Raw genomic sequence first — 144,179 nt, forward strand, 5'->3', positions numbered from 1 at the left:
CACACTTCTGCCACATTCACCCATTCACACAGCACTTTTCTATACAAACAGTGCTTTCTACACACACACACTGATGATACATCAGAGGCATTTTGGGGTTCAGTATCTTACCCAAGGACACTTTGACATGTGGACTGGAGGGGCCAGGGATTGAACCCCCGATCTTCCGGTTAGTGCCCCAATCACCTGATAGATTTTTTTATACAGTATGTAAGCTGCTTTGAATGAAAAGATTTGTTGAAAAAATAATCAGTCTAGAGTCAAGTGTAGAGAGAGAGAGAGAATGATTTTTTCCTTCACGGAAAGAAAATAGAGCATCCTCCAACCATCTGTCCCACAATATGCCTGGACACCACTCAAAATCACACAGGAACACATTTTCTTGATTGGTCACACTCTTCCATGTAAACACACATATAGAAATTGCTGTGACGTTGTGAGTGCCCTCATTGTGGCTTTGTTTATCCAAGCAGTTCTGCCAGTCAACACAGACTTCTAGCTGGTGTCCTCCACTGTACCATATGCTTTTCAACAGGATGGCTCCTTCTATACATTATACATTATGCATCTGACTTCTCAGTGGTTTCACACCTGTTGCCTGTCATTCCATATGTGCTGTTCTGCAGGAAGGGGAGAATTTGACCCTGTGTTCCTGTTTTGATACATCCAGTATTTTGACATTGGATACATGTAGACACAAAACCATCACAAATGTTGGATACCCCTGTAACTTAGAGTTTTAGTATCCTGTGATTCTGCTGGTTAGAGATTTAAAACTAATCAGATTCAGCTCAGCATGATGGTTGTATCTGTGCTCTTCTTCTCTAGTGTTCATAGCACTTGACTTTCACTTGGCTTTCTGCCAATAATTGCTTGCATTTGTTGGTTGTTTCCTGTCATTAGTGGTGATATCCTTAAACACCTATCAGACTGCATTAGATGACTCACTTTTATTTTTTGAAATGTTCATGAGTTTTATTGCAATAATGTGATATCACCAATGCTCACAAGGCTTTGGTCTGAGTGCCTTAAATGACAAGTAAATTTTGCATTGTCTCACTATAGTCAGCACAACTATTTAGATATATATTTAGTGAGTTGTGTAGCCACAGTGATGGAATTTTGAAGTGGTAGCAAATGCACTGTGGGAATAATAGATTGATGGTGCATGGCGATTGATTAGATGTAGTGACACAGCCTGCATGCCATTGATCATTCAACAGCTAAATAGGATTAAATACAGGAGTGTACAGGCACTTTTTGTTGTGTTTGTATGTGTATATATGAGAGAGATGTCACAGAACCATGTGTGAGTGTTTTAACTATATATGGATGTAGTACTTTCAACACTCTCTTACACCTCAAATGTACACATTAGGTCTTAAGTAAGTTTCTGAACGGTTTATACCTACTAATCTTAATGAAATTCCTCCAATAAACTAAAATCTCAGCATCAGATAAATAGCACAAACCCGCTATATATTTCCCTAAGAAGAATCTGGCCAGCATACCACCATACACAATTTAATAGTTAATGTGTTATGTTTATGTTCTGTGATCACATGTTCTCCTTGCAAGATACCATCTGGCCACCCAATGCACTCAGTAGATTTAAACTGTGAAGATAACAAGTCTCTACACTGCAGTCATGTTAACATTCAGTCTGAGTATGGAACACATCTCACATATCTACCAAACTGAAACTAGGGATGCACTGATCCGACCAAGTACCAATGTGATACCATTGGTCTCTTTTTCCCAAATTTAAAATCTGTATAATAGCTTGAACCTCACTGTGTGGAATCATTGTAATAAATAACACAGCTATCATATACCAGAATCTCGTGGTACCAAAAAAACAAGTAAGCTGACCAACGTGACTAAATGATATGACTGTACTGTGATGAAACACATTAATGCTGGTCTTGATATCAACATTTCTTGCCAAAGTTATTAAATCATCATTTCATGTGTTAAAAAATGGGTCAGCACAACTGTTTACATGTACTGTTTTAAATCATCCTGAAACTTGCTAGGCCAAAGCTGACATAGAGTCAGTTGTTTTGGACTTATTTATGTCATGAAATTTACATATATATGTGTGTGTGTGTGTGTGTATATATATATATATATATATATATATATATATATATATATATATATATATATATAGTGACTGCTATGTACATTCGTAATCAACATTTTTCATGAGAGTGCTATGCTAACTACATGCTATGCTCTGAGAGCTCTGACTTCAGGCATTACTGTTGCTGGAGCCAATGGCTCTTGGGATACTTGGGACCACCGTGGTCCTCCACCACACTAATTTCCACCCCTTCCTTTTTTGTTTTAACTTGATACTAAAGATGAGATTATGTGTGGACTTAGTTACAAACATACATACACATACACAGCATGATGGAGTCAAGCTCTGTAAACGAGCCAAATAACAATCTTCGCTGAAGGAAATATTGCTAGCAACATTTTCCAAAGCCTTCTTAACTGTCTGGTTTCAGTCAAAAAATATAATCAGAATTCTTTTTTTACCAGTAAAATTTGAGAGATGATGATATTGTAGTAAAAACTTTCCTTCTAAAATTTCCTAATACAGATTGGTAAATCCTCAGAATGAAGGTTAATGTTTTTTTTAAATTTTTTAGAATTTGAGTACTATGTAAACTTTATATCACAACTCTTATTTTGAAAACCACTCTTGAATGTATTCTGAGAGTACTAATAGAAGTGGGTTGCGCTGTTATCGTCACCCCAGTGTTTAAATTGCTAAAAACCACAGATTTTATATTGAATAATTGATTGCCTGCTTTCTACTAAGATATTTTGTTTTCCTTCCCTCTGTCTCTTCCCCTCTCTCTACTAGTTTTTCATCTGGCCTCTCCATCTGAAGCAATTTATTCATAAATGCTCTTATTCTTTAATCCACTTAGCTACAGTCTGCTCTTACTGTGGTAGGTTAGGTTCACAGTTGTTTTAGAGCCGATCTCTGCCACAAGGACGGCTGGAGATCTGTTGCAGAGCAGCCTGGACAGGAAACTCAGCTCAGTGAAACACTTCTGTCCCTCAAAAGTTTGTTCAGTAGTTGCTGTGGTTGCTGTCCTTCTTCTCAGTCTCAAAGGTAAAAGTTGAATACAGTTGTGTAAAGAAGCTCTTGTATTACACAAGCAGAGATTGACAGAATAGACACAAATAAAAGCCTAATACCGGTAACCAAAAAAAAGAGGTGAAGGGGGTAGTTCATCACCTCAACTACAATATGAGTTGTTTTAACAGATAAATTTTGTCTAAAAATTCCTGGTTTTGGTGCTACATTGAAAAACATTCTCCCATTCCTTCTTCCTTCTGTCACTTCCTCACCTTATTCTGTCTGGCTCTGAATGTTTACAGCCTGCTTTTGTGGCGAACAGCATCATTAGTCAGGTTTCCAGTGGTAACCCTGAGTCATGTGACAGATTTGGAAACTTCTCAAACAGCTCTTGTAGCATCAACCTCTTCTATGATGTTGAATCACTAAATCAGCAAATTCTGGTACAGCTTCTGAGTTATGAGGAGGTGAGGTGTCATCATGACCTTTAAAGTACTTCCTGCCTGAGGAGTCAGCCAAAATGTTGTGGTATGTATTAAGAGTATAAAATAATGATTAGTCTTTCACATCTTTCTCTATTTCTCTAAAAATGTAGTGTATATAATTAGAAAGAGAAGGTCTGCGGTCTCTCCAGTTGATGACGTCTGTCTGAAGTTACAGCAGCTGACAATGGCTGTCTTTCTCTCTTGGTGCCCACATACAGAAACCACTGTTGTGTTTTTAAAAGGCTGGCACTGAGGACTGAGGCTATTGGAGAGGGAGAGAACCTTACTACCACTTGGCTGGCCAGCTGATGGGCACATGAGACTTTACATGGACAAACACAAATACACACATACAAACACACACATAAAGACACACTTGGAGAAGTGCTACAGTGATAATCAGATTATTGACCTTTATTTAAGTATGAACTGGATACATCTGGCTACATAGGCTGCTCATAGAACTATTTCATTCATATTCATGTTTCCATGATATAGAACAGAGCTGGATTAATGACTAAAGATGTTCCCTGCGCAGTGCGTCACAATGATGGGGTTTCTCTGTTGTATAGTATACTGTAGAATACTTTCTGTCATTGTAATACTGTGGTTCACCCGTGTACCTTTGTTTAGCATCTATAGACCTACTTTACAGGTCAGACAGATCTTGGCAGCACTGAGGTTCACCCCAGTGCCCTGCTACTGTGCCTTTGCCTTTTTTAATGCATGGTGTTGTTTATCATGTGAACTAAAATGAGTTAGATTATTACATATCCATTGTAGAATATCAGCCATGGAAAGATGCAGAATACTTAACATGTTTTAATTTGATCAAAATGTCATCGAAAAGAACCAAAAGTGACAACTTTTCTACAATAAAATATTACTTGAATGTTTTTGTTCTGTTGGTGTATATGATGCAATGGTGCTTAGAGCTGCAACAATTAGTTGATTAGTCAATTAATGACTGATGTCTTTAACAAATAATTGTTATTTATTTATTTATACATTGTTGATTTTTTCTTTGTATGTGAGAACCCAGTATGAATGTAAGATAGAGAGGAAGATGCTTTTCTTGAAGTGCTGTCAAATATCACTTTTATTGATCAGAGAGCTGCTGAGTTCAAAGAGAGAAGGAAAAAAAATTTAATTTGAAAGTCTGCTCTTTTTTCTCCATAAAAAGTTGACATTTTGTTGCAGTGCTTTCATCTCATGAGCTGCAGGTAGTCTCGTTAGTTCAGGTAGTTAAGTGGGAACCAAAACCAATTGGTTTGATGAAAGTTAACTGAGGCTTTGCTGTTGCTTTGTCAAGCGTGGAGTTCAGAGACAAGTGGAGTGGAAGTTAATTCAATCCAGCAAAGGACAATACTCCTTTTCTGAGTAAGAAAGTTCATCTGGGGGCTGCAACTGTGACCAATTGGTTGGTTGAAAGTTGATTAACCCCCACCCCGACCAGCCAACCACCCTCCCTAGTCACACACACACATTTCAATTGAAATCTTTGGGTGGGCACTCTCTTCCAAGATGCACACATACATACACACGCTCTAAAACAGCATCTGTAAATATACAAATATACACGAGCGCATGCTTTTATTTCCGTAAGGGTTATGTCTGCAAATCTATGAGTGCATATGTGTCTCTGAATACCTGTGTCTTTGTGTTATTATCCCTTTTTGTATGTTTGTGTTATGTGTCTGTGAGTCTGCCGCCTGCCAAACAAGTGAAGAATTGGGGGTGTGACCCTTCACTGAAAAGATAAAGTGGAGAGGGGATGGTTTTGTATCCATGACGATAGAGAAAGTCGGAGCAGGAAGCCGACAGGAAGTCAGGGTGTTCCACATGCCATCGTGGCTCATTGTTGTCATGACACTGTGAACTGTTGCCATGGAAACTTCACTGATTGAGTCTGAATGCTGATGGAAAACATGTTGACTAGATTCTTCAATGAAAGTATGTCATCCACAGCCTCAACACTTGTTGATAAGCAGCTGTAATGCTTTTAAAGTTATACTTCTAAACTGTCAACAAATGAATTTGACTGTATAATTTGCAATATATAAACAGCATCTCTGTTCTTGACAGCGATGCTGGCAGATTAAACTCAAAACTTTTAATATTAAACAAAGTTAGGGCAGAAAATCCTAAAGGAAAATCTTTTTTTTAAGCACTTTGGGAAGCCAGATGTCTATTTTTCTTTCTTCTTTGTGTTCTTTTTGTTGTTCTTCCACTGATTCAGCAGCGAACTTCAGGCTCTGCTCTCCTCATTAAGGAGGGATCAGTGCTTTCAGATAGTAAAAAATCCTAAAGATCTTTTTTTTCACCAGAAGCTCCTGTATTAGTTTGAAGCTGCGCTCCACTGGACTGCTACATGATTACTAATCACATACAGTAAACACACTCATACTGTGCATTATTTTCTTAATTTTTCCCTCACAACTGAGGTGGACATATGCAATCATACATACTCAGTGGATAAACCACAACTTGCTGCCTGCATGCACAGAAAGCATACGACAACCAATGGGGAATGAGCAACTAGGTTGTACCATTAAACACACACATGCCTGTGTCAACTAGCAGACTTCCTTCAGTCCCCTGAGCTTTCTCCCTCCTGCGTGTGTGAGTGTATGTGTGTCCTAAATGTCATCTCACATCACACACTTCGTACTGTTCACACATGTATTATGTTTTAATTTTTCTTTGCTAAGTGTGTGGTTGTGTCAACTCATTTGTCATATACATTGGTCTGTGTATGTCCATGTCTGAATCAGTGCATTTGTGCAAGTGTTTAAGCATATGTCTCTGTGTCTTTGCACGTCTTTTATTAATAGCTTTTTGATAAGCTATGTCCTACCTGCCTGGTATGATTTTTAGTTCAAAGCAGAGATTAGAGGCCAGTCCCCTTCAGGGCCTCTACACCTCACAGCTCATCAGAAATATCTCAGCTCCAGGGTAAACTTTACACTTAACACCTGGCTTTAACCCAAGCTTGGGGTAATCGGAGTGTAATTGGGTTGCTCAGAAGAAAGAAAAAAGTCAAGGTGTAACAGCAAAATGCACTGAGGAAGAAACACTATTTTAGGCTTAGCAACATTCAGTTTAAGCCCAATGAAAAAGACGAGCAACATGAGCTCCCTTGCTACTTACGTGAACAAGTACAGTGCCAAGTATGAACCATTTAAATGTTAGCTGACTATCTGTCATCATGCAAAACATTAATTAATCACACAAAAGTCATTTGCAATTATACTCACATTCATAGTGATCAGGGTGTGTCCATGTCTTTTGATAATGTATGTCCGACAATACTGAGTATTCAGTATTTACAGTTAGGTCCATAAGTATTTGGACAGTGACACAATTTTCACAATTTTGCCTCTGTACACCATCACAATGAATTTGAGAGGAAGCCATCAAGATGTGATCTGCTTTAATTCAAGGGGATTAACAAAAATAGTGCATTAACTGCTTAGGAATTACAGCCATTTTTATACAGTCCCTCATATTGAGAGACTCAAAAGTAATTGTCAGGCGGCATGTTCCCTGTAATTAAGCTGATTAAAGGTCTGAAGTTGATCCCAAGTGTTGAATGTACATTTGGTAGCTGTTCATGTGAACTCTCACTTTACAGTCCAAAGAGGTTTCAATGCAAATGAAGGAGGCCACCATTAGGCTGAAAAAACAAAACAATAGATAGAAGATAACAGAAACTTTAGGGGTGGCCAAATCAAAAATTTGGTACATTCTTAAAAAGTAGGAATGCACTGGCGAGCTCAGCAACAGCAAAAGGCCTGGAAGACCACAGACGACAACTAAATTGGATGATTGCAGAATTCTTTCTTTGGTGAAGAAAACCCCCTGCACAACATCTCAAGAACACTCTCGAGGAGGCAGGCATATCATTGTAAACGCTGCCATCAAGAGATGCTTTCATAAATGTAAATACAGGAGGGTTTGTCACAAGATGCAAACCTCTGGTAACATTCAAGAACAGAAAGGTCAGATTAGACTTTGCCAGAAAACATTTTAAAAAGCCTGCCCAGTTTTGGAACAAGATTCGTTAGACAGATGAAACCAATATTACCTTGTACCAGAATAATTGTAAGAGAAAAATATGGAGAAGGAAAGGAATGGCCCATGATTTAAAGCATATCACATCCTCTGTCAAACATGGTGGAGGCAGTGTTGTATCATGGGCATATGCCAGTGGAACAGGGTCACTGGTATTTATTGACGACGTGACTGCTATTGAAGTAGCAGGATACATTTTGAAGTGTATATGGCTCTACTATCTGCTCAGACTCAGCTAAATACTGCAAAGCAGATAGGTGCCTCACAGTAAAGTTGGATAATGACCGAAAACATTTTGTGAAAGCAACCTAAGAGCTTCTCAAGGCAAATAAATGGAATATTCTTCAATGGCCAAGTCAGTCACCTGAGCTCAACCCAATGGAACATGAATTCACTTACTGAAAAGAAAACTGAAGGCAGAAAAAAAAATCCACAAACAAGCAGCAGCTGAAGGTGGCTACAGTAAAGGCCTGGTAAAGCATCTCAAGGGAGGAAACCCAGCATTTGGTGATGTCCATGGGTTCCAGACTTCAGGCAGTCTTTTACTGCAAAGGATTTTTTTCCAAGTATAAAAAATAATGCTTATATGTATAATTATGTTGGTTTGTCCAATTACTTTGGATCCTTGGAAAATGAGGGACTGTATAAAAATGGCTGTAATTCGTAAACGTTTAATGTGATATTTTTGTTAAAATAGAGGCAAAAAAACAATTTTTTTAACACAAAGCAGTTCTGCTTGCATCACTTGCTGACTCGTGCCGTGAGTGTCGGTATTATTCATTTAAATTGCTTTTATTAATTTGTTTTTCTGCGGTTTAGTATGTGTTAGGAAACTGCCAGTGTCATTACAGAGCACTATGGGTCATTTTATATGGCGTACTGGAGTGTAATGGGTTTCAATAAAAAAAAGGATCAGAAATGGGTCTGGCTTCATACTGTATATGTGATACCAATTAAATTAAAAAGAAAATGACTAGATCTACTAGCTCAGCGCAGGACAACTGTAGCTGTCCCCAGCTCTGCCTTTGAGAAATGATTAAGTAAAAAAACTCCAATCTATCACTTTGAAACATACTAAACCTTTTATTCCTTTTAGACCCAACACAAACTTAAATAGCAATCACCAGAGTGTGTTTTTTTGGTTGAAGCTGAGTAGAGTTTTGAATATTAGAACAGTTTGGTTTTGTTCGATTTTTGTGAGACCAAAGATCTGCAAAGGAAATTTGTGATGCCCCATCAGGATGGACATAGTGAGGTGTTACCTGACACTGTATACACTGTGTGCATGTTTATGAGTCTGTGCATGTGTGTGTTTTTTAACCCCACCAGCTGTTCAGCTGCATTATCACTTCGAACACAGGGCCCCAAATTCCCTCAGTCACCTCCAAATACACACACACACACACACACACACACACACACACACACACACACACACACACACACACACACACACACACACACACACACACACACACAAAGAGATTCCAGTGATAGGTTTGTCTGATAAGGTTTTATATTGCAGCTTTAATACTTTTGAGTCCCTTTGGAACAATGTTTGATTTGTTTAGCACTCAGAAACAATATCCTCCATTTAATATGGAGGATAACTCATAACCAGTGCGGCTGGACTTTACTGTTAAGTTTTGTTCATTCAACCGGACAGAAGAGAAGAATGGGAGATGCCTTTATCTTGCTGCAGCATAAGCAACAGGGGACCAATGGATCATAAAGGATCCAAAAATGCCTTGGCTCATGTATACATGGACAAATTTGTGGTTTTAAAGCTGCATAAGGCAAAACTTCTATATATATACCTATTTATTCTATATAAATAGTTCGGATTTAATTAAATAGGCAATTCATTGGTTGATATTGTAGCAGTCATTACATGGAAATTTAATTAGATGGCTAAGTAATGATGGTGTGTGCCCTCCTATCAACATTTAAGTTAAAATGTCCACTATCCATACCACAGGTTATAGATCCTCTCTCACTCTTCTCTGTTTTGCGTTTTTTGTGTAACCATCATGTTAATGGTTCTCTGCATAGTTTCTAATGCGACACACAGCAAATCAGACAGCGGCTGACAGAGTAAGATATGGCAACAGAAAGAGTGAGACAGTGAATGAGGGAGAAGTTAAGTTTACTAATTTAACCAGCTGACACTCAACACAGCTGAATAGTATATACGTTATAGTCTGGCCCCTGGAGGTATGTGCCTGTGTGTGTGTGCGTGTGTGTGCGTGTGTGTGTTTGTGTGTGTGACACTGAAGTAAAAAGGTGTCATGTTTCCTGTGTTCATCAGATGAACACAGGAAACATGTACAATTCCCTGATCTCAAGGCTTAAGGCTAAATCAGCCCCAGGAGTTGTGTAATTCAACACGGTGCTATTCATCAATGTTCAACTGGGACCAGCTTACTTATCCCAACACAAATAACACAGAGCCAGCTTTAGAGATAACTCCCTGCAGCGTCTCCATCCCAAAAAGCCATCTAAAGTTTTTGCTGCATGTAGTTTAAAAATCCACCTAAAGACTAATTATAATTAGACTTGTATTTAATGCAGTTACAACACAGGCAGAGTTTTAGATACTAGTGATCCAATACATGCCCAAGAGTTCACAAACTCCAACAGACAAGCTGATGTAGCTATGTTTCTTTGCCAATTTGTGTACATTTGATGGAAAGCAACAAGTTCATGCCTCGTCTCTGGTGGTCATTGAAAGGCCTTCTAGGAAACATTAGAAATCAGTAACTGAAGAACTGCTAAGGCCAAGGGCAACAGACACACCAAAATAGTAAATTTTAACACTTCATCATAAAATCACTCTGGGAGATGATGGATTGATGTAAGACGATCTGAGGGGATGCACCAGTTTGTTAGGAAGTTGAGAGTAGAAAGGTTGCAATATCATCACCCATGCCTTTGTGTTTTTTGTACACTTTTTTGTGTGAGCATCTAACTAATCATTATTCAGTAAAAAAGCAAAACCTGGCATGAGACAGCTGCTCACATGATAGAGATATAGATTATTGGAAATGTTATAGATAAGGAATTAAGTTTTCAAATACAGCGCAATTCTATATGGAAAAAAGAAAAAACACGACTTCAAATAAACACATTACCAGCTCAAAAAGATCAGCATTAAGCGTGTTTCCACTATGCGTTTTCAATTTGTGCATTGCAAAAACCTGTCTGGAAATACCAGACATTTGAAAAAACTTGAAATATCACAAATAAAGATTTTACGCTTGACTGAAGTGGAAAAGTATATGTATGGATAAAAACAAAATGTGACAAACATAATAAATTGTGACGTACATGAACCATGTGAATTAAACATCTACTGAAGGTACGATCCACTGAAGAGACCATTTATAGTGGCAGACAAAAACAACAGATCTGTGATGAGCAGTGAGGAGACTATAACTTTCTTCATTAAATACATGAAACAAACTTAAATGCCATATTTCACATTTCCGACAGGGTTTTCATTTGTTTGAGGTATGATTGGCTCTTTTCTGATTAAGTCATCTCCCTGCGCTCTCTTCCTCTGTGATGGTTTAATGGCACCAAATTGGAAAATTTGCATCACAAACTGTTTAAATCTCAATCTTCACAACTCCTAATAATGGCATAACTGTAGTGGATGGAAATACATAAATTTTAATTTTCTCGTGCAGATTTTCTGAAAATTCTATAGAAATTTTTGAAAAATTTGGAATGAAATCTGACTATTGATATTTTAAATATCACTGAAAATCTCATTTGCATTGTATCAATCAAGGACTTAAAATACCTACTACTTAATTTAAATAGGATACTTGTAAGATCAGATGTCACTTGTATTAGGAAGTGACATCTGAAAAGGACTGAAAAGTCCTTTGCCATGATAGGGATTTTAACATTCACCTGATTGACAAGTGAGAACTAATGATCTTCAGTTGTGCATTCCTTAAACATATTTTCACCATATTACATGTTTAAATGCAGTGCCCTTGTAGTAAATTATGCTCAGAGACGCACTTCTGACTGTCACAGAGTATAGGGATGTCTGGCTGGCACGCATCCTCATTTGGCATTTCATTTCGCTTCATTATTGCTTCTCACACTGACAGCCCTGGACTCATCCACACTTTTGCTAAAATGTGAGGCATAGTTCAAATAGGGCTGAAGCATATTTTTGTCACAGATCCATAACTGTAAACCATTCTTTTAATCCATCAGTTTTTGACTGTCCTAAATTCTGCCATTGAAGATAGGTGTGTAAATGTGTGAGGATGAAGCAGAGCATTGTTAGAAAATTGCATGTCTGTCGACCTTTCCTATATGAATAAATCACCATTCATAGAAATTTCTTGTCGCTGCAGCAGTCATCTAAACCTTTAATGTCAGGTCTCTGATGTTTCCTCAGAGATTCAGCTGTGAGCTTGATGCATGGCCAGCCTGCAGCAATGAAGTCCCATCACTATCCGCTGTGTACTGAAAGCTGAGCACTGGTGTCTCTTTGCTCCTGGCTCTTGGCCTGTGGAGTACTGGCTCATCGCCTCATTCCTCTCCTATGACTGACAGCTACTATATGTTTCTCTTGAGCTCTTACGACAAGCCCACCACTTCTTTAGAGATATGAAACTTTCCTCTGTGACCTAAAATGCCCATCAAAATCTAGCTGCTGCCATTTTGTCTTTTTATCTTGAATGGTTTAAAAATGGCAATTATTACCTTTATATTTTTAAATTCTGAAGATTCCATGACTATCCTCTTGAAATAATGTGGTTTAAAGAAAGAAAGTAAAAAAAAATATATATAATATATATATTTTTTTTTTAAAGAAAGAAACCATTGAGGCTTCTATTATAAAATCAAAGACTTACTGTAAGTACTCATGATGCAGTGCATAATCAATCATCTACTGTGGGTGTCTCTGTTTGCTAGCAGCAAGCAGTTTTTTTGTTTTTTTTTTTTTTTATATACAGACAGACAGAGAATCAGAAGAGATCAAAAGAAGAGAGAGAGGAGGCAAAAAGGGTCCCTTCAATAATGAACCTGGCTCATCATGGTCATTAACCTCCCAGCCAGAGCCAAGGGCACCCTTGCAGCTATACTTTTTAAAATTAATTTAAAATTATATCTCTGTTACACAAATTTCATACAGTTACATACTTAATTTTACATCTTTGTGATCCTTGATTCATGAACTCTGTATTATGGTTATATGGGAATTAAAAATTAATTATATTATTATTGATTTTAGAGTTTGTGTTGCCATTAGAGCAAGAGCCCCCATGTAGAGTGCATAAAAAACAAAAAAAAAACAACATTCACATCATCTGTTCTCTTCTCTTATGTCTTGTTTTCGTCTTGTCAGTGTTTTGCTTTTTTATGATAGCCCCAGCCACCCCAGGTTGTGTAATTGTTTTTTGAATGAATAGTGTTGAAGTAACTTCAAAAACAATCTGTAACAACTGTAAATCACAACAAGAGGCTCACAGACAGGTTGGAGAAGAGGTGTAATCCATCAGAACTGAAGAACTCAACTTGCTCCTGTGTGTGTGTTGTGTGTTCAGATGTGTAAAAATGAAATAAAGAAAATATTTTAGAAACAAAACATCAGCTGATCGAATCAAATCAAGAGCAGTGGCAGATGTCAGTTGGTTTTTTTTTACTTTATGTGGTTGTAATGGACTGTTGTTAGAATACAACAGAAAAAAAAAGCAGGAAAAATGTGAAATGTGTAGATGGGATCAATGTATGTGTATGTAGGTGATGTCAGTGTGAGTGTGTCCACAGTGACAGAATTATCATGTATTCCAAAATTTCTAAAAATGTACAACTTTTCTGTTTTAGGCCAAAAGATATAAATAAGGAGTTGCAATTCCTTCTCAAATGGACCTTAGTGTGTGTATGCGAGGTATGTGTGTTGCACGGAGTTGCCAAAGGGAAATTAGATTAAATCCCTTACAGTGTGATGTTAATGAAGCCATTATTGAAGCTACAATCCCACAGTCAACTCCATTCTCTGCTCATTCCCCTTTTCCATGCTTTCATTCATTCCTGTCAGCAGTCTTTCCTCCTTTGTGCTGAACAAATGTCACCATCAAAAAGACAGAATTTATAGAGAGCAAACTGAATGATGGTGGTTTTTCACAGTACAGACTGGCTTATTTAAATCTTTCATCTTTACATGTTCCACTTACTGTACATTACACAGACATCTAGGTCAGTCTGGTCAGGCCAGAAATGTCTTCACTTTATAATATATTGGTCTAGTATTGTGTGGTACAATATAGCACTCTGATCATGTTTCCTAGACTTAACATATAAGGGACTTCATCCATTACTTACACATTCCCTTTCATTACCTATTTCTGAAATGTATTTTCTTTTAAGGTGGAATTAACTCATTCCCAAGGGTAAGAATGAACTTCCATACTGTTTAACCATGTTCTGGATTTGTCTAAAGGTGAATAAGCATCATGAGCAAAACTGTGATTACACGTCATTTTGATAAGGTTCTTTTCCTAACAACTGAATCACTTCTCAGACTTTTAAAGACCTTTTTTGGGCATTTTAAAGACCCATAGGTTGTCTCTTTTTAGCTCCATCAGGATAGTCAGCAGAGAACTTCATACAACCTACAAAAGCAGGAAAGGAAGAAAACATATATTTTTTTACTTTTAGCACCAGTCTCTTATGAGAAAATGGGAAAGAAGCAAAAGTGAGCTAAACAAATGTCAAGTACAACATTAAAACCCCCCTGTGGCTGCATCTAAATCAGGGTTTGTTGAATATTCATTGATGTGGAAGATTTTACAGATGACACAGGAGGGGTTTGTTTTCAGAGTGGATGCACTGCATTGCATATCTTCAGTTGTTCAACAACACATAGTCTGATAAAACTGTATGAACAAGTTCAAGTTGTCACATATGTGCAGTAATTTGTCCAGTGTTGTTATCCTGCTGCTGTACACAGCAAACAATTGGATTATGCTGAATTCATCTGTGCTGCATGGACAGATTTATTGTTGTGGGTATGATGATAGTTGTCCATGACCTAAATCTGTCTCAACACAGGGCCTTCTTCCTTTTTGGAGGACAGGTTTTTGATATCTCTGTGTGAAGCAAAAGAAAGATAAAAGAAAGGACATATTTTTTTTATTCCTTTTACTTTTATTTATTTGTGTTTTTATGCTTGGACCCCTTTATGATGAGTTTTTGAGCCATGCTCCTTCTTCCTCACTATTTAGGGGGTAGCTTAGCAGCAGGCTTTGTCAGATTGTGTCTGTTGTCTAAATGCCTGCTTGTTTTGACTCCATGGAAAACATAAAATATGCCATCTGTTTGTGTTTTAAGTGCTTTACAGTATCACTGTTTATACAAATGCATACATTAGACTGCATTTCTGGTTTCAAAAACTCAATTTTAAAATGCTGAGGATGATGTTTGTCACTCTTCAACGTTCTTAAGCACAATTTTAATTTTAAAAACATATGAAACATATGAAACGTGTGTGTGTGTGTGTGTGTGTGTGTGTGTGTGTGTGTGTGTGTGTTTGTGTGTACGCATGCGTGCGTGCCCGTGCGCACGTTCGTTATTCAGTGTCGTTATATGTCAAGGACAATCATTTCGTATGTCAATGAGGGACACAAAGCTATTAGGGAATGTACAGCTAGTGCAAGAATCAGTTACACAAACAGCACTCACACAAATACACACACCAAATACGCCGTCTGTGACTTCATATATTATTGTATCTGCTGCTGTCCCTGAGTGAAATTTACTACCATGAAATAGACGGTTGGTTTCCTTGGTTTACTTGGACTTGGTAAGGGTTGGGGTTAAGCATGTTGTAATGGTTGAGGTCAGGGTAATGGGCTAAGAAATGGCAATGAATGTCCTCACTAAGAATTAGAATGGTGTGTTGTCTGTGTGTGTGTGTGTGTGTGTGTGTGTGTGTGTGTGTGTGTGTGTGTGTCTGTGTGTATGTGTGTGTGTGTGTGTGTGTGTGTGTGTGTGTGTGTGTGTGTGTGTGTGTGTGTATGTAGGTGCATGTGTTGGTCTGCATGTGTGTATGTCTATTAGAGAGACCAACAGTTTGTGTTCCATTTCTGCTACAACTCAGAAACTTGTATGTGTTGCATGTGTACTGTATATCATTTGAAAAAAATGCTTAGGGTGCTCTGTGGCTGGAGAGGGAATATACGTTGCATTTACACCGATCAGCCACAACATTAAATAACATTGTAACTGGTTTTAATGTCGTGGCTGATCAGTGCAATGTATTTCAAAATAAAACCTGAAAATCCACTGTATGTGCACCAGCAGATGAAAAAGATAAAATGAAACTTAGGGCACAGAACACAATGTTAGTTGCCATCTTTGGTATGTTGTAAATGTAGCTGTACCTAGGCTGAAGATTGGTTGTTAATACACAAAATATTCATCTCACTCCCCTTTGCAGGAGTAAATACAACACAAAACAGTGACACCATATATGTGTTAGTATGTTTGGCTCCTTTAAGTTTGAAAGGAAAGGCCTCCCAGCAGGCTAAATAGTTATGAAATTAATCCCCGAATGACTGGACAACCTCTTCACTCATATGTCACACCATACAGTAGCTGGACTGGTCATGGTTTCACCTGTCAGTCAATGCATTTGTGATTGTTTTTTGAAATGCAAAAATTATACTAATAATATCTGTGTCCCCATCTCTCCTGTAGTTGTGGCAGCAGAGCCACTGGTCCGAGGCCTGAGGAAACTCCCTGAAGATATTGACTGGTCATACTCAGGTCTGTATAAGCAAGTTGTTGATTTTTTGATTTCCTCTCCTTACAATTGTAAAAGATATTCGACTGTCATGTGAATAGTGATGTAAGCTCTTTCCCCCAAAGATGACAAAGATTTACAGTGTTTTAAGTGTTATTTTGACAGGAAGTGGAATTCTTGGGAGTGTACAAGCAGAAAACTTCTAAAAAGGCGGCAACAGGACTGTACTGAGTAAAAGAATAAATCCAGAATAAAATCAATTTTTAAATAAAAAGCAGTACTAATACTATAATAAAATTTACAGCTTGTAACTTTAAGTCACTGGTGTGAGTGGTGTTAGTATCTCAACATTTAAGTCATCTGTTACAGTCACTTAGTGCTTGTTACAGGTATTTAGAAACCAACAGTTTCAGCCAGTGAGATCTAACGCATGAACCTTTTTTGCAGTGTTATAAAATTTTCTTGATAAGTATTTTCCAGAAAATAATTTATATAAATAATAAAAATAATATAGACAGAATAAAACAAAAGTAGAATAAAATAAGAGCACTGTAAGAGTACTGTAACCTGTACACTGCAAACACACAGAAATGTTTCTTTAGGTTCTTAAATAACTGAAATTTAATTGTTCAACCATCAATCAGTGACGGAAAGCTCAAGTTGTAAAGTCCCAATGATTGAGTTGCCCTCTGCTTACCCTTCACAATCACACTTCCGAAAACAGACAGTACAAAAGACAGTTCTATGAGACTGTTAAATGTCAGCCTAAACAGTCTAAATACCACATGAATTGAAGGATTTATCTGTTAACATCTCCCACGGGAGAGTCTTGATCTGCCTTGGACCATATTGTTAGATGACATTACCTAACTCAGCACAGACCCCCTGCTACGCTAAGCTGTGGCTACAAAGAGTAGACGCAGAGAGACAATAATGGTCCCAGAGGGAGAAATTAGCTTCCAGGGGGTCAGGGGAAATCAGGATGAGCAATCAACTGGTCATCAGTGGGCTAAACACAGAGCTATTAAACTTATTAACCTGCACCCCAAGTGAATTGCTGGTGATAATTGACACTTGTCATTTGAGTCGCATAATATGATGCATTACACTGCAGACAAATGGTGGACATATAATTTTTCCAGAGACACCAAGTATAAAACACACCCTCTTGTACAAGCCACTTAGGCCAGTAATTGACAAATAAGCTTGAACTTCCTTTAGCGTGACTGCAAATTAGAATAGCAGCTTATTAGCTGTGAACAGGTGAATTAAACCTATAGCGAATAAAATCAGATGGATAAAGGTCGCAGACATAGACCCGATAATTACATAAACGTGCAGGAAACGTGAAAAACTATAGTCTGATTTAGTGATGTTGCTACTTTAAACTTAAAGCTCTGCAGACACTGTACATTTTTATTAATCATATACATCATCATAGCCCAGTCTCGGTCAATAATACAGTTAGCCACACATGTAAAATGCAACTTTAATTACATTAAAACACACTCACTACAGTTTATAACCAATCTTTTGACAACAGCCATGTGGCAAAATAGACCACAGAACTGCTGAAAGTGCAAGAAAATGCAAGATGGCCCAGAGAAAAATTCTGGCATGCCAGAAATTCATCCACTTATCCAACAGTCAGATCCTTAATCGTGAAATATGTCATCATTGACAAGATTCTGACAATTAATCAAATCAGGACCTCCCCCATCAAACTGAACATCAAATGACAGCCAATCTGGTAGAGATTCGGCCGAATTCTATAGTTAGTTGGGAGTGAGAGTGAGGCTTATTCTGTACATGAGTCTGCCTGCCATAACATGACTTGTAGTGACATTTTGAACAGTCAATAAAGATTCTTCCGGGAAGACAGTTGGCAATGCTGTTCTCCTGTACATTACATTCAGTGTTTGGATCTGTTCTTTGAAACCCTAGCTCTCAGCTGCTTGAAAGGGTATCTTGCTTTGCAAAGACAGAAAGTAAAGCTAGATACACAGTAAATGACATTCTTTCACTCAAAAACAGGACACTGTGCCAAAATGCAAAAAGGAAACGATGTCTGAGTTGTGATTAACACTTTATTTTTATGTATTTTTTTTTTTTCATTTACCTTAAAGTGATTGAATTTGAGCTGAAGATGAAAATTCTTTATCACTTTTTTGTCCATCACTCCTTGACCCATATTTCAAAAAATCCCCACAAAACAATGACTGTCCAAAGGTACTGGCTACAGAATTGGCTTACACAGACCAATGGCCACTGCTATTAATGTGTTTTGGAAATGTGCTTTTTAGATGCATTGTCATAGCTTTGTAGAGGCAAAGTCATTATGTAGTACTTTCATTCTTCTTCTGCTGTTTGTTGCCGAACCCAAAGTCCATGTTCTCATGAACTGAGTAAAATATGAAATATGTTAGTTGTAATAAAATAGATTAAAATGAAGTATATAACCCCAAACAGAATCAAATTCTGTTTTGAACAGAACCAATTTGGAAGAGCAACAAATATGATTACATTAACTTATTAATAGCTTTCCATCGGTCTGAACATCCAGTTAAGTAAACTTGTCACACAGCGTTTAACACACACAGAGTGAAATTTTGTTTATTTGACTTGTACCTACACAAACTGTCTTTGACAGAGCAGCATGAATATTAATAGATGCACATGAATTTTCATCTTGCAGATTGTTTTCTTCACCTCTATCAAGTCTTTAGAATTAGATCACACAAACACACACACAAGTTTGTCAACATGCAATAGATTTTTGTGTGATACACTGAAATGGTCATAATTGATTAAAAGCCTCTCTGCTGTAGAAATTAAGTGGAGATAGGCGTTCTTTTCCATTTTTGTCTTCCTCACAACCATTTGTTATCTTCAGCTCTCTTCTTTTTTCATAAATTCTTTTAAATAAATAAATTAATAATTAAAAAATTCTTTTCTTTCTTTCTTTATTTCTCTGGTTCTTTCTCTGGTTCTTTCATCATACTATGTTCTGTACCTCTCATCTTTCTCTTTGTTTGGTTTCGAAGTTCATCATCACAACTGAAGGCAACTCAGTGGCAGTTTGTCTGTAACTTTAGCCATTCTGCCGAATGTGTGTATATGTGTCTGCGTGTTTGTGTGTGTGGTTGTATGTGTGTTTTGTTTTTCTGACCAGCTCTGTTTCTTGCTTTGTGCTGTGTACTGAGCTGTGAGTAAAAGCATTAACATTTGAAAGAAATGCACTTCATTGAGAGGCACCATGCACAGCTTTTTAGTTAGGTCAGAAGCGGGGGGCGAAAGAAAAATAAAGGCAAATAAAAGAAAGAGGGGGGCATAAGAGTGAGAGGGTGAGTGATGGAAAGAAGGAGAGTTTTAAATTAGGCTACATCAAAATCACAGTACACCTTTTCAAACTGCTTACCTTAAACAAACCATAGTTGTTAGGTTAAACATCTTTAAACTTTTATGTAACTAAAACACAATTACATGTGTAGGTTTTTGTCTTACCTATGTAATATAACAGTTCAGGCAGCCATTCATCATCTATGCTGGATAATAGCTTTTTATATTGGAGATCAGCAGTGTTACATACAAAAATTAGTGGGAGGGTACAGTAACAAAGTAAATTTGTGAGATATAAATTATAAATTGGTGGAGTGATGAATGAAGTTACAACACTTCCAACCTCCATTCAGATTAGTTACTCTCATGCACATAGTTTATTTGAGCATGTTGTTTATTTCCAGAACAGTTTATGATCTAATATCTCTTAAACTAACTAACTAAGAGGACTTACAGTGGTGGTGTTTGCTCGACTGTTGAGCATATGTATAGCATATTTGCATGCAGGCTGTCTGCCCAGTCCGTAAATTTATAATCTTTGGGATTTCTGCCCCTTCTTGTTATTACTCACCACAATATTTAAAACTGATCCACCAAGAAAAAAATACAGTGAAATGATCAAGTTTTGCTTTGTGGACACATTTTAGATTAATGACCATGGTCAGCACTGACCTCTATGACCAATACATTTGTTTTCTGTGGCTGCTTTGCAATAAAATACCCCGTGTTTTGTCTGTCAAGTAGTTTTATTGTAAACTAGCAGTAGTGAGAATGTTTGGTTTGCATTAGCAGTAACTTAAACCAACTCTGATCCAGCGTTAGGAGAGTGAACACTATACAGTGAGGCTGATATCAGTGAAATAAAATTACAGACTAACACTAATTATATATATGTATTGTTTCCTGTGAATCCTTGTGCACAGGAAGGCAAAAGAGAGAAAATTATAAATGAAGATATATTGAATGCCTCTTGCTGATAGAATGTTGACCCTAAATAGTATCAAAAAACTTTGTTTTCATGATAATTTGAAAAAGATTATCACTGTAAAAAGAGCTCTTTTAGTTGGCCTGAGTTATTAAATCTGCTTTTGGTCAAGATTTAAAGTCCTATTAGACATACTGTCAATATGTTTATACTTGCTGATAGTGTATCTACTTTAGACAGAGATCAAATTTTGTCACTCTGCATATTTTATATTTTTAAATTTATGCCTTTACCAGCTTGCTTCCTTTGTTTTGGGCTTCAACTCAGTCCAAATTTCAATCTTGGTAACTTTAAAATGTTTTATAAATTTAAAGTTAAAAATTTTATAACTATTAACAATAAACCTGCAGGTACACTCTGTATATATGTGTTTGTGCATGAAAGAGTCCCTCCTTTTCCATGTTGTCCTTATTATTCCTGGGATCCTTCTGCCTGGAAGACACCCCCCAGGGCCCCATATGTTAAAAGTGTATCTGTGTGTGTGTGTGTCTGTGTGTGTGTGTGTGTGTGTGTGTGTGTGTGTGTGTGTGTGTGTGTGTGTGTGTGTGTGTGTGTGTGTGTGTGTGTGTGTGTCTTTGTGTGTCTTTGTGTGTTGGTGTGTAATTGTGCACACCGATAACCCAGAGTTTCCTTTTCTAGCCAAATGCGACGAAATACAATACATTTTTCAAAAGATAATATTCAAACATCACATCAAAACTACATAGTCACAGGACTACTATTTCTTTACCACCTCTAAAAAGAACACTATCAAAAAAAATTAGGGTTTTCTTTCTCTTTTTTGAGTTGTCTTGGGATGGCCCTGTAAACCATTTCCAAAGAGTTACTTACCACAGAACAACTTTAATATGAAGCATTAGAACAGATGAGATTAAATTTTCAATTCTACATAAAATTAGATGCAGAGAGATGAAAATGAATTCATGCCTGTCACTACAACAGTTGGAGGACGCAGCTTTAAGAGAAAGACAAAAAGAATATAATTTAGGCTGGCTGCTCTTCTGCTACAGTTTTTGCTGAATTTGTGTGGCTGCTCCTTGAGCCTTTTGGGAGACATAAGGTAATGATGCAGAGGTGTGTATGTGTCTGTGTGTTTCTTTACTCACAAATACCCACTCTTTGCTCCCCCCTCTGATCATGAGAGGTATCTGTGTGAACTGTGAGGATTTCACTATTCAGTGAACTTCACAGAGCACACTCATATTTAATAATCAGTTTAATCTGTCTTCCACTAACAGTCACAGTTTGGCAGGAGTAATCATTGTTCAAGTGACTTTTATTTATTTATTTATTTTTAAATAAAATATTCGATTAGTAGAAATATGGCATGCAAAATTTAAAGGTCCAGTATTTCCATTTTTTCATATTCAAAAAATTTTGATGAACAAGAATATTATTTTGTACATTTAAATACACATTAACTCAGTTCAGAGATCCTGTCTGCCATTGTTTAATATTTAACCGAGTAGCTCCATGCAGAGAGTTTTGTCCTCATCGTGTCTCGCTCCAGAGACTTTTTCATGTTCACACATCTAGGCGGAGCCATTAGAGATCACATGAAGAGCATATGGGGACTCTGATTCATACCCCGAGTATTTTTTTTCTTTTTCTTTTTGAATAATCTGACTGGCCTGATATACAGTGGCTGCTGACAGTCTTTCATTACCATACAGCAGATCTCGCTGAATGAGTGATGTGCGAGTCTGTGTGTAGTCCTTTCTCTGCCATACATACTAGATTAATAGCTTAATCTTGTCAGTTTCAGGCTCACTGTATTATGTCAGTCAGTGTGTGTGTGTGTGTGTGTGTATGTCCATGAATGCATGCAGAGACATTGATTCTGCAGACTAAAAATGACTGAAGTCTTCTTTCACACAAAGGAACAATTGTTATTTCCGTGCTCAGGCCTCTGCTGTGTTATAATCAAAGACTTTTACTGCAAACTGAGATACTGATTGAAACACATGACACCAGCTATGGCAAAACAGTTGGTCTTCTATAAATAAAATTCTGATAATTAGGTGATTTATTCTCTGTGCTAAAAACAAACTGAATCCTACAAATAGTTACACAGACAGATATGTCTGAATGTAGCATTATTTTTCAAATGAATTGTGATAATGTTGGTATATTTTCAAAATAAGATAAAAATAAGATTATTTCCTATCATCCTTCTCCCCATTTCTGAAGAGCATACTGTACATACTTTGAAAGTATTCTCAAAGGTTAAGTTCCACCTTCTTCCTGTTTTGTGTCATAAAACAAAAAAAGAACTGGGAGACTCTTGACAGACCGCAACGACCTTCAAGATGAGCGTCACGGGAACAACCAGGGTAATTAACCTAGCACTACCTGTTGCAAGTTAAACTGTTCCCAGATTTACTGCCAGCTAACTACTATTGACTGTGTGAACTCTTATCACAAAGTTATCTTATAGTCCACAATGGCTGTGGGTTTACAGTAATTAAACTAATTAAAGCTGAAATGACTTGAGATTAATTGATTCCTCATTAATTAAAAATGACAATCATTCACTGTTTCCAGCTACTCAATTGTGCATTATTGGTAATGTGTTCTTTTTCATATTATTATAAATTGAATATCTTTGGCTTTTGGGCTTTTATGGATATTTTGTATTCTACAGTATAGGCTAAACAGTTGATGAGTTTGATTAATGAATTAGGAATATAATCAGTAGCTCTAAGCTAGTGTATCTAAATTCATAAAATGTTACAACTAGAACATTTAGGAAATAGAGGGCTCTTGCTTTATCCTGCCAGCCAGACAATAATGCAGATTCAGAAGTACCACTGTGGGTTAAACCAAACCAAGAGACATTTTTTGCTTTTAATATTTGATACATATTCAACTTTTTTTTGCCGGTAGTTATGTGAACAGAAGCAGACAGTCCCAAAAGGGGAGGCCCTACATTATTTAATTTAATATTCCTGCATGTTTTCTGAACAGTTAGCTCGCTCAGCAGTGCAGAACCTTTTCACAGAGGGTGAAAGCTTGGTGTGTGTGTTTGTGTGTGTGTGTTTGTCAGTATTGCGTGCATTGCCCATTACACATATACTCTTTGACTTTTCTTCTTTTATCTCACTTGCTCTCCTTTGCTCTGTTTCTTCTCTTCAGTCTTTTCTTTATCACCACCTCTCTACTCCTCTTTGCACTCTTACCTTTGTGTCTCTTGCTGCTTGATCTCCGTTCTTCTCTTTGTCCTCTATGCAATCACATCCTCTCTTATGTCACCTCTCCTCCCTCAAAAGTGAAGGGTAAGCAGAAAAAATTTGGATGTTGTGGTAAAAAGAGCAGTAGCATCAGGTGTAAATGGTTTCTGTCTTGACCACTTTAACAGCTGACTGATCTTTTGGCTGCTGCAAAGAACAAAGTTTCTTCAGAAAGTTTCCAGACATCTTCACTGTTTTTGTCAGTCTCTTGCAATATTACAGCTTTAGCTGATAAATAAAAATGAACTAAAATTAGACTCAAACAAATCATAATGTCAGATTGGGTTACAAATTGGTTCATATATATGAGAATGAATGATGGTTGAACTTGAAAAGACAGATTTTGAGCAAATGACTGAGCAAATGTCTTCCTCTAGAACTTAAAATTTGTATTTTATTGCTTGTGATATTATCTATTAAGTTATTAAGTGTTTAAAATGGTTTGCAGAGAGAGAGGGAGAAAGGACAAAGGAAATGAGAAAATATAATATAACACAGATTAAAATTTGCTTTAAAAAGTTCCCCATAGGAATTTGACAACAATAGGTACAACATCCGTACAGCAGCATCAGCAGACGTTATTTTGGGCTTACTATGAAAAAGCAAGTGGAATTCAGAGATATGAAATGTAATTTTCATATTTAATCAACTAAATTGTACTCCTTGACTGAATGCGAGTGGTTGTGTATGCATATGTGCGTGTTTGTGGATTTATATGAAGGCGGGAAAGTTCAGCTACTTCTTGCCACGGTAGCTTTATGTCAGAAGAGTAACTCAGTGAGAGTGTTTGTGTGACTGTATGTATTATAATGCTCATGGATGCGGCTGCAGTGGCCAGATGTGGTTACTGAAATTTAAATTGTAAACACACAAATGCACATGCACTGTACTAGTACTTTCATAAAAAATAAAGATGAAGATGAAAATGTTGAACTGACAAGATACTACACAAATTTAAAAATGAATTGTGCCACAAAAACACAAACAGCTTTGTGAAAAACACATAAAACTGTTACAAAAAACATTTAAACATGTCCATGTTTGTGTTTTGACTTGTGTATTTCAATAAAATGTTGACAATTTATTGTATTGAGGTGGTATTAGAAGTCTCAGTGGTATATACGGTATCTGTAAATCTTGGGTAATAAAACTGAAATCATCTGTATGGCTCAATACCACAATGGGTAACTAAGCAAATTCTGCTTTGGGTAAAGTGACCCTTTCAAAGGAATTATCAAAATGAATAGTGTAACATTTTTGGAAATAAGCTGGAGTTTGCCATCTCTCTCTCTCTCTCTCTCTCTCTCTCTCTCTCTCTCTCTCTCTCTCTCTCTCCCACTGTCTTTCTCTGTTGTATCTGCGTGTGCTGTTGTTTTTTTGCATGATAATTTGTCAGTTGTCATGTCACTCCAACTGTGTCCAGAAGCCACAGTATTACAGAAGGAAATTAAACATCTGTTACTCATACACATTGCAGATTTGACTAGTAAACAACTCCTGTAAATAAAATACATCTGAATGTTGCTGAACCAGTAAACTTACTGGGCATTTTCACCTCAATCTTCAGTCTGTTTTACAGGATAGGTTTTTTTTTTTAACCATAGCTGCCACACTGACGGCACTACAAATATAACAAAGATTAAATTGATTTAGTTGAACTTGTATTAAAAAAGGTCTGTCTCTCTCTCTCACTCACACACACACACACACACACACACACACACACACACACACACACACACACACACAAGCAGACACACACATTCTGTAACTGGTCACGCATGACCTGTTAAGTCATGCGTGACCAGTTACAGTTAAACCATCTGCTCTGACCTCATTAGACCCGTTGTCTTTTTTGTTATACTGTAAAGCACATGCACACATACACATTCAGTACACACACAATAATTTAAGAAATTAAATCAAACCCTAATGCTGTTTAATATTATTGAGTAGTGTATTGCAATCATTAAACTACTTTTCAAGGTTTTTGTACATTCATACATTATATTATTTGTCAGTTTTCCAACATTCTCTACTGTAATTTTACTTCCAAAATATTAGTCAGCATGATAAATTTAGTAGTGGGTTTTCTCTCTGAGATTTCCCAAAATATGCCTGTAGGAAAGAGCGAATGAATGAATGCACGGTAAATTAACACATTCACTCGTGCAAAAACGAGAACTGTTGCACTGCATGTGCGACTAGATACAGTAGTTCAGTATATACACGTAACTTGCGCCTGTGAATGAATATTGTACACAGACATGCACACAATGCATGTCAATAAATGAGAAAGTGCTGTTTATATGTATATATACAAAAAATAAAGAAGTAAGAAATAAAAGCATATACAGATTATGTAACTAGACGTAAATGCAAATAGTGTAATATGCATTCATGAATAAGTTCACACACATGCATATGCACATACACTGCATTTAAACACCAATTGTAAATTCATATGTGCTAATAAATAATCAGTTCACTGACTGACAGACTTTTTGAGTCGGGGCTGGTGATATTTAGCAGAACATTTGTGCTAACTGAATATCTTACAAGCACTAAAATAGAAAAATGTCACTTTTGCTTTTCTTTTTATGCTTCTTTGATTGGATTTATTGTGTTGGTTGTTTGGCTACAAATTTTTCTCAATGCTGTTCATATACTTTTACATTATTAATGTGAAAAGCACAGCCTTATTTTAAACACACAGATACGCACAGAAATCTACACGACATCAATAAGTTCAAACAGAATTCATGCTGTGCACTCCATAAAACAAATGAACAAACACATATGCAGACATACACAGCACATCAATAAATGTACACAGAATATAAGACATGCACTCATGCGTTAACAATGCAAGCAAAAACAAAATCACACTCAGAGAGTGCAAGGATAAAGTGTGACCTACAGCCAATAAGTCATATTTGACCGACAGTTTGCCCCTTTGCCCTCTGCTTAACTCATTTAACAGACGGCATACTTTTTGTAAACAGCATTACACATTTCTAAATGTGTTGTACAGGTACATTAAAGGTGCTATGTGAAGCGTTTCATCCATAAATCATGACTGCGTTAATGTTATTTTTACACACTACGGTAATTGATAGACTCAGTATTAGTATCAGCCTCAGAGGGGAGGGATCTGCTTGGTTGCTTCTTGTCACAAAAAAGCAAGACAGCAGATCTTAAAGAAAAAGGTTTTATGATGAGCTTTCATTCAGGGAGTCAGATCAGCAGTACTTGAACGCTTTGATCTCTTTATTTAACTGCCACCCTCTCTCTCACTTACAGGTCCCCTGAACCAGCGCAACTGGGGTAAGAAGTACCCATTCTGTAACAGCGCCAGGCAGTCTCCTGTGGACATCAGCGAAACGTTTACCCAGGTTAGGCTGCAGTACCAAAACCTGCAACTAGAGGGCTGGGACAAACTGACAGCAGAGTCCAGCACCATCCACAACAATGGGAAGACTGGTATGTATCTTTCCTGCAGTGCCTGGATGTTTGCATTTTGAGAAATAAGTCTTAACAATCCTTGAAATGTCGTCTTATTTGACCATAATCAAAACCCCCCATAATCTCAGTCAAAGGTGTTGACTTAATGAAACAAACCATAATTGAATTCAAATTTTTTTATGTGTCACATTTAAGGTGCTAAAGCCATTTTAGCCATGCTGTCTTGCAGGAAATCAAACCACAAGCTTTTTCACTTCAATTGGAAGATAAATAACATGATGATATTTATTTTTATTTTTATTCTCAGAGAAGATCATATTAAAGAAGCAAGCAGAGGAGGAACATGCAGTATGTAGTAGATCCTATAGAAATAATTTAGACATTTTTCTGGTGCTGTAAAACACAAAATGTTAATCCCTGGATGTGGAAAGAAGGTTAACTTTTCAGATACAGAAAAAAAAAAATCACAACCTGGAGGTTAATGAAGAAGAGAAGGAGTGAGGATTTAAAAGCGAAAGAGTCAAACAATGAAAGAAAAGAAGAGAGAGAGCAATTAATTGAGAGAGAAGCAACCAGAGGGACAGCAGTTCAGACAGATCATGTGGAGAGAAAACAAAGATCGATGTCAAGAGGCAGATATGAAACTGAGCAACAGAAAAGAGGCAACAAAAGAGCAAAAGGAGGAAATGTATGTAGAGAGAGAAGGCGCAGGGGAGAGAGATTAGGATGTGAAGAGACAGTAAGATGAAAGGCAGGTTGGGGAGTGATGTCTGATCTGATAAACTGTCCAAGCTATCATCACCATCTTTCCAATACTGCCTGGTCTAGGTCTGTGTGTATGCCCTCTATACGTTAATGTCTCTAAAACTGATCTCCATTTTTCCGTGTGAAGTCAGAGAGGAAATTGAATATTTTAACAGATATTACGTAGCTGGCATGATATTATGAGACAAATATATGGCCTTCACTGTCTCACTATGCTGAATGTTGTCTTAAAACTCAACCTGAGCATCAGAACATTTTGTGAATTTTTGAAGTAACACACATAAAAAACTGTTCACTAGAAAAAATGTTAACATGTGCCTACAAGATGTGAATAAAAAGAGGACTTGACAGAATTTTTTATTTTTACATTAGAATCCCAATATTAAAAATTGAATATCAATAAGATGACACATGATAAATGTGCCAGGCCAGATGTCATAGTCATGATATGCACATAAAGCAAATTTCCAGAGTGTCCACATTTAACACACCCAAGCTGCAGCAGCCAGACTCCTTCTTGTCATTTCTAGTGTTGAATAACATGGATATTGCATCTGTGACGTCACTGCAGTGACATTTTAGAGATTGGAGTTACTGCTCCCCACGATCTTGCCAGAGGTTTACAGCCTGAAGGTTTGAGCAGTGGGGACTTAGTGGAGCTGGCTGCTGATGCTGGTGGCGCGGGTACTGTAAGGGTGAACAATGGCGGTGATGAATAATAAATGATAAAATAGATTAAAAAACAACGCAGTTATAAAGTGTACCATTATCCGACCTGAAATATTTGGATATTTTTTGCTTTACTACCTCACCAAACAAACTCCTTACCAGAGGTGCACTCTCCAAAATCCTTTATATTTTACACAAAGCTATTACAGTGTGGATATATTATTACAGTAATTAATATATATAATAATATATATATATATATATATATATATATATATATATATATATATATATATATATATATATTTAATATTTTATTATTATTTTCACTTCTGCTTCTCTTTTGTTTTGTTTTTTCACCTACAGTCTGCCCACATCTAATCAATTTTAACTTGTACCCATGATTAAAATATACTTTTTGTAGGTTACCTGTTGGTTTATCTGACATGGCTGTAGTATTCTGTTCTGGGTTTCCTTGAAAACAGCCCCTAGTCTCCATTAGACTACCTTATCTTAAGTATTTAGCCATGAAGGTTGCTACTTGGTCCCTCCACTTCAGTGAGTCATTTTGACCACAGCTCGATTTTCTTTGGTGTTCCTAATCTTTTGTCTGAATAAATAAAGGTTAAAATAGCATTTTACAAATCCACTCATCATTTGCATTTTATTGGACCCTAAAATTCTTTGCTTTATTACCTTTTCAAAAAGTTGGTTTACATAAAGGTTAAATTTGAGTGCATGTGTGTATTTTAGTGGCCATCAATGTGGAAGGGGAGTTCTTTGTTAGTGGAGGAGGGCTGAGCTCCAGGTTTCGTGTTAGTAGAATCACCTTCCACTGGGGCCGCTGCAATGCAACCTCAGATGGGTCTGAACACAGCCTGAATGGAATGAAATACCCTCTGGAGGTAAAGAAAGTGTCTGTTTGTCTATCCATCAAAATATTTACTGTTCATACATTTGTGTACCATTGAAGCCTGAATTCAGCTAACCCACCTGTTTCTTCCTCTCATTCAGATGCAGATCTACTGTTACGATCCAGATGACTTTCATAGTCTGAATGATGCAATTAGGGAAGGAGGGAGGGTAATTGCCTTGGCTGTGCTATTTGAGGTAGGTGATGAGTTGGTTGGTGACTCAGTGTTAGGCATCAATCTGTTCATCCTCAAATAACCTAAAAGTAACGTGATTGAAACTTGTCTATGATATCCCCCATAGAAGCTTGTGTTCTTGTCCGCAGATCAGCCTGGAAGACAATGAGAACTTTAATCCGGTTATAGATGCCGTCAACACTGTCAGCAGGTTTGGTAAGTCACTTCTACATTACATCTTTGGATCATCGTTCGGTAAAAATGTACATGTAGCTGGGTGCAGATGGTAACATAATAAGCCCTTCAAATGGAGGGCATTGATTAACACCCCCTGTTAAGGCAAATATAACCATGCCTATGAGCCACACATGGAACACTGTACAATTTTTTTTCTTCCAAGAAGAGAACACTTTGAAGTAACTTTGATTTTCTATTCCCCAGCTAAAATTAATTTTGTGAAATCAACAAAGAAATCAGCAGAATAATGGTGATCAGCAAAGCAAGCAAGTAACAGATAAATCAAAAAATTCCACAAATTAATTATTTCATATTCATAAATCAGAATTTGAGATTGTGTATTCCAATCTCTTAGTGTTAAAATTTCAAACCAATTAATACTTAATATCCTTGAAGCAAAAAATAAATGGTCAATTTAATATAATTGTAAGAAAAGTGTGGATCAACGCAGTTTTGTTCCAGCAAGCGAGAGAGGGATCATGCAAAAATGCTTCAAACATAACTGCACAATAGTTGATGCTTTTCTCTCCCAAATGATAAAAATATTAAAGAACTCTCATTGGTCCATTATGAACATCATAGATTTAACTTACAGTCTGACATTTTTAAAATGCTTGATAGAAGGTGGTCGTTCAGCTTGATTTGTTGTGACATTTTGTTAAAGAGAGTACTTTTTTTTTTTTTACCAGGTAAGAGTGGGTCATTGGAAGCTTTCCCCTTGCAGTCTTTGCTGCCTAATAACACACATAAATATTACATCTACAATGGTTCTCTGACTGCGCCTCCCTGCTCTGAAATGGTGGAATGGATTGTCTTTAAACACACTGTGGCCATATCAGAAACACAGGTCAGTAAATGTTGTCACACGCATACACACTCACACACACACACACACACACACACACACACACACACAAACACACACACATACACAGGTGTCCACTATTGCTAACCAGTGTTCATTTCTTACTGAACATCTCAACATATAGAATAATCTTTTAGCTTGAGTCAACTTGAGTAAATTGATTTTCATTCGCTCAAAGCCAAGCCAAGCTACTACTACTTAATTGATGTAGCATTGTGTCTGATGAGAGCCTGCAAGCTTTATGATGCGAATTTTCAATTTTTAACGTGAGACACTTGCAGTCATACGCGTGTAGTGCTTTGAAATATTGAAAAAAGAAAGGTTCATATGGGTTTTTTTTGCTGTATTGGCTCATGTAAAGTCATAAAAAACATCAGTCGACATTGGCTATAGTATTCAGTTAAAAGAGACAACATTAAATGGACAAACGTCTTCTCCAAAGTCTGTCATTGCTGCCTGTAGTTGTTGTGTTTGGTCTTAGATTGTGGCTGGTTTCAGGTCAACCGTCTTTGACATCTATGCACAAAACAGTAACACAACATCATACGGAATCGATACGATGTGATGGGTGTAGTGACAATGTGAATTTACAGAATATGGTTTTTGTAGTGGTCCAATCTGAAAAAAACAAAACAAAAGCTGACACTGTAGCCTCACTGCAGTTTGATTCCAGGCTAAAGACATTACGGACATCTGAGGTAGAGCAACTTTAGATCAAATCATCTGTGTAATAATCTTCAGTTATATAGCAGAATAATGGAGAGTGAATGAGGTCGTGCCAGTGATTGTGTTTATTTTTTTATGGGAATATTTGTGTGTGTGTGTATGCTTGTGTTTGTTTGCATGATTTAATCAGGGGTGGCAAGGCATGAACACAATGTAGCTAACCAAAAATAGATCAGTGCTGTTTCTCTGCCTTAGCCTGGCACCAACACAAGCCTCTTAAACACACACACTGACATGCTTCAGTTTTGGGTTTATTTTGGCAACTGCATAGAAAAATGCAACAGGCACATCTTTCTTTTCTTTGTTTAAGTTGCCATTTCTGTTCATCCCGTTCTGTCTCTCTCTGTCTGTCTCTCTGTGTCTCTTTGTCACCAGTTGGAAGTGTTTTGTGAGGTGATGACCATGGAGCAGGCTGGATATGTGATGCTGACGGATTACCTGCAGAACAACTTCCGGGAACAGCAGCAGCAGTCCATGGGTCAGGTGTTTGCCTCGTACACCGGAGTGGAGGACATGCTCACACCCAGTATGTCATCTAACACCCAACCAAACAAGTTTGCTGCTTGTTTGTTTCATTTTCATTTATTTCTGCTTTTAACACATTTTAAGGCAATTCACTTCACTTAATTTCAGTGCAGTTTACTTCACTTAATTTCCCATTCAGTTGGTTCAGTTTCATATAAACTTTTTTTAGCAAAGGAAGACACACTGTACATGTATATTTGTAAAATCTGCTATATATCTAATCTGCTAAGTATATTTACTCATGTGCTGTACTTTACTCTAATATTTTCATTATTCTCATTCTCAGTGCTGAAACTGTTTTGACATGGCGGTGGGCTTAATGCCAGTGGGCAACTAACAACTTGTATGTTGGACTATGAGAACTTTGCTGTATGACTGCAGCTTTGGTTACAAATTTCTTTTTTTCATTTACAGAATTATTTTTCCTGGTTATGGCTTTGGGTTCACATTCATTCACATACAGTTTAGATAGTACATCATTCATTTTTATGTTTACATTCCACTGAGCTTCATTTGATGCCATACTTGCTAGTCCTTGGAGGTGAAAAGTCATGTGCCATCACTTGCTTGTTCAAAATTAGTTTTAGTTACAAAACAGGCCAGAAAGTGTGTTTGGACTGGCAAAGATTTTTGGCTGAATATTGGCTGAGACACTGGTACACACACAGGGGGGGAACACTGGGGACACTGGGGTAACCTACCCCAATCCCACTCTTTTTAAAATGTATTCCTATTTTCTTACATTTTCAGTACAGTCGATTAACATCAAGTTACCTTCACCAACACTAAACTTAATTTGAGATGTTGCACCATGTTTTTTTTTTTTTAATCTCTTTCTTCCAGGACTTTTATTGTGTTTTATTGCATCTCATCCACACAAATGAATAATTAATTTTTTTCAATCTTTCTCTCTTTCTGCTCCCTCTAGCCTGCAGCTCAAAGCCAGAAAATGTTCAGGCTGATGCCCAGAATGACACAACCATTGTGGTGATGTGGGAGCGTCCCCGTGTGGTTTATGACATGACCATCGACTGGTATACTGTCACCTACCAGAGGCTGCAGGGCCGAGACCAGAGCAAGCAGGAGTACAGGACCGACGGGGACCAGGATGTGGTATGAAAGATTTATTTACACAGGGCTTAAATAGATAATAGGTATAAATTACAGTAATTTTGTTAGATTCATCCATCCGCTCTAACTTGCCATCAGTTACTCTCATGGTGCAAAGTGCTGTTGGGATCTGAACTGATCAAAGTGATTGATTGATTGATGGTCAATTTTGGCCTCTTAACAGGTCACTAGCGCCCCTTAATGTGACCAGTTATATCTGTGTATGTGAATAGACATCTACAGTATATCTGTGTGAGTCTAAGGGTGTGTATGTGCACAAGCTTTTACATTTGCATATGTAGACCACTAGGTCTACTGATGACTACATCAGTATTCAGACCAACCAAACACAATACAAATGAAGGACTGTTATTAACCTTTTTTTTTTACATACCTTATATGTGCATGTACATAATTTGTTTTTGCATTTATAAAGTTTTCAATTCTTATTTCAATTTGTTTAATTTTTTTGTGTGTGGTGGTTGTTTTTAAAGGTTATTTATGTTGATAAAGGATTACAAATAATATTATTGTATTAGATTATATATATACCACACATAAAAAGTCTAATCGTCTAATAAAAACTGACAAGGTGTGTTATTTATTATTTTAAGATTTGCGAACAGAGTGGTAATGCAATTTAACTAGTTTATGACTTGAGTGCCATCAATATGGATGCAATCAAGTCTATATTATAAAGATACTGAGCATGAGTTGGCTTTTAAACAATAACACAATAGTTGTTTGTATATCTTCTACTTAAAAGTATATTCTCATTAAGATAATGTAGTGTAACTGTCAAATACAGCATCATCAGCTGTTTATAAAGGAATTCTCTTTCTCAAATCTTTCAATAACCTGTTATGAAGAGAGTTAAAAAATGAACATATTAAAAGTCCAAAAGGGAACCAACAAGTCATGGTTATAACTATTGTTATATGGTTTGTAAATTTGTATTAAAAGTGGAAAGACATTTCGGAGCATACATTTATTTAAAATCTATGATTACATGGGTAGGTAGGTACTTCTGCAGTTACCAGTGAGCTATTTTGAAAAAAATTATATTTGTGACTTTATAAAAATAAAAAAAAAATTTATATAATATAATTTTGGAGGAAAATAAACATACAAATAGGGTTGCAAATGACCATGATGCTGATGTGTAGTATATTTATTTTCTCAACAATCCATAAACTACCACCTGTGATGCGACGACTGCACAGGGCGCTCCTCCCAATGACGAGGGCAGTTGTAAAATCTTACCACCTGCAGCGATTGAGAGTGCATGAAAACAAGTTAGCAAGTCAAGCATAAAAATAGATGTAGATACTTTAAAGTACTAGGTGAATGGTTGCAATGCCAACTGCTGCCACTGCAAGTACTAGTGATATGAATGCAAACTTGACCAAATCTACTGAAAAAACAATGTCCTCTTTTATATGCTCAATAGTGTTAAATAACGTCCAGTTCATAATTGATTAAAATGAAAAATATTTGTAACTTGAGGGGTGGTTTTATAGGAGTGTTTGAACTCAATTGACAGGGTTGTGGGTGTCATACAAAAAAAAGGCTTGGATCCACTAATTTAAACTTGCCAATATGACCTTGCAGGGTGCCATCATTTCCAGTCTGCTGGCCAACAGCAGCTATGTGGTGCAGGTGGTGGCTGTTTGCACCAATGGACTCAATGGACAACTGAGTGATGAGATTATAGTGGACATGCCGTTAGAAGACCCTGGTATACACACACGCAAAATCTCGTACAAAATAAAAGCATATATTTTAACTTTTATATTCATTACAACTGTAAGTAAGGCTTTATTTCTTTCATCTCTGTAGAAAGCGATTTGGATCCTGACACTTTCACAAAAGATTTGGAAGGCAACAGGGAGGTAGGACAATCTGTGTATCTGGGGTTTCACCTGACACACCTCTGCATGTTGGCATGCATTTTGCTGAATTATTTTTGTGGAGCTGATGTTTGCCCTGTTTTCAATCATATCAGTGAGCCTAATAATTATGCAAATTATTGTAATTATGTCAGTAGAGGCTAGACATTGTTTGGAGAGCCTTACCAAAGGTTATGAGGGACTTTTGACCACATTTAGAAGAGGTTAAAAAAAACTGTAAAAGACTGTAATGTGTTTCTCACTGGCAGAACCAGTGCAGACTTTGCTCTTCCACACAGCATTAGTGGAGATGACTTTACACCTCATCAGTTAATTTAAACATTGAAGAAGTAAACAAGACAGCTGCACCACCACTGTGCCTTTAGTAGAATGTTTATTTTCACAAATTTATAGAAGAAGTGGTGAAAGCATAACATTTTTTTGTTAGTTCTGTTCGTCATAATCATGTATAATATGTAAACAAATGTCTTGTGACACAGCTCCATACAGTAGTGCTTTTTTCCTCCGGGTAGGTCTCATCTAAAGCCAGATGGGGGAAGCCTAAGGACCAAAATCAGGTGGATTTGTCTCAAGAGGACCACAGCCCTGTGGAGGAGATCCCAGTGGAGCAGACCAGAGTTTACCAGAACCAACCTACACACCTTCAGAACCAGCCAAAAGACCAAACCCAAGCAAACCAGAAAATCCCAGTCCAAGTTAGGACCCGATCAACCCCAAAGTCTCCCTCTGATTCTGCAGTTCTACAGAAAACTCGACTCAACCAGAATGTCAAAAAGAAACCAAGTGAAAACAGGTCTAAACCAGATGATATGGATCAGAACTGGATTGCTGAGGACAAGAAGATCCAAACAAAACAGTCCTCTACTAATGTGGGTTTTGATGGTAATAGTGCAATCTGGATAACTGAGGTAACTGAACACCCAGGCTTCCTATTTCCAGTTGCTCGGACCAACATGCTGCCAACGATCCACCGACAAATCACAGAAGAGGCCTCATTGTCAGTGTTGCCACATCAGGTACTTCACTTGACTCTTTTTATTCAAAATTTTCTTCTTCTTTCCTTTGAAATATGATTAAATTTAATACCTAATGTTGTAACAAAAAATTGGAACACAAAATGTTATGTAGTGTTTCTTGTAGTAAGTTCTAAATATCAGACTACTATGTTTTAATTCAACCTTGTCCAAAGATTTGTCTCATGTTGTCTCATAGTTTTAACATCTATGAACCTCAATAGCCACTCTGTCTGTTTTTGTCCGCTGTCTCTTTACCTTAAAGTCAAGGGATCACGGTCCACCAGACCAAGCTGGTGAAAGCAGCCTCCCTTCTCCCCAGTCAGACCTCTACACCCCTCCTGTGGAGGAAATCCAAGTCACTGATATCTTCTATGAAGACACGGTAAACAACTTTCCACTGGAAACCACCACCTCTGCTGCAACAAAGTCTGCTGCTTTTATGGGGCCAGGTCAGGTTTGACATATAGAGCTTTTTCTTTTTTATCAGTCTTCTTTACTAAAAACATTTTGGGTTGGTAATGCTACTGCAACTCTTTGTCCAGTGCCAGGGAAGAATTTAAGTTCATAAATGTTGAAATAGGTACCAGTTGAAAATGTTTTGTTCTGCTGGACACTTGCCACTGATGAGTTCTGTGAAGATAGTCAATAGTCATTTTGCTCAGATTTACACCAGTACTGATACTGACATGTTTGGATTGTGTGTTAACTTTTATAGTTTATTTTTAAAATTGAAACCTATCTTGTTTAAATTAAAATTTATGATTTTTGTAAATGTTTTCTAATTAATAATATAAACAGCTATTGCTGAGCACCTTTGTAAATTCAAACTATAATCATTATTAGTAATGGCCGTGAGACATCCTCTCACTTTATTTTGTGTAATTTCCCAACATAACCTAACATGTCATGTCACGTTAGGCCATATGATGCACAAAAAGTATCATATCATGCTGCATCACGTCAAGTCATCATTATGTTCATATTATCCTACAGGTAATAAAGTAGACACAGTCTCCCTACTGTCCTCTGAAGACAGCAATGCCCCTGTGAACAAACCTCTACCAGAAACCATCACTTCAGTGTCCTCCTCCCTTTGGATCACAGCAAGGACGGCAACTGCCAGTAACACCATTGCTGATTCAGTCTACAAATCATTCACCAGCTCCTCTCTTCTAAGGGTGCTAATGCAGACGACCCAGTCCATGTTCAACGGTAAGATGAAACACCCTCGCAAGAAATATATCTCATATTTAATTTTTAAAAATATAATAAAGTTCTACCTATTTTGGAAAAATGTCTACATATTCACAATATGAGGGATTTACCCAAGTGCAGAATGGTGTAAATACATAATCTTTCATGTTGGGCGAAGAGTTGGATGATTCTCCTCAAATGGCCCGTTGCTGTTCGGCTAATCATTGCTCTGCTCTGTGATCATGGTGGCATTTTGTATAGTGGTATGATGTTTGTAATGGTGGTGGTGATAGCTGATGCAGGTAATGATAGTGGTTGAAAAGAACAAGGCTGGCTTTGATGATGATTAGACTGATAATCAGCGGCTTCCTCATTTTCTTAACTGGTTCATAAATGAAATATGCTTGACTCTTTTTCAAATCTTTCAGCATGTTACAACTCCACATGAGGTCATATTTTTCCGGGTTTTGCTTAATCTACTTGAAAGCTTGGTAATTAGCATCTACCTCTGGAACTTGTGTTTCTTTGTTCTGGGTCTGCTCTCTTTTCTGTGGCTGAAGGCCACACACTGGTGGTTATTTATTTATTTATTTTTGTTTTTTTGTTTTGTTTTGTTTTGAATTATTTTAAAGAATGCCAGATTCATTCATCTGTGCGTCTTCATCGAGTTGACTTATGACATCTTTTCATTCAGAAACACAACAAATAACTTCCATTTCTTTGCTCTCTTCTTGCACATTGTGTATGATGTGGGAATGATGTTGACCAAAAACTCTGTACTTCTATCTGAATTTCCTGACTTCAGTCAAACTGTATATCTGGGAATTAAGTTCTTACCTTTTCTTTTATCTTTCCTGGCATAAAAAACATATTTTGAAAGGATACATTTTGATGTTTCGGTCTCCTGGAAAAGGTTTTATTTTTCCCAGACTTTGACTTTTAATGTAGCAAATACACTCACATCCAGGTCTGAAGACTCAACCATTGACCATTCCTCTGGCTTAACAAACTCTCCTAACACTTCTAATGGAGTGATCGTCTACCCTGCAAACCCCGCAGTCTCTGTCCAAGAAGGATGATTCTCTGCCAAAGGAGATTTATTCAGTTCAGAGCCTCCATCACTCAACCCCATCAGTGAATACACCAGCAGTTTCCATCTTTCTCCTGCCCTTCCTGAAGATAAGAGGAGTCGTGTTAACTTTCATCATAATTATAAGTCCTCTGAGGAGTACGCTATTGTCCGTCTACAAATTGATTTAGAACACCCTCAGATTTCTACCATTTTGGGTTCTCAAGATCACTTAAGCGCTGTGCACTCTTTTTTTCTCTACTGCCAAATTATGACTTGAGTACCATTAGATTTTCAAAAACAAACTCTGTTTGGAAATCCCCCAAATACTTCTCATTCTCAAAGTGACGGTAGGATTCAAGATGGTTTGAACATCTTACGACGTCCCAACAATGAAGAGGAAACCAGGACAGCTAGACATAAAGCCGACAACAGCTCCAGTTCAGTCACATCTTTCTTTAATTCTAAAGATTTGGAGAAGAAGAAGAAGAAAGAAGAAAAGAAAGAAAATAAGGCTATGAAAATAATTTAGCAGTCATATGGAATAAGAAAGGATAGGAAGAGAAGGAATACATTAGATTGGGAATGAGGGAGTGAGAAAAGTGGATGGAGAAACAGAGGAGAGTGCCCAACAGCTCAATAGCACAGCAGGATGTGACATGGTGAAAGAAAAAGAGATAAACTAAAGGTGAAACTATAGTAGGAAAGACAGCATACACTGAGATCAGCAATGGAGCTTAAATTGAGTCCAGTTTTAGAGTTTTTAGCTGGCCTGAGGACGTCAGTGGTTCTGAAGAGGGTGGTGCAGATCAAGGGTAAGATGATAAAGGAAAAGGAAAGAAAGTCAGTGATGATAAAGAGGATATCAAAACTATAGCTGAAAAGGAAGGCGAAGGCAAAGAAGTCGTATTTGGAAGAAGAGATGGTCTCCAGCTGCCTGTCAGTCAAAATAAACCTAAAGCAGAGTTCCCACTCTTTGGCAGCAGTGAAGAAAATAGCAGTGGTGGTGATGATGGACATGATGAAGAGGATCAAAACAAAAGTCTTGACAGTCCAGTTGTTGGGGGTAACTATTCACGTAAACAACTGGGAGGGAGATGGTGATGGTAAAAGAAATATAGGTATGGAAAGTCAACAGCACATTGAAGGAGGTAGTAAATAGTATAGTGATGCAGGTGCAATTGGAGATAGTTTGCAGCAGTTCTAAAGTGTGGACGAGTTGTGGTTTGATGCTGCAAGAGGTCTTATGTTGGGATGTCTAGTCTCTCTGCTCAGACTGATGCGAACAAGGCCATGGAGAAGCAAATGGAAGGTAAATGTTACACACTGTACAGCTTTTTTTCACCACTGCCTTTCTGTGATAAAATGGGACATGGCAGTCCAGTTTTTCCTTCTCACATACTGTACATTTTTCCATACACAGTTAAAGCCCTAACCTACAAAGATTGGGTCGGGGGGCAATCTTTGTTTTTCCATTCAAACCTGATATCAGTTACAAATCATGTTAAGTACAGAGTTTGTATATTTATGTATACAGTGTTATTGCTGGCTGAAAAATAAGCATTTAAAGCAGCAATAATCAATATTTTTATACTAACAGAAGATGAAATGACTTTATGCAACGTAAAAGGGATCGCTTGTAGTGATGAAGCCACAAAAAAAGATTACCTTACTGCAGTTCCTCTCAGCTGGATCATTTTAGCATCTTTCAGCTCATTCTTTTGGTTTTACGGCTCGCAACTACACTCTTCTGCCTCGTACCAAAAATTACACAGACAAATTTATCAACTAGCTGGTTACACACAGTGGAGCATTTAGTAGTTAGAGACAGATATTTCCCTCATGAGGATTTGGAGACCAAACAGAGCTAAAATATTGAACAGAATATTGGATTTACAATCAAAAATGGATGTGTCATTAACTGTTTGCTAACACGTTTGCCATATCAGCTTAATAAAGGGATAATATGTCAATGTTATGTTTATTGGTAATTTTACTGCACTCGAGTCACCAAAAACCAATTAATGCAGATTTAATGTGTGACCGATAATTAATCTGGGAATATTGAGGAAAGCTAAATCATAGCTGTGTTCATAAATTCGCTTAAAAATGTTAAAAACATGTTCAGAATATTTTGTCATGCGTGCCTCTTTTTTCATCTCTTGTATCTCTTTTCTCTCTTCTGGAAAACATTTTACTACTGTTTTGAAAGTGCTATATATCTTCCCTGTTTTTCCTGCTCCTCTATATCTGTCTCGCTGACTCTCCCACATACTGCCTTTCTTTCTCTCCCCTTTTTCTCTCTGTCTCTCACCCACCACACCCCATCTTTCTTGTCTTTGTCTCTCCTCTCTCTCTCAGAAGGCAGCAACAGCAGCCACGAGTCTCAGGTCGGGCTGGTCGGAGGCGTGGAGAAGGAAAAGAGGACAGTTGTTCCTCTGGCTGTTGTCTCCACTCTCACCATCCTCTGTCTGGTGGTACTGGTGGGCATACTCATTTACTGGAGGTACACAAACACACAAACACAAAAGGTCAATATCTATCTGCATCAATTTTCCCCATGTAAGTAATTTAGATTCTTATTTGTGTCAAAGAAACTGTTTCCAGGCCAATTTCTACCCAGATAACAGTGCATCACCTAAAGTCACATCTGCTCCACCTACACCCCTGCTGCTGGCCACAGGTAATACAGACACACACACACACACACACACACACACACACACACACACACACACACACACACACACACACACACACACTTTATTAAATTATCATTGCAATATTAAATGTGGTGTTAAGCAGCTGAATGTTCACTCTTGTATTGCAGACAGTCATGAGCCGCTGACAGTGAAGCAGTTTGTGAAACATGTCATGGAGCTCCATACCACCAACACCTTCTTCAAAGAGTTTGAGGTATGTGGAATGTTCATGATAAATATTTGGGTTCAGCAAAATGTCTGTGTGCATTTTTTTTTCACAAGGGGAACATAAACAACCAAAAGATGTTTTTGAAAAAATCCTCCAGTAAAAGATAGCAGATGGATGCTCTGTTGGGGGAGTTCTTTAGATTTTGCTGACAAAGGTTTAACCAGGATAAAAGAAGCACTTAGTAGACTGTACCTCATTTGTCATAGCCCCCTAATGCTCTTCCATATCTCTATTAACACCATGCTTTACAGGAATATAATTTAGACCAGTGTTGATGTGTAACTTCCATGTACAACATGTTATGCAACAGTATACTGTATAAGGTACGTGTAAGTGGTAAGTGTGTTTGGTGCTAACCATGGCAATGCTGCTTGGTTCTCACTCCAAACTCTAAATTCAAATACACAAACATAGACAGAACATGCCCAAATCTGTACAGATCCTAGATCAGATACTTGTAACAAGCTTTCAGGCTGGTTGAAACTTCCATCTCTGCTTATATTAAATGTGAAACAAGATTTTATCAATGCCTTTTGGAGAATTGATATCTAAGTGTTGGTTACCTGTTTGAGAACAGTTTGTGGGTTAGTTTCAACCAACAGGTACATCTGCATGGCGTTAATCACCTCTGTTTCCTAGCATGAACCTCTTGAGTAAGACACACAGATAGGATTAACTGAAGTATTTTTCTCCCATGTAATTGCCAATGTATTTGTGTGTTTTCTCCCATTTTGTTACAATGTTTTTTGCCTTTTCTGTAGCTGCAGTTACAAACCTACATTTTACATCAATCTTAATTTTCATTTAGAAAAAAAAGTGAAATTGAAGGACCATGTGGGCAGATCATAGCCTTGATTTATAGACAGATGTAAGCCTTTTAGGCATCTGCACGATCAAAATGATGCTTTAATATTTCACAGTGTAGAATAATAGGGCTTGGCTAAGTCCACAAATGAGATGGGAAAATCAAATTTCCCGCTTAGCAATGCCTCTCTGTGTGTATCTGAACCCCATATTCCTGTACCTGCACTGACTCTTTGTCTGTCTGACTGTCTGTCTGTCTGTATGTCTGTCTGTCCTCTTGTCCCCTTTTCCACTCTCCTTTCACCACCTCCAACCCCATCGTCGTGCTTTCTGCATCCTCACCACCCTCCATTAGATTGTCAAAGAATCTTATGAGGTAAGACACCTACAGTATCACCCCTCTTCACTTGCAGAGGTGCTGTTTTCTTTTTTACAACTGTGGAAAACTTTAGTTTTGTTTGAAATGAAATCTTCCTTATCTGATCCTCAGTTGACCCTCTTTTGTCCATTTGTAGACTGCACCATCTGTTTTTCAGATGTGATATTAAATGTAAATTTTATAATGTTTGCCAAAAATGCCTATTTCTCTAGGTTTCGGGCTATATATATATATATATATATATATATATATATATATATATATATATATATATATATATATATCTTATTCATAGACATATTTTCAAACTGAGATAGTTCAAATATTTGTCAGTCATGGAGCCTTCTAAGTGGCAGTTCTAAGTGTTAATCCAAAAATGTATAAAACGGAAATAATAATTATAATCCCACCATCCATGTAACTGCACTCCACTAAGTCTGTTGTTGCATGATAAGGTTTTAATGATGAAAAAACTGTAGTGTGACCTTCCATTTACAGTCAATATGAGGTTTTCAGAGGTCACATAGTCTCTTGTGTCATTATTTATGTTTCTCTCATAAACGTCTTGTTTTTATTATTCCTTACGCAATTCCTCCTCTTATGTCTAGTGATAGATTCATTCATAAGTGCTTAACCAGCATATTGTAATATTGTAATATTATAGACAGCTATAAACTAACAAAAGATAGAAAAAAAGAAATAGCAAAAACTTACCTGTCCAGAAGAAAAACAGCCACATTTGATGTTCACTCTAGTGGCTCCAAGGTGCTCATTGTGCTCATTAGCATGTTTAGCTTCCTCTGAGCAATTAATCTAATTCCTATTTGTGTTGTACTGAATATTGTGTTGTGTTTCAGGAGGTGCAAGCATGCACAGTGGACATGGGCGTCATCGCTGACAGCTCCAATCACCCCGACAACAAAAGCAAGAACCGATACATCAATATACTGGCCTGTACGTCAGTGATCAGTATGTTCACTGTTCAACATTAACATGTTATTGTACAAGCCAACAATGATACTGATTTGTGTTTTTCCTCTCCCAGATGACCACAGTAGAGTGAAGCTGTGCAACAGCTTGGACAGAGATGGGAAATGTGGGGGCTACATCGACGCTAACTTTGTTGATGTAAGTAAATTTTTGTAGTCTGTTAAACTGATCCTATAATTTTACTGTGTGTATTCACACATTTCAGTATATCTAGTCTTTTCTTGACTAAATAGTGGTTTCCTCTGCAGGGTTATGAGCAAACAAGGGCATACATCGCAGCTCAGGGGCCTCTCAGAGCAGGCAGGGAAGACTTCTGGAGGATGATCTGGCAGCAGAATGTTAGAATTATCATCATGATCACCAACCTCAAGGAGAAAGGACGGGTAGGAGGTCATTCTGCTACTGCCTCAACCACCAGTCTGACACAAAAATCAACATCACCGGAGGGATCAGGAAAATTTCATCTTATCTTATATGTACACATATGGCAATTTGAGTATTCATCTTTCTTTTGTGATGACATGTAGAAGCCAAACTTGAGCTTTTTCATCTTGTGCTGCTTGTAGAAAAATAGTTTGTTAAAAATAGTAAAAATAAATATGTAAATATCGAAATCTAAATTTTGACAATTATATTTTTATATTATTTTTTTTATCATTTATATTTTAATATCATATTACCTACAACAAAATGCTCAGATTTACTTTAAAGTGAATGCTATCTTGAATTAATATTAGGCAGGTAGAATCAGTTTCCAAAACACAAATAGAATGAAACCTACATTGAAACTAGTCATAGAGGTCTGTCTACGAGCATTTGTCTGGTGCATTAGTACTTGCACATTAGAATTTCAGGAACAATAACACCAAAACGGTAAATGTACATACAGTACAAGCAAATTCTCTGCAGTTTTGTCTCTACAAGCAGCTTCTTTCAGATTACACAATCATTTGAACCATTGTTAATATAAAAATATTAATCATTGCAGCTTTAAGTTTTCAATGTCAGTATGGGTCTTCAAATCAACATCACTTGAATTTTAAAATGTTTGCTGAGAAATTTTGAAAATCAGTATCTCATAATCAGCCAGCAGGATGGACAGAGCTAGTATGGAGAACTAAGCATTGTTGGATAACTGCCACCTTATGGTTTGGATCAATTATGTCAGCTACAGCACTCTAAAGAATTTCTTGAAAATTTTGACTGCTGAAAAGAGATAAAATATTTTATTTTTTCCAAACAGTTCCTCACAGGGACAAAACGACCTTCTAAATTCTCAAACCTCTCCATTGGTCATCTGCTCTTGTGTTTTGTTTTATCTTCTCTATCCTTCTACAGACAAAGTGTGACCAGTACTGGCCGGAGGAGAACCAGGAGGAATACGGTCCATACCAGGTGACCTTGAAAAGCATCAAGACCTTGGCATACTACACATTGCGAATGTTCACTGTCAGAGATACCGCAAATAAGGTAAATCAAACACACAAACATCAACTGACAACAGGTGCTGTCAAAATGTGGGCACTGTAAAACACTTTAGGTAATGTGTCCACAAATAGTGTCCACATATGCAGAAACACACACATACACAAAGACGCATAGTAACACCTTCTCAGATCCTCCAGGTATCTCAGAGGAGAGTTGAACACACAGTCCTCCATTACCACTACACCCAGTGGCCAGACATGGGTGTCCCAGAATACACTCTGCCTGTCCTGTCCTTCATCAGAGCATCCACCCGGAACCGGACACAGGAGATGGGACCTGTTCTGGTACACTGCAGGTTGTGACAGATTCTTCTTTAATGTTGAAGACAACAAGAGAGCTACTATTTCAGATATGCTATGTACTAAATATACTCTATGTGTTTGACATTTAATGTGCGGATCACAGTGCTGGTGTAGGAAGGACAGGAACCTACATAGTGATAGATAGCATGCTGCAGCAGATCCAGGATCAAGGGATGGTGAATGTTCTTGGTTTCTTAAAACATGTCCGGACTCAGAGGAACTTCCTGGTTCAGACAGAAGTAAGCGAACTGACACAAAATCACTCACACACACACACACACACACACACACACACACACACACACACACACACACACACACACACACACACACACACACAGACAGTGTTCTCAGTGTCCATTCGGTCCTTTTTGAGAACACACTGTATCTTTCTCTTTTTGTTTCTCTCCTGTAGGAGCAGTACGTGTTCATCCATGATGCTCTGGTGGAGGCCATCTTGAGCCCTGACACCAAGGTGATCTCTGACCTCCTCCACACTTACGTATCTGACCTCCTGACCCCTGGGGCATCAGGCAGAACACGCATGGACAAACAGTTCAAAGTATAGTAAACAGCTTTTTCCCCGACATTTTATAAACCTCTGTAAGTAAACTTAATGATTTGACCTTTATATTTCAGGCATTGAGCCAACACTTTGGTTTTTGATCATTTTATTCTCATGTAACTGTACACACCGAATAAAATGACTGTGACTGTTTCTTTTTGTTGTGATTCAGTTGATCAGTCAGCGTCAGGCGAAGCACGCAGACTACAGCACTGCTCTGAAAGATGGCAACGCTGAGAGGAACAGAGCCAGAGCTCTGATGCCTGGTAAGCAGAGCTGGATTACTAACTGGGCGAAGTGGGCAACTGCCCTAGAGCCCCAGACAACTACAGGATCCCTCAAACCACAGTTGGTTTGTGGTAATTTGTGGTGGGTCCTGCTTTATTACCGATTGTTGAGGCCACTGTCAAAATCTTTTTTCTACAGCCTTTGTTATTAAAGGCGATATTGACTTTACACCGTACATATTCCTAAAGTAATTGTTGTTTAATCAAATTTCCACAGAGTAAACTTGGAGCCAGGAAATATTCTTCCATACCAGGGGTTAATAGGGACCAAGCAACCCATGTTTTCCCCAGGGACTGGTAGTAGGTTGATCTGGCCAAGCTGATAAGGAACCATCAGTGTGATAACAAAAGTTGCAGAGTCTGCCTAACATCTGTTCCGTGTGTCCAAGTTCATTCTTGACCTTGCAAACAACAGTTGATAAAACAGTCTCACCTAAATCTAAAGTTTGCTCACATTAGCAACTGTAACCTACTGCTTATACCAGACCAAGTAATGCTATAAACTCTGAGTGTAGTGAATTAAGCAAATGAGCATTTTATTGCTTATGAATTCAAAATTTTATTTGTAGGAGAATCAGTGGTAGATTCAGAGGCAAGACCCTGTGACTAGTTGGCTTATCAGTGTGGCAAACATGGACAAGAGGCTCATAAACTATGCAAGGTTCCCCTTTTTTAGATGTTCTATTGCTAATTCATGTCTTTGTGTTTTTGTATAGTGGAGAGATCAAGAGTTTGTCTGACTGCTTCAGAAACAAACTCCACAGGCTACATCAACGCCTCTTATGTCATGGTGAGCCAACTGGCAATTGCTTCGTTATTACCATTTTATTAATGGGCACTTTTGCTGTTTTTAATACATCAACAAAATAATTGGTGGTAGTTTGATGCTGCTCATGTTTTGACAGGGACATCACCACAGTAAAGAGTTTATTGTGAGCCAGACTCCTCTTAGCAGCACAGTGGCTGATTTTTGGAGAATGATCTGGGAACATAACACACACACAGTTGTTTGTCTGTCAGACAAACACTCTCAGGTATAACACTCATACACACATGAACACACACATATGCTCAATATAGTACTTATAACATGACTGTATATAAACACACACCCTCCCACATATTTTGTTGTTTATGTCAGAGTGAAGAGGGGGAGTGTTGTGTCTACTGGCCCAGTAAAGACCAACCAATGAGCTTTGAGGATTTCAGTGTTTCATACTTGGGGGAGGAGCATGTGTGTCTGTCCAATGATGAGAGAGTTTTGGTGCAAGACTTTATAGTGGAGTCTTCACAGGTAACACAGACACACAGAGCATATTTTCCATATACTATATAGAAACTTACAGTCATTCAAACACTGCGCTATCTCTGTATCACATCTTAATCCCTCCTTTCTGTCTTTCTCTGCATCCATCTAGAACAATTATATGGTGGAGGTTCGTCAGTACAGCACCCCCTGCTGGCCAAACTCAGACAGTCCGATCAGGAACTGTTTTGATCTGGTTAACACAGTTAGAGAGCACAGCAGACACACAGAGGGACCAACAGTCGTACATGATCTGTGAGTACAACACAGACAGGATCATTCACTCATTTTACAGTTTGTTCTTTCTTCAGGAGAGTAAATTTTCTGACCCTTAACCACCATGTTTTGCTGTATTTTTCTGTATTTGGTTGTGTGTGTATGTGTGCTTAGCTTGGGAGGTGCTACATCAGGGCTGCTCTGTGCTCTCACCACCCTGTCCAGCCAGCTAGAGGAGGAGGGAGCTGTAGACATATACCAGGTGGCACGGATTACCAACCTCATGAGGCCTGGGGTCTTTAATGATATTGTAAGTGCTGACAAACACACACACACACACACACACACACACACACACACACACACACACACACACACACACACACACACACACACACGCACACACACACACACATACTACTCTTAATGCTGATTTCTATTTGTCATCACTTTTGTGAACTTTAAAGTAAAAATTAGGTTATTTTCAGCCATATTTACCAATTTTCAAGTTTAGAAAAATTCCTCATGTTATGAAAATAGTTTTAGAAAGAAGTAGCTGGTAAGGTGTATTTTGACATAAGAATGTAAGAATGTGGCAGGTGCAGCTTCAAAGCTGTGTTCTGTCCACCACAGGAGCAGTACCAGTTTCTGTACCGAGCTGTGCTCAGTCTGGTGAGCAGCCAAGAGGACCAGAGAGCCCTGCAGAGCCCAGAAACAAATGGATCTGTACCACTGGGGCAGGCCAACATTGCAGAGAGCCTGGAGTCACTCATGTAGAAACACACACACACACACGTACACACACACACACACACACACACACACACACACACACACACACACACACACACACACACACAAACAAACATGTTACATACACAGAAAACACATTATACAAGCACACACACACCAGTATATACTCAGTGATTTGGTGACTGAGGATTGGCCTGATGTGTGATGAGAGGATGAACATCAACAGCTCTGTGTCTGTGGTTCATAGCTATGTCCAATGAGCATGCTGATGCTTTAATATACTGTATGTTCAATAACCAGACATCATTAGTCAGAATATAAAAATAAAAGATAATGATCCAGTAAAATCCAGTACAGCCTTCAATAATCTAAAGCACCGTGGGTATTGAGTCTGAAAACGTCATACTTTTTATTTTTAAACATACTTTTTATGATGACTGAAGTCCAGTACCAGGATCATGATATACCTTAGCTCTCTTCCATAGTTACTACACCCAAAATCTTTTTTGACACATTTATGATCTGCTTCATAAGCTTAAAAGGGATTATCTTTACTTATCATTACTGTTGGTGTTAGCAAGCAAAGCAGATTAAGCTTCAGAATCAGACACACATTTCTAGTGTTAACCGTTGCGCAGACATAGTGACCAACAGGCTCACTTTTACTTTAAGAGAGAAAAGGGTACCATTTTCTAATAAGGCAACCATTATAAGGGGTTTATAAGTTAACTAATGGCTTTAGTAATGGCTAAATTAATCTTGTTCTAATGTTTTAACATCATTTATAATGTTTGGACTGGTAGGCTGTGAAAACCCCATTTGACTGGTCAGATAGCATGACCACTTATTTCTAGAAGAAAAAAAAGGCTGCAGATGATCTGGACCATAAACATATAGAAACATCTTATTAAAAAATGTAAACTTGATAATTAAAACATTTTATCAATAACATGTTGACATGTACAATTACAAATGTGATGGCTTATGAATAAGTGAAAAACCCACGAGAATTTAGGTTCATTATTAAATGGTTTTACCAAAAAAGTTCACTGCCTCTAAAAAACCTACACATTTTCTAACTGTGTATCTGTTGCTGGTCAGCATGGAGCCTGAAGCAGCAGAGCTCCGATACTTTCTCAGAGAAGGCCAAACATCTATTGAAAAAGACTAAATATAGAATAAATACATATTTTAAAAAATAATTTCTCATTTCATAATTTCTCAATATTTCATTTGAGATTATCTTCCTTAACGATGAGGGGAGTCCTTTTAAATTCCAATAACAGACCTAACTTCTGTCATTTTTAATCTTTAATATTTATTCCTTTTATTTGTAGTTTCTCATTTTCATTGTCATTTTCTCCTTTGTTGTTATTTTTTTTGCTGTTGTTTTTCCCTCACTCTCATGTATTCCATCTTTCTTCTAAAAAAAAGCATAACATAACATAAATAAATATTAATAAAAGTTCCCATTGGCGAACAGGCAAAACTTAGAAAATTAAAGCAAGAAAATTTGAAAATACAAATCAATATAAATGAAATACAATTGAAAGTAGAACCATAAAATGACCATATGATGAATGGTGCAAGAAATTACATTTTCACTAAACCGTTTTCATACAAAATATTTTATGCACTAACCAGCTGATTCTGGGGCTCTAACTACCACATACCCTTATTTAGAATAGTGTTTTAATAACCAAAATCTCTTGTCTTGTTGCCACTGGTTCCGTGATCTCTGGTACCCTGTGCCTTCTATAATTCATGTTATTGTACTTTCAATCTGTTTTGATACAACAACTGTGTGACTAATATGCCAAAATAATAATGTCAGATTTTTATCTATTTTCTTAAGGGGGATCAGTATCTTGTTGTGCTTGTTAGCTTTGTTTGTAAAAGTCAGAGAGGAGATGGAAAAATGTCATCAAACTGAGATGTTTTGTATAAAATGCATTGTATAATAATGAATTCTAATGTTTTCATAGTGGACAGAATATATCACAACCTCTCAGACCACTCTTTGTAGCAGAATAATAAATCAATATAATCAACTACAGGAAAATCATTACATAATTAATCTGAGACAGCAGTCATATTTTTGCAAACATTCAGAATTTAGACAATGAGAGAAACGAGTGGAAAGAAAGACAAACAACTGAACTTATATTTTGAGAGATTTTCGATTCTGATAAACCTCGATAGCACAGACTGAAAATGAAATTCAGAAACTGAGAGCTGTTACTTTAAATCCCTGCAGTTCCTTCTGCACCCCTGTGCCACTTGCCTTGACTGTTTTCACTTTTGAGAAGTCCAAATGTTTTCGTTGTGTCAGACTAAATATATCAACCTCTGAATCACTTTCAAACAATTTTGCATCTCTACCATTTCGGTTGAACTCATCTTGCGATGCAAAATCACAGAGGTGACTGCAATTAAACCAGAGAGTGATTCAAATCAGATCTGTAATTTTTCTGAACTCTTTCTGTGTAAATATCCCTGAATACTCAAACGGCCAAATTACTTTATGTTTATATTGTACCTCTATATATTTTCTATTTTACTATAAAAGGTGATTTTCTAGTCATTTACACATATATAACTGTTTGGATTCTATTTGATAATTCTAGCCTGGAAATATTGATCATGTTTATTGTTTTAATGTAATGTTATCTCTTTTATCCATGTGATTAAGTAGCAACTTAATGTCTATACGTTTATCTCCAGATATAAACTGGTGCCGTATGTATACAGCAACAAGCTGAAGCAACAAAATTAAAGATTTGTTTCAAACCTTGTTTATGTTTTAAACATGTCTCTTCTTCTGGGAGGGAAAAAAAAATGTTCTTGTTTAGACCAACGATTATCTTTTAATTTTCTAAAACAGTCTGAAACAGGTAAAGACAGGAAAAATTGGATTCAATTTTTATCATGCTTTTATTTATACTATAATACATTGTATTGCATTGTCTCCCCTGATGGACCTGTACATGACATGACAGTAAAGACAAACAAAAGTCAAATAATCAATGCACAACAATTAAAGGTTAACAAAGATGAAGTCAAAACCAAAAATATATATTTCTATATAATCATATTAATATTTGTCATTACACATTATACTGTAGCAGTCACATAAGATAAAGTGTATATAGTGCATTAAGAACAAATGTCGATATGCAGTGAGAGTATGAGTGCCCATCTTGGAAGCATTTAAATGTTTTTTTTTTTTCTATATCTGTTAAAGTTTAACTTTTTCAAGCATTTAAACCCCAAGCAGATTCCTGCTTTCACACTCCGCATGGATACAACTCTACATGAAGGTACAAGTACTTTAATCCAAACACACTTCTAAAGGCTCAAATGCATGGGTTTGCATGCCTTTCCTCTATATTTTAGGTTTACTGAGACTAGGTTTTTATTAAAGATAATATTTTTACTCAACATTTTTTGCATTGCAATATTGCTAACAGATGTTGCCTTTAGCCAAATCTCTGTCCCCTTCAAAAATGTTCAAACAAAGTAGGTGGTTAGAAATCAGCCGTGAAGCTGTGGGTTTGGGTCTAATCCCAATGTCCAATTCTCAGTAAATCCTTGAGGGCCCAGGGCTGTCTCATTGTATGATCAGTATATTTTGTCTGTCTTTGCCTATGAGAGATTAAAAACTCTCACAAAGACTGAATTGCTGATTCCCAGTTGCATGTTAACAGATTCAAAGAGATGAGAAAAACCATCTGTAGCATTTCTGACCGAAAAAATCTAAAACATCCTGATTAAAATACAACACAAAATTATGGATTGTTTTCTGATTGCTGATAATCTTGAATGGCTAGTGCAGCCCACATTTTTGGCAATGAGTTCCACCAACTCTTCACAGTAGCTGTTGATCAGTGACCTTATCAGCTTGGAAGAATTTTATACCACGCTTTTTATCTCATATGTTTTTTCCCATTCCATTTGTCAAAAAACAAAGTAAAGCCACCAAAACTCATTGGTGTTTTTCTAACAAACCCTGAAAAAATTAACTATATTAGTTAACTTGTAGGTCAAAATTCCTTAAATAAAGCTTTGAGTAACACAAACCCTCTTCAACCCTCACATGTATTTATGTTTCTTTGATTATACGCAAAGATGCTTTGATTGAACACATCTAAAAATGTTATTATGGCACACAGAGATGTTACAATCAAAAGCAAAAACATATTATTTGAAATACTACATTGAGGGTGTCTTTTCTATTGCCCCCTATAGCTGCTGGGAATCCAGTGTCTTGCTAAAAGACACTTCAGCAGTGTAGATGAAAACTGACAAATCAAAGTCATGTGCATATGTTATGCTGCTGCTATAATGGCAATTTACTATAATGTGAATTCATATCCTTTGTGACAATACTTAATTACCATAAATTCTCAAATAAAAGCCCCTACAAATAAAGCCTGAAGGCGGGGGGGGGGGGGGTATTATTAGTACTACAATGGCTATTGCGGTAAATTTATCATAATCAACATTTTCACAGTATTCATACCATCAGTACAATGCATTTTGCTTGCACTTTCTAGAGCAACTGTCAGGGAGACTCAAAATTAACTCCTTTATCAAAAGTAAAGCCTTCTACAAAAGTAAAGGGATTCTACCTCCTTAATTGCTGGAAATGTTTTCCTGTTAAAAACAAAAACAAATCAGATGTAGATGGAGCCTTCTTACTAAAATAAAATAAATATTAAAAATGGATAAAATTAGACATAAACTGTCTAAAGTAAAAGGCCTGATTCTTTCTTAATTTGAGGTAAATAAAAACCTGGGCCCCTATTCGAGAATTTACGGTGTACACACATTGTTTTATAACTATTTTTTTATAACTAATTTTACATGATGAATTACATGAAGGCAAAGTTAAAATATGTAGTCTTGTGAAATACACTGAGTGCAAATACAATACAGGCAAGAAAATACTTTGTATATTTCTTTATATATAAAATATAATTTGGGGAAAATACGGAATCTCTACTTTACCTAAAAAGCTACAGCACCCCAGCTTCCACCTGTTTCAAGCATATGGTGAAGACTTAAAAAAGATCAGACTTTTTTTTTTTATTCTCATATTGCTGTAAATTCATGGAGTTCCAGTCGTAGCTAAAACCCTGTAGATCTGCGTGTTAATTTTGTTTGGAAATATGTCCTCTCTGGAGGGAGGTGTTACATTACATTTGATACCTTGTTATAATTACCATAGACATATAAGGATTTATTCCTCTTAAAAATCAGCACATTTTAAAAGCAAGCGAGAGGGATGTGACACTTTTGAAAGTAGGTCAATGTGTTTACCAAGAGCAGAAACTGCTGGTTGTTTTTACTGTTACAAGGATGTGTGAAAATATTTAAAAACACTGAATTAAATCTTCACTTTGGGAGATCAAGGCAAGTCTGTTGTAGACAAAATTGAAGCAAAGTATTAGGTTACCCATTGTTCTCTTTTCTTCATCACTTCTTCACATGTGTATGTGTGTGTTTGTCTCCTACAGGCTCTGTCAGCTGTCCTGTTTTCTTCTCTGTAGCCTTAATTTCCTTGACAACCCCATTAGGCAAAGAGGACAAATTAGACAGCAGTACAATGCACTGGCTTAAGAAATGTGTGTGTGAATGTGTGCGTGCGCGCGCCCGAGTGTGTGTGTGTGTGTATCCTTACAGAGTTCGTCCGTTTGCGTTTCCAGCAGTCTGGGTTGAGTCTTTTCTGTTCATCAGCAAGGGCTTTGGCCTGTAAGGTGAATGCCCGTCGCTCCTCACTTCGCATTTTCTTCCAGTGTTCACCAAGGAGGACGCTGATTGCTCTACAACACACACACCACATACATTAGCATTTAACAAACACAAATACACAATACAGCTTCTCAATACACATCACAGAGCACACCTACCTGTTATCCTTGCCTGGGTACATCTGTGTGTACTCCACCCTGAACTTCTTGGCAAACAGCATGAAGGCGTTCATTGGCCTCTTGCACTTACTGGGTGTGGTGTTACTACCTCCCCGTGCACTGGCATGCTGGCTCTTGGTTGTCTTTTGATGAGGAGAGCCAGAGTGGCTGGGACTGTGGGCATCTGTGGGTTTTAAACAGATTCAAATAAAGCTCAAAGTATTTTAAAAATCCCTTCAAAACCCTGACCTGACAGTCAACACTTATTACATTGTTGTTGACTGGCTCGCTTTTAATACAGTGTATTTTTCAAACTGGAAAAAATTGCCTATTCTTAATATTTCTGCTAATTCACACTGTATATTATCTCTAAATTTAGGAGATTTGAAGCACAGTACCAGTACCTTGTAATGTGTCTCTGTCTGGAGAAACAGCTCCGCTGCTGGACTGAGAGGCCCGCCGCTGTCTGGCCATACTGCTCAGCATGTAAACGGCAGAGGAGTCCAGAGGAGTAAAATCATAACTGAGAAAGAGTCAGACATAAATAGAGGTCTTTCACACACAATTATCAATCCGGTGATCGGCCTTTTTGCTACTTTAGGTTTTGAACAGCATACGGCATTTAACACTGAATCATCTTCAGTTAAAAATCTATGTGCATTATTTGTTTACTGGTAGTGAAGAATTATACTGTAAATGTCTATTTTACCTCCTAAAGGTGTCAAATACCAGTGAGTCATCCGTGTGTTTGGCATCTCTGTGTCCTGGAGGCAGGCACACATCTCCTACCTCCATTTCATAGCATGGTATTCCATAATGCACCACAGTCAAGCTTGGGTAGAAGGATGACCACCCTGACAGGAGGAGGGACAGAGAATGTGTAAATAAGTCACTATAATAATGCTGTTTAATCAGTTTCAGTGTTGTCACATCATCACTCCTACCTTTGTTTTTCACATAGAAGGGGTGGTCAAGTTGGCACCTGGCAGTCATGGGGGCATGTCCAAATGCACCAGGGTCAAAGGTCAGGTGTAGGATAGCCTGACCAGACAGCACAATCTCTGAATGTTCCACCAGCTGCAGACCCTCAGAGCCATAACTCTGTAAAAAGCAAGCAGAGTTTTTATACATATTTTTTTTGCCTTTTTTTCCTCAATCTTTTCTGTTAATCTCTGATATATAACCACTGTATGAACTGAACAGCTAAGTTTTTCTTCTACTTAAATCACACAGAATGCTGGGTGTTCTATTGTTAAAAATATAACACATTAACACAGCACTAAACTGAAAAAAGAATAGAGCTCTGGGGGTTGCAGTACAGGACCACTAGGAATATTAAAGATGCCAAATCAAAAAGTACACTGTGAGCTCAAAGGCCTGGCAATCTAAGTGTGGCCATAAGCTTCTTGTATAAATTACCTTCACATATCTTGACTGTTCCTCATCACTAGAGCCATCCTCAGCAAAATCCAACTCCTCAGCATCCTGCCACTCCACATTATAGCTGTTGTGGAAACGCAGGTGAGTGCCTGATGACAGAGAAGAGCAGCTTTCCATCACATTTTTGACACACATATAAACCACAGATGATATAAAACCAGAACAAAGGGGTTCTTGTACATGTTGACTAAACAGAAAGTTAAAAAAGGACACTGATTCATTCATCTTTTTGCCTTTTTTTGGTGTTTTTTAAATCTTTTTTTCACTGTATTCATGTGTGTTTGTCTGTGTTTTTCTACCTTTAATGAAACAGTGCCAGGCGGTGGGTGGCCAGGAGAAGCTCCAGCCCATGTCTTCATCATCAGAGACAGAGGATCTGGTTGACACTGCAGAGCCACATTCACTGTTTGTCTGTGGAAATAGGAAGGAGAAGCATCATAAGGACAAAACTGCCCCCATGCACACTGTGAGCCACATAGAACCAAGTGTTTCAAACTCTAATAAAATAATTACAGGTGGAAGCAGTGGTGTAAGTGTTAATTTTTAAAAAGCAGATTGTTCTTGAGATATTGTTTTTGTACAAGTGACAGTGAGTGATGATGAAACAAAGAATAAGAAGCAGGTAAACATTAGCTCTACCCTACTGCGTTGATGCTGCCTTCCATGACCTATTGGGGGTGACAAGGTGCTCCTGGGGAGAGGACGAGGAGGCCTGGCATAGGAATGTAGATCACTGCTGGTGTTGGAGATGCAGACTAAAGAGGGGCTGAAAATGACATCGACTCACACATTGGATGGTAAAAGAATCCCCTGACTTCGTGTAACTAATATAGGACAGAATACACAAGATAATTTACAGGATTGGTTAAATATGGCAAATTTGGCAGATGTGTTTAATGTTTAGTTCTTGTAATATTGACACTTGTAGTCCATATCTAATGTTGCTGCCATTTTAACTTAATGTCCCAGTATTGTCTCTGGGAATTGGGGGGTTTCAGTGAATTAGGGAATAGTCTACATTCCACAATTACAAACAAAAAACATGTGGTGAATTTTAAAGCCTGCTTCTGACAATCAAAATTTTTTAAATTTAACTGTCAAAAATAAAGGGATTTGTAAATCACCAGAATTGTATTTCTGTCATTGAGGGGAAAGTTATAAAACAACACTGTAGAGAGAGAAATTTTACAGAACACACATTTTAAGTGTTCAATTAATTACAAAAATGTGGAAAATGATAAATTTACAAACTTTTGTTATTTGTTTTGTCAAACTTATTTTAAGGGGCTGGGGTTGCACTGTGGAAATGTGGACTTTTGACCGCAGTTTTCTAAAATCCTGGGTACAGCCCTACTGGTTCTTTAAGACCTGTAACATGGTTGGGGAGAACCAATACAATGATACATAGTACAATACAATCACTTAAAAAGAAAAGGCTTTCCAATAGAGGTGAGTTTTAAGATGTGATTTAATATTCATACCTTACATAAGACTCACTATTTAGTGCATGGAGATGCACAAAGTGCACCTATAGTACCTGCTGTGAGGAGACTCCTGTAGCAGTGGGCTCTGAGGCCCAGTGGCGATGTGGGCCAGCTGTGTCAGCCAGCGTGTGTCAGGCGGTTGTGGTCTGTGTGCCTCTGCATACGCATGTAGCTCCTGGTGTGACACACCCATCTCCACCTGGTAAACAGGTGGTGCTGTTGGCTCCGCCTTCTCCTGGACCTCCTCTAGATCTGGCAGGTCATCTGGTAGGAGAAAACAAACACCAGGTGAAAAGTATGGTGCAGGAATTGAATCTATTATTTGAAAAAAAAAAAGAGAAACACTTGAGCCCACATGCATTGTGTAACAGTTCCATTAGCTGTGTTGAACCTGGTGTATGCTCGTGTCTTATGTACCATATTCCATGTAACTGACACTTGTGGCGAAGCCAGGTGAGGAGGGGAAGTGTTCTGCACAGAGGAGCAAGTCATGTGATTGGTCTTCATCTGCATCCATCATCACTCCTGAAGGTGAAAACATATAAACAGGAGATCACTGTATAGGAAGCACACAAGTCAATTAAAATTAGTATATTATTCAAAAATTGGTGTGTTTTACAGGTGTATTCCCAATCTATGATTCTTATTAACATTATTATTATTGTTATTATTACAATATTATCACTTATAATTTTAAATGTTTTATTAATTATTAATAAATAAGAATAATTATGCTCGCAAACAACACGTTTCGCAATTTCAGAGATTAGTATTGCAATCGGTTGGTAGTTAAAGGGGAACTCCACAAATTTTACTCCCAAAGTTTGAAAAAATAAACCTAATTAAGTCATATCATGGTTATTTCAGCCTGGGCCAACTAAACAGAAATCGAAAGCCTGTGTTACAAACTGGAGATGTTGTCCAGGCAGGAAGGGTCTATCAAAAGAGGCTTCAGAGTGGTTTAGGATCCAGTTTTTTTTAAATCTATTCTCATACTAGGGATTAGAAGTCTGAATATCTCAGTTTCTGCTGCTCTGATTTTAACCATCCTTTTTTGTCGTTCTCTTTTGAGTCCCCAAATTTTATGAAAGTGCAAAATATAAATCACTGGAGTAGCCTATTAAGAGATTTATCTCAGTAACAATGCAGTATAGATGCATCACCTGTGTGTTCCGCCTGAGGCTCGGGCTCCCGGACCTTGTGATTTTTGGGGTCGCTGGACAGCACAGCTGGGGGCACCACCTCCCACACCATGATGTCCACAGTCACTGACACATGTACAGAGTTGAATTATACACTGTATCTATATACTTGAATTACTTGAATATTTTAAACTATATGACCAACAGGTAAGGTTAATCCTCACATAAATGCCATAGTCCAAAATCCCCATTAGTCAAGCACCCACCAACACCCACACACACACACACACACACACACATAAAGAGAGGGAGAGAGAGAGAGAGAGAGCGACAGAGACAGAGATAATCATTTACTGAGCTGTAATGTATAGGCTATAAATAGCTGGGGTGACATCAGGAGACACAGAGTGACAGAGTAACTCTGGGCTGGCGGCCATTAACTAAAAAACGCGGCTAAGTTTAGACACATTCTCAAAACTCCACTATATTCACCAGTTTGGTATTTAATCTAGGGATATGGATATAATTGTAAACAACGCCATGAAATGGTCGGTTTTTAACACGTAAACACGATAAGAACATGTTTCAGTCTTATCTATTTCACAATGTCCTCGTCATGTGACTCCCTCTTGTTTATAAACTTTGAGATCCGGCACGCATGCGCATGTAAAGCCCATTCATTCAATAGAAAAGGGCAGCGATAATACGTTGGAAGTAAGTATTTCAAAATGAGTAAAAAGCACGAAATTAACCATCCATTAAATTACAGTTGTGACATAATCATCTGATATTAAATGATGTTTGTCTCAACGTTTTTACGCTTTGTAAAACTTAGGATGAATCAGTGTTATTTGTTGTCAGGAAACAAAAGTGCCGTTGAAATAATGAAGTTACATCGACGAAAACTAGTACAAGTCTTATTTTCTGTATTGTAACGGATAAATGAACTATATTAATGAGATTCGGAGTATGAAAAAGGATTATATACATTAAAACGGACGAGCGAGGTTGTTGCGCAAAGGCAGTTCCAACAAAACACCTAGCTAACGTCAACAATGAAAGCTTTATGGGGCGAGAAGCGAAACTGCATTTCCGACAAAAATAAACGTTGTCAACTTCACATTATTATTCGTTTGCCAGGTTCAAAGAAAAATCATTCAACTGGTGTAACCGCTTATCAAATTCAACGTTTTAAAACCCATAAATGATTTCAATGAACTTTCCTTAACTCACCAAAACAGTCGCCTTGTACGGGAAAGGGGGCAGGTATAAACTCAATTTCCCCAGCGGTCCTATTGGCCAGACGTGATGTCAATCTATAGGTTCTCTCATCCTTATTGCTCAGTTCAGTGCAGGCGCTTCTCTTCATTATCATCACCACGACAATAAAACACTGGGTGGGTTACAGTGATGAAAGCTGGCTAAAGCAAAAGTACCACAAGTGACAATTACGAAAACATTTAATCCCATGTTTAATAAACATATGTACTTTTCAAAATAACCAGAATAAGACTGTGATACTAACAGATGGGAAGAAAATATTAACCCCATACTTCAGAATGTGGTAAGATCATGTAATATCAATTTAAAGAACTGAAATGCTCATAACACAATATTCAAATCTGAGCAAAGGCAAATCAAAGACTAAGAGTATGTATAGCATATAATTCTGCATGTTAGTGTTGATGTGTTGTGAGATTGCAAACAATGTACAATAAAATAAGGCAATGCATGTCTTAAATCAAAGAGGATGCAGGTATGCATGTTGACATTTGCAGCAGTAAATAGCCTTCAGCTAAGTTGTGATGTGTCCAGTGTAACTAGTGTAGTTTATGAGATGGTGTTGATGATGTGAAGAGGATGAAGGAGACTCAGCTGATACCGTCTTGATTGCATATAAAGGTTTATTACAAAGAAGTACAGCGTCAAGTCTGATCTGCTTGTCAGAGGGTGTGAAGCCGACGAACCACTCTGAAAATGAGCCTTGTTCACCGACTCTTAAATAGGGCAGTTGTTTTCCTAAAAACTGTCACCAACGTATGGTTTCAGTTACAAAGCATTACCTTGCTTTTCAAGCTATGAGGCAACCTCTGAGGACCTTTGACCTAGGGACTTCTGAGCCATGCCTCTATTTTCAACACATGGTTTCAATTCTACATATATGACCATACACCTCACTAGTACAACAGGTAGTTTCAGCGAAATAACCTGGTCAGAGACACTCCTCCATAACCATTGTTAAAATGGTTATGGACTCAGGGAAATTTACAATATCCCTGAGTACATTCTTCAGAGTAATTATAAAGGTTTCACTGCTGTGAGAAGGATAAGGTAAAGCCATATTCAGAGTAAGCAGCACCTACTAATTTTTTCAGTGGTGGGTATAAAAAAAAAGCCAAAAACGATACTCATGTAAAAGTACTGTTATAATAACAAGTCACCAAGTAGAAGCAAAAATAGACATCAAATGAGCAACTAAGAGTAAAAAGTAAGAGTAAAAAAAGTATCTACTGAAAAAACTACTTTAGTAGTTGGTAGTGAATGAAACAAATCATGTAGATATACACTGAGAATTGCTTGATGCAGTAGAGATGGTTCCCAGTCCCAGTTCCCATCTAAAGACATCCTTCGATCAGGTGTGAGCGCATCATGTTCAGGTCTCTCCAGTCAAATGATGACAAAAGCACATCTTCTCTGTGGACACACAAAAGCAGCCGAATCAGTCTATAACCTTACAGGCCTACATTTGAATAACACAGTAGCCTGCGCAAGAACACAAAAGGTTGATTTTGTCTCATCTAAAGATCAAGTTCATAACCATTGTTAAAATGGTTATGGACTCAGGGAAATTTACAATATCCCTGAGTACATTCTTCAGAGTAATTATAAAGGTTTCACTGCTGTGAGAAGGATAAGGTAAAGCCATATTCAGAGTAAGCAGCACCTACTAATTTTTTCAGTGGTGGGTAAAAAAAAAAGCCAAAAACGATACTCATGTAAAAGTACTGTTATAATAACAAGTCACCAAGTAGAAGCAAAAATAGACATCAAATGAGCAACTAAGAGTAAAAAGTAAGAGTAAAAAAAGTATCTACTGAAAAAACTACTTTAGTAGTTGGTAGTGAATGAAACAAATCATGTAGATATACACTGAGAATTGCTTGATGCAGTAGAGATGGTTCCCAGTCCCAGTTCCCATCTAAAGACATCCTTCGATCAGGTGTGAGCGCATCATGTTCAGGTCTCTCCAGTCAAATGATGACAAAAGCACATCTTCTCTGTGGACACACAAAAGCAGCCGAATCAGTCTATAACCTTACAGGCCTACATTTGAATAACACAGTAGCCTGCGCAAGAACACAAAAGGTTGATTTTGTCTCATCTAAAGATCAAGTTCATAACCATTGTTAAAATGGTTATGGACTCAGGGAAATTTACAATATCCCTGAGTATATTCTTCAGAGTAATTATAAAGGTTTCACTGCTGTGAGAAGGATAAGGTAAAGCCATATTCAGAGTAAGCAGCACCTACTAATTTTTTCAGTGGTGGGTAAAAAAAAAAGCCAAAAACGATACTCATGTAAAAGTACTGTTATAATAACAAGTCACCAAGTAGAAGCAAAAATAGACATCAAATGAGCAACTAAGAGTAAAAAGTAAGAGTAAAAAAAGTATCTACTGAAAAAACTACTTTAGTAGTTGGTAGTGAATGAAACAAATCATGTAGATATACACTGAGAATTGCTTGATGCAGTAGAGATGGTTCACAGTCCCAGTTCCAATCTAAAGACATCCTTCGATTAGGTGTGAGCGCATCATGTTCAGGTCTCTCCAGTCAAATGATGACAAAAGCACATCTTCTCTGTGGACACACAAAAGCAGCCGAATCAGTCTATAATCTTACAGGCCTACATTTGAATAACACAGTAGCCTGCGCAAGAACACAAAAGGTTGATTTTGTCTCATCTAAAGATCAAGTTCACTGCCCCCCAGTGGCCACAGTGAGGAGGTGAAACACTGCATAAATTATCTGCACAGGCTACGCACAATGTAAATGTTAGTACATAGTTATATCAATATGTTAAAGTCATTACTAGTCTGATGATTAAAAATAACAAAACTAAAGTGAGTTTTTGTAAAAAAAAAAAAAAAAAAAGTTCTTAAAATTCATGATTGATCAGGCTTTTACAGTTGACTTTCGTAACATCGTATTTACTGCCACTCCGCGCTCAGTACAGAACTGCATCAAGGCCGGATACATCAAGTTAAACATGATTACAGAGCAACAAATGCCAATACTTTCAAAATATATCAACAAAATAATTTAAAATAAATAATAATAAATAAACCCTAAATTTGAATCAATCTTAAATTAACAGAAATTACAGATCATTTAAATTTTTCTCTAATGGTCAGAATCTACAACTACACATTTTTAAATGGAAAGATTATTCTGTTTATCATAATGATGACGATAATGATTGATGATGATGATTATTATCATTATTGTTATTCTTATTACATCAATTAATAATTATATCAATTAATATTAGTTAGTTTAGTTTAGTTTAGTTTTGAATAAGAACATATTTACTTTTTTAATATCTTTGAACAGTTTCACCCCCTCTTTTACATATTTTGCAGAATATGGGTTCAGGTTCGTAGGTCTACAGCTACCCTTAATAGTAATAGTTTTTAAGTACACAGCATTGTATTTTACTTTGAAGTGTAACCGGAAGTCTTGTTCTTGTTCTGACAAGCGCTGTTGGTTCTGACTAGAAAAAGTTAGCCAGTGAACTTGACAACCTTCCTGACAAGAATTGTAGCATTTCCTTTATACGGGCTTTGCTCACAAATTTAAAAACATTTTTACAGTGGTCTGTGGTCTCTTCATGTAGCATAAATGCCGAAACTTACGACCAGAGTTCCGGGTTTCGTTGCCTTCTGCGTCTGTGTTCATTGGTGAGTTATAAAAAAGGCTTTATTTTTTTTGTTTTACAAAACTGACGCCTCTCCTTTCGATTATTATGGCAGCTGTACCGTTACATTAACCACAGATTAACCCAGTTCCGCTGTCGGTGAATTTAAAAGTTTGATTTACTCTTCGCAGCGTTGTTATGGTCACTTCTAACAGCAGGTATGGACTAAATATTAATTATGACAGAGTCGTCAAAACAGCAGACTCTGCCAGTCTGTGTAGTTTTAGTAACATCCATGCTGTGTCGAATTTTGCTTCCTGCTTTTCAAAACTTCCTCTTTCAGTGTGAAAGAAGAAGAAAGGAAACTCGAGCCAGATTTAGAACACTTTAGTCAATTAAGATGACGTGTGTTAAAAATCACTCTTAATTTGGCTGTCAGCGGAATTATTAATGACATAGTGGCTTATGTAGTATTCATAATTTGTCAAAAATGAAATGATATCGTTTTCAACAGTTTATCTATACTTTTGAATTGTCATAGTTGTTTTTGAAGAAAAACAAAAAACAACAAAAAAGTGCAACATGCAAGTTTTGGAAAGATGCTCCAATGGAGGCTGACAGTCTCAGTCAGTAATTCACATTTTTAGCTAAATCTTCATTTTCATCATCTTTATTTTAAATGTAGTCAACAGTGCCTACAAATTGTACATATCTATCAACTTTGGGTCTTAATTTTAACTTTCTTGAAAGCAGTATAGTTTCAGTTAATTAATGCTTGCCAGTAGTCAAAAAATAGCCAAAACATACTATCGCTATCGTTAACACTGTCACTGTTGCTCACAGTGTGAAAATGAGCCTTGTGCTACATGCAGTTTATATCTGAAACAATATTGATAAATCAACTGGTCCACTGACTGAAAATTAATCAACTATGTGGATAATGGATTCATTGTTTGAGTCATTTTAAGCAAAAATTGTCTGTTTTTTAAAAAAATGTTGGGATTTGTTGCTTTTCTTGTGTTTTGTTTTATATTGCTATAAACGGAATATAATTGGGGTTTGAACTGTTTGCCAGACAAAACAACACATCTGAGCCGTGGGCACAGGAAAATTATGATGGGTACGATTTAAAGTTTAATTGATTAATAGAGAAAATAATCAGCTGATTTATCAATAATGAAAATAGTCTTACATACAGCCATGGTACAGAAGCAGCAGTAAATATCATCTCTTTTTTCTTGTGTAAAGATCAATGTTTTCTGATAAATAGGTGGCTTGTATCACAAATATCTATCTCTTTTTCAATAATAGTATGTCTGTTTGTGAATTATATGCATTTCTGGCTCATCTTCTGCATGAGATGTATACAGGATCACAGATTAATGATAAACAGAGTATCTCTTCCTGTTTTAAAGTTTCTGTCCCTCATCCCACTCAAGCTAGGCAATGGACGGGCAGCAGATGCAGGTGAGCGACGAAGAGCCTAAAGTCCTGCGAGAAGAGATCCGGAGGAGGAGAAGAAAGAAGGCCATCACGTCATCCTCCGGCACCTCCATGGACCAGATCACTGTTGAGTTTGTCCTGCCCACCGTGGCACGGGGCGGAAACAGCCCTGACAGTCTGTTGCTGGAGGTTGCTGGAAACTGGACTGTAGAACAGGTCGCCAATTTTACTGATTTATTGTCCAAACTTATAACTTATGGATGTTACAATGGTGGTCATAATGGTTTTAAACATACACTGTATTGATTCAGTTTTGTTAGTTGATGTGCATATTTCTTGACCACCAGGTGAAAGCTCAGGTGTGGCTGAAGGCGGTGACTTTAAACCTCTGTCCTGAATTCTACCAGCGGTTTTCTCCTGACCACTGCATTCTGCTCTACCAGAAGAAAGGCAACATGTGCGAGATCTATGACAAGCACCAGGTCTTCCAGACACTTGACTGCATTCGCTACTGGAGAGGTACTAACCAGTGACAGATATTTTTACTTCTTAATGGAGTCAGAAACTGAGTTACTGTGAAAATGTCTGTTGTGTTTCAAAAGCCCTGAAGAAGGATGTGGGGCGGATCCAGCTAGTGCCCCGTCCCCAGCCATCCGATGAGTCCCTGCAGTACCAACGCTACCTAAACTACCTAATTGGCTACGACGTGACTGATGTCAGCAATGTGCACGATGATGAGCTGGAGTTCACTCGCAGAAAGCTTCTGACGCCACGACGCATCGAACTGTCTGACCGCGACCCAAGACTCTACTCCATGGACCCCTGGGTGACCCACAAGCCGCTGCCTGAGCACCTGCTCAGCAAGGTATGTGTGTGTGGGATTTTGTTAATTGAATGACCAATTAATGAATCAATTAAGTTGATCTCAAATGTTTTCAATCATGGCATATATTCTTTGCTGTTAGCAAGAATGAATGAATTTGCAGTATCGTCTAAAATTAAAACAGAGCTTGACTATGTATCCATATATGACATTTTATTGATAGAAAAGAAATATGTGATCCACTATTTAACAAGTGTAACAAGAGCAGCCATTGATCAGGTTTTTGATCAGTTTAGAGTTGAATTTCATGGTTGATTTAATGATTTATTGAATATAGGTGAAATCACATTTCCTCAAAGACATAGAGTTGTTGATTTTCTCAGTGTATACTTGATTAATTAAATAAGTCTGAAATTTATTGACTGAATGTTTCTTTATTCAGTCTTTTTATTAAATCTGATTCTGTATCGGTGGTACAAACTAACGATACAAAATCCACACACTTCCCAGGTCAGTAACAGTCACATCCTGGTGGTGATCCACATCACCACGGCCAGCCAGACCATCAAGGTTTCCATCAATGACACACCGGCACAGGTAGACAAATGTAGTGATGAACACTACCCATGTGTTTATCACTTACTGTTCTATTACTGTACCATTTCTATACTGTTTTCAGACAATTTTCCATTTTGTTTAGGTATTGGCAAGCTTTTTCGCCAAGACAGCAAACAAAAGACTTTTGCTGGGCATCCCTGAAAACATGTCTGAGGCAGACTATGTGCTACGTGTGTGTGGCAGGTATGTCAGATGCTAAAATATCTGCAGTAACCACCTGAGCTACTTACACATGTATCCAGTGTAATTGAGTTTGCATTGTAAGTAAGAGAGTAAGAGTAATTGATTAGATTATCTTATAGAGCGTAGTTTTAAGCCGATAATCATATTATTTTATGTTTTAAACTTTGAAAGTGGCCTTTTCAATGTTTTTTCACACAGGGAGGAGTACCTGTATGGAGATAAACCACTGCAGAACTTCAACTGGATCCGTCAGTGTCTGAAGAATGGTGAAGAGATCCACCTGGTTCTGGAGACGCCGCCTGATTCTGATCTGGATCTCGTCCAGAAGGAGGACTGGGCCCAAGTGGATGACTGCACTGGAGTCGCAGGTAACAACTAGAACTGAGGGCGATATACTGTGTTATTTGTGTGTTTTGTATCTATTATATTTTTTTTTTTTGCCAGGTACCCATGAGCAATTGACCATTGATGAGAAAGACCACGAACGAGTGTTCACCATCTCCATGTGGGACTGTAACAGGAAGTTCAGAGTGAAGGTGCTGGGTATTGATATCCCATCCCTGCCCAAAATCCCAGAGTTTATTGTCTTCATAGAGGCCAGCATCTTCCACGGCCAGCAGCTTTTAGCCCAGGTAAGGAAAACATACATGTATATTGATTAAACTTTCAAGCACACAAAAGAGAAAATTTTAAGGATGGTAGTTTTGATTTCCATTGAATTTAAAGCAGCTAAGATTGTTAAGCATAATGTTTAACCATTTACTTTATAACACTGTGGCTGCTCCTTACTACTACTATATTCCCAGCAATATTTAAAACTGGTCTGATGTCAAAAAATGACTATGGTCTTAATTAAGTTAAACCTTGGTGTCAAATACATTCTTTTTCCTTTGACTGCTTTGCAGTAAAAGCAACCTTGTGTTTCAGCAGTTGAATGCTCTTAATGTGAACTAGTAGCAGTAGGAAATGTTCACTTTACATTAGCAGTAGCTTAATACAGCTCTGATACAGATGCAGGAGAGTCAAAAGTAAACGGTGAGCCTGATACCAAATGAGATAAAATTAAAAACAGTAACACTGGATTACATACTGTATCGTTTCCTAGGAATCTTTTGTGTGTAAAGATAATTTGAATCCCACACGAGAATGTGGGACTCCACCACTATCAATGTAAACAATAGAACAATAGAAAAAGAAATGACAGAATAATAAACTTAAATAATAAACTTTAACACATCATAAAACTAAGTTACAAAGTGCTTTACATTTGAAGATTAATAATTAAGTTTAATATTTGGACGGCAGAGAGAGCATAGTTTAACCCTGAATTTATTCTTTTAGGAGAGGACGATCTCCAAAACCTTCAATGAAGAAGTGCTGTGGAACTGCTGGTTGGAGTTTAACATTAAGATTAAAGACCTGCCTAAGGGGGCTCGCCTCAACCTCCAGGTAAAGTCAAACATATAATTCAAAGCTAGTGTAGATATTGTAACCCCTCTCCACATATATGCATTTTGTGTTGTTGTGTTCTAATGTAAGGGAGATGCATGATTAAATTTTGCTTGAATCGTTGATCTTTCTTTACTCTGTTACATAATGGTTCTACTCTGCCTTATTTTTCTCATCCAGGTGGTCTGTGGGAAGCAATCTCAGACACCCAACTCCAAGGGAAGCTCCTACCAGGACAATACAGGAGGAGGAGGCAGCCATGATGGTCAGGTCTTCCCACGTGTAGCAAGCTATCCTATATATATATATATATGTAGAAGAATGCGTTGACAATTAACAGAATGAGACTTATCTCTGTCTGTTTGTCCATCTTTCAGGAAAGACCAAGAGTCGTCTCCTGTACTATGTCAACCTGCTCCTGGTGGACCACCGCTCTCTGCTCCGCCAGGGTGAGTTCATCCTCCACATGTGGAAAATGCCCGAGAAGAGCGAGGAGAGCAGCAGCAGCATCAATGCAGATAAGCTCACCTCGGCCACCAACCCAGACAAGGATTCTTCCATGGTCATCGCCATTTTATTGGACAAGTACTGTTACCCTGTGGTGCTGCCCAAGAGCCGGGACGTGAGCCGGGACATGGTGGCTGGGGGTGAGGAAACCGAAGGAGGGGAGCGAGGTCAGAGAGAGATGCCGAACCATCTGAAGAAACAGTTTGAGGCTATCGTGGCAACTGACCCCCTGCATCCACTCAGTCCTGAGGACAAAGAGCTGCTCTGGCACTTCAGACATGAGTGTATGCGCGACCCCAGGTACGTATTTTATTTTATTCCAAAGAAAAAATGGACTACAAATGATGTGTGATTATTGTTTTTTCCTCTTATGCTGGATATCTAATTTTGCCACAAATCTCTCCCTGTCCTCAGGGCCTACCCAAAGCTGCTGGGCTCAGTCAGATGGGGGAAACAGGAAGATGTTTTGGCAACACACTGTCTGTTGGAGCGCAGCAGTGCTTGGGACAGCAGGTAAAAGGGTTTTCATACTGCCACCATATGTATCTGTCCTCAGTAGGCGTCCCATCACTTGTGGTCATGTTGTTCCTGTTCAGTGGTCTGGATGTTGGTCTGGCCATGCAGCTGCTGGACTGTCACTACTCTGATGCTCAGGTTCGCTCAATGGCTGTCAGGAAGCTGGAGACTCTGGAAGATGATGATGTGCTCAGATATCTTCTGCAGCTCGTACAGGTGAGTCCTTTCTTGTTTTTTAAGTTTCTTTACTTGTCTTTTTTTTTATGACTACTTGTTGTTAAAGGTGGTACAACCAAAAACCTTAACCCTAACATTAGCTGCAGAGGTGGAAAGTAACTAATTAAAATTAGTACTGTACTTAAATTCCAATTTGAGGTATACGTATTTTATTTGAGTATTTCTATTTTATGCTTCTTCACACTTCTATTCCATTACATTTCACAGACAAATTTTGCACTTTTTACTCCATTAAATATATTTGACAGCTGTAGTATCTGGTTACTTTGTAAATTAGGAGACAGGATCAGCTTATAAAATATGATGCACTGTGTAGGATAGAACTACCCAACGGTAAATAAAGTAAAATAAAATTCTTAGACAAAAATTTCTTAGTCTAAATTAGCTGCACCATGAACAGCTACATAACATGATAATACTCCTTACATATTAATAATCATTCATCATTAAAATAACGCTGTGAAAAGGAGCCATTCTGTATGATGAGTACTTCTTTGGTACTTTAAAGTAAGAGTTTGACCTTTTAGGAAATGCACTTATTTGCTATCTTGCAGAGAGTTAGATGAGAAGACTGATACCCCTCCCATATCTGTATGCTAAATATTAAGTTACTGTGAGCAGCCAGTTATCTTACCCTAGCATAAAGACTGGGAACACAGGGAAACAGTGAGCCAAACTTTGTCCATTGGTACCAGTTGCCAGTTAACCAGCGGAGACAGGAAGTTAGCGGTCCCAGCCAAGAAATAATCTGTCACATAAACCTAAATAAAGTGGTGAGTTGACATTGACTTTGATTTTTGTACAGATTAAACAAATAAGAAATAACATATTAATTGGTGAGTTTTAGGTGGATTTTTTTTTTACCATTGGACGGAGCCAGACTAGCTGTCTCCAGTCTTTGTGCTAAGCTAAGCTAACCGCTGCTTGCAGTAGCTTCATATTTAGAGTACAAGAGTGTTATCGATCTACTCATCCAACTCTTCGTAATCTCAAACTATTCCTTTCATTACATTTTGCTGGTAATACTATATACTTGTACATCTACATTAAGCAAAATTATGACAGCAGGGTTTTTACTTGTAATGGAGCATTTTTACATTTAGGCAATGCAACTTTCACTTAAGTAAAATATCTCAAATTTGTTCCCCCACTGACCAACTGTTGAATAAAAACATACTTATTAGCATTGCCAAATTATATTTTGGCCCATTTCGTATGAGAGATATGGCTCTACTGAAGGCATCTTTTGCTGGTAAAGGTTAACCTCTGATTGTCACTGTTCACAGTAATTACAGTAATTATACCAAGATATGATGACTTAAAAATGCAGTACACAGCACATTTGGCTTACAGGACAGAAAAACATTTACTTGATATGATGAAGCACTTCTTCCGGTAAATCTCCTGTTCCACCTGAGCCACAGTTATACTATTTCACAAGCTCGTGGAAAGAGGCAGCTCAGCACATACATACTGCAGGTTTGTCTTCTGATGTGTTTACATATTTGACTCTGTGGTCAACTTTGCATGAGCAGTATGAATTATCAGCTGAGTTCCAACAAAGGGCCTTTTGGTCTAACAGGAAAATGACTTTTTCCTCCATATACTGTTATCACTGTATCCTCAGTGACATGTGGAAGGTTTAATTCCAGAACATTTTCCAAGATACAAATGTATGGCATGCTATAGAGAAATACTTTGGTGCCTGAAGTTCCCTGTTGCAAATACTGATTTATATTATTTCCAAATGACAACTTGATAACTTGATAACTTTCTTTGCAAAGGTGTTACACTGACTCAGAACAGGTATTATAGGTGTAATTATATTTGTTCTATTTTAGATGAAGGGTAATCCATTTAGAACTAAACACCACAAAATGAAACAGAAAGAAAAAACAGAATTTAAGGACACTGGTTAAGACATTTTAGGTTTCATAATATTGATTTAAGCTAATATTAAACTCATTTAATGAAAAAGTAGAGCAGAATGTTTTTTTTTCCAGATCGAATTATCATACTATCAAGGAAGCAGTTTGGATTGTCATATGAGACCAAACTGCCTAATTGTTGTGTTTGTTACTCCTGTTTCAACTACCTGCCTGTATGTGTGTCTGTCTGACTCTCTGACCTGTAGAACTCTCTGCTCCCTTCAGTTAACATTTGTGGAGTCCTGTGTGACCACAACAAGCTCAGTGTTTTCCCTGCACTTCTTTTAATGCCATGGTCCAGCCTCTGCTCCATTACACTGTAATCGCTGAACTCAGTCTGTTAAAGGTAGCCTGTAAAATTCTTACTGTAAAAAACCATAGTTTTGTTTGAAGTCAGTGTTTTCATCACAATGCATATTGTGTGTCTTTGAGGCCTTAAAACATTTTGCTTGCAGTTTGTGACTTCTTACATTTACATGTTTTGACTCATCATCTTGAGGTCCTCTTCCCCCTTTTATTGGCTCTCACATTTCTCCATAGCACCACGACTTGATTAATAATTCCACAGGGTGCCTTTAATTTCAGAATTTAATACAAATGAAAAAGCCAAATCTTTAGCTCAACTTTTTTTATAGAATACCAGATATTTTCAGATTGATCACAATGTGGTTTGATTTGTATCCAGAGGGATGTGTATCCAGAGGGGGTATTTTTTCAGAGGGTTTCACATGGCAACAGTAATAGGTTCCTCTGTTTTTGTGTGTGTGTGTGTGTGTGTGTGTGTGTGTGTGTGCGTGTGTGTGTGTGTGTGTATGTGTGTGTGTCTGTGTGTGTGTGTGTGTGTGTGTGTGTTTTAAAAATGTGTCTGCATGTGTGTACACTGAAACCTGGAAAACCTTTTTATATTTGAATGTGCTTTTTAATCAGAGGCAATCTACATTTCATGTGTGTGTGTGTGTGTGTGTGTGTGTTTGTCTCCTGCAGGCAGTCAAGTTTGAACCCTACCATGACAGTGCCCTTGTGAGGTTCCTGCTGAAGAGAGCTCTGAGGGTAAGAAGGAACAACATCTGTTTGTCTGTTTTTAAATTGTCTCACACTGTTTTTAGTGTATGTGTGTGTTTCTGTGGTTTTTATATTCATTCCCATTCACTTGTTTTGTCTGTGTCTTCCTGTTTTGTCTGTGTCATCTGGACTGATATATGATGCATTATGATAAACATTTACAGTTAGTTAAACTCAGGCTTTCTGTTTTCTTTCTTTTGTTTTGTTTTCTCTCCACAGAGTAAGCGTATAGGTCATTTTCTCTTCTGGTTCTTGCGCAGTGAGATCGCCCAGTCCATGCACTACCAGCAGAGGTATGCTGTCCTGCTGGAGGCCTACCTCAGAGGCTGTGGTGAGGCCATGCTGCAGGACTACAGGAAACAGGTGAGTAACAAGTCAGGCTTTGTACACAGCTTTTTACACTAAATGGTGGAGAGAAAAAACACTCAGGTGTAAAACGCTTCAGATACTTTGTCTTGCCACATTATTATCACAAGTTCCTGATGCCTAATTAGATTATTGACTGATGTCTAATCACAATCACAGCGAACTAAATCTGGTAATACTTTGGCCAATGTAGACTCAGCTATATTGGTCACCATTTGCATTTGTTTTTTTTTTTGGGTTCTATTTCATTCCTTGCCAGCTTTGTCAGGTATGGCAGTAATATGAGAGGGAGTCATGTGACCTTCCATCACATTTTAGCCAGATTTGCAGTATGTCTGCAAAGAGCTGTTAAACAGCTTTTTCAGCAACTGACAAAATGAGTGATGCCCTCCAGGTGGAGATGACTGAGGCTCTGCAGAAAGTTACCCGGGAGATGAAGGCCATGTCTGCTGACAAATATGATGTAACTGCACAAGGTAAGGAGGAGAAATTAAACTTTCAGGCCATCCTTTAGCACCGTGACTTGAGCGAAGCTCGATAACCTGACAATAATTTATGTCATATATTCCCATAGTAAACTGCATTATATATTGTTTAGATCCTCTGAAGAGTTTTAAATACAGGCAAAACTTTTTTTTTATAAGTACTTCAGAAAATTTTTTGTGAGGCACGGGTTAAAAAGCATCAACTTGAACTTTTATGTGATTATTAGCTTTGTGTTTTTACTTTCAAATTGAAATTTCTTAAATGAGAGTGAACATTTAAGGACATACAAAAATGTAACGATCAAAGACTCAGTCTGACATTATCCACTACAGCTGCTGTTACATGTGCTAATTTTTACTACTACTAGTACTGTGGTCACTACATTTCACCAACCACTATGGTCAATCCCAGATTATAAACTCTTTGCTTTGGTCTACACTCCATCAAGCTCTATAATGTGCATGAGTTCCTGCCTTAAATATAGTAACAAAAACCAAGATAAGAACAAAAACTGAAATTCAGTAGTAGCAGCTTGTGTAACAATTTAATCTGTCATGGTTTAAGGATTCAAATAAAATAAAGCATCAAGAAGTGATTCTAAAGCTGTGCATGTGTGCCTGTGTGCTTGTCAGTGGTGTTTCAGTTGCGTCAGAAGCTGGAGACTCTGCAGTTGTCTGGTCTGCCGGAAAGTTTCAGAGTCCCTTATGATCCTGGACTGAGAGCTGGAGCCCTTTTGGTGAGGGTCAAACACACATACTGGCATTGGAGAAAACCATACACACTTACACTCAGTTACTGCAAATTTCATTGATTTATTTTAATTTCTCAAGACCCCTATAATGCCTTGTTGGAATCAGTTATAAAACCACTTTTATGAAAGTGTTAAATAAACACAAAAAAGAAAACAAGTGATTTCACTATGCTGTTATTAAGATGACTAGACTGATTTCACATCAGAATACCCTACAGTATATCACTGAAATTCATAATAAATGTATGTGCATACAGATTGAGCAGTGTAAAGTGATGGCATCTAAGAAGAAGCCATTGTGGCTGCAATTTAAAAGGGCTGACCCCACCACTCTATCCAAAGACCCCATCGGTATCATCTTCAAAGACGGTGATGACCTCAGACAGGATATGCTCATCCTACAGGTGAGTGGCAACATAGTTTCTAACACAGATGTTAGCAAATTACTGAAGAAAGACTTTTGGAAAGACTCTTATTATTTTCACTTAGTTTCCTCTTGTGTCCCTTCAGATTTTGTTGATCATGGAGTCAATCTGGGAGACTGAATCACTGGACCTCTGTCTGTTACCGTACGGCTGCATTTCCACTGGAAACAGAATAGGTCAGTTATACAGCTGGACAGATTTGGAAAACAAATAAGTAAAATATTGCAGTCATTCTGTGATATTTACCCCTTCTCTCTGTTTTTATCTCTGTAGGTATGATTGAGATTGTGAAGGATGCCACCACCATTGCTAACATTCAGCAGAGTGTTGTTGGAAGCACTGGCGCTTTTAAAGATGAAATCCTGTATCAGTGGCTGCGGGACAAGTGTGTCAGCGAGGACAAGGTACAACAGGCTCAGTCTGTTTAGATTCAGCATACCAGATAACATTTAAACCATTATTTGGTTGATTATTTGGGCTACAGAATATCAAGATTCTTTGACCAGAAACACAAACACCCATTCTCTAATCCATCCATACATACAGTTACAAAACACTCTGTAACTGGATCGTTGTTACTTATTGAGATGATAATCACATTCCTTGGCAATCTGTGTGCATATTTTTTTGAGTAGAAGTGTTTAATATAATGTATAATGGATTCAGTGCGCTGAAGGAGATGTGTTGTCTCCAGCAGTTGCTCTGTTTATCAGACGTTAGAGGAAGTGGCAGCGCGACAGTAAGGAAGGAAGCAACCCTCTGCGTTTTTCCTGTCACCATAACAAACACAGACACTACTTTTAGCCATGACACCTGCACCGCCAGTGTGATTTTTTTTTATGATAAATGTTACTGCTCTGTTTTTAACAATCTATTTCGCAACACTTAATTTTTTAGCTTTAATAAGGAATGGAAAGGCAACTCCACTGCTTCAGTAAATTTTTGTCTAGTACATCATAGCGCAATATTTTACATTACATCTACAGTTAAAAATTTAATGGAAGGGGGCAATTTTTTTATTGTCACACCATTTTCACACCAAGACACAGTTTCCTCTTCTTAGCCACATGAAACAACAAGGAATCCATTCAGTGCTTTACTTAAAGACAAATCAATGCAATCTGACATTTAAAAAGCAAAAACTTTCTGCACTGAAGCCCACCAATCAAATCTCCTTGTTATGGCCCAGTTACTGCTGTGGGAGTGAATGATGGCATGGCAAATTAGCTGGAAAGTTATTTTATTGTGTGAAAAACTGTTTTTCTCTCTGTGTAGTTCCAGCAGGCTGTGGAAAGGTTTCTGTATTCCTGTGGTGGCTACTGTGTGGCTACATATGTCCTGGGAATTGGAGATCGCCACAATGACAACATAATGATCACTGAATCTGGTAATGACATTGTTTGTCTGTGTTATCTTCTCATTGTGGGGCAAACTTAGAATGAAGTAATGGTGAGGGAACATCACAACCTGTACTGTTGCAAAAAAGTCACTCTTTTTACATCTTGTTAAGCAAGTTCTTATTAACTTATTGTTAAAAGCTTACCTCTAAGTATCTGAAAAATATAAGTCTTAATAAATGACATCATTTTGTTAACCTTTGACTACAATTTAATTTACATTTTTGCTAAAAATCTATGACTAGACTGGATTGAAATTTTTTTCTCTGTCAATATCGAACAAAAATATTTCAGGGTAGTTTCAACCCTCATTTTGAAATGATAGAGTTCAATCTATCATATTCTGTTTTTTATTTTGAGGTTTGTTTTGCAGTTACTCATACACATCCCTTGTGTCCTTATATGTACTGTATATAATGCAGAAGTCAAACACAGAGTTCAGATAAAACAAAAAACTAAAAGAAATACAGAAAACTAATCTCCTTTGGCTGTCTGCAGGGAATCTCTTCCACATCGACTTTGGTCACATCCTGGGGAATTATAAGAGCTTCATGGGAATCAGTAAAGAGTGGGTTCCCTTCGTGTTAACACCAGATTTCCTGTATGTCATGGGAACATCAGGAAAGAAAAGTAGCCCCCACTTCCAGAAATTCCAGGTGCAGAAAACACTTTTTTTTTTTCATGTGAATACACTAAACATACTGCAGGTCATCCGTATTCATAGATACATTCACACATGCAAAAACACCCATCTACCATTAATTAAATAGGTCAGAAAAGCCATCATAGGTCATCAGTGTGAAAAATATTTGCAAAAACCAGCTATTGACTAAGTTAAATTTTAAGAAACAAAATCAGCTGAGCATAGCTACTGTTGCCAAGAGGTGACCTCTAATATGGCAGTCAGAGTACGTGTTACATTAGCCCAAATGTCTCTTAGCCCCATTTTTTTTCCATGTCTGTATGTACAGTATGTATGTATTATACATCCTTTATCTCTACCTCAGGACGTGTGTGTGAGGGCTTACCTCGCCCTTCGGCACCACACCAACCTGCTCATCATCCTATTTTCCATGATGCTGATGACTGGTATGACCTCATTCCTCATAAAAACCAACGTTTTTTGTGTTTTGTGCTTTTATCGCAAAACTCATATGTTACCATTATTTCTTTTAATAGAATTTGGATTAAAATTATGTCCTTTTCCACCCATCTCACACAAGGAGTTGTAGTTTACAATTTTTAGTTTTTAGATATAGTTTTTGATTTAGATTTTTATTTGAATCTTGCTTACTAATCCATTTGTAGCCATTTTTTTGTTTTTTTCTTTAGTGATTTTAACTCAGACAGAAAAACTACTTAAAATAATACAATGATATGTATTTTTCAGAGATCAAACAACAAAACCATACATAGATACTGGCAGATTCTCACACTTCTGTCTGGAAACGGAATCTCCTATTTTTAACAGGCATGCCCCAGCTGACTAGTAAGGAGGATATTGAGTACATCCGTGAGGCGTTGACTGTAGGCCGCAGCGAGGACGAGGCCCAACGCCATCTACTGGACCAGATAGAGATTTGTAGGGAGAAAGGCTGGATGGTTCAAATCAACTGGTTTGTTCACCTGGTGCTGGGGATCAAGCAGGGTGTGGAGAAACGGTCCACTTAGTACTAATTAGGAAAGATAAAGATTTGAAGTTGGTCCTCTTCAGATTTAGTAATTTAGACCATGAGTCATCTCAGATATGAAGACATTTTTATGAAGAATAATGACATCAAATGAATAACTAAGACATGGTATTGACTGAGTGTAAATCTTGTGGAACATGAATCCCATCAAAACCAATCATTTAAACTCTGGAAAAAAAACCTAAACTACATCAGGTGTGTAAGAGTGACTGAAAAAAGAAAAAGTTTACATGATTTAAGATCATGAGGATTTTAACCTGTGACACTGCATGCATGCAGACTTGACATCAAGATGCACACATGCTGACTTAAATTAATTATATTCAATGGTGAAGAAAACCAGACCAGAAAAAAAAAAAAACACCAGAGAGAGACGGTCTTCATTACACTGCTTATACCAAGTCAAACATCCAAACCAAGCTCAAAAAATAATAGAAGTTTTTTTTTTTCTTTTGCTTAAATCAGTGTCAGTATGACAACCAAAAGTCTTTGCCTGCTGTCAGACTTACCTCTACTCATTTTTTCCAAAGTCTTATAAAATCTACAAAATTAGTGTGAAATTAGAAAAGCAGATTCCTTAATTTGGAGATCATGTTCTCTCTCTCAAAAGGACTGCAGTATGTGACAACAGTAGAAACATAGCATGCCATTGTCAAGTTTGTCAAATGAAAAGGTTCTCTATGAGCTTAAGTTGACAGTTAATAATAGGTTTTTGTTAAATTAGAAACCTATTGAAACTAAAAATGCAATTTGGAGAACAAACCTTGTTACATGAGTGAGAAATTGGATCTGTAAATTTCTTATTTTAATCATTTTCACTCAAACTACTTCCTGTTTCTGCTTGTTTCCTTCAAAGTAATTTTCTGCTGAGGAAACATGTTTCTCTCAATTTCATTTTCATCATTAGCATTTTAAAACATGATCGATGCCACACTGTTTATTGAATTCTTGCTGAAATAGTGCCGCACTGTCCCTCCATCCCAACAGGAACTGTTGGATTGAAGATTAAAGGATCAGTCTATTAAATAGTTTGCAAAATGTTTAATATTCAAAGCATTTGGTTATACTGAATAATATTTAAGGAAGAATTTTATTAGTTGGATTCACTTGTAAGAGTGGAGATTGAAGGTAATGGAATATTAATGAAATGTTCAAGATGAGGTTTTTTTATTTATACATAAACAATCATTTTATTTGTACTGATTGTTAAGGAATACTTCTTATATGTCTTTAAAAACTTTGTGTTCATTTAATTTTAATTCCACAAATATGTGTTGAAAATTAAATTTAATAATCCTAATTTATAACTACTGTAAAAGACGATTAAAAGCTGCACATCTGTGGTATTGTAATGCTACAGTGGCCTGTGACATTATGCACATGCTGGTCAGTGCTGTAGACATTTCTTATAGGATAATGGGATATATCTCTTAAACTATGTGTTTATATCAGATCATATTTTCAACAAAAGTAAATACCCTCATAAACCAACATTAGCTGAAAACAACAAGTTCATATTTCACACAACTTTCTGAAGTTTTTGTCGACATGCATAATGATAAATGTATGAAAACACAGCTGAGTAGAGACTGAGGCAAGTTAAGGGACAAAAATAACAACATATAATTTAAGTCTGGAAAGTATTGACATCACAGATTGTTGATACATGTTAAGAGGATCAGATTTTTGTTATATTTCATGAACATAAGTTACTCCAAGTTGTAAATAAAAGCCAAAATAAGTATCAGTAGTTTGAAAATCAGTATTTTTTTAAAGCAGGCATAAGAATGTGTTGGAAAGATTGAAAGCCTTCCATGTTTTTTCAAAAATAACAGTTTGTAATAAAGCTTTTTGTGCGTGTAAATACCTTGATTCTGGAAAAAGTAGAATAATTGGAATATGTTAGCTTTTCTGTGAAATGTTATCAGAAAATTAAAGTTGCAATAAATGTGCAATCAATAATTTTTGGGGGTTTTCTTTCACAAGTCAAGGTAAGTGATTGCTTGCATTTCATAGTTCAGAAATAATTTACATTCCCCTATCCCATACTTCATCTTCCATCTCTAAAAAAGGATGATTCTGACCCTGAGCTAAATGCAATTTGAAACTCATTTACAATATCAACTGTGATAATTAACTGACACCATGTCAAGCAATCTCCTCCTCTCCATTTTCTCCTTCCCTCATTTCCCTTATTTTACACTCACACGTCCTTTTCTTCTTTTTTATCAGTTTTATTCACTCTTTCTGTCTCATAGTTTCAAAAGAAAAGTACGAGTGGGTGTGAAGTCTCTTTCATGTCTGTTTTATGGCTGTAAACTGTGATGTATGTTTTGATGTACAGGCTGTTGAGGGTCTAAATGGATTAGATGAATAAGCCTCTTCATTCCCCACAGCTCTGAGGCCTCTTTCTATACTGTTACTCTAGTAATTGCAAGCCTTTTAGCATGCATATGAACTGTGTAGAAGGTTACGACGATGAGGGTGAGTGATGAGGGTGTTCATTGAATAGAATGAAATGAAAATGGATTGCAGAGCCTTTCTACCTTTGTATACCATTTCTCTTTAAGATTGTTATTGTTGAATATGAATTTGTTTATGTCATTATCTATCGTACTTCTGAGGGCCAGCTGAACATAAAAAAAAATCATGTATCTTCAACTGCTTAGATTTCCTGAAAAAGAAGAAAGGCAGCTTTAATTCCAAACAAGCCATGAGTCCATTGAGGATATTACATGGTTTTCTTCCACTGACCTGTGGGTTTTGCAACCTCTATAGGAAATACATATTAAAAAAAACAAAACAACAATCATAAAAAAATTAATGAAATTACAGATTGAATAAGATTTAGTCTGTTCTAAAAGTGTCACTTAACAGAATTTTTTACATTCCAATGAATGAATTAATAGTATGCAACAGCATCAGAGAAAACTAACAATAACCCATCCTTCTATATTCTCTTCCTTCCACTCTATCTACAAACGACCCCATGACACATAAAAATGAATTAAAAAATTGGTAATGAAGTTCATAAACACATCAAACAAGTACTACTTATCCTCCAGAAGGCTAGATCAAGTCATTTATAGCTTAAGTGTATGTGACAAATCATTACTGAAAGGCCATTTTTTCAGTTTTACACAGAAGGTTCTGATGCTAACATGTTATGCAACTCTCTGATGTTTTTAAATATGACTATTTTCATGCTGCTCATCCATGGCAAGTGTTTTTTGTATACTGTCAAAATTAAAAATTCTGTCCTAAATAAACAGTCTATGTAGCCTACATCTGACTGGAAGTTACATATTTGCAGTCAATGATAATCAGAATCATAGCACCTAGCTAATGCTTGCTTAAAGGTACCCTGTGGAGTTATTGACCACTAATAGCGCTACAGATTAATGTTTTTATGAGCAGCACCATGTTTTGTTTGTAAGATTCAACTTGATACACAGTCCAGCCACCGACCTAACACTATTGTTCTGACTGACAGATGGTGGCAGTAGTACACAAAAAACCATGGTACTGCGCCCAAAAAATCAACGAAGAAGATTGCAAGCTAGCAAACACTGATCTAATGCAAATGTTTTATATGATTTTATTTTCCTCAGGTGCCTTAGCATGTCAATGCACGACATGATTAGACTGTGTCGGCATGAACCGTCCGTTTAGTTATATTATAGTTGAATTGTGGTGCATAAACCCCTCATTACAAATATTAATGCACATTTGAGAAGTCAGTGGTGCAAAAACCATAGGCACTGGTCTAGAGAGTTGTGGAAAAAAGTGATATGGTCAGATGAGTCATCCTTAACCATATTCTCAACAAGTGGGTGAGTGCATGTATGGCATACACGAAAAGAACGGTACAGGCCTGAATGCTTGACCCCTACAGTGGGGGGTTCCGGTGGCTCTGTGATTCTGCAGGGGACATTTTGCTGACATAGTTTGGGTACTCTTCTCCCCTTAGGGGGAAGGGTCACTGCAAATCAATATAAGGTTGTTCTGAGTGACTACCTTTATCCTATGATGAAACATTTGCAGGATTACAATGTCCCCATCCATAGGGCACAAAGGGTTACTGAAAGGTTTGACGAGTATGAAAATGATATGAATCATATGATATGCATTTCGTAGTCACCAGATCTAAACCCAATTGAACACCTATGGGAGACTTTGGACCAACAGTGGAAGAACGGTGTTTATCCCCCCAGGAGACTTCTAGAGACTTACAGAATCAATGCCAAGGCACAGTGAAGCTGTTCTGGTGTCATGTAGTGGTCCAACACCTTACTAACTAACACTTTATGTTGGTTTACATATATACACACACATATATATATATATATATATCTATATATAGAAATAATGTATATATATCTATGTATATATATCTATGTATATATATCTATATATATATAGATATATATATGAGTCAACTTGGTAAAAAAAATTGTAATTTTATCTATTTAAAATTAAATCTACAACACTGTTAAGTGTGCAAAAAGTGAAAGGGTCTGAATACTTTCTGAAGCCACTGTACATATAGCAAGTACATATCTTGCTTGTTGATAAACAAACAGAGAACTAAACAAATTTCTTAGTGGAAAAAATGACTATTCTCACAGTTGATTGTACTATAATACTATAGTAGACTATAATTTTAAGACATGCATTACAAAACCTGAAAATCCATCTTTTTCTTGTAGAGAGGCTGCTGGTAAAGTACCAAAGTACAAGTTATAGCTCAATGGATTGCTAGCAACGTTGAAACTCACTTTAAGATCCTTCATACCAAAATGTTTTTGCAGGACATACTTATGATTTGGAATAGTGACTGACTGATATTCAAGAAACAACATTTTTCCCCCGAAAAATAATGTGCATTGTAGCTTTTATTGAGTAACCCCTTCAGCTTTGAAAGGTGTGTTGGGCTGGTGTGGGAGGAACCTGGAAGAAACTGGAATGAACTGGAGCATTGAGAATTGATTCATTCCCTTTCTCTATTATCTCTGGTTCCTGTCCAGGAAGAAATGAACCAGATCAGAACACGGGGGAAATCACTGATTTGTGTGTGTGTTTGTGTATGTGTGTGTGCATGCGTGCGTTCTCTCATATGGACCACAGGTCAGCGTTCTCTCATATGCGTCAGTCAGTGTGTTCCTGTACTTCTCTCTTAGCAAGGAACAATTTGAGCTTTACATTTTCAGGGAGAGGGCATCTAGCCTGTCCTCACTTCCCCAAAGGGCTATTTTAGGGTCAGGACTTGGGTGAGGTTAATTTTAACGTTAATTTTGTAACCATTGGACAGAGCTAACTGTTTCCCTCATTTCCAGTCTTTGTACTAAGCTAACTAAGCTAACCGGCTAATGGCTGTTGCCTTATATTTACAGTATGCACATAAGATCGATATTGATCTTCCCCTCTAACTCAGCCAAAAAGCAAATAAGCATATTTCTCAAAATGTCAAACTATTGCTTTAAGAGAGCAAATGTAAAAAAAAAAAAAAAACCCCACCCCCAAAAAAAACAAAAATTTTGTCTGATTAAACTGAGAACATAGGACAAATGTAATATGCTCATGAAAGTAAAACCACAGTAATGTCTGAAAATGTGCTTCAGTTAAGTTGGACTGTACTTCTAAAAATGCAAAGTGAGTCCAAATATGGCAGAGATGTATGAGGCAGAAATATTCCTATTAAACCATCCTTTCTTTGAATCTTGGGAGATATTATCCATTGATCACCTGTGTCGTCTGAGATCTACACTTCTACAGGGGCCTGCTTTGATTGTCAACGTCAACATCACACCCTTACACTTATTGTATGTCTTCATTTGAGTTAACATTGAACTTAGGTTACTCCTGCAAGTCAACATTTGAGAAGCTACGATAACATGATGGTCATCCACATAACCACAGAGCAGCCTGTAGTCTGAACTTGACCTTTTAGAAGTTTCCTCAATTACAACACCTTTAATATTTAATACTCTGAACATATCTGTACCCACTGTAACTGGAGACAGAACGCTGAGGTGTGTTTGAATGCTGCTGGTCAGTGTGCCACATCAGATACCCTTACTGACAGGAGGGCACATGAGAGTGTTTGTTGGTGTGCGTGCACTTGTGTGTATGCAACCTGACACTGCCTCTCACACTCTATCTGTATTTAGCATCAGTTACCATCAGGGAGAACAATTAGTCAATGAGGAGGTTGGCCAAGCAATTAGATTGGGAGGAAGTAGAATGCACAACACACAACACTGCAGCAAATTTGATAAGTTATTTCATTAGTTACTATCCTTAAATTGGAAGAAAAGTAAGAGGCTGTCTAGAACTAATACTGTATGTTCCCGGTCAGATTCACTTTAACCAACAGAAAATAAACTTTTTTTAATGTAAAACATTCTATGTTGTACTGCAACACTTCTCATGTTCTATGTGAATATAATGCAAGGAAAGAAAAGGCATCTTTTGCCAATTAAGTAGTATAGGAAGTATAGCAATTTTCATACAATATGCTGATTAATTGCGCTTTACAGAAGACACTGACACAACACAAAGCTAAAAGAAAATGAAAAAGTAAAATAGTATAAAAATTTAATGAATAAAATGTACAGATTCAAAATTAGAATTAGAATTCTGAAACCAGTGACCCCTCCCAATTTTTAACTGTTCATTTGAATCCAAATGTCTGGACATCACCACACTTGCAAACTTGTGAATTGAGTGGGAGCGTCTCTGTAAGTCCATGAATGCTGAGAGCTTTCCAAATCCACTATTCATCCACATTCCCCAAGGTGCCTCAAGTGGACTTTCTGTGAACTTGTAGAGTCTGCTTGGTGTACAGACGTCACTGGACTTCACTTGGAAAAGTACACATAATCCATAGCGATATGGATGTGACAATGTAAAAAACTAAATCAATAAAAAGAATGATAATATAATAATCACAATAAATATTATATGTACCATACTTATTTTTAAAGACATTTTTTTTATTTTTGGTTTGTAAGTTATTGATGTTGTAAGGTTTCATATTGTACGTACAGAATATGAACTGGTTCAATTTGGAGTTCAGTCACACATTCTGAGGGTGGATATTTGGATTCAGCCTACATGCTAACTAGCAGTCTTCTTTCCCACCTTTTGATGGCCTGTTGCTACATTTCTTGGTGTATTACTATCACCATCTGATGATCAGTGAAATATGATGAAAAAGCAATAATGTGTATCGCGTCTTCTGCATGCTTGTGTACGTACATGTAAATTCTCAGAGCTAGTAGACGACAAGATACAGACAAAAAAAATGGACCTTGCTCTATAGAGGTAATACTGGGCAAAAACCCCATAGGTTACCTTTAATTCTGGGATACTGTATCAGCATATCAGAGGAGAGGTGTTCAGTACATATATGGATGAATCTTTGACACTGAATCTTCAAACTGAACCAACTATACTGAACCACCACTGTCACTGACCAAATCAGTAGGTTTTTGCATTGGACCTCCCCTCACTAGTGACTGAAAGCACTGTTTTCAGCTGTCATATATATACTTTACCTAGACTCCAAACACAAACAGGACATGATAACTCTGTTGCAAATAGATGGGTGCTCAGCTATTAAACTTATAAACTTTGTTTGTATAGACCAAGTTTGAAAGTATCTAAATGTGACAGTTTGAACCGGCAATAGACTGAACATTCTGCTGAAATCAAAACAGTCAGTATCAGCACAGAATGTCAGGAGCATTATGAACAGTCACGAGCATTACTGATAAACATACTAAGGTGCATTTGAACAATGATGCAATTGCTTAGCTTAGAAAAAAAAGAATGACCTACATATTCAGTGATTATGAAGATTTGAACTGACCAGTACAAAGCAATTCGAATCAGTAAAGCCCTGCATAATTTCCAGAGATGTACATTGGTCCTATAATATGTGTGCTCTTTTTATACCTGGAATTAACATGTGTCTTGGGTGATCCGATCACAAGTGGACAGCTCTAAGTAGAGGTTTGACTGCACCCAAGACGCATTGACGATGCATTGAGATCCAATCACTAGGATCACATTCGGAGGTGGTCTGGGCTGCATATGGTAACATTCTTTTAGCAGTGTGTACGCAAATGTGTCCTGGGCAAAATTGAAGGACCACTACATATTAATTTGCAAACAAATACAAGTTGTACAAATCATATAAGCTGGCTTTGTCCACGATGTCTGAAAATTTCGAAAAGCCCATAGAAATATATTACCTGTGTATCTTGGGTTATTTGGTTTGTCTGGAACATGCCACGGAATAGACCCAGTCTGCACTGTTTTGATTTCTTCTTATTCTCTTTTTTTAATTTCCGGCAGACTAGGCATGGTAACTGCATCATTGCCACCCAAAACCAACAACGCATTTGGTTTTTGCAAAGGGAAATGAGGTACGTGTTTATTTGCATATAGAACCGGGACGTTAGATCCGATCACAAGTGGTCTCTCAAGACGCATGTGGATACGAATTCTAATGCCAGGTGTGAACTCACGTACTTAGAGCTGTCCACTTGTAATCAGATCACCCAACATGCATGTTAATGTCAGGTATGAGCAGGGTGATCTGTAAATAAGTAGAGGTATACGATCACAGGATGACACAGCTACGAGTGAGCTTTTTTAGGACAGTAGTCCAACCTCCTTAAGATAAAGGCGTGGATTCTTTTTTCTTACTCTTTTTTGGAGATGAAATCTCTGATTATCTGCTATAATTTTCAGCTGGTAATAGCTTGACTTTGTCTTGTCCTGATGAGGCTGTTGAGTGTGCTGCACTTCAACCTGTCATTGCAGAACCTAAAGTCCGTATGTCATATGTCCCATGTGACTTGTCAGTAACTCCTCATTGTATAACTTTAGTTTGTACTGGGATGTCTCTTCCTTGGTCTTAAGCTCTATGAAGCAGACCCTTAAGACCCCACATGTTTGCAGCTTACCCTCAACAGAAGGCACAGTAATTAATGCCCATTAGCTGACCCAATAATCTCTCTTTGTCTCTGTGTGGCTTTAATTCCTTAGCCAAACACCCAGTCAGCCAGTCGGTCTGTTACCCATGAGCCCGGTGTGCAGAGAATTAAACGAGTGTACACTTAAGCTGAGTTGGGGAGTTTCTGCTACCCAGCCAGCCAGTTGGAAAGGAGTATTATCCCAGCATAGCTAAGCTTCTACTGAGCTGAGGATTGCACTACTCAGATTGTTGCTGTTTTTCCTCTCACCTGTTACTGACTGCAAACCAGCATGGCTGACTGACTGACTGGGAACTCAGGAAACAGGTTCTATCTCTCAGCTAGTGTCACTCAGAGTTGAGGTGAAATGGCTCTCCGCAGATCCCCCTCCTCTACCTGTGCAGGTGAGTGCAACAGAAACCTGTAGGAAACCCACTTCTCTCTCCTTTATGTGGCCAGTCTTTCCTGTATCCTCATCCAACAAAAAGAACACACAAGACAGTACCACCATAGAGTAACCCACCTATTGTCCCCTCTCTTTCCCCTCAGTATGTGTGGATGTGTGTTTGTGTGTGTCAGCAAGCCGTGTGGGGCAGCCATAAACAGGCAGCTCTTTATAGCAGGCAGGGTATATAGTTGCATGTGAGGCATGTAGTTTAATTCGATTATGCATTCAGACCCCTCTGTACTAATGTAGATTTCGTGTTCTCCATGAGACATCGTGGAGGAACTGTTTTTCCTCATTTGAACAGAATTCAGAATGACTGCTGCTTTGCTGTAAGTGAGGTGAGGAAAGGATTACAGCTGACATGAAATTATCCTTTTAGTTAAGTGAAAAAGCAGGACACTACTAAGCTAACATACTCATAAAATCCTGAAAGACATAGGCTAAATGAAGCATCCCCTGCTGTTTAGAAACCGACTTCAGCTGAGAAGCTGACTTGAGAACAAGCCTTGTGCCTTGTAATGCATGAACATTTTACTGGGCTGCTCCACGGGAAACATTTTGAAATGTTGCAGGCAGGCGATATTGACTGCAGAAGAGAAATTATTGGGTGGTTCTGGAATTCCAGGATCCACTATTGAGCCACTAGGTTTTATGTTCCAAAGTCATTATAATACTGTATCCTTGATGATGAGAGAAGACTGATTATTAACCAATAATGATGTTCCAGCTGTTGCACACAAAAGGCCTCTACGTAGTTTGTTTACTCATAATAGCATATGTGGAAAGTACTATCAGCGTTGTTGTATTGTTGTATGGAAAATTAAAAACCTTTACATACAGCTATAAAGGTTTTAAGCACTTTGAAATGAGATATCCAACAACTGTTTTATTGTTTCTATACATTAGTGTTTTTTTCTAATCAAGAAGGTTAATAAACATACCTCTGCTTCTAGTTCAGTAAAAAATGCCATTTTTAAAAAAAAATGCCCTATTTTGCAATGTTAAAGAAAGTGATAAAAAAAGGACCTCGATCCACCCCTTTAACTGAATCTGCACCAAAATTTAGTTGGTTCTTCCTCGGCCCATACCCCATCCTTCCATCAAGGTTGGTTGCAAACTGGTTCAGTACTTTTAACATAATCCTGCTGACAAATAAACAAACTATAAAATGTGCTCAGTAGAGTGGAGACCTTCGTCAAGGCCAATGTCAAACAACATACACCAAACTTCAGAGGAAAAAGATTCTAATTCAAAGTTTATGATACATATCTGCCCCAAAATTTAATGGGTTCTTCCCTGGTAAATGCTCCATCCCTCCGTCAAGTTCGATGAACGTTGGTTTTGTACTTTTTGCATAATCCTGCTGATAAACAGACAAAAGAGACAGACAAACAAACAAACAAACAAACAAAAATGGGTGATCACATAACTTCCTTGGTGGAGGTGATTAGACAGGGTTAAATATATTCAGCTGTTCCCTGGCAGTGGCTTCCATACAATCAGTGAGCCAGAGCTGAGACAACATGTGATAAAAGCATCAGCATTAAGTCTTTGTGCTATGTTGCTGCCCATTAGCTGTTCGCTTTGTCTCTTAGAAATTACTGTGAAAATAGAGAGAGTGTTTATCTTACACAATAATTCTAAGAAACAAGCTGTGTGAAATTCTAAAAGATTATGATATAAAGCAACATTTTGAGGAAACTAAAGAAGCTTTTTCACTGTTGGCACACAAAAAGATACACAAAGTTAAACCAGGGACCCAAATTTAGATGATTTGTCTCCAGGAATACCTTTTGAGGAGATTATTAATTAGTTATTATTTATCATTTATTGGATATGATTACTATTATTTTCCAACAACTTTTCCGAATTCAGTGTATGGTAGAGAAATAACTCTATTTCTTGTTTAGGTTAATTTACTCCAACATATTTCCTCTAAGACCCATGTTGGTCCCCTAAACCCTCAGACACCTTCATTGATGAATGGCAGTTTTGGACAAAATGTGTTTGATTAATGTATTTTATGCTTTTTTTTAAAATCTAGAGATGTTCAACCGAACCTTGTTTTGGTTTCCTGTGATGCCCTGCTTTTTAATTATACAAGAGGGGTTTCCTCATTCATTTTGGATCCTACTAGATGTAAACTGGCGACCTTCCAGTTACAGGCCTGTATCTCTAACTTCCAGGATACTGTGCTGCTGTTAAGTGAGCTTTAACGTACAGAAACACAACTGTTGCCAAAAAATGTCTTTCCTTATAGCAGAAACATGCTTGACAAAAAACCTAGCTGACACACTTCGTGGTTATACAGTATGTTTAAGTGTTTTACATCTGTGTGAATGGATGAGAGGGCAAAAGATACTGTGTCCCTGGAACTGAAATGAGAGCACAGCAGGTTGCCTGGTGCGTTACTATGGCTACAGCTGTCTGTATCCCTAAAATAACCAAACACACACACTACCCTTATTGCAAAAAACGTCAATCGGTTTTGGCTTCTGACAACATGGCAGTCAGACTGATAAATATGGAGAAATGTCACTACTGCACTTAAACTCCCTGAGAGGAAGTGTTTGGAAAAATCACAGCCCTGGACAACTATGCAACAAGTAATCTGCTGGTGTTTTTCGTCTTCCCTGCACGTGTACAAAATGATATGAAGACTTTAACACCATTTACAATATTTTTTGCCCTGCGCTTTTTTGTTACCTTGTGTTTTATTATGTTCTTTATGTTTTTAGACCAGTTGTTGAAAATTCAGGTCTATGTAGGCTTGTCCTTTGTAAAGTGCGTTGAGACAGAGTTTGTGATCTTATGAAACACACATCAATTTGCACAGTTTGAAACAAAGCTTCACTTGGCCACTTTTCATATTTGTGACTCCCAAAAGCAATGATTGGTACCTGAAAATGTTGATCTTTAAAACCCAGGAATCAAGAGACTGCGCCATAACCATAAAGCCCCAGTTTTGGGTTAGAGAGGAGGGCTTGTATTTGGAATCTGGCACATCAAAATCCCCCCCCGGGCTTGGACAATGAACGTGGGAAAAGTGTATGAATGACAGGTGTCAAGGTGCTTCTGAGCAAGGCATTTAAGCCCTGAGTATACAAGACTGTGTTTATACTGGGGTGCTTAGAAGTGAAAATGTATGGAAATGCAAAGCTTGGCGCTGTGAAAATGTAAAAATTGACAAACATGATGATGCATAAAATGATCTGACTGCAAATTTTGAGAGATATATGTCTCTCCAACAGTGGATTGCAAGGAGAAGAGCCACTGGTACAAAGCACTGTATAGGTGTGACACATTTAAGGCCAATTTATTCTCAATGTTGTATACGGATATGGCCAGAGTCTTCTGTTCGTACACTGCTTTCATTTAGTCCGTGTTGTTTCCTTAAAGCTAAAAGCTCATTTATGCTCCCTTTACGTATGAAAATAGATAACGTTAAATAAATAACGTTAATTTCAAAACTGTTACTGCCTGCATACTTCCATGCATTCCTTATATTACACATATAATATGGGGGCGGCTATGGAGGTAGAGTGAGTAGTCCACTAACTGGAAGGTTGGTGGTGTGATCCCCAGCACCTCCAGTCCGCATGTCGAGGTGTCCTTGGGCAAGATACCGAACCCCAAATTGCCCCATATGGCTGTGTCATCAGTATGTTTGAGTGTGTGTGTGAATGCGATATATGAATTTGTGTGAATGGGTGAATGTGGCATATTCTTTAAAGTGCTCTGAGTGGTTGATAAGACTAGAAAAGCGCTATATAAGTGCAGTCCATTTATATTGGCATGGATATTAAGCAACATGTCCACTAGAGGGCAGCTCAGAGTCAAAAGTTTCTGACAACAACACACTTTGGGATGATGGGGAGGTCGTAATAATGTACCTGATTGTCCCTGTGCCCAGGCGAAGTAAAATCATGCATATTTTTAAAATTTCTGACCAACTTGCATAACCTCTCCTCAAAAAGTTCCACCATTTTTAAAATTTCTTCATCATGTCCTATGGTTGTGTCTTGCTTGAACTATTGAACTACACTGCCCCCACAATTTCAGGTAGTACTGCTCCGTTTCATCCTAAGCTTTCAGAAAAGCTGCACAAATATGGACAAAATGAATGAAGACTACGGACAGAAGGCTCTGAAACTTTTGACTCTGAGCTGCCCTGTAGATGTATTGCTTAACATAAAAGTAAGTATGGCTGGATGACTTCAGTGGCTGAAAAATTATTGAGATACATCGCTTAAGTAAAAGTAGTGGTAACAAACTGTAAACATACTCACTTCCGAGTAAAAGTGAATTGAAAATGTTACTTATACAAGAGTCAGAGTATTATTAGGCAAATGTGTTTAAAGTATCAAATGTAAAAAAAAAAATTACCCCTTTGAGTGCTATACTATTATACTGTGTATTACATTATTGGAATATTGATGCATTAGTGTGTAAGCAGCAATTAAGTGTTGTGGTTGGTCAAGGTTGAGCTAGCTTTAAGTATTGCACATACTGTTGGGTATACCAATGCATCATATTTTACTAAATTGTTCTTATGTTTTCTGTGTAAAATCTTCATTTGTAAAGTAACTTATAACTATAGCTTTCAAATAAATGTAGTAACTAAGTACTACAGTAAATAAACTTAGTGACATTCCACCACTGGTCGACTTTGCCTGGATAAATAAAAGAAAGCTGAACAGGACATGAAAATCCAAGAAGCTCTAGATTTACCTTGTTTCAGTTTTGTGTTAGGTGCCTGGTGGGCTGTTTTTCAAAGAGTAAACTGAACTCACTGCTTGTTATGTTAGATATTTACTACCTCCAGCTCTAAGAAGCAGAGTTTTAGTGAAACTCTCATCACAATACATCATTTCTAGTAAACACATCGTTTAAAATGAATATTACTTCTCAGCATGAAATTGCCAATTGCAGTCTTAAATGACCAAATATTCAATCCTGATGCTGAACCATGGATTGTAATCCTTTGTATTCCACTTAATTTACAAAATAATTGTTTTTCAGAGTCGTGGGCCAATGGTGCGGCTTCGTCCGAGTGGCCATGGCAATCAGCGTGAAATTGCCAATTGCAATCTTAAATGACCAAATATTCAATCTAGATGCTGAACTGTGGATTGTAATCCTTTGTATTCCACTTAATTTCCAAAATAAATGTCTTTCAGAGTCGTGGGCCAATGGTGTGGGCTTTGTCCGAGTGGCCACGGCAATCAGCGAGTCTTCCTCCATCCACAGCGATGCCCTGTACCACCTGACCAGGGACATGTCTGGGATGGGACTGGACCCCAAGTCTTACAGCATCCTGGAAGCTGAACCTTATAAAGAAGAACCCTGGGCTGAAGAATCACAAAGTCTGCTACAGGTGACTAGTGAAGGAGAGAAACGGTGTGTGCATGTAAGAAAAAAAAACAGTTTGAAGTCAAGACTTTTGAGGTTTATACTGTTGGGGTGACTTCTCATAGTAAGATGCGCAACTTGTTAAACTAAGCTAATCATGTAATATTTTCTGTGTTTGTGTAATGCGTTTCATCACATTGCGTCACCTTATGAGTTAGCATAAACTAGAAAAAAATCTAATTAAAATGATTTCAGAGAATAAGATAATTATTCTTGTAGTCTTTCAAAATAAAAGTTGTAACTAATCTATATGGATGAATTACATTGTCTTAAAACTGACTTTGAGTAAAAAGTACAAGTTTAAGGTTAATGTATATTTAGGGAAATTACTTCAGTTGAAGTAGGGTAAGTAAGGCTGATATTAGAAATAGGTTAATGGCACAGCCTGGGGTTAGCAGTGCCTCAGAAGGTATCTCTGTGTGTTTATCATTGATTGTGAGGTCAGTCTGAGATCTAATTGGTAGGCTTTTTCTTCTAAAATACACCTTCATTACCATTAGTAAGCTGTAGCCCTGTATCCCGAGGGTTTACTAGGTAAATCTGAGGGGTCATGAGATGATGAAAATTAAAAGACAGAAAATATATATTGCTGCTACACAAAATTATGTTTATAATTTCTGACAATTCTCTAAGTTTTGCTTTTTTCTTGTGAAATCTTGGAGACTACCATCTCTTCATCCCTCTAAAAATCCAACAAATGAAACCATATAGGAAAGGATTTGCTTGAAATACTCACAACTCATGGTCACACCATGACCATAACATGTGACTGGCCATTACAAGTGGACATTGCTTCATTTGAAAGGGTCACAAGCCAAAAGAAGTTGGGAACCACTGCTGCAGTAAAGAGAAATATAACTGAGTGACAGAAGCAATGCTTTAATGCATTTTATAGATAGTTGCTTTTGTGATCATGGTGTAGCCCTCGGGAAAACACAGATCTCTCTCCAAGTCAACAGTGAGCTAAGTAGCTAAGCAAACAAGGCTGCACCCTCTCACCACACTGCAAAAAATATCCACAATAAAATGCCGTTTAGACTAAAAATGAGTGCAAAAGAAATGTTAAATAAAAAAAATAAGAAAAAGCCTCCAGGAAATCAGCTTGTTTTGTTTTTTTTCAGGCTGGTGATTTAAAACATAGACCATTCAAAGACGCAAGCAAAACGTCTAAACAAAAACCACAGTGAAAATGATTGGAATTGGACTCACCAAGTAGACAGAATTGTGTTGACTGGCTTTAGTATATCGGCATTTTTTTTTACAGTGTTGAACGCTCCATACTAAAAGCGCCAGCGGTGTGCAGGCAGCCTCCAGATCATACAGTTGAACAGATGGCTAGCCTATCACCAGCGTGTGATCAGCTGCTAGACTGTACGCGCAGCCTCTTAAAACTGATACATTCTTCTTTTGACAAAACAGTGAAACCTGGTTCAGATGAGACGTCGCTCCTACTGGCCTTTCGAGTAACTGGAGTGACTTCAAATATAATTCGGTGACGATGATAGGGATGAGAGTGGTGACGATGAATGTTTTTTTTTTTTTTTTTTTTTAATGTTTCTGTTTTTTTCTGCGAAGACCGCCAACTTTCATCCCTGCTCTTATTCTTTTACTGCTCTATGCGTCTCTAAAGCGCAACAGCATGCAAATCTCCCCGAATGAAGACAAGATCTCAGTAAGTATAACAGTACGCTACCTTATCATCACCACTGTGTTGCTTTTCTTGTCTTTGCCTTGCGTTGCAACACCAGTTACCAATCTGTGTTAACCTCATTTTAGGACCCACTGTTTTAATTTCTACTTTACACGTAGCGACACTGTTACAAATTCCGCGAAGCTGTTTACAGTAAATGTATTATAAGCCACTGTTCAGGAAGTGATTCGGTGTCTGATATCATTAGCTGACTATTGATACAATATACATAAAACATAAGACCACATATATTAACATTATTATTATTATTATTATTATTATTATTATTATTATTATTATTATTATTATTATTATTATACTTTTCAATGCGACACCATAATTGCAACGGATAATTGTATGGTATCAGCAAGGTACCACAACAGGTGAGGTTCTGAAAAGGATTTACAACCTCCAGGGAGCGTTCTCCAGAAGTTTAGTTAAGCTTTTACCAAAACAAGCATCTGGAAACGTTCGTGGAACTAGCTAGGCTAAACCAGCAAACAGAAACGCTTAGCAACCATTGTGTGTCCTGTTGAATACATGTAGCCTATGTCACAGCAGGTGAATACCTTCAAAACTTCCAAAGGATATTATTTGTTTTTTACTTGATAATAGACTTTTGTATGTTTACAGTACTGTATAGCGAATCTAGTTAACCCTCCTGCTGTGTTCTGTGTTCGAAAAGAGTTTACACCCTTAGTGTTGGTGGGTCAAATTTGAAAATTAATTAACAAAATTAAAATTAATTAAACAAAAAGTCTGAAGTTTTTATCAGTAACATATACTAATATATACACATACATGTACACATATATGTATATGTATATATTTGTTTTTTTTTTTTTTAAATATATATATGTATATAAACAAATAGCAGGTCCACAGTGACAGTGGTTTCAGACCAAATTCCATGAAAAATTAAGCTAATATGGTCTACTCTCTGGTAGACTTTTAGACAAGAGCTTTACTGTACATTTGTGGCATGTGTCTATCTATTTATCCAACTAATTTATGTCAGAATTGTTGCATTCATTGTTTCAACAAAATAAAAACATAGTGATTTTCATCAGGGAAGCTAGCTAGCTTATTTAGTAGTCAGGCCTAGAAGTCAACACAATAATTCATCTGGTTTTGAGCAAGAGGACGGGTGTTAAGCTATAGTTACAAAATCACACACACATTTGGCTTAAGTTATTGATAGTCAGTTTATTAGTCTCTAACAGATAAAAATTCAGTCTAAAATATAAAAATTAGCGCACACACACAAACACACACACACACAGTTTGTGAATAGAGTAGAACAGAATTTAATACACAATAGATACATAACAACATATTTTAGAAACCTGTCTTGCTGATAAGTAAGAAACATGCTCTTAGGAAGTTAAAAAAACCCCACCATGCCCAGAGCCTATAGAGCTTTCCCTCTTGTGTCCTCCATGTTTAGTTTCCCTCTCTACTTTGTCTAAATAAAGAATAAAAACTGCCAAGGATGAGCTGACTTCCCACTCTGCTCTTGGAGGTTCTCACTTCAGTGTTTTTGAGAACCATCCAAAAGCCACTTATGTTTGCATGTGCTGACGTGCAGTAGATGTTTAAGTTTATTCAAAAAGCTTTTACGTAACACCATACTGCCTAAAGGTGCTCTGTATGCTACTGTCTTTAGTTGGTACTAACTGTATATTTTACTTTCCCTTTTGATTTCTCTTGGCTCCCTACAGGTCGCGGGTTCAATTTCAAACCATCAGTGCAACGGAGAAGGCCTTTGCTTCTCTGATGGCCAACGTAAAGTTGACTATGTTCTGGTCTTCCATCAGAGGCGGCACAGCTCCGTAAGATCTTCTGCCAGCACCTCAATGTCACAAGACCAATTATCTATTGTTTCCAACGGCAACTTTCCCCAGTTGGTGGGCTCGGATGTGGCAGCAGGAAAAGGAGGGGGCATGCCAGGAGGGGAGGCTGTGAGTGTCGGTGAAGTGTTCATGGAGCTTGGATCTGCAGGAGGGAACGAGCCAACGGACACAGGTGACCATGAGATGTGTCTGATCAGACAAGAGTTTGAGGCCAACTTGCTGGAGGCTGGCCTGGAGCTAGAGAGAGACAGTGAGGTGAGTGTGTGTGTGTGTATGGCCATATTCTGCTGTCCATATGCTGTAGTCTCTGGTCGACTGGTCGATCGGTTGGTCGATATGCTCTTGTCTGACCAAATTCTCAATAGCCGGACAATCGCCTTTTATAAGGGGAAAAGCACTACATCAATAGCATGCCAGGATTAATCCATATTTAGTAGTCAGCGAAGGCCCAGAATCCATATTCTGGATTCTGGACTGTGGCTCATGGGGTAGAGCGGGTCGTCCACCAACAGGAAGGCCGGTGGTTCGATCCGCGGCTCCTCCAGTAAGCATGTTGAAGTGTCCTTGGGCAAGATACTGAACCCTGAATTGCCCGAGATGTATCGGTGTGTGGGTATAGGTGTGTGTGTAGAAAGCGCTGTATGTATAGAAAAAAGCTCTGTATGAATGTGTGAATGTGGCATGTAGTGTAAAGAGAAGACATGAAAAGCGCTATATAAGTGCAGTCCATTTACCATATTTTCGACAGTGGGAGGGAAAGACTACAGTCCCCATTACGCTAACTTATTAAACATTTACTGAGTGTTTACTCGGGGTCTGCTCCAAACCATGTCAAAGAAGTCATTGGTGTGGCTGCATTTTGTTAAAATCGATGACCAAAAAGTAAACTTTTCATACTGCAGTTTGCATATCACAGTCCAACAACCAACATGGCATATCATCAAAAACGGTAGGCTACCTTGTCTGTGTTAGGAGGCTCCATCAATTTTTGTGTTTAACGCTTAAAAAGCTTTGAGTGTATATTCCTGAATAGTTCTTGTGGTCGGATCACCAGTTGATACTTTTTTCTTGTGGTCGGATCACCAGTTGATACTGTTCTATTTTCAGAAATCATAGGAATATGGGCAGGTGCACACTGGTTGTGTCTGAGTCTGTTGTTATCATTTCAGTATAAAATAATTAGGCTAAAATTAGTTAGCTTGTTATGTATACTTTTAATTCATTATGCTAATAAGAATGCCAGGTAGAGTGCACTCAGTGCACTGTGGCCGATTTAGTTAATCTAGAGATAACATGAAATTTTTTTCCCCTGCGACCTGTCGATTGGTTGAATAGTAGATATTGAATAGTTGATTTGTTGACTACAGCTCTATTATGTGGTAATGCAGTCCAGAGTTAGGATTTTAGTGAGAACTCATCTTTGTTGCTGATTTAAAGGCTCATGCAAAAGTCCTGACCAGCAATTTTTACAAGAAAAATAGAAAGAAAAACACATCGTCTTTATCACAACATAAGTCAAGTTTATGAAATTGCAGTGCTGTTAGTTGACTTTCACTTAAATGCGTTTAAAAGTGATTTTTAAGAAAAGCTTTATGGAACCATTAACAAAGCCCTTGCTATTAATTGTATTGGCTTACAACAATAGTTGCCAGACTATTCACTGTGATAGATTAGCTGTTCGTTTGCTGCTGTTGCGTAGTAGCATCAGTTTAGGAACATTTAATTTATTAATGTAAGAGCCCATTGTATTGAAGGTTAAAGGTTAAAGGTTTTCATGTCATATGTTCCATTGCAGTGTATACAAGGAGACAAAGATTTTAATTTAAATAAATATCTGTTAAGTCACTATCTATCGCCACTTTAACGGTAGAATTAAATAGACAATTAAAAGAATAAGATTTGAATAAACATTAGGATAAAAATAAAATATGAAATAAAAGTGAAAAAAAAGCAATATAAACTAACACCTTGACATCAAGGACATTGGCAGTCAACAGTCAACACTTTAACCCGATTTATTTTTTGCTGTTAATAGGCCTGTCACGATAATTACATTATTGACTTATCATAAAATATAAGGACATGACCTAGATCATTTTCTAAGCGTTTCTTTCAAGGCACCAAGCCAAATTTAAAAAAAAAAAATGCTGAGATGCATTTTGCTTGTCATTTCTCATTGCACTGCTTCTGACCCTGTGTCTGCTCTTTGTGTCCACAGACACACACACACACACATACAGTATATATGTATATATAATATACAACAGTATATTGTCTGTTAAGGAACGAATGACTGTCTTTACCTCTGTGCCAAATCTTTAATATTTATTTAAATGCAATTTTTGTTAACAGTCCATTTTATTTATTGTTTTGGTTGTGTGGTTTTATTTTATTTATGTTTAATTTATTTAGAATGTTTTAATTTTTTTTCACATTCCAATTCCAATGTCTAAATATTCTTAAGAATTAAAAGTTCATTGCTCCTGGAAAGGGTTTATTAGCATTATTATGCTATTATATTATCATTGTATCAGTGGCATAAAATGACATGGTCCTAAAATGAAAATATTATCGTTTATTGAAATTATTTCTGGAACAATATATATTTTCCAATGAAAGTAGTTATTTTGACAGACCTAGCTGTTAACACAACATATTGCAGATGTATTATCACCTAAGTTGATATAGCAACCACGTTAGGAAACAAGTAGGACAGCAGACTCCAGCAGCAACCCTATCTGCTAGAAATTACATTTATATATTACTAACTATTGCTTGTTTTCCTAGTTACGTTGTGGTGACAAAAGTAATTGCTGGCTGGATACTGTACTGTCTGCAAGATCAGATATTTTGGAGGAAAACAAATATGCTGTCACTTAACATTTCACTGAAATGTTCAGCATCAACATTTCTGCAACTTGCCAAATATTTTAATAACACAACATTAACTCATAATGTCAGTAGAAAATGTAAATGACTCTGCATTACATTAGACTCTGCATCGACTCTTCTAAATGGACTTGCTGTTGCAAATTAGTTGTATATAAATGTGATTTTGTAGGAGACAGGGTTGCAAGCAACATTAGCCTTCACTTGGAGTCATGTTACTGGCCATCTGATTTGCCCAATAAGCACTCTCCTTTTAGCTCTGTTTTGGTCTTTCCCAATATTGAAAGGAACCCATGTGGCTCTTTAGCTGCTAAACGCTCCACTATGTTCATCAGTTAATCACAAACTTTGTCTGCTTGCTGTTGGGATGGTAGTGTACAATGGGCTTATCAGAGATTTTGGGAGAAAACACTTGCATACCACAGCTGAAAACAGCACTGAGCGCTGAGAGCCAATAAAACAGTAAAGCTGCAGACCTTACAACCAAAACAAGGTGCTAAAAAATTCTAAAATAGTCCATAGAGCTGAGGGGGACTGCAGATTTCAGTGATAACTCTCTGTGGGTTCATCCGTCTGACAGAAAAAATTTTCACTATAACACATATTATTTATTTTTCCATTGTTATTTCAAAAACATTGATTAGTGCAGCTTTAAGTAAAATATATAGCATTAGTAGATAATGTTCAGAAATGTACAAAACCACTGGCATGTTCCTTTGCTTAACTGTTAGTAGATGAGGAGGTTGAACTGTTTGGTATTGTCCTTTAATCAAGTTGGACAATTATGGTTAATTTGTTGCATCACAATACCTGGAAAAGTAATCAGGATTATAAGGTCAGACATCAACCAGCAGCCTGTGGTTTGATCCACAGACTAGATGCTACACATTTAAGTGACTTGACACATATGATGTAACTGTCATGAGCTATTTAAGGTGTGCGCCTACGTAGGAACATGTCTCAGATAGTAGAGGGAAGTGGTGGGTGCGACTCAGTGTGTAGACATATATATATATATATAGATATATATATATATATATATATATATATATATATATATATATATATGTTTCCATAACACTTTGAAATGTATGTTTTATTTCCCTTTTCTGTTTTATGTACCATGTTGTTTTGCCTTCCTTAATCACCTTGCTGCTGTTGACCAAATTACAGAAACACTACACGAACAAGGGAGTAAATAAACTTCTGCAACCAAACCTAAGCAATGGGAAAAAAATAAAGTCTGATGAGTCATTCAGCCTTGTTCCTTCATCCAGAATGTAAAACATGCAGAAAAATAAAGGAAACCTTCAACCAACGATAGGTATATTCTGTACTGATGTCAGCCATCTAATAAAAATTTAAAAGACTGGTGATTGTTGTGCATAGTCAGAATATAGCCAAACTTGTAGTGTTCCTACACGCACAGCTGAACAAATTTACAGTAAGTGGTTTCACGAACAGCAGTATTATGTGAAACACTTCCCCAGCACCATCCACTACAAGCGCTCTTAATAGAGTTGTGGAGCTTAGAGTATTTGCATGTATCTCAGAATGGCATTTCAGTTTATATTTTCACAAGATATAATTATTTCCTCTCACTTCATATAATACACTTGTGTCTCTCTGCCGAGGTCTGTTCATGCTGCTTTAAAATTGACCTTTAAAGCTTTAATTCTCTGTTCTGACTGCTGAATGGCACTCCACTGAATACGCCTTTGCTACTGTTTTCTAATCATGACTAATCTAAACACCTTTTTCTTGTGATGTTTCTGTCATTTTGTTTCTACCACCAATATGACGGAGATTCTTTTTATTTTGGATTCCCAATCCAAACAAAGGCCTAACGGTTTAATCTGTGCTTTTAGACTTTAATTCTAGTTGCTGTAGCCAACACAGCTGCTGACTTCACACTCCTGCTTTTGGTTTCTGTGTGCGTGTGTGTGTCTTTGTGTGTCTGCTGTGTGTGTGTAGTAGGTGCTTGGTAAAACAACAAGAGGAATAATTTGGCAAATTTAAGTGTTTTGCTCACTTCAGAAGTTTACAGTTTGTGAAATGTGGCATCCATAATACAAAGTATTAGAAACAAGAACAGTAAACCAACATGAGGACTCATATGTAGGGTACAATGTTTAGGGAAGAAATATTACCAGTTCAAATGAAAGATAGTTGGACCTCTACCGTGTCGTACTAATGTACAGGACTAGGGTCTGGCATATATATGTGTGTGTGTGTGTGTGTGTGTGTGTGTGTGTGTGTGTGTGTGTGTGTGTGTGTGTGTGTGTGTGATACCTATTTTGCAAAATACATGTGGCTGTGTGTGTACATGTGTGTTTGTTTGTTAGCAGTCAGTTGGCAGTGAGTGCAGTCTGCAGGCTAGTATTAATCAGATCGCTGATAGCATGGCCAAGGAGCCTAAACTAGGATGAGATTAGCTGTCTGACTGATAGCTCCTTATTTTATCTCATGGATTGAAGGGTAGATTGAATCTGCTGCTGAGATCAGCCAGTATAAAGAGGTAAACTTGCATTCCAATATCCCTCGTTTGAATATAGTGACAGGTAATCTGACAAAATGATTGACGAACATAATCACACTCCTTCCATCAGTGTGTAGCCAAATGTGGTTGTAGGATGTCCTGTAAAAGAAAAAGAACATTGTCTGATAATAACTGTAGGTTTTCTGCTCACTTAATCACTCATCAGTAATAGATTTTGTTGCTGCAGTCTGTTTTTAACACATAACAAAATAATGTAGTAAAGTTATGTGATGTATGCACCTCATAATTTAGGAGGTTCATGCAGTACCAGCCTCAAAAAGATGGTTATCTGTGGAGAATGAATCAATAGAAAGATAGTCTAATTTAAAATAAATTAACTAAATGAAGGTTACAGGGACAGAGCATTACGTGTTGACGCATTGGATTATGGGTGAATTAAATGTGTGCCAATAGGTTTTAATGGACATTGTAGTACTATTTTAGGGATTAAGGTTAGTACAATATCTTGGTTAACACTATTTGGGTATTGAATGATTGACCTCAAAAGTTACTGTATTCCAAATCTCTTTGAATTTTAAAAATGGTTGCACATTTGAATGTGAATGCTCCTGTTTCCTACAAAAGGTTGAACATAAGGAAACTGAATGAACAATGAATTAATTAATCACTGAATAAACTAACCATTTGACTAAGTGACAGTTTGGTTAGAGTTGTTATTCTCATTCAGGTTTGGCATAGTCAAAGGATCCCTGTAAATGTACATTTCCCAAGACATAAACTTCTTTGTCTTTTTTTTTTCTTCTTTTGGTGAGGCTGGAGGCGCAGAGGATTTTTAGTCATTTTTGTAGAGTTCAATTTATGCTGTTTGGTTGACACAAAGTGTTTTGATGGATGTGACATGACAAGTTGGGGGGTTCACCATGTGTTTTTATTGCATAATTAGATGACTAGAGATATCCATTTCATAAAAAGTAACCCAAATCACGTTAGACACATTTAACATATTAAACCTTTTTAAGTAGACGAAAAACAAACCCAAAGGACAATTTTTATCCCTTAATTATTGTACATTGCACTTAAGTAAATTCTCTTGCTTGTTTCCGACCTTTTTAACTTCAGATTAATTGAATGCTGGTAAAAGAGCGGGACTTAAATGTCAAACTTGTTGACATTGCCTGAGGATTACTGAGTTCGCCTTTGATCTCTTAAGGACATCCTCTTTCAGAACACTTAATTAAATCAGGGGGAGATGTTAATTCAAGAAATGGAGTTGGGACTTGGGGCTTGGGAAACAGAATGAATAGGATTACGTGTTTGGTAGGACTTCCCTTTGGTAGAGAATGAGTCTGACCCCACAAATCGCTTAGCTAGTGGCAGGGAGGCAGCCTGCTTGTCTTTACTATACCTCCTTGCTTAAGTCCTGCTGGACCAATGTGTTATAGAAAAATGGCAGTAATTACAAAAAAATATTAAAATCACAACACCGATGATTACTGAATGTGCACATTTTTCTCTTGGATTTAAAGGCTTTTCAGGCACTTGTTTCAACAGTTCTGATGCTGTGGAGTAATTCTTGGTAAGTATGCATGAAGGTGAAAATAAAAGACAGTGTTTGACCCACAACACCGAAATGATCCTTTAAACAAAAATAAAGTAATTCTACATGCTATATTAGTATCTTGAAGCTTTCAGGTGGAAGCAAGGCAAACTTTATTTTGGAAATTCTGAATAGCCCATTCAGCTATCCATTTTCTTGGGGGCATTGATGTATTATAGTACATACTAGTATACAGTTTAGTACAAATTGTGAACCAAAAACATTTTCTAACCTCTGGGTTTGTTTCCGCATTGTGCGTCCCACTGCACATGCACATTAGGGTTTTTCCTGCTGGCCCTACCTGTGACTTCACACTCGTCCCATAGACTTTACATTGTGATGACGTCCCACACATAACTTAAGGTCTGGAAGAGTTTAACATATATATGTTTGAATTCGGATTTGTCTTGTCAACTGTGTTAGAGGCATCTCTTTTATAATGTTGGTCTATAGGAAAAATGCTTTTTGGGTCATGGGGGATATTTTATTGCAATACCCCAAGTGGCCAGTGGGGCAAATTGGGAGCAAGGTTGAGTGGTGGTTCTGTATCCAGCTCTCTTAATTAGTCCATGCTAAGGGGTGGCTGGAGTCTATCCCAAAATGCACTGGGAGAGGGGCTCCGGGAGACCATAGACAAGTCTTGAATCTATTACAAGGCAGCAAAACATATAGACAAATTAACATATTTTCCAGTTCTCTTTACCCACATTTTTTTGCTAGGAGACAGGTTTACTTTCTCACTTGATTTATAAAGTGAAATAAAACATTTTAACCACTCACGACCTCTCATTCACAACAAACAAAGAAAAAATTAGGGATGAGCTCAAAGTGAAAACAAGAATAGGTCAAAACCTAGCATATGGCTGGCCCGCCGTTTATCTGTTTGCTTCTTTCCTACTCTTTGTGCTCACATAAACAGTATTTTATATGAAAAACTAGGTAAATTGGTAGATTATTTGCGAGGTGCTTCTGTGAAGAAAAGTCAGTGAAAAGCTGATAAATCTAGTGACAAAGGCACTAAGTTGGCAACACTGCCTGTAAACGCCCCCCCCCCCATGATGCAATAGAAACTGTTTGCGCCAATTCAATTTGAGCCAATGGGGAAACTCCAACACTCAGCCAGCCAACCAATGGTGTATCTTCAGCACTCAGTCATGCTGCACTCAGTTACTAACGGACATTGGCGTTTATAGGGCTGGCTCCGCTGTTGTGGTCCATCCAAAAATCTTTACAGTTTAATACTCTGCTGCAGAGCTGTAACATCTGTTGCAGAATACAATGAGAAGAACTGCCAATACAACTCTTTTAGTCTACCACAGAAACCTGTAGCTGCTTCTTTTAGTGTTCTGAATTAAGTGCTTTGCAGAATGTTGTGAATGAATGTGTCACTAAATTAAAACTAGGTATTTTACCAATATTCTGGCAAAGTTCTGAACCCTAGACATTTCGTTATCAATGGCAAATAGCAAATAGCAGCAGATTTTGCTGCGTGGATGAAGAAAACAACGACTCAACTCAAATGATCAGAATGTTTATTGGTGCGATTCAACAGGTAGCCTGTGGTGTTTTTGTCTTTGTGTTACTTCGTATTTCTCTCTGTCTTTGTCCTAATTCTCAGTGTGATCCATTTTTACTTCCTTTCATCAAACTCTGTCACTGTCTCTATAGCTCTCTATTCTCTAGATTCAATTTTTCTCCCATTGCCCGACCAATCACCCTTTCATTCTCAATGCACACAACCCACCCAAAGAAGCCCCCGGCTGCGTCCCAGTTACCCCCCCAAACCCCCTCAACTAAATCCCTCTACTAATTAACTTTCTCCAGGCTGAAATGTTTTTATATTGTCTGCTTTTTGATAGAGCGATAGAAAGGAAGGGAAGGGACACTGAGGAGGAAGCCGGGGGGTCTGAGAAATTAATTAATTAAATTCATTTGTGCAAGTGGGTAAAACAAAGTGGCTGGTGGTAGCAGGGGGGTATGAGAAAGCAAGGGAGGGGACCATGGCACTGTATAAAGGTGAAGAAGGTTATGTAGCTGTACCATTTTATCATAATATTCTGTACATATTATGTTGAAAGAAATTAAACTAAACTGTATCACCATTATTCATTTGTAGAGTAAAACTGGATGGATCCTAGAGTTTCTGGCTGGTGTTTGGGTTTATTTTAGTCACCAGTAAAACTAACCTGTAACCTAATGTTAAATCTAGGTTAGTATAAGCTATGGTAACAGAGAAAGCTCGCAACTGCATTTTAAAACTGTGTTGTTGTTTTTTTTTAAATGTCTCTCTAGCTATTTTTGCTACAGTTAACATCCACAAGAATTACTCCCCAACAAAAAGAGTTTATACTTCATTAATTCTTTGTTGAGGCTTACATTCTCAATGGCTGACAGCTTGCTTATCCGAGTCGATGGTAAAGAAAAATATCCAGGCAGCTGTTTGATTAGCTTGACGATGAGCATACACACCAATCACACACATTTGTCCAAACGCTGATTGTTTTTTGGCAGATCAGTCCTGTTGTCAGCTTACCTTTCAGTCTGAGACTGAAACTTTTATTTCACTTTTATTTTTACATGAATTCTGATATGTTGCCTAAATGCCATTTTGCATTCATTCGGCGTAAGGTGCTCCGCAAAAACACTAGACAGAGTGCCTAAGTCTTTCTATGGTAGGGAAAAACTTGATGTGGAAAAGGCAGGCAGAGAATGAATGAATGCAAGAATGAACTGTGACACTAGTGTTATGCTCACTGATGGCTGTTCCTGTGACTAGAGAAACAACTGAGCGAACCAGACCTTTGCAGGTTTAAGAATGAGGATGTCATTTTTCTGCAAAAAGCAAGAAAAATGTGAACCAAAAAATGACCACAAAAATGGCCCAAGGACTGCAGATAGAAATTAAATTTGGTCGAATACATTTCTTCTAGTTAATGAGACTAATATATTATTTACATGTTCCCTGACAAGTGTGACTTTAATCGCAGATGAGATTGACTATATGGCTATAAAGGGTGTTGTAGTAACCTAAACTGCAGCTTCCATTTGACTGAAAATTACATTTTTTGGGACAAAGATGTCACTCATTACTAATTGGTTAGAGCGAAATAAGATAACAGAAAACGGCTAATATAAACACAATGTCAGACTGAATAAAGAAGTGAAACAAAATAGCAATTCAGTCTAATTGTCAGGCTACAATCCCCTCCTGAAAGATTTCATGAGTAGGATTCGAAACAGGAGAAAGAATCGTTTTAGGTTTCCATCATTTGCCCCGCCATCTTTGTCTTTTCAGTCCCCCCTCTTACAGAAGGTGGCGGGGGGCTTAGGAGGGTAAGGTTACCTGGCTGTTGCCCCCCGCTGACTCTGCTCTCTTTCATTTCTGGTTGCACTCACAGTGCAACCTGGCTCCATAATGGCTGCTGCATAGATTTTGGAAGAAGAGGTTTCACTGCTGACACCTCTGAATTTTAAGATCAGAATTTAGAATATCCTCAGAAATAAATTCAAATTAATCAATTTTGTACAATTAGAATATTAATTAGATGTCCAAAGTTACTGAACAACAACAACAAAAAATGTTTTCATATAGGGAAATAAAAAAAATACAGGCATAAAATTTACGCTTGATACAATTATTGACACGCTTTTGATGAATTTAAATTAGTTCCTCAAACAAAAAATAAAAACAAATAAGACCCACCTTTGTTTAATTTGCAGTGTTCACATGACCTGAATTTACCAATGAATAATGGTTTTACTGCATAAGAAGGGGCTGAATGTTTCTGGGCCTTTTTCGCAATGACGAAGACAGAAGAGCCGTCTGAGAGCATCTGAACTGCTATTATCAAAAAACACTGTTCAAATCCCTGTTTCAACAGTTCGCAATGTTATCAAGAAGTTTCTCACGATTTGATGTTACATTCAATAAACACATTTGATGGTGATAATAGCAACAAAAAAGTACCCAATATGTGAGGAACAGGCTGCAACAATAAAGCAGTGAAGAAAACAGCTCCAGGTTTTGCTGTAGGAACAGAGGCTAAATGTATCTTTTTATAAATACCAGAGTAATGCTGCTGGCCAGTCCGGTTAGCCAAAGTGATTCACTGGGTCTGGCCAATTGCAGGGTTTGGTTATGCCTGGCTCAGACTTAAAGTATTACTTGGAGAGTTGAGCACTGTGCAGTCTGAAATGTTGAGTTGCAGCTCCCTGTGGCCAATTTTGAAATGTGGAGGTAGAAGCAGCTTATAAGCAATTGACTACAGTGAAGTGTAGCATATATGGAGGTCTCTCCCGCTAAAGACATGCAATATAGTTCCCAAACCATTAAAGTTTAGCGCATAAAAAATTAGCAGAAAACTTTAGCCCAGACACTCTTAAAGTACTTGTATACAAGAAAAATGTAAACATGGGGAATCAAATCTGTAATTATCCCATTGTGAAAGCTGGCACCCATGCATAATACAGGAATGGATGTAACTGAGTGCCTCGTATCTTATTGGGGTGAGGAAACAAGGATGGCCCATTTGCAGCTCTCAAGCATTTATTTATACATAAAACACTGACTTGGCCTCACTGAAGCTGATTTTGTGACTGCGTAGAAATGCCTTTTTCTGTTAGGGTCCTGACTGCATTCAGTTACATAAACATTATACTATAACTTTACATTAGGTTTTCTTTGTTTTTCAGTTAAAGGCCCATGGCCCCAGCTTTACTCGTCTCCATGCGCCCTGGCCGGTACTCTGTCGAGAGGCTGAGTTTCTCAAGATTAAAGTCCCCACCAAAACGGTAGGATCAGTACCTGTCAGTACCAGTTTTAATTTTATTATCAGTCAGTGGACACAGACATTGTTTTTCTGGGTCAAGGTGCATTTGTTGTTTGTTGGTATATTCTTATTCTGCAGCAACAATAGAATTTGATTGAAGAAAATTATTCAGAAATCTAAAATATCAATTGCAAATATCAGGTTATCCTCAGTCCCTCACAAAGAGTTAAAACGTCTTTGTCAAGCTGCCAAATTAAAACATCTTTCTGAACAGAGACATTTAGCAATGAAGAGACAAAGAGACCAAGCCTGCAAAGGACTTGGCGATTTCCTATGTATTGTGTGTGACTAAAATTATAGCAATACTACTGCTTAATTAGGGTTTAATACCTACAGGGCTTCTCAATCTTAAAAAAATCTACATTTCTGGAGAACAGTAAGGTCCTTTGGACATAAGCAGAAATCACCTGTGTAATAAATTAACTAATTTTATGTTGTGTGTTTCATCAGAGTTACGAACTTAAAGAGGAAAGTGGTTTTGGGTCCAGGATGAGCGCAGTGTGGAGGAAACTAAATCAGCCTTTTCAGCCCAAAGTACCACATCAGGACCACGGATGCACCAAATTTCTCTCAGACTGCTTCTCAAGGGACAAACTCCACCTGTGAGACACACACACATAGACACAAACACACATATATACAAAAACAAATTCCCTCTCTCTTTCTGTTTCTTATTGGCATAGTCATTCTTACACACACACACACACACACACACACACACACACACACACACACACACACACACACACACACACCATGTCTTCCTTTCTGTTAGAAACCAAAGAACTTTAGATTTTAACAGAGGAGTAGCTTAAGTGGCTAATGTTAGCAAACCTTAGATGGTTATGTTTATAGCTGTCATTACTGAGTCATTTTGCTGACTTAATGACACCTCTCTATTTGTGCTACTGATACACTACACTATTTGTCATTACTCTATAGTTATCTTGAGGTCAAGTGGACACTATTTAGCAAAAGCTACAAAGGCTCACTTTAATGAAACACAAGTTTTTGGGAGATTGCACTCTTGATCACATACTGTACATGTACCAAGTGATAAGAACAGAATTCCATGTCTGACTGATTGTTGCTCCTGTAGTCTGTGTCATCACTTTAAAATACACTATGCAATGCTAAAACATTAGCAAAAGTGGCCATGTCAACTTTGTATCTTACAACATACTGCGTGATCGTAAACAATGTGTCAGTATAGAATTCTATGTTATCACATATAATTTGAGAAAAACTCTTATCTTGAATCATCAGAACCGGTGATCTGCTTAGAAGGTAGATTTTAGTGTTGTAATCAGTTAGCAGGTTGAGTAGACCAATAGGATCCCCTGTTAACTTATTGCTTGCATTGAAAAGCTATGTATGCTGTTTGCATGTGAATAATTACATACATGCAATGCATACATTTGCATGCACAGAGGCTTTTATTCACTAGTTGTATTTCTTTCAGTTACAACATCACATCTAAAGAAACATTCTTTGACAATGCTACAAGGGGTCGAATAGTAAGTGTTCATCTATATTTTAATCTGTTTCTCATATGTGATATATTTGTACAGGATTGGTTTATATCTTAAGTCTAACATTCCTACAACTTTCTTAGGTGTACGAGATTCTGAGACGAACAGTGTGTGTACGAACCTGTCAAACCATAGGTGAGGGCACCAAACAGCTCATGGGCAACACTGTGTGTGTTTGTTTGTGTCTGGGAGGAGTTAACTGAATATATACAAGCCTTTTCCAGCCGTATGTTTTTTATATTCATATGTAGACTTTGACGTGATCAGTACTAAATGAATGAAGTTAGTTGGACTGATTCTATATTTAATGTGCCTCCTGCAGGCAAAAACATTTGACACAGGTCAATGATTTTTCCATGGTGTTGTTTCAAGTAAAAGATGGTAATAATTGATGACTTTATCCACCTCTGTTGGCAGGCAGCAGGAATAGCAGCAACACAAAGTGAAATCCTCCTCCTACCCCTCCCATCCCCTTGAAGTATGGCTGCCTGTTATTGATTAAAATAGCAGAGTCCCATTTTGGAGGTAATTTACTAAAAAGTGCAAAGGTCAAGGAAAATCTACCAAAGAAGTCATGAATACTGGCATTATAACCTGGTTTGATAGTCGAATATTTTGGCTTAATAAAATGAGCCTTTGTAGTGGATATATTGTACAGTGCAAAATCCCAATCAGTATGAGTTTTGAGTATCGTGAAACTTGATTGGATTGTGTGTTTTTCTCCAAAACAGAATGGAAAATTCAAATCCCAGCAACAGGCTGGGTAATAGTTGAGTCACTGAGAATGAACAACATCTCAATCAGCCCTATTGTGGTTCTTCCCTTTTGTGGGGTTGTAAAAATCTTACTTATTCCCTTTTAATGATTAGATTAGAAAGTAAAAGGGGGTGTAGGGGAAATCTTGAGTAACATCTTTTCTGACAATCCAGGCTAAAGTCACACATCATTTGCTGTTGCAATGTTTGGCTGAAATACAATTGAACTTTTTTGGGGTAGACTACAGGTGAACTAGGAGGTGATATTGATATGCCTGCTGGGATTTAAATGGGAGGTGAAGTGAAGTGGAGTTCAGCTGGTGACCCAAACAAAGAGTGCAATGATTGGATAATTGGATGAGGCCAACATCTTTTTAACTCTAATTTGTTTGGGAATGGTTGACAGAGCCTGTTTGGGCTTTGTAGCAACACTCTGTTCCGATCAGGTGGTTCCTAGAAAGAGGCTTCTCTCATTTACACTTGCTTCAACTGCAGACATCCATTTGGACAATGAGAAATTAAAAGCCCAAGCTTTCCTCTGCAGCAGTGTTGGTTGTTTATGATGTTTGTAAGCAAAGTGGCTACAACAAAAAGACTCAAAACTTCAAAAAAGTATGAAACATAAAAAATCAATAAGACTTAACTTTGCTATACTGTGCTTGAAAAGTGAGTGCACTATTTTTTGTCTGTAAGAGACAAATTATTGGAGACAAATTGGAGATTTTCTAAATAAACTGCAGGTCATGCAGACACCTCTGCATTAGGATTAAATCAGGCCTTCGCTAAGTGTTTATATATCTGTATATTTTTATGACAACAACAGCTGCCTCTGCATTATGAGACCTATCAGCCCCATACGGAAATGAGCTGACATTTATTTCGAGAATCCACCATATGTGTGGTTGGCTTGCCAATCACAGCAGAAGGTCTCAGCCAGCAGGTAATGATGGAGCTGCAGGGGAAGAAGGGGAGAGAAACCTCTATTTTCTCTTTCTCTGTTTGTACTTCTATCTTTGTGAGGATACTCACTGACAAGATGCACTTTCTAGCCTCTTACACTAGACTTAACCATCATAAATAAATGCCTAACCCTTACTCTTACCCTAACCTAAATGTAATTCTAACCCTATCCCTAAAGTCTTAACCCTCAAACAGCCCTTTAAAGGTGTGTCAAAAGTGAGGACCGGCCATAATGTCCTCACTTTCCCAAAGTGTCCTCACTCCATTGGTTTAAAATATAAGCTGGTCCCCACAATGTATAGCCATACAAGTACACACACACACACACACACACACACACACACACACACACACACACACACACACACACACACACACACACACACACACACACACACACACACACACACACACACACACACACACACACAGTTGCTCTCCTATATCTCCTGTACAAGGTACAAATGGGTCATACTTCCTGGGTCAGGCTGGGATTGAAGCAGGGGCCTTTTTTCTAGCTGGTTGAATGAGCATTCATTCTATTGTATGTGTTTGATTAATAGTACAGCTAATCACTGCCTTGTTCCCAGTCCCTTTTGAGGCATTAATAGGTAATTAATGAATTACTTTAATGAAAGAACCAGTTGTATGTGCCAGGTCATCTGATGTGTCAGTGTCTGCCCTGACCTTCATAGGTCAGGCCATCATTTCTCACATGAAATTTTCCAAAGGCTAAATGTGCCACCTGAACTGAGAAACCGAGTTTTGCGGGGTGTGTTTTACTGTCTGTGCTTCACAAAATACCAAATTATAATACATGGCACAAATAGCCGTTTGCAAATACCAATTTATAATAAAAGTTGTCTGAATTTTTTTAAAATGTGCTCCATTTTCAGACATGAAACAATAAGGAGTTGATTTATTATTAGGTACAATTGGTAAAATAAAGGAAATGGACTTAGTAAGTTACAAGTTCAAATCCGCTCAGTTGAATTGTCTTTGAGCAAGACATTTAATCTGAGCAAGTGAGAGGAAGGATTTCTTCTCTAGGAATCAATAAGATATTACATCAGAAGTGCACACTGAACTTCTGATGTAATATTTATGTAAGATAAATAACAGAAGCTGCCCTTTTACAATGGCTACCACTTTATTTCACACCACATCTTGGAGCCATTTTGTCTAAACTCACTCCTCAGTTGTGTAAAAGTGTAAAAGTCTACAGTTATTTGTCAATCCCAATACCTCAAAACATTACCAGCTGCTTGAATGTATGGTATATCAAAACAGTTTTGAGACAAAAACTCTCCTCCTATTGAGGTTTCAAGCCAAAATAAAGGTTAAAATATCATGTCTTGTCCCCAGAGGATACAGTTGATGATTTACAGTAGGTACATTAAAAATGCACCGTGGAGTGATTTTCAAATACTCTCTTGGGGTTTTTCTTATGTCTCTGCTCTCTCTCTCTCTCAATCTCTCTTTTCCAGGCATCAGCACTTTGATAGCTAAAGGCGTGTATGATGCTGCCTTCCCTCTTCACGATGTAAGTGTGAGGTTTGAAATTCCCATGAGATGCCTATTGGTTTCAATTTCTTTCACTACCATACTCAATTTGCAGAGAATGGAAACTTTCTCAGTACAGTCTCTGCTCTCAACTGAGTTAGCATTTTGTGATAAAATAACTTTTCCAATTACCTATCTCAAACAAGTTTTTAAGTTTATGCAGATTGATTTTTCCTCTGGAAAAAAAACTGAAACCAATGAAAGTTGGAAATTCATCCAAAACCTAAAGACTGTTTTGAAGTTATATGAGTTTATAATAATCTGCTAAAACATGCCAAATCACCAGTTTGGTAGTTTAAAAAGGAAATAAAATCTTTTAGGTTTTCAGAACCCTTTTATAACTTGGAGTGTTTAAATGAGAGTCATCAAAACACACAGCAAAAAAAAGGTTGCTCCTCTGTATCTGAGTGTGTTTTTGTAAAATTTGTGAAAAAATGTACTGAGATTTTTGGATGTTGAATGATTTGCATTTTAAGTGTATTATGACAGTTTTTGTTTTATTGTATTGAGTGTATTTTTGCAGTTTGTGTGTGTGAATGTTTTAAGGTGTGTGTTTGTAAATGTTTGGGTGAGTTTGAGTGAATGAGTACAGTGTGTTTTCTGTCCATTGTAGATGAGTGTGCGTTGTGTGCTTTTGTGCCTGTGAGCACTCATGATTTTCACCCTCTCCTCTTGCTCCTCAGGGTGACTATAGGGTTATTGGACACTTTGAGGAGAGGAACGACAGACAGGTACATCGGTTCCAATCTCCAAGTGTCTTGCTAATGTGATATGGGGCTGGAGCCATTTAGTATACTAGTAGACAAAAATGTCTGTCATCTGAAAGTCTACTGTACAAGACTTTTAAACTTCCAACAGCTTAAAAGCAAGGGGACCTCCATATTTCTTAACAACAGCTTCATCTGTATCATCTTAATCTCCTTTCTTTACTCTTTGTTTTAATTTCTCAGACTGTTCCTCCTTCCCCTCTGCATAACCAAGTCACGGATTGAAGTTTAAGTTCAATAAACATTTCTCTGAGGCAGAGCCAGTCTGAGGGTAGAAAAAACAAATTCACTGACTGACTAAAATTTCAAAGGATGTAGCAAAACAAAAACTGTTTTTTTTTTGGAGTGCAGGTTAGCAAATTGGAAAAGAAAAGATAAACAAAGAAATCTGGTCAAAATATAAATAAAAATCTAAACAGCAACTTCTTTATCCATTCAATCGTTATAGTTGCATACTTGTTTTGGACTGTTAAATCAGATACTTTATTGTGGATATATGATATTCTTTCAGCATCAAGTGTGCCAGGCTCCATAATATTATCTTGCTCCCATCTTACTGTGTTTCACTTGGCTTCATAATAATGTTATGTAAACTGCAGCTCTTTGGCTTCATCCACTTAAGTTTAACTCAACCAATCAGAATATTTCTGTCTCCATATCATCTCTGCCTCCGAGGCTTGATTATTGTTGATTTTCAGCTTGCTGCAACCAGTAAACTTACAACTTGACACCATAGACCCACACTGACTCTATCTCTCTTTTCTGCCTGTTGTGAGGTTCTGCATGAAGAGTGGGCCAGATACTCAGCCTTTTACAAGTACCAGCCCATTGATCTTGTCAGGTAATATGCCTGCAGCACGGAAATGTGGAAATCACATCAATAACCTCAGTAACTCAGATTTTTCCAGGCTTTAACATTTTGTTATATCTAATTTGAAACTTGATGACATTCATGGACTTCTTATGTCTGATTAGCAATACACATGCTACTGCAATGCAGTAGTTGCACTGTATTATGGTTACTGTACCCCACTAACAGACTATTAAAATCAACATTGTGGCATTGTTTACTGCCCCTAGCAAGCACTATTTGGGGCTTTGGTCTTTCAATTGGAGGAAAACAGTCAGAATTGCACACAAAATTGTAAGAAAGTGTTTCCTAAAGGATCGACGCAATAAATGAAAACCCTAAATAAAGTATTTACAGTATTCTTACTCTATTTTACGATCAAATGAAGCATTAGGATTCTCACACCTGTGTTGTGTGCTGCTTAATTCTTCACAGTCTGCCCTGCCCATGAACATAAACTGCACTGTCACTTTCATCCCTTAATCCTTGATATCTGACCTGACAGGAAGTACTTTGGGGAGAAGATCGGCCTGTACTTCGCATGGCTTGGTGTTTACACTCAGCTGCTCATACCAGCCTCCATAGTGGGGATCATTGTGTTTGGCTACGGAGTGGCGACAGTGGATACTAACATACCCAGGTATGTGCATTTGTATTCACACATTAAATCCACTTTAGAAGTCCCCAAGTTTTACTACAAACTGTATTGCGGCTGCAGTTGTGGATGAAAACTATTGTAAATTCCCACATTTCAGCTGAAATAATTTGCAAAAAAATTAACAAAATCCATTGGAGATTTTTCATTTTCTGATGTAAGTTTGAATACACTAAGAGATAAAGGCAACTTGATGTTTGCTAAAATAGTAACACTAGAAGGATGCAGAAAATTTTAGTTTCTTCCATCCATAATTTAAATGTATACAGACATGCCCATACAAACACTAGACGGGGTAGCCCAGATACCTGCTGTATCTGGCTTTAGTCAGGGTTGTGTGGGAGAGACACAGAAGGTAGGGTTGGCAGTGTGTGTGCGAGTGTGTCATGAAGCAAAAAGGTTGCAGCCTTCACTGACTATGAATACTATGAGCCTTGTATTGTGGTTATATGTTAAAATTTCCATTCATTTCTATTGGTTAAATGTAACAGACACAAAGGTCTTTGGGTCTTTTTAGTGGGACTCAATCCACAAACAGCAATGCAGAACTTAGATTAATCTTATATTTATTTTAGGTGCAAGTTTCTCACATATCATGTACCATCTTCAATTCTAAAACGCCATTGTATTACTGTTGTTACATCTAGGTGCTCTGCGACTTAAGTCTAGATTTTCTCCCTCCTCAGCCTGGAGATGTGTGACAAGCATCTCAATTTCACCATGTGTCCTCTGTGTGACGGAGCCTGTGACTTCTGGCAGCTCAGCACTGCCTGCAGCACCGCCAGAGCTTCACACCTCTTCGACAATCCTGCCACTGTATTCTTTGCCATTTTCATGTCTCTGTGGGGTGAGGTTACGTGTTTGTGTGAGAGCATGTGTGTGTGCGTTTGTGTGTGTATGTAAACAGGTGGGCTGAATGTGAAGTTGCTCATTAATATTTTATGACCTCCTTCACTCAGCTGCAAGTCATGCTGAGAGTAACAGGCTAAAACAGCACTTATTAAAGGTTGACAAATGCAGAAAATACATTAAAAAGGAATATGAAAATACAATTAGCAGTACAAACACTCTGTAGTAAAACTATTTGTATTGTTTTGTAGTGTTTTTTTAATACTCTGGTACATGATCAGAAACTTTGCCCCATTGCTCTCTTCACTCTATTTGCTGGCAGAATATTGTGAGGATTTTTTTTTACTGTAAATTGGCCAGAGCAGCATTTTATTGCAACAGGTTTTGGAATTTGTGAATTTGTGATTAAACATCTGCTTCAAATCAGTTTAAACTATCCTCCTCCTTTTAAAAAAGGTGGATTTTTTCACTGAAAATAGGTTAAAAAAAAACTATTACCTTTACACTTAACAGAAAGCCAGCAATCCTTTTAAATACAGTGGTGTAGATTTGTATGATTGTATCTTTGTAAAATTGGACAGTAGAGATATACACTTTTCTCGCAACTATTACAGCTATTAGAGGATCTAGATCAACACTTTACCTATCCATCTAAATATAAATATTTTTTATCTTAATCATGGGTCAAATCAGCGATCAGCTGATCACCTGTAAACCAAAAATACTAATGTCCCCCTCCACTAAAAAAGGGGTGTTTCTTATTGTTACTTTATTTGGATATTTGAGCTTCACTGTGCACAATGATGTATGAGCAGAGTTTGTCCCTAGAAATTACTCTGCTAAATGGGGAAGGTTTCTCTGTGCTCTCCTTAGATCTTAAATCTGGTTTAGATATGTACGTATGAGCAAGATTTTGTGACATCACAACTAACAGAAAGACAGTTGTAGTCCCCATACCTGTGAGCTATGTACAGTGATATGGAAACTTAAAGCCTCTAGTACACATACAATGAGAATGGACTTCTCAGTGAAGCACATATTTTATGTCCAGGAGTTTAACTTTTGAAATAAACAATATTTGAACATTCACAGATTCTCGATTTTTCAATGAGGGAGAAGGAGTCACTGTAATTTTAAGAATATTTACCAAGGTACTGTTTTGAGGAAAACCTATATCAGACACATATTATAATTCCAAGCAATGTTTTACATGCTCCTAGAACATGAAGAGGGTCTTATAAATACGTCCGGTAGTCAGTGTGTCTGAAAATTATACTAATTATAAAGATTATTTGATTTTTTGTGTGTGTGTATGTAGCGGTGCTGTTCCTGGAGCACTGGAAGCGTCGTCAGATCAGTTTGAGCTTCAGCTGGGATCTGACAGGCATAGAGGAGGACGAGGTACATACTGTATAAATGTAAACACACGGTCAAAAAAATCTCACTGCATACACAGACACTAATACTCTTGAAAAACACATAAGTGTGGAGGTCTGGCTGCACACAAAAGTATGGTCTTGATCCATATAAACACACACAAAGATACAAACTCATCAACCATATCACAAGACATAACTTTGGACAGTTCTGCACAACTCCAGATATCTTTTTTCAGTAATAAATTCTCTGAATATTAAGTGCCAATATTTAGCCAGAAGTCCTTTATGATTATTAATTCCTACTGTATCAGTGCATGGCTGCATTGGCACTGAACATTAGAGCTGAACATATGCACCATGTATCTACAAATAACATTCATACACATACAAATCTGCAGAAAGCAAAGATACAAAAATGACATTCACATTCACACATACATGTAGATACTATCCACAAACTCTTTCTCTGGTTTCCCCTCAGGAACATCCTAGACCAAGATATGAGACCATCCTTCTTCAGAAGAGACAAAGGAAGCAGAAAAATAAGAAAAAGAATGAGGTAGGGAAGATTAAAAACCTCCATCATTTAAGTGCTTAGGACTACATTTCCCATAAAGCCTAACTCGTGAGTTTTTGCATATTAAAATATGAACAAAATATAACTTATTTTCTCCCAGCTGGACTTGACTGTCAACAATACTAATGGAAAGGTATTATACAGTAATGCTCATTCAATTATTTCATAACATGTACAGCAAATTATTACACTTGTTTGAATGGCATCAGTTTTTAAAATACAATTCAAATCAATTCAATTTTATTTATACAGCGCCAAATCATAACAGGGGTTATCTCAGGGCATTTTTCATATAGAGCAGGTCTAGACCTCTTTAAAGTTATATTTACAGAGACCCAACATTCCCCCATGAGCAAGCACTTGGTGCAAGTGGCAAGGAGAAAACTCTTGAACCTTGAACAGAACCTGGGTCATGGTGGGCATGGTCTGCCTCGACCGGCTAGGTTAAGAGGGGGGGGCATAGCACAGTAAAAACTAATAATAAAACTAATAATTATAATAATAAGGTGAATAATAATACTAATGAAACTAAATATAATAATAATAATAATAATGATATTCATAATAATTGGAGCAGTGGGTGTTGAGCAGGATCATGGGGGCAAGAGGTGGTTTGCAGTCATAGATCCAGACTCTGCAGCACCAGGGGCAGAAATGCCTGCAGAAAGCAACAGGAGGAGAAAGGAGAGAGACGAAAAAGCACAAAACTAAAAAAAAAGAAGGTTTTAAGCTTACTCTTAAATGTGGACAGGGTGTCTGCCTCTCTGACCCAAACTGGAAGATGGTTCCACAGTAGAGGAGCCTGATAACTTAAGGCTCTGCCTCCCATGCAACTTTTGGAGACTCTAGGAACCATAAATAAGCCTGTGTTCTGGGAGCGCAGTATTCTACTGAGGTAATAGGGTACTGTGAACTCTTTAAGATATAATGGTGCCTGACCATTAAGGGCTTTGTAGGTGAGGAGGAGGATTTTAAATCCTATTCTGGATTTTACAGGGAGCCAATGCAGAGAAGCTAACACAGGAGAAATTGGATCTCTTTTCCTAGTTCCTGTCAGTGCTCGCACTGCAGCATTCTGGATCAGCTGGAGAGTATGTAAAGATTTGTTGTCATCCAGATCTTTATGTCCTTAAGGCATGCTTGAAGTTTAGCTAACTGATTCATCGGGTTTCATTGACAAGTACAATTGGGTATCATCTGCATAACAATGGACGTTTATGGAGTGTTTCCTAATAATATTGCCTAAAGGAAGCATATATGAGGTGAATAGAACTGGTCCAAGCATAGAATCTTGTGGAACTCCTTGACTAACTTTTGAGTATATGGAGGATTTATCGTTAACTTGCGCAAACTGAAATCAATCTGATAAATAGGACTTATACCATCTTAGAGTGGTTCCTTTAATGCCAATTAAATGTTCCTGTGTCTGTCTTGGATATGATGGTCAGTGGTATCAAATGCAGCACTAAGATCTATCGAGACAAGTACAGAGACAAGTCCTTTTTCCGATATAATTAGAAGTTCATTTGTAACTTTCACCAGTGCTGTCTCTGTGCTATGATGCACAGTAAATCCCGACTGAAAATCCTCAAATAAACTATTATTATGTAAAAAGTCACACAACTTGTTGGCGACAGCTTTCTCAAGGATCTCAGAGAGAAAAGGAAGGTTAGATATGGGTCTATAGTTGGCTAAACATGTGGATCAAGAGTAGGCTTTTTGAGAAGAGATTTAATTACAGCTGTTTTAAAGGGATGTGGTACATAGCCTGTTAATAAAGACTGATTAAATCTAGTAAGGAGGTGCTAACGCAGGGTAAAACTTCCGTAAGCAGCCTAGTTAGGATGGGGTGTAAGTGACAGGTTGATGGTTTAGCTCATGCAATCGTCACTACTGAGAGCTATGGGAATACATGGATCAATTGAGCTATTCCTTTCTGTCAGCCTGGCTACAGTGCTGAAAAGAACCCTAGGGTTGTTTTTATTTTCCTCTATTAAAGATGAGTAATAGGCTGCTCTGGTATTACAGAGGGCTGTGTTTTAATACTATCATGCCAGGCTAAGTGGGATTCTTCCAATTTGGTAAAACGCTATATCCTTTCAAGTTTGTGTCTAGCTTGCTTTAAAATTTGGGTTTGGGAGTTAAACCATGGAGCTAACCTCCTGTGTTTTATTATCTTCTTTTTTAGAGGAGCAATAGAGGGGCAATTTAGCCTGCAGCACTATCAACAAGATGATCAATTTGGGAGGGATTAAAGTTAGCATATTAATACTCTGTTATACTGAAAAATGGCAGTGAAATAAGTCCTGATGGAATCAGTTCCTTAAATTTAGCTACAGCACCATCAGATAGACATCTAGAAAAGACATTTCTGCCTAATAGTGTGTAGTCCAGTAATAGGAATTCAAAAGTTACCAAACAATGGTGAACGAGAGGATTCAGTGGAAAGTTAGTTAATGTTCAATTTCGATGCCATAAGTCAGAACGAGGTGGAGGGTGTGGTTAAAACAGTGAGTGGGTTCATTTACACCCTGAGTGAAGAGAGTTGAGTCTAATAATGAGATAAACGCAGTTCTAAGGCTATCATTATCAACGTCCACATGAATATTGAAATCACATACTATAATTACTTTATCTGCACTAGGGACTAAACTTGATAAAAACTCTGAGAATTCAGATAAAAATGTGGTGTGGTACACCATAACAAATACAGAAGGCTTTAAATTTTTCCATGACGGTTGTGTAAGATTAAGAACCAGGCTTTCAAATTAGTTATATGATTATTAGCCTTGAGAGGAAAATGGCTGCAACTTCATCTCCTCGGCCGGTGCCTTGAATAATGTGCGTATTAGTGAGACTAAATATATCAATATGATGATCTGATATTTGATCATTTACTAATACAGCCTTGGATGGGAGCGATCTAATGTTTCAAGAGTCCACATTTAATTCTCCTATTTTGTTGTAATTCTGCAGTGGTGGTCTTAGTTTTTATGAGGTTTTTGGGTACAACTCCTCTTCTGTTTATTTTTTAGTTAATTAATTTAGGTGGTCATGGGGCAGACACAGTCTCTGTGGGGTTTTGGGTTGGTGACTCCTGTAATGGAAGCACAGAGAAGCATGTAAGACTGCAACTCTACCTCCTGGTTGTCAACTCTGGGTTGTTATGGTTTTGGTCTAAGAATAAACTCAGTCAGATTTCTAGATATGAGAGCTGCTCCATCCAAAGTGGGATGTATGTCTCTTCTCCTGATCAGACCAGGTCTTCCCCAAAAAGTCCGCCAATTATCTACAAAGCCAACTTCGTTTGCTGGACACCACTTCGACAGCCAGCGGTTGAACGATGACATGCGGCTATACATGGCATTACTGGTCAGATTGGGCAGGGACCCAGAGGAAACGACAGCGTCCGACATTGTCTTTGCATATGTACACACCGACTCAACATTAATTTTTGTGACATCTGATTGGCATAATCAGGTGTCGTGACCGCTGACGTGAATAACAATCTTACTACATTTAGGTTTATCCTTAGCCAGCAGTTTCAAATAGGATTCTACGTCACCAGCTCTGGCCCCTGGAATACATTTGTCTATGGTTGCTTGTGTCACTAACTTCACGTTTCTCAAAATACAGCTGCCAATAATCAGAGTTGGTTTCTCAGCGGGTGTGTTGTTGAGTGGGGATAATCTGTTTGAAACATGAACTCGTCGGTGGTGAACCATGGGCTTCTGCTTAGGGTTATGCTTCTTGTTATGGACAGTCACCTAAACCCCTGGCGTCTCCCGAGCAGCCAGGGGGAAGTGGGAGCTGCGCTGGGTCAGTTCACACCTGCTACTTGGGGCTGGCAAACGAATTGGTTTCCATGGTGCGGAGCCATCTTTCAAATTCACTAAGCTTTGCGTCCATTAATGAAAATAAACTATATTTATTACATGTACCACTATCGCTAGAGGAGGCAGAGAAATAAATAAACATAAGACACACCGAGCAGGAGAGTGAGAAGGAGAGAGAGAAGCTCTCGCTAACTGCAAAGCTAAAGTAACCGCCTGATATGAATAGCGTGTAAAGAACTGTGAAGTAGGAAGAGAATCGTTAAAAGAAAGAGAGAGCTAAGGGTGCTTAAGCAGCACTAATGTAGGTTTAAATGTACAGCGGGTAATTAGCTGCTGTAAGGAAGAAAATGGCAAAATTAAATGGGTAGAGGCAGAGCAGCAAAACTTGCTACCAGTCACACAAAGGCCGGCAACAGGAAATGAAAAAACCTGCTTACCTCAGCACATCAGCAAGAGGAAGTTACACACTATACTTTCTCATAATGTCTCCTTATTCCCTAATTATAAGATAAAAGAAATGACCACTATCCAGTATGTTTGTTCTGTTGAAAAAAAAATACATTGTAATCAGTTGATCATGAAATTCCACCTTTTTCAGTCTTCACCTTTGGAATCAGATAATTCCTGATGATCCACATGGATCCTGATAATTTGATTTCTAATACATGCTGATTAGTGTGATAATGTAATGATTGGGAGTGATCTGGATTCCCTCAGTAACTTTGGTCAATCTTTAGTTACTTTGGTTACTTTTGGGGACAAATTTGTGTGTGTGTCTGTTTGTGTGTGTTTGTTTTTGTAACCAGTCCCTCTGTCTTGCAGCCAGAGAAGATGGAGGATGGGACAGTGACAGGGAAGGACAGATGGAAACAAAAACTACTGTCTGCCATGACTGCAGGAATACCGGTAACCCCTCTTATCCTCTCCTTCACCTCGCCTTTCCTCCTCTTTTTTCTTCTTCCTTCTCCTTTCATCTTCCTTTTCTTTCTCCCCTTCCTCCTTCTTGCCCTCTTCCTTTTCCTCCTTCTCCTCATCTCCATTTCCCTTTCCTCGCCACTCCTCTGTTTTACTCTCCTGCAGGCTGCTGTCTATCTGTTCTTCTCTTCCTGTGCCATCCTCTGGCTACTACAGTCTCAGCTCCTCAGGTATTTGTTTATGCAACTTTGTGTGTATTTTTTTATGTTAATCCAGATATCTAATGGCCAAAGCAACAAACTGAGTTTTAGTAATCTTTACAAGTCTCTTTCTGGGATTAAAAGCATGAACGAATTTCCTCAGGGTCTGTTATCTAGTTGAAGTTCACTGAAAGATCACCTCACTTATCACTTATCACTGCCATATTTCCTGTCCTGTGCGAGCCTGTGATAACTCAAGATATTGTTCGGCCATAGAAAGTTCATATAAATACTGATGGAGCTTGTTTAGTTTAGAAATTTACTTTTGAAAAAATAATATGTTTACTTGGTAGTGATGAGGGAACAGAAAACATCCAACTCGGCTGAAGGAAAGAAAAAAACCTATTATTTTAAACAAATAGATACCAACAGAGACAGAGGCAGTGTGTCTCCAACTCCATCAGTTGGAGCGTTTTTGTTCCAAAGCAGAAGGAAAAGGTCAACAAGTGAGTCAGAAAATCCCAAACTTTTACCAGCGTAAAGTCAAGTCATCATTTAGTTACTTTTTACTTGTTGTCCATTATATGTCTTGACATATAATGGACGTTTACTTGTTACTAGCTGTTAGTTAATGACATCTTTAAGAAGGACTTGATGGACAGACTTTAAGACACAGAGCTGATACTAATGAGGGATTATCAGGATCTGTGGTTCCCTTTTGTTGATAATTTGTTTGAGTATGTGTGGAACATACATGCAGGAAATTAAAAATTTACGTACACTAGTATCAAACACTGGCTAAAGAGAGAGAAAAAGAATTCATGAATTTATATTCTATATTTTTCCTATTGTCAACAAATCCCAAGAAAAGACTAAAACCAAAGCCTGATTTATCTCATTCCTCTGTGGCATAGAGCTCCATTGTTATCTAAAAAATATTCGAAAACACATCAGTAAGCCACACTTTTACACAGGGTGACATGTTTCTTCATTACCATTAACATGGGTACTATAGTTTATTTAGAGTCAATCTTATATACACCATCCAGCCACTTACCAAAGGCGTATTAATCCAGGGCTGAAATAGGCTTTTCTCATTTGCTCCACTTATCCCCTGCAGCGTTGGTCACACCCATCACGTGGTTGGGTGACCCTGGTCCTCTTATTGTGTCGCTAACTGTGTACTGAGCTTGACATTTGCGTCAGGTAAAATAGATGCAGACAGAAACTAAACCAAAATATGTAAGGAATGAGGATTATCCTTCATTTTCCTTTGTGGTCTCAACAAAAGGGTTATGCTGTCAGCAGCACACCACTCTTCTCTCTTCTTCTACTCTAGTTCTCCCCAGCATCTTCCCTCTGACAGGCTCATATTAGATGAGACCCTCCTTCGTGAGGTTTGGCAGTCAATCAGTTACAAATGACAACCTGTGACCGTGGCAATGACCTGTTTTTAAAGATTTGTGTCTTCTAAAGGGAGCAATGGACTTGAGGCTCAGTGCCACAGACAGGGTAAGGAGGTTCAAATGTATTGTGAGGTGGACTAACAAATTGTTGGCTTTGGTCTTTTCATTTAATTTGTTGTCTATGAGAATAATATAATAGATCGATTGTAACTCTTATCTGTAACTCTTGTTCAGTCAGAGACACTTATATCAAGGAAGTGACCATTTATGACAAATGGTTATACAGTTAGGTTTGGTGGAAAACGGCTGTCCTGTTTGAGTAAGCTCTACGAGAATCTGAGCATAAACACATACACAAACATGAAATCTTAATTATATCCACAATTTGAAATGACAGAGGAGGCTGGAGTGTTGGAGGAAGCTGCATCAGCAGTCGACGCTGGTATGAGCATGATCAGCAGAATAAACAGTGATAGTGTCATGTTATAATATCCACGCTGGATGTTACTAGCCACACAGCTGTTAATGAGCCAGTCATTATAAAGTATATTGCAAACAGCTGATGCTGATTAGCCAGTATAAATGCGGACTGAATGCGGACTGAATGGCTGTACTGAATGTGTGTACTTTGCACTCAGAAAGTATTCAGACCCCTTCACTTTTTTCACATTGTCTTATGTTGCAGCCTTATGCTAAAATGCTTTAAATTCATTTTTCCCCCTCATCTATCTACACTCAATACCTCATAATGACAAAGCAAAAACAGAATTTTATGAAATTTTGCAAATTTATTAAAAAAGAATAACTGAAATATCACATTGACATAAGTATTCAGACCCTTTATTCACTACTTAGTAGAAGCACCTTTGGCAGTGATTACAGCCTCGAGTCTTCTTGGGTATGATGCGAAAAGCTTTGCACTACTGGATTTGAGGATTTTCTGCCATTCTTCTCTTCAGATCCTCTCAAGCTCTGTGAGGTTGGATGGGGACTGTTAGTGGAAAGCCATTTTCAGGTCTCTCCAGAGATGTTCGATTGGGTTCAAGTCAGGGCTCTCGCTGAGCCACTCAAGGACATTCATGGAGTTGTCCCTAAGCCACTCCTGCGATGTCTTGGCTGTGTGGTTAGGGCCATTGTCCTGTTGGATGGTGAATCTTTGGCCCAGTCTGAGGTCCTGACTGCACTGGTGCAGGTTTTGCATTAAGGATCTCTGTGCTTTGCTCCGGTCCCAGTCCCTACCGCTGAAACACAACCCTACAGCATGATGCTACCACCACCATGCTTTACCGTTTGGATGGTATTGGGCAGGTAATGAGCAGTGCCTGGTTTCCTCCAGACATGATGCTAAGAATTGAGGCCAAATACTTCGATCAGACCAGAGAATCTTGTTTCTCACAGTCAGAGTCCTTTAGGTTATCTTTTGCAAACTCCAAGCAGACTGAGAGAGACTGAGCTAAATTTCAAGTGTCATAGCGAAGGCTCTGAATACTTTCTACTACTTTTTACTACTTTCCTTTTTAATACATTTGAAAAAAATAAAATAAAATTCATTCACTGTCATTATGGGATATTGAGTGTATAGAGATGAGGGAAAAAAATAATTTAAACAATTTTATCATAAGGCTGCAACATAAAATGTGAAGGGGTCTGAATACTTTTTGAATGTACTGTATAATGAATACACATTCATGCTCTTATATTATTTGACTGTTTCATTTCTTAATATGTCTCAAAATATACATACTTTGTCAATTATTTGTATTTTAGATTTGAAAGAAAAGTGCTTTTAACCAAGTATTCAAAAACTAACAATATTTGTAATGTGCCTATACTTTTTGGTTGGGGTGATTGATGTGGTCATATGTATGTACGTTTGCATTCCAGTCTGATACCTCATTAGCTTTTTTCATTAATTAACATGCTTTCAACCAAAGATAGCAAATTTGTCCAATAGATATTACAAGACACTACAAGACCCTGACATGTTGTTCTAGTACTGACAGAAATTGTCCAAGATCTCATATAAAAACGTTTCAGCATAGAACTTGTTATTTAAAAGTTGTTTGTCTTTTATGTTCATCAGTTGAAGATGTACACACACACACACATAGATTTCATTCCTTTTTAGTAGTAACCAAAGGTTAGAGGTCACCTGTCAAATACGTGTAGTTGGAGACACTGTGAATTGTGTGTGCATGTGTGTCAGGGGAAGGGTGAGTTGGAAGGATACAGGGAAATATGGCTATAACAGAGGCATAATTCATAACAGATGGATGATGTGAGATGTACTATATGTTTTCTTCGGTCTGAACTAAGCATAAAAAAGGTTTTTGTTGCAATTTTGTATTTGGTTCATTTAAGTATCAGCTACCAAGCTTAGCCATGAGTTAGAATTCACATAATCAGTTATATTGGTCTTTTTTTGCAGACATAATTATTATTATTTTGTTTTTTTGTAAAACATTTCTACAGCTCAGAATCAGGAGACTCACTGCACCAGAATGGGAAATACACAGCGTGCAATATGTCCAGCACCAATCTATGTAAGGGAATACTGGCTGAATATTAGTTGTAGGGAGAGCAATAAACAGGGCTTTTACAATGGCTACTGTACAGCAGTAGTTTTATGCATGTGATTGATTAAACCAACTGTTAAAGCCACAGTATATATAAATTTATATAACTAGGAAAAGGCCTCACATAGTAAAAACATCTCTTTTACAGCAGTTTCATGGCCCAGATAGCAGCACCAGGGAGAGCACAAAAAATAGAGGTTACAAAACATATAAAACAGGATTTAAATTAATTAATTAATAATCTAAACCATGGAAAAAAAATCAAGGATCACAAGAATAATTCAAAGGGATAATATAAGATTGATAAAATAGGAGCAATAACTTAACAATGAACATAAAGAAACAGATATGCAGTAGATTAAAAATCTAAAACAGATGACTGATGATCACAATATTTCCCAATATTTCAACTAATAATCAGTGTGTCCTTGGAGACTCTCCTCCTCCTAGGGATGCCAGAGTCCCAAAATCCCCCAAGCACCTGTTGATTGCCTGTAAATGTTGTCATGTATTTTATATCTGATGTATATGCTATGGGTTTTATTTATTATTATTTAAAATGTACTATTTACAGCTTTAACAAAACAGCATTAAAATAAAGTGCAGTATGTCTGATTAAGCTGAGGTTGTTGTGTATATTCTTTATGTCTTTAAAAATAGAGGAAGCGTATATTACAGGTTGTACTGTACCAATGTATTCACTAGATGGTGCAGTTGTCTTAATATATCAAATATTCCAATGCACAGGCTGTCTTGTCCATCACTCTGTGGCCTGAATGTGAATGTGTATGTCTCTGTGTTTGTGAACTTCCTCTCTGCCTTGCCTAAGCCTTCCCATGTAAGTATATGTGTGTATACTGAATGCCTATAATCATTAATGCTTGGGTGAAAGGGGTGACATTCCTGAGGATGGGGATGAAATTTTCTTTGCAGAGATCAAACCATATTTAACCATGTACAGGCCAGTCAACCAGCTTTTCTTTTTGGTGCAAGTGGGTCAGATTCTCTCACTGGATATCAGGGCAGAGAACCAAGTTATACACACTAATTTGAGTGATTACAAGGGGAGTGTCAGCAGTTGGAGGATATTAAAAAGTCTAAAGTGTTATTTCTTCCTAATTTCTTTTGTTTTACCTGCTGCTTTTAACACCAGACCATCCAGAAATTTTATAATTGAGTCCAGCTTGGACTGGACTTCACTGACTATGTCTTGTGTTGATCTTTACTTTAAATTCTCTTGTTCTTGAGCCCTATTGGGTATAACTGCAGCTCACCTTTTCCTGCCTGTCCAAAAACAAGAACATAGTCACTGTTGTCAAACCTACATCAGTTTCAACTTTGGACATTGATTAGTTAATTTTTGCACACTGATGAGTTGAATGTTGATAGAGTTAAGACAGTGTATTTGTTGATAGATTTTAATCGTTTTTAAAAGAGCTTTTGCCTGTTTCTTGCTCTAGGTTTCCTACGAGATAATGATAAAGACTGTTGCCACTCTTCCAACATGGTGGAGGTGTTTCCAGTAAACACAGTGACATCAGCCAAACGCCTGTGTTTTTAAACACTGAAATTCTCTTAGAACTTGCCCTACTCTACAGGTAGGCCAGACTTCAGCTAGTCAACAACAGCCAGTTTGTTAGGGATTCAGTCCCCTGTGGTATTGATTAGCGTCAGTAAGCATGATGCTGGCCCCTACACGATAATGCCATTTGTTCCTTAAAGGACATTTTTGGAAATTGCTTATTTGGTGTCTTGCAAGGTGTTCCATGAGAAGATCGATACCACTCTAACATTTGTAGGTAAATATAACGCTACCACCAGGAAACGGTTAGTTTAGTTTAACATAGAGACTGGAAACAGAGTGAAACAGCTAGCCTGGTTCTGGCCAAAGACAAGAAAAAAGAATTCACGTACCCACACATTTAGATCTCTGTATTTGGTGTGTTTAATCTGTACAAAAACTAAAGTGTAAAAAAGACAAATGTGATCTGGAGGGGGTTGTGTGCAGTTTTGTCATCACACAAGATTGCCTGAGAACCAGCAGCGACTTGCAGGAGTCACTGAATTCTATCCAATAGATAGTCCACCACATGACCCCAGATAAAACCACAACTTTGAACAGATTAAACAAACAAGAAAAAGTGCATTAATTAGTGATTTTAAGAGATGCTGGTAGGCCAATAATTTTTTTTTTTTTTTACCTTTGGACAGAGCCAGGCTAGCTGTAACTTCCCTGCTCTCAGTCTTTATACTGAGCTAAGATAACTGTTACCTGGCTGTAGCTTCATATTTGGTCTATAGATATGAAAGTGTCATCAATCTTCTTATCTAACTCTCTGCAAGAATAAAATAAGTGTATTCCCAAAATGTCGAACAAATTCTTTAAGTAGATCAATAAATTTGTAAAATGTTTAGCTAAAATATTTCTCATTTTCACATAAAATAACTTTACTAATCCACTAATCTTCTACTACAGTAGTCTGCAGAAGCAGTATTGATATTTTTTCATTTCAATACTAAAGTAAGTTTCACAAAAATTTTCCCATATTATTTCCTGGGAAAATGGGTAAATGACATTAACTGGAGGTTGTCTGGGTATCTGAGATTCTATGAAATGAAAACATTTGTTCTAAACTGGTCTCAAAATTTAGGATGCAGACTGTAGAACAGGCTACTGTGCTCCTTTATTCTCTCTGTTGAGACGTAAATTTTCCTGGGGAGGCAGTGACATACAAATGCCAAGAGATCTGCTGCTGCCTCAACTTTCCATTCAGTTGTTACAAACCATTTGAAAGGAGAAAAGGGAACTGTGACAATGCTTTCAACATTAGGACATTGAGATTTGTTTTTCTGAATGCAACAGTTCTTTTCCTCTCTTTTTGGATGTCTCTGTAGGAGGCTCTATGTTCTGCACCTCAGATTTCCCAAAAAAGTTCATGAAGTATTGTCTATTGTATCAGTGACTGCCAACTTTTCCTCTCTTTTCCTCTCTTTTCCTCCTCTGTTCCCCCCATCCTTCCTTTCAGACTGCGACAGAGAAGTTGACCTGGAAGGACCGTCTTCCTGGATACTTCGTCAATGTCTCCTCTATCCTCTTTATGGTTAGTACATAAAAATCTGATTAAGGCTCTTCTAGGGATCATACATTTTCTCAGTATATGTGGATGAAAGCTATTTAAATAGAAAAATAAAAATGTGTACGACAGAGTTAATGTACATGTAAGGTGACCTACATCGCTGTCTTCCTTGAAATATTAATTCTAGCCAATGCACTCTGACTATCAGACAAAAATGGTGGAGTAATAACTAATTTATTTTCCTTCTTTTATCTTCCTTTGCTCCCAGTTTGGGCTGACATTTTCAGCAGTTTTTGGGGTAATTGTCTACCGCATCACAGTGTCAGCCCTGATGGCAATGAGCCCTGACCCGGAGACCAAGTCCAATGTTCGGGTGACAGTGACAGCCACTGCAGTCATCATTAACTTAGTGGTTATTCTGATCCTTGATGAAATCTACGGAGCTATGGCAGTGTGGCTGACTGAGCTAGGTACAGAGACATATATATTCATTTAGCCTACTCAACAGTACAATTGCTTTGAGAACCTAATGCAGTGCTACTTTTGAAAGCATTAACAAAATGAGAAAACACAAAAACATTGAGCGAATAACAAGCATTACTAGCTAGCCTCAGAGTCATAATTGCTGAATTATTAAAGAAACAGTTAGACATTTTTGAAAAAACTCTTCAAAATACTTCTCTCATGTCTGTATGTGAAATATGAAGCTAGAGCTAGGAGATGGTTAGCTTAGCCCAAAGACTGGATATAAGAGAAAACAGTTAACCTTGCTCTGTCCAAAGGTAAAGGCAACATAATATCCTGGTAAAACCACAACTAAATATTTTGGCCCTTTGGTTTCATATAGAATATTCAATCAAGATATATCGTGTTAATTAATCAAATTTAGTGGTGCTGGTAGGTGGATATTTTTTATAAATTTAAGCAGAGCCAGGTTAGTTGTTTCCCCTGCTATCCATCTTTGAGCAAAGATCTAAAAATGTCCTGACTGTAGCTTAATATTTACTGGACAGATATGAAAGTGGTACCGATCTTGTCATCTAACTCTTGGGAATGAGGCCAATAAGAGTTTTTCCAAAAAATGTTAAACTATTTCTTTAAATATAATAGTTACCTCTGAAATGCCAACAATCAACACAATATTTTTAGACCATATCTCAATTAAATTTGTAAAATGTAAAGTTTCGGCTGATTCCGATTCTTACCTGTTACTAATGGAATCAGGGTCAGTCACTTTTATTTCAAATATGTTAAGGGAAAAATACTACGTCTGCGATTCAGTAAACAAAATCAGCATTTTACCATCATGTAATCATCCTGTGTCTGTGAGTGTGAGAGAAAGAAACAGTCTGTCTCCCTCTTGGTGATGGTTTGATGCAACTTTGATGTTTTCATGCTCCAGCCGTCATATCACTCATCCCAAGAGGTTTCAAGCACATTTACATTCACATGCAAAACCTCAGAAACAGAGGAAGAGAATGGGAATGAGAAGTGTGAGAAAGAGGGAAAGCGTGTGTGGGATTGTGTGTGTGTGTTTGAGAGAGAGAGAAAGAAAGGGGATATTCTGTGTGAAAAGTGCCAGTATTTTAACCTACTTCCCACACAGTGATCATGTTGTAACTCAAATTCAAGAGTCCGACTTACAGAATCTTCAGTTTCCTCAGAACAGACTCAGAAAAAAAAAACAGGAAAAAAAAAGCCAAACCTAACATTTTGATGTTAGCCAAACTTGATACACTGTACATACATTCCACTTCATGTGTCATTTAACAGGCTCTTTTTTCTCTCTAGTTCCATTACTGTCCTCTGACCTTATAAAACAATGCCATTCCAACTCTTTCTTACAATTTCACTTTTCAGAGATTCCCAAAACAGAAACCAGCTTTGAGGAGCATCTCATCCTGAAAGCCTTTTTGCTAAAGTTTATGAACGCATATGCACCCATCTTTTATGTGGCTTTCTTCAAGGGACGGTAAGTCCTGCGTATGTGTGTGTGTGTAGGAGTGTGTTTGTGTGTAGTGGTTCAGTGAAAATCATGTATCTCCAGCATGTCATTCATGTATGAGCTAAGAAAAACAGCCCTGTTTTCAGCTCTGTGAAAATGCATTTTTCAGTTAATCCAGTGGGTTTTTTAATGCTTTATTTAACCTAAGAAGGAGAATTTAAACAAACCATAAAGGTATTCGTCAGTTTGTCTGCCAAAATTCTAAATCTTCAAATATGGAGATACATGTTTTCATTTTATTTGTTTGTTTTTTTGAGCGAAGGTATGCATTTACAAGGCTCACTTTATACTTTGCACTAATATGCCTTGCATATCATTCACCATAATTACATTTGATGCCATAAACAACTGTTTACATCCATTTTAGGAAAACAAAAATCATTACCGAGTGAATCCAAGTGAAACTCCTGAGTGTGTATGGTACATTTGTGTTTTTTTCTCAGGTTTGCAGGTCGACCTGGAAATTACGTGTATGTCTTTAATGATTATCGGATGGAAGAGGTTTGTTATCAGCCCTTTTATCTGAAACCCTTTTTCTTTGGCTGAATATGTAAAACATCAAGTGATGAATGACTAAGCATACAAATTAAGTGCTTGTGTCTCCGTCAGTGTGCCCCAGGAGGCTGCCTCATTGAGTTGTGTATTCAGCTTAGCATCATCATGCTGGGGAAACAGCTAATCCAGAACAACATCTTTGAAATCGGCATCCCGTAAGTACTCTATAAAGGAGTGACTAACAAAGTAGTCAAACAATAAGATCAAAGGGGGGATATTTTGATTGAATGTCTAAAGAGCCAGTGACTTGGATCTGTGTTGTTCTGTGACATTTATAACACATACAGTACCGATATAAACAAATGCTTGTTCAAAACCACTTACAACATTCCTTCACCCATATCATGTTCTATTAACATTCCTCCAATGTCTGTACAGTGGTACTCCATCTTGTGTAATAGCTCAGTTTTTACGTGTAGATCCCAAAGGTCAGAGGTCAGCTCTGTTTATAACAACTGTCACACACAGAGGTGCCTTTTGGCTTCATGCTGCACTTTTACTGTTGCCGTAAGCACAGCTTATCCTCCTGACCTGTTAGATGAGTCTCATCAAATGCTGTTGTTTCCAGAACGTCCTGAGGGATCACTGAGCCATGGCATATACCATCATACCATCTACATACCATCTTCTCATCAGCTTCACATTCATCCACTTAAAAGCTCTGACACCTGGCAGGTGACCAGTAACAACATAGTCTTATACTGTGGGCCAGTATGCAGTTTGACAGAGAATTTAGGGGTCATTGAGTAAAGGCAGAGGCATTGGAGATTTTCACAGGTTTAAAAAAATGTACCTGACCCTAAAAGCTCCCATATAAAGATGTAAGAGATGGGCCTGTCCATTTCAAAAACACAAACCAGAACACAAACAAGCCAAGAGCAACTGGTAATGATTTAGAATTGACCTGATGGAAATAGGAAGGGCCGGATTCTGAACCAGTTTGTTTTATAACCTCATAGTGTTTGTGTCTTTGACCATCTTAAAATCTAACTTGTTGATGTTTTTCTTTCAGAACATTAGTAGTATTTTAACTTGTGGTATTGATGCATATAACAAAGAGTCTGCATATAGCCTGATATATAGAAGAATCTTTCATGTTGTGTAAACTTCATCAGGGCTGGCTAACTCCCAAAAAACCACCATAGCAGGCTCCCAGGGGCTACATCCTACATAGAACACTCCCATAGAGAATTCAGGTCTATAGAGAATTCACAGTAGCGTCATTCTGAGCTCTCACCCAGGAAAACCAAAACAAGTGACTGCTGCACAACAGTGATGGCCTGTTGAATTATAAAAGAAGGGTGTTCTTTTGCTGTGTTCAGAGAAGCCATCAAGGTGGAACAGTTTTGATGACTCATTGTGACGTATTGAGGTTTGAAATGTGCTCCTAAATTGGGGCAGAGTTTGTGTCTCTACAAAGAACTGTACAGTATATCACAAGGTTCTTCAAACTATGAGCTGTGCCTCCCCAGGGTGGCACAGAGGGAGAGACATGAGGCAAAGATGCTGTGTGAGGTGAACAGGACAGGACAGGTACATGCTGGCATTATTTGGCCCACTTATCAACACAGTTAGAATTTACAGCTGCAGCAGTGGCTGTGACACATAGCTCATAGAGATAGTTAAGGGATTTCCTGATTGCTGCAATTTCTGTGGAAATGCTTCTTGGAAATATTAACTCCGTCAATTCTTAACACATGGACATGTTCACATATAGTTTTAGATTCAGTGTGACTTATACTTCAGTTTGTCAGCATCACATAGTTGAACATATCTGTCAGTCGCTTTGGGAGTGTTCACATTTCTTTGAAAACAGTATCAGTATTACCGCACCTCTGTAAATACTTGTTTGGCTGTTATGTTTCACAAGCAGAGACTGTGTCTTTCTCTATTGTTCAAGAGAAAGTTTACTGAGAAAATATCCAATACACTAACACCACCCACATTTACAAGTTAAAATCAATGAGGTTCTAAAAAGTAAATCCCATTTTTTATTTTATTTGTCATGGAAAGCAATATTAGATATAAGTTAACCTGCCGTGAACAAATGCAACCATCTCTATTCCACTCGGTTGAACATGAAGTGATATTGAATTTTGTTTTATGATCATAAACCGCATCTGGTAAGTCACTATGCATAGAATTTGAAAATGTCCAACTCTGACTCCTCACAGTGATGGTGTCGAAAAAAGATAGATAAGTAACTGTTTTATACATTGCATTCTTTTTATTTATATAAAATTTATTTAATCAGGTAATCTCATTTGATTATTCACAGTGTACATGTTATGTACAGTGGGGTCCAAAAGTCTGAGACCACTTTCCCATGGGAAACCCCACTGTACATTTCTTTATTTTATATTACTTTTACATTTTTTATTATTATTATTATTACCTGTACCATGCAAAAATAGTCTCTGTCTTCATCTCATCCATCTCCCCCTCTATCCTGACAGGAAGTTGAAGAAGTTGGTGCGTGAATTGAAGGCTAAAGGATCAGCAGAAAAGGAGAGAGAGGAGGAAAGGCCTCCACAGCAGTGGAACCTGGACTATGCCCTGGCTGCCTTTGAAGGCCTCACACCCGAATACATGGAGATGAGTGAGTCTGCATACACACACACAAACAAACAAAATAGCCCCAGGAACAAAAAACAGCATCTTGGGAACCAGCATACTTTTTAAATAAGTATTCTTGAGAGGACCAAAATGACCCTCTCAGCTAAATTTGCGCACCTGGACTGAAGACCTTAAGGATCTTGTATATATATTTGTGTTTGATATTTTTCACTCACACTCATTGCAACTGTCCCTTGTGAACAGCATTTGTCAGTTGTTAAAATAGCTAAATCAACCTTTGTTAAATTTACCTGACGAGATCCTCTACCAGACGCATGACTTATGACATGTAGTTTTTGAGCCTTAATCATAGCAGTGGCTGATTAATAAGAGTCATAAAGAATCATTTAGTGTGGAGAACATCCACATGCATAAATGTACACATACTGCATATACAATGATTCATTTACATTCATGTCTGTCCCGAACCAAAGCACATAAACACTTTGAATGCAGTGACAGATTAAATGTTTTACCTCCTTCATGTGTAATCAATCTCAGCTGTATTTAAATCTATAGGTTTGATATTTAACCTTAAAAGGCCTGCAAGTAATTAGCCAAGTGACATTATTTTGAATGGCTTTCAGTTTCATTCACTATATCTTTCCAGTGCTTTGGTAAGAATGTCTGAATTTTATTTGCTTTCACTTTTTTAGGCATTTTTCTAGCTATTCAAATTCAAAAGGGAATGGTTCCTTTTTCGTTCCTTATTTGTTTAAATTTGATAGCAAATCATACCATGCTTATACAGGCCTGTCACTGGATATTTAAAGAATGTTTGGAGGAACAGGCTAACAAGCAGAGGGACTGTGGGCTCTTCACTTGACCAAACACAAAAAATGGGATTCAAAACATTAAACAAAAAACAAACAGGCAGTCTTCAGACAAGCTTTTGCAGATTTTTGAGAGCCTACAAGAGCATGCAGACAATTGCTCATCGAGCAGTATTCGATCTTAAAATGGTGAAATGTAATTTTATGCAAAAGTAATACAGTAAATGTAGAGTACACATAATTCCTGACATTTCTGAAATATCATGTGCTTTTAAAAGGTTGCTACATATTGATTAAGTCAGGGAATTTTAATACACAGTATAACACAATGTATAACACAATGTAATGTTCATTATTAGATGGCTGGTCCAACTGGGGAAGGAAACAGTCATAGAAAACCTTTAATGTTTTACATCTACGTCACTGTGGGAATAGTGTCCATCCTAACAAAGACTGGGAGGCAGAGAAAAGACTGAGTTAACATGATATGTGAGGGAAAATTCAAGATGGGAAAACAAAACAACTTTAATAAAAAAAAAAGATGAAGTCAACACAGAAGAAAATGTCATTACAAGCAAAATGAAAATAAAATCAAGATTATTGATAGTTTTCATAAATGTTTCTATACAATATTTTTGTTTAAAAATGTCATAGGTTAATTAGTTTAAAGAAGGACAGTTATGCGCCAATAAAAGTTGACAGATTCACTGCCTGTGAGGGGAAAATTACTAGATGGAGCTGGTAAAGAGAAGTTTGAGTTGTTATGCCTGAGGGTACATACACACATATATATACATGCACACACTCACACACAGCTCTAGGCATACCTCTTGTACTGTTACAACCAACTGCAGTCATAACAAACCAACATCTGTCATAACAGTCATATCAGTCATAAATTTTCCTGGGAAAAAATAAAGCCTTAAGTTTTGATGAATAAGTAACTGGACTGAAAAATTTAATATTAGTTTGCAGGACTCAACGCTGAAGATTGAAATTTACCTGTTAACATTTAAATATCAGAGTTTTGGTTACAATTGTGATCAGCTGATTTGTCATATAAACAGCTGTTCTGCTCAGTTCTATCACAGATTGCAGATGACAGTGAGAGGTTAATGGAAAGGCTGTTAAATTTCCCCTCCAGAGATGTTATAAAACACATTAAAAAAATACTCTGCTTGGAATAATAATTTTTGTCTGATAAGTGTTTTCCACAAAAAAAAAAAATAAATTAACTTGTTAAAAATAAAAAATGAAAATGAAAATTACATCTAGTTCCTGTCTCACTGAAAAATCCAGTCTATGAATACTACATGTAAATATTGTGTGTTTCAAAGTGTGAAAAACTTCAATGAAAAGTGTACGGGTACTAGAAGTATCAAGTTTCCACATCACACTTGTTTAAGTAGCATGTTGGACCATGATTGGCTCGTTTCGTACATGTGTGTTTCATTCCCCCTTCAGCAGATGAATGTGAAAGCAACTTTTTAGTGTCAAACACAGTTAAGGTCAAACATTCAAATAAGTAGCAATAAGCAAAACATTTTTTAATGGAGGGGCACTTTAAATTTGCTGATTTAAACACTTATATGAATTATGAGAGTCTGTCTTTCCCATTAAATTTCTTATATTTAGTCAATGTATAAAGAAGCATGAGCAACAAACTGGATTAAATACAAGATGGAAGGAAATACAGTATTAGAATCCAGAGTTTCTATCGAGTGCAGTGCCTGCATTGAATGTGAAAAGGCATGACAAACTTATTGTATCAAGCATTAGGAAAATGGGAATTTTAAATATGTATAGAGCTTCAATTTTTTACACTCTGGTATGATTTTTAAGCTTGCTTTCTACTAGCTGCTTGCACAAACAGTAAGTACATCCAGTAAGTCCAGAAAGGGAGAAATCTAGAAATTAAACAACCCTGTTCAGTTGAAGTTACAATTGCTCCAAAACAACACTGAGTCAAAATCAAAATTTATCCAGCTTCTTTAAAAATCGGGAAAAAGGAGGTAGCTACATTACCATGGCAACATCTGTAAAACTCCAGAGAGGAGCTGCAGAAATGATCTGCTTTTTTGCCAATATTTTTGATAAAGATGCACCTCGGTAGAGCCATGAGTAATGCTTGTATGTCCATAATCATAAACATGCAGCAACAAGCTTGAATTTAGTAACTGGCAACAGCTGTATGAGGTTTTGGTAAAATTGTAAATAGCAAATACACTTTTGTTGGTTAAATTTAATAATGTGCTCTGCATGAGAACTTTTCTTGTCAATGTGGAGTCCATAACAAGCTCAAGAACCTATAAAAGATGGATCAGACTGAGAGGATTAGGAATATATTATATATACTATAAGGATAGACACAAGAATTACAAGTCTTCACAAACATAATCATATTTTTGACATAATATTTAGAAAAATTAAATGGAATTTACATGTATCATAGCTGCTACCTGTATCGTTTGGTCGAATCAAGGCCTTTGATGCCTTCTTGCAGTGCTCAGAATAGTATTTAGATCAGTTTTTATTTTGACTTTTGATTGTTCTGTGATATGATAATGAGGAGGTTTTATGTCATATAGAGTGAGTGAGGACAGAGGGAGTTGGGAGGAGAAAAACAGAGAAGAGGGCTGACACAGAAAGGAATGTCAGAAATATCTGAGCTCTACATGCAAACACACACTCACACATAGTTGTCAGCGTGTGAATGGGTAGTCCTGGGTTTGTGTTAACTCGTTTATCAATTTTTTTGTATGTTTGCTTGTCTACAACTGTGTGTTGTATCTGTGTATGTATCTGTGAGCCCCTATGTGTTAAGGTGTGTGTGTGTGTCTTTCTTTGTGTTTGTGTGTGTGTGCCTGAGCCAGCCTTGAACCCATCAACCTCATCTAAGGTAGATAGCGAGTTTATTCTAAGCTTGCCCTCTAGCACTCGCTGTGCCGCTGTCGTATTTTCTTCTTCGCCTCTCTTTGTCTCTGTGTGGCATGCCAAGGTAAAGCCGTAAGTCTCTGGCCTGCTGGAAATCCCTGTTCCCACACTGCTAAAGTTCCACTGCTCTGATCAGCACTAGCGTCAGGCAAACTGCCTTGTCTTTCTCGTGTTTCCTTTTCACATTCCGAAGAAGCAAGCAGATATTGTTTTGATCATTTATTGGTCTTTATTTATTGGTTTATTAAGTTCTCACAGTGATTAATCTCTTATTTATAGTCCGTTTACTCTTGGCCTTGGCTAAGCTGTGTTTCACCTTCACTTCATTCTTTTATCTTAAAAGCTGCTTGGTGTTCTGGTTATTGAGCTATTTAAATTGACAGTAGTGTATGTTTCTGCAACTCTCCTGCCAGCCACCCCACAGTTCTACTGCAAAATCCAGTGTGTGGTATAAATGTGTATTTGTAATGCACTGCACATAAATTCCCATCAACCTTAGTTTTAATTATTAGTCATGGATGTTGTGTCTTTGGGTTATCTAATCAGACTGCATAACACACACACAAACATACAGCATAGATACACGTACATAGTTCCACACACTGCTTAATCCTAAAAAGTCCCAATTTAGCTGGTGTAGTGGAGTGTTTATCCTTAAAAGGCATCATCTGATCCACAGCATGAGCTTGGACAGACAGTGTACTCCTGACCAGACAAATGACGTTCATGAATGTCAATCTGATGCTGTCTTATTGGTGGTTTGAAGCACAGGAAATGATCATACATAGCATTTGTAATTTAGCAGACCTTTCCCATTTTCACATAACATTACCACTTAACTCAGATATTTTGAATCCTGCACATAGGGCCTTTAATAGATTTATGCTTACTCTGTATATTCCGGCAATGGAATTTACATAAGTAATATACGAATGATACACAGTGAATTTGAATGTCATCAGCATAGTTACAGTAGGAATTGCTTTAAAGGCAAAAATAGGATTCCCATTACATCCCCTGGCATAAGTGTGGGTATGGGGGGCATGAAGCAGCTGGATGATGGGAAATGTGGCCTCCTTTTTAAGACACAGAAATGCTGACACCACATCCCCACCATGCTTGCATTTGTTTAATTATACCACTTTGATTTATGATTAGCCTATTATAAATGTTCACTTGGAGCAAATTAACAGTATGAAATTAGAAATCTATACTAATGTTTAACTACCCTATCGCACCTACTGTAGCATGTTTAATAATTATTTATTTCTCTTTCCTGCAGTCATCCAGTTTGGTTTTGTGTCTCTGTTCGTGGCTTCATTTCCGCTCGCTCCTCTCTTTGCCCTGCTCAACAATGTCATTGAGATCAGATTGGATGCAAAGAAGTTTGTTACAGAGCTACGCAGGCCAGTAGCCATACGCGCTAAAGACATTGGTAAGCTGATCTGACACACATAAAATGGAGGATACAAATATACACATTACACCAGGATACATACTTCAACTGAAACGTCTTCATTTTCATGGAAAATAATCCCTTAATATACTGTAAGTAGTGAATTTTCCCCCATAATTCCCCTCTATTTATTGTGGTAAGACTAGTGAATCACCATTTCAAACATCACGGGACACCAAAACTCTCCACTGAAATGAAAATAATTCCATTAGTGGTTCCTTCAGGCATTGAGGTTTACATACTGACACCCTTTAGCAGTTCAGTATAGTCATGTTGTTGCTGTTGGCTAAAACCAGATATCTCATAATTGTATTAAATGTTCTTTTTAACAGAAAATCAGCCTTAATTTCTGCCTGACCTCTGTGCATTTTTGAGTTTATCCATAGCCTTTACTAAGCCCTAACGTCATCCTTTGTGTCAGCTGAAGGATAATGTTTTCCTGTATGGGTTTAGGAAAATCTCTGACATTCTCTGTTGTTACTATCAACAGTGCTCTTTCAATTAAAAAGTGTGTGGGGATAGTGCAATGAAAAAACTACAGATGTAACCCGCTGTATGCCAAGCATTCTTAATAAAGTAGAAAAATAGATAAAAATAAATAAAATATAAAATAGACATATTTATAAACATAGTAATTAACTAATTTTACCAGCAGCACTTTTCTGCAGATCTCACAATCTAATCAACAGAAAGACTGTGGAAGGACAACATGGACACAATTATGTACTCACTCTTGCTCTTCTTTCTATAGGTATATGGTACAACATACTGAGTGGAATGGGAAAATTCTCAGTCATTATAAATGTAAGTATTAATGCAGTGTCCTGCATTTCACTATCTGCTTTTTAAATTAGTGATGAAGGCAGATACATGCACAATAAATACATGAAGACAAGTATTCTATAGTAGATACTTTACCTATTGTGTCTATTTGATGACCCTACATAAGCAGTTTTACATTTTAATAAATTATCACACCTTAATTTTGAGTAATTTTGTGTATTTAGTGTTAACAAATTGAATGCCCAAACGTAGCTGATTTTCAGTCAAATTCAAGTCTGGAAAAAAAGTCCTTATGATTCCACACAGTATAACGTATGTTACATTATGTACCTACATTCTTCCTATTTTAATGTCAGACTTATTATTGCAGTGCAATTTTAAAGTTGCATGTTAAAGTTTTAACATTATCCTGAAGTCAAAATATTAACAGTTCCGCAATGTCAAATAATCAAAGACAGGAATAGAGGTCCTAGGTTAACAAAGACTGCTCGACACAACAGTGCTTTGCCACTGACCTCGAAACTTCTCTGCAGGAACATTTCGACATGTAATTGAGCTTTCATCAGTTCTAATGGGTGTCAGTGCTCACTCTGAGTGTGTGTGTGTATGTGCGTGTGTGTGCGTGCGTGTGTGTGTGTGTGTGTGTGTGTGTGTGTGTGTGTGTGTGTGTGTGTGTGTGTGTGTGTCCTGCATTGACATTAAGTTGTCTGTTGGTAACACCGATGACAGTTGATATTAGATACAGATTAAACATCTCTGTTTGCTGTGAGATGTCGTCGGTGATGATCTCATGAGATACCAGAATTATGTGTGAAACACCCATACCTGCTGATCTGTGCAGGTCAAAGGGTATATGTATTTGTGGGAGTTCAGGAAAGTTCTGCTTGGGATTTGGCCTTGGCCAGCTAACTAAATCCTATCCCATTTACTTTTAATACTAAACAGATTTGTGTAGGATTTGGAAAAACAAGCAGCAGGAGTTTTTATTTATTCTAGAGCTATGGGGAACTGGATACACATAAACAGACTTAAGCTGCCCTGGGAGCTTCAAGGAAATGGAAAACTGGAAGCTTGAATTCCATTTTTGTAAATGTATCTTGCATCTATCGGTTCTACAGATGTTATTAAATGTTACTAAATGAATACATTGCAATGTGTCACTCAGATGTCTCTGAAATAGGTAGTTTACCAGAACAGTTGGTGCTGCTAGTGCTTTTTAATTAATGAAAATAAACAGTTTGACCCATGAACCCCTGTAAATAAAATTTGAAGGTATTTGGGAAATCACAAGTTTTACAGGCTAAATTTATTTTCTCATGCTGTAATTTCTAATTAGTGCTGAAAAAAAATATTTCTTTGTCTCATTGTCACTATCGCTCTCTTTTGTCTTTGGAGGCCTTTGTGATCTCCTTCACATCAGACTTCATTCCTCGGCTCGTCTATCAATACATGTACAGTCAGACGGGCACCATGCATGGTTTCGTTGACCACACACTCTCCTACTTCAATGTGTCCAATTTTAAACCAGGCACGGCACCGCAGAACTCCACAGACATCACCGTCTGCCGGTAAATACACACACACACATGCAAAGTTATAGTTTTTGGAGGCAGGTCTTCACTTGTAAATTGCTTAGTTACCTTTGTAACAGGCACTGTTAAACACAAAGGACAAATCAAGGGGTATTATAAAAGCAATATTTCAATTATTTCATTCGGCTAAAATTGCAAACTGGTCAACAAAAGGATACCTATTTATACACTTATTCACGCACACAAACATTTGCACACATCATCCTTGCTTTTACTTGTTTTTTGATTTGTCCTTTTGCTGCAAGTGGAGTGCTTGCTGAGCATTCAAGAAAACAGGTCAGCTCTGTAAATCTGCGACTCAGTAAATCTATTTTTACATCCGAGGAATTTAGTTTGGGGGATTTTGTCTAAGTGGATAAAACAGCATTACTCTGTCTTGTCATAGCTTATAACTTTGACCTTAAGAAATACATAAACACTCCCCTTCAATCTTTGAATCAACAACAAATAACTATTATCACCATTTTAAGGCTAGTTTCCATATAGTCTGACAGAAAGATGTTTCAGTTTCTTCTTTGGTTCATGGAACTGATTATCTCCAACTGAATCTTCTGTCAAATATTTACTCATACCTAGAAACCTTTAGGTAACACAGTGAATAATATTTGCACTCATTAACACGGGAACAAGTACAAAACAATCACAGCCCTTTACTGTTCAGCATTTGCTGTCAACAGCAACTCTGCAAGCATTTGCACATAGAACAGCACACTTTCGTGCCATACAGCAATCCAGGATATTCTGTTTATGTTAACAGAAAATACAGCATTTGAAATGTCAGGATTTGATATGTATAATAACATATCTGCATAAAGCAACATATAGCATTTTATATTCAATGTTGTGTTTAAACAGTATGACTGACACATTATAAGAGTTCTAAGTTTAATTGCTTGAGCAATGGCATCTTTGTGGTTGATAAAGAATGGATATGTTTTTTCACCATGTACAATACATAATTTTAAAGTAACACAAACACTTAATGCCCACGGGTTCAAACAACCTCAAACATTTTTAAACAGGATTTATTGCAAACAGTATGTTAGAACAAATCAGCGCTAAGGAGTGAGGAGGAAGGTCGAATGATGGCAGTTTCCGAGGAGTCCTTAATGTTTTTCTCCATAGTCTCAGCAGCTTGATGGTACTCTCTGTTGGAGATATAGCAGGTTGCAAGTAGGAAGAGTGACAGAATGAATGCTAACCCACAATTCTCCCAGCTGACCACTCAGTGTGAAGATTAAGTAGTTTTAACACCAGGGATGATCTAAGAGAAGCAGAGTCCTAGGAGCAGAGATAACGTTGGTATCTGATGGATTCACAAATACTACCAGATAGTATCAGGGCTGTAGAGACTGTGATGTGTTATGTGGGCCAGAAATCTCCTGGCCAGAGCAGTAAAAGTGAGGGGTTTTTGTAGGGTTTCTAAAGTGATTCCTGACTGAACTGCTAATTCTTGATCCAGGAAGTTGTCTTTCGCACCAGAATCGATGAGGGCTAGTGGAGGCAGAGAAAACAGATTAGTACATAGAGTGGCTTGAACTTGAAATCTGGACTTAGATGGTGAGGAAGAATTGTCTGGCTTACCAGTAGCCCCATATCTACTTATGAGCTCTCTTTTCGCCATATAGGGCCAGTAGCAAGAAAATGTCCCATCTGTCCACAGTAAATGCACCTACCTGCCCTAATATAATGTAGACGTTCTTCTGGAGACAGGCGTGCTTGACCTAAATTCATGGGATCCTCTGCAGAGAGAATGCCTGACAGACTGGTTTACCTCAGACTTGAATCTTGTTCTTGCGAGAGTTGGGGAAGACACTGAGTTGCTGCTGGTTGATGTGAGCGCTCAGATTTCTCCAAACGTCGCTCCCTGAAACAATTATCCAGATTGATAAGCAAGGGAAACAAGATAGCTGAAGTTAGATGGTTCATGTGAAGCAAATT

The 144,179-nt window shown here is 37.6% G+C and overlaps 4 protein-coding genes and 1 long non-coding RNA gene across 8 annotated transcripts in view; 3 read left to right on the forward strand and 2 right to left on the reverse strand.

The window, feature by feature from the left end:
* Window positions 1-16,028: 16,028 nt before the first annotated feature.
* ptprz1b (protein tyrosine phosphatase receptor type Z1b) lies at window positions 16,029-48,731 on the forward strand. The gene is made up of 32 exons (XM_040153078.1): window positions 16,029-16,047; window positions 16,387-16,455; window positions 27,290-27,469; window positions 29,639-29,790; window positions 29,900-29,995; window positions 30,123-30,189; window positions 30,900-31,057; window positions 32,177-32,327; window positions 33,255-33,439; window positions 35,048-35,174; window positions 35,276-35,328; window positions 35,859-36,362; window positions 36,625-36,811; window positions 37,356-37,574; window positions 40,987-41,131; window positions 41,220-41,308; window positions 41,456-41,541; window positions 42,716-42,736; window positions 43,597-43,693; window positions 43,785-43,867; window positions 43,978-44,112; window positions 45,068-45,199; window positions 45,355-45,512; window positions 45,623-45,758; window positions 45,935-46,081; window positions 46,257-46,350; window positions 47,088-47,161; window positions 47,277-47,405; window positions 47,513-47,665; window positions 47,790-47,932; window positions 48,068-48,203; window positions 48,527-48,731. Exons 1-32 carry the CDS (start codon window positions 16,029-16,031, stop codon window positions 48,668-48,670), a joined length of 4,269 nt encoding a protein of 1,422 aa, XP_040009012.1. The 3' UTR covers window positions 48,671-48,731.
* Window positions 48,732-51,583: 2,852 nt separating this feature from the next.
* On the reverse strand, window positions 51,584-59,916 carry LOC120798858 (HMG box-containing protein 1-like). 2 transcript variants are annotated; one of them, XM_040143638.1, is made up of 14 exons: window positions 59,858-59,916; window positions 58,646-58,750; window positions 57,900-58,007; window positions 57,536-57,746; window positions 56,638-56,764; window positions 56,298-56,409; window positions 55,978-56,087; window positions 55,503-55,659; window positions 55,268-55,412; window positions 54,963-55,081; window positions 54,559-54,742; window positions 54,330-54,471; window positions 54,105-54,208; window positions 51,613-51,627 (listed from the first exon to the last, which is right to left on the reverse strand). In XM_040143638.1, exons 2-13 carry the CDS (start codon window positions 58,734-58,736, stop codon window positions 54,125-54,127), a joined length of 1,590 nt encoding a protein of 529 aa, XP_039999572.1. In that variant the 5' UTR covers window positions 58,737-58,750; window positions 59,858-59,916; the 3' UTR covers window positions 51,613-51,627; window positions 54,105-54,124. The 2 variants fall into 2 exon arrangements, with proteins under 2 accessions (XP_039999563.1, XP_039999572.1); XM_040143629.1 differs by having other exon boundaries at window positions 51,584-54,208.
* Window positions 59,917-60,631: 715 nt separating this feature from the next.
* On the reverse strand, window positions 60,632-63,826 carry LOC120798983. Its single transcript, XR_005708765.1, has 3 exons — window positions 63,542-63,826; window positions 62,358-62,486; window positions 60,632-61,902 (listed from the first exon to the last, which is right to left on the reverse strand). It is a non-coding gene; the product is annotated as an uncharacterized LOC120798983 (long non-coding RNA).
* Window positions 63,415-77,605, forward strand: pik3cg (phosphatidylinositol-4,5-bisphosphate 3-kinase, catalytic subunit gamma). Of its 3 annotated transcripts, none has more exons than XM_040143414.1 (24): window positions 63,415-63,586; window positions 64,983-65,202; window positions 65,334-65,505; window positions 65,589-65,851; window positions 66,320-66,406; window positions 66,510-66,610; window positions 66,809-66,978; window positions 67,055-67,242; window positions 67,952-68,059; window positions 68,240-68,324; window positions 68,437-68,866; window positions 68,981-69,079; window positions 69,163-69,298; window positions 72,232-72,297; window positions 72,529-72,672; window positions 73,070-73,151; window positions 73,794-73,897; window positions 74,170-74,316; window positions 74,423-74,513; window positions 74,611-74,741; window positions 75,613-75,724; window positions 76,233-76,390; window positions 76,742-76,823; window positions 77,206-77,605. In XM_040143414.1, exons 2-24 carry the CDS (start codon window positions 64,990-64,992, stop codon window positions 77,403-77,405), a joined length of 3,369 nt encoding a protein of 1,122 aa, XP_039999348.1. In that variant the 5' UTR covers window positions 63,415-63,586; window positions 64,983-64,989; the 3' UTR covers window positions 77,406-77,605. The 3 variants fall into 3 exon arrangements, with proteins under 3 accessions (XP_039999348.1, XP_039999357.1, XP_039999366.1); XM_040143423.1 differs by having other exon boundaries at window positions 64,987-65,202; XM_040143432.1 differs by lacking the exon at window positions 76,233-76,390 and having other exon boundaries at window positions 77,206-77,339.
* A 16,303-nt stretch (window positions 77,606-93,908) lies between these two features.
* Window positions 93,909-144,179, forward strand: part of ano2b (anoctamin 2b) — a 63,842-nt gene continuing 13,571 nt past the window's right edge. The window contains exons 1-23 of the mRNA XM_040143445.1: window positions 93,909-93,941; window positions 95,681-96,067; window positions 107,491-107,589; window positions 108,078-108,229; window positions 109,090-109,144; window positions 109,243-109,294; window positions 112,362-112,417; window positions 113,121-113,168; window positions 113,981-114,045; window positions 114,560-114,694; window positions 115,396-115,556; window positions 116,877-116,959; window positions 117,419-117,496; window positions 122,173-122,256; window positions 129,474-129,548; window positions 129,793-129,994; window positions 131,385-131,496; window positions 131,973-132,030; window positions 132,139-132,239; window positions 134,541-134,683; window positions 139,690-139,842; window positions 140,615-140,667; window positions 142,042-142,214. Of these exons, the coding sequence (XP_039999379.1) occupies window positions 93,909-93,941; window positions 95,681-96,067; window positions 107,491-107,589; window positions 108,078-108,229; window positions 109,090-109,144; window positions 109,243-109,294; window positions 112,362-112,417; window positions 113,121-113,168; window positions 113,981-114,045; window positions 114,560-114,694; window positions 115,396-115,556; window positions 116,877-116,959; window positions 117,419-117,496; window positions 122,173-122,256; window positions 129,474-129,548; window positions 129,793-129,994; window positions 131,385-131,496; window positions 131,973-132,030; window positions 132,139-132,239; window positions 134,541-134,683; window positions 139,690-139,842; window positions 140,615-140,667; window positions 142,042-142,214 (2,558 nt within the window). The remainder of the gene's footprint in view (window positions 93,942-95,680; window positions 96,068-107,490; window positions 107,590-108,077; window positions 108,230-109,089; window positions 109,145-109,242; window positions 109,295-112,361; window positions 112,418-113,120; window positions 113,169-113,980; window positions 114,046-114,559; window positions 114,695-115,395; window positions 115,557-116,876; window positions 116,960-117,418; window positions 117,497-122,172; window positions 122,257-129,473; window positions 129,549-129,792; window positions 129,995-131,384; window positions 131,497-131,972; window positions 132,031-132,138; window positions 132,240-134,540; window positions 134,684-139,689; window positions 139,843-140,614; window positions 140,668-142,041; window positions 142,215-144,179) is intronic.

Source organism: Xiphias gladius, chromosome 2 (assembly GCF_016859285.1).
Source record: "Xiphias gladius isolate SHS-SW01 ecotype Sanya breed wild chromosome 2, ASM1685928v1, whole genome shotgun sequence".
Classification (NCBI taxonomy): domain Eukaryota; kingdom Metazoa; phylum Chordata; class Actinopteri; order Istiophoriformes; family Xiphiidae; genus Xiphias; species Xiphias gladius.

Bases quoted from the DNA above. Each gene is read 5' to 3' on its own strand.
- ptprz1b (XM_040153078.1), top strand. The intron at 29,996-30,122 runs GTAGGTGATGAG...TCTTGTCCGCAG, and splicing joins CCTTGGCTGTGCTATTTGAG to ATCAGCCTGGAAGACAATGA. The intron at 35,175-35,275 runs GTATACACACAC...TCATCTCTGTAG, and splicing joins CATGCCGTTAGAAGACCCTG to AAAGCGATTTGGATCCTGAC.
- LOC120798858 (XM_040143629.1), bottom strand. From the start codon at position 58,736: ATGGTGTGGGAGGTGGTGCCCCCAGCTGTGCTGTCCAGCGACCCCAAA. The intron at 56,410-56,637 runs GTAGAGCTAATG...CTATTTCCACAG, and splicing joins GGCAGCATCAACGCAGTAGG to ACAAACAGTGAATGTGGCTC. The intron at 54,743-54,962 runs GTACTGGTACTG...TAAAACCCACAG, and splicing joins AGACAGAGACACATTACAAG to ATGCCCACAGTCCCAGCCAC.
- pik3cg (XM_040143414.1), top strand. From the start codon at position 64,990: ATGGACGGGCAGCAGATGCAGGTGAGCGACGAAGAGCCTAAAGTCCTG. The intron at 67,243-67,951 runs GTAAGGAAAACA...TTATTCTTTTAG, and splicing joins GCCAGCAGCTTTTAGCCCAG to GAGAGGACGATCTCCAAAAC. The intron at 68,325-68,436 runs GTCAGGTCTTCC...TCCATCTTTCAG, and splicing joins AGGAGGAGGCAGCCATGATG to GAAAGACCAAGAGTCGTCTC.